At 38.5% G+C, this 144,179-nt stretch overlaps 3 protein-coding genes and 2 long non-coding RNA genes across 6 annotated transcripts; 3 read left to right on the top strand and 2 right to left on the bottom strand.

Annotated features, from left to right (window-relative positions):
- Positions 1–45,152: 45,152 nt before the first annotated feature.
- Positions 45,153–48,088, bottom strand: LOC114255960 (uncharacterized). The gene is made up of 3 exons (XR_003627014.2): positions 47,740–48,088; positions 47,410–47,573; positions 45,153–45,347 (listed from the first exon to the last, which is right to left on the bottom strand). It is a non-coding gene; the product is annotated as an uncharacterized LOC114255960 (long non-coding RNA).
- Positions 48,089–64,935: 16,847 nt separating this feature from the next.
- Positions 64,936–75,599, bottom strand: LOC114255941 (beta-fructofuranosidase, insoluble isoenzyme 1). The gene is made up of 6 exons (XM_082919572.1): positions 75,313–75,599; positions 68,498–69,354; positions 67,827–67,985; positions 66,877–67,121; positions 66,332–66,422; positions 64,936–65,630 (listed from the first exon to the last, which is right to left on the bottom strand). Exons 1-6 carry the CDS (start codon positions 75,503–75,505, stop codon positions 65,451–65,453), a joined length of 1,725 nt encoding a protein of 574 aa, XP_082775698.1. The 5' UTR covers positions 75,506–75,599; the 3' UTR covers positions 64,936–65,450.
- A 7,778-nt stretch (positions 75,600–83,377) lies between these two features.
- On the top strand, positions 83,378–85,116 carry LOC145821443 (uncharacterized). The gene is made up of 2 exons (XM_082917965.1): positions 83,378–84,568; positions 84,910–85,116. Exons 1-2 carry the CDS (start codon positions 83,378–83,380, stop codon positions 85,114–85,116), a joined length of 1,398 nt encoding a protein of 465 aa, XP_082774091.1.
- Positions 85,117–117,821: 32,705 nt separating this feature from the next.
- LOC145822487 (uncharacterized) lies at positions 117,822–119,250 on the top strand. 2 transcript variants are annotated; one of them, XR_014363798.1, is made up of 3 exons: positions 117,822–117,989; positions 118,170–118,227; positions 119,178–119,250. It is a non-coding gene; the product is annotated as an uncharacterized LOC145822487 (long non-coding RNA). The 2 variants fall into 2 exon arrangements; XR_014363797.1 differs by lacking the exon at positions 119,178–119,250 and adding an exon at positions 118,594–118,922.
- Positions 119,251–129,430: 10,180 nt separating this feature from the next.
- Positions 129,431–130,319, top strand: LOC145821442 (uncharacterized). The gene is made up of 3 exons (XM_082917964.1): positions 129,431–129,580; positions 129,624–129,893; positions 130,011–130,319. Exons 1-3 carry the CDS (start codon positions 129,431–129,433, stop codon positions 130,317–130,319), a joined length of 729 nt encoding a protein of 242 aa, XP_082774090.1.
- The last annotated feature ends 13,860 nt before the right edge of the window (positions 130,320–144,179 follow it).

Genomic DNA, 144,179 nt, shown 5'->3' with positions numbered 1-144,179 from the left:
ATGAATTGTAATAAAATTATGTATAAAAAACGTACCATTTGCATCTGTTGGTTGTTTGTTTGTAGCCCAAAGGCGGACATGAAAGGGAAAAAAAAAGGGTCAATGGTAATAATAATAGCTATAAGGAAACAATAAATTTCAATGCAAAATCACATTTATTAAAAACTACCCTAGAAAAACCTGAGTCCGGATTCTCGGCCGCCCTACTCGGCAGCCGTTTCCAGCAGCCCCCAAAACGACGTCGTTTTGGGGGCAAATTTTCAAAAAAAAAAAAACGCAGAGGAAGAGAGGGAGGAAGGAGAGGAAGAGGGAGGAAGGAGGAGGGAGGAGGAGGAGGAGGAGGAGGAGGAAGGGAAGGGCCGGACTAGAGGGGGCCATAACCAGTGGGGGAGGAGGAGGAGGAGGAGGTGGAGGCGACGGCGGTGCAGCTGCTGCGACGAGCTGGATCGGGCGACGATCGGACGGCTGCGACGGCCGGCGGCGAGGCGACGAGCTGCGATGGCGAGCTCGCAGCCTCCTCCTTCCTCATTCCTCCCTCTTCTCCCTCTCCCCTCCCCTCTGGTTTCGAAGAGAGAGAAAGCAAGAACGAAGAAGAAGAAAAGAAAAAAAAACAAAAAAACAAAAAACCCCCAAAACGACGTTGTTTTGGGGGGCTGCCGGGTAGGGCGGCCGAGGATCCGGATTCAGAAAGACCTAGGATCCAAAAACACATTTATTAACTACCTTTAATCGCACTGTTTTAGCGTTACTAACTACAAACTTTGTGTAATGGGAAATATTAATTATCCTATTTGGTTTTATTTTCAACATTTCATTTTTTAAAAATAACTAGTTTTATTTTATTTTATAAATAAAAAAACACCAAAAACATATTTTAAACAATTATTTTAGCCAAAGAAAAGAAAATTATGCGAAAAAGATGAGGGTTAGAATAGTCAATGGAAAGCAAGATTTAAATAAGTGGCCTTCATCAAGTGAATAAAAATAGATATATTTAAAAAAATCTAAAGGCCTACGATCCAGAAACACATTTATTAGCTACCCTTTAATCACACTGTTTTTAGCATTACTCGCTACAAACATTGTGTAATATGTTATCCTATTTGGTTTTATTTTCGACCTTCATTTTTTAAACATAACTAGTTTTATTTTATTTGTACCCTTTCTACTTTTGAGGGATAAAGTGATACTCAATAATAGTTGAGAAGGTTTTAATGATATTCACTGAGTAGTCTTATGAGGGATATAATGATACTCACTCATAATTGAAGAGATTTTGGTGTAATTAACCCTTAATTTATTCACCTAAGTCGATAGGGGGAGAATTATTGAGGTACATCTCTTTATTGGAGTTTGAGACCTAATTGATTTTGGAAAAAAAAAATTTAATTTGTTTTGATTTGAGTATAATATATTTTAATATATTATAACTAACTTAGAAATCCAATTCAATTTGGATACAATTAGAGTTTGATAAAACAAACTCAAGATCAAACCATATATATATATATATATATATGGCTTTGTTGTTCTCGAAAAGAAGAGAAGGAAAAGTGTGTTGCTGCCATAAAAACAAGAGAAGATCAATTCGGTGGGGTTTGCTGTGGACAGCAAGTTGTTTGATATAAATTCAATTCGGTGCTTTGGGCTTCAAGGTAGTCGGCTCTACTTTGAAGTGGATTTGGTTTATTATTTTTAGTCTTTTATAACTTTGTTCTGAAAATTTTGGTTTATTTATTTGGTGAGGTCTTTTCTCTTATTTATTTGTGATTATTTAGAATTCACCTAACGATGGTTTTGTGAGACTATTCGTGTATCGTTTGGAAACTTGTTGGTTGATAGTGGAATCGGATTTCGATCCCGTGAACGTACCTCACATTGAGGGAACCACGTAAAAATTCTTGTGTTGCTTTTGATTTAATTTTTCTGCATTAATTTTTATTTCCATTGATTGATTTACTTATGGGGAATCACATATTTTCCCTAACAACTGGTATCAGAGCTTACGGTTTATTTGAGTTTATTTATTTGTGTAAATCAATGGAGGGGAATGTGGGTCGTATGTCTAGCTTCAATGGAAGCAATTGGGTAACTTGGAAAACTAAAATGGAGGACCGATTACTTTGTAAAGATTTATATGGACCCATTGAGGGTGATTCTGGCAAACCCGAGAGTATGAAAGATGATGAATGGAATAGGCTTAATCGAAAAGCCGTTGGTGTTATCCGTCAATGGATCGATGACAGTGTATTTCATCATGTTGCTACTGAAACTTCGGCACGCAATTTATGGAAAAAAATTAGAGAGTCTTTATGATAGAAAATCAGCCACAAATAAAGCATTTCTGTTTCGTAAGTTGGTTAATTTAAAATATAAAGATGTCAGCCCCATTCCAGAACATTTGAATGAAATAAAAAGTATTGTTAACCAACTTACTTCTATGAAAAATATTTTTGATGATGAGTTACAGGCTTTGATGCTACTTAGTTCTTTGCCCGCAAGTTGGGAGACTTTGGTTGTGACCGTTAGTAATTCGGCGCCCGATAGAGTTATCATAATGGGCCAAGTCACTAGTAGCCTATTGAATGAAGAAACTAAAAGAAAATCAGCGGGTTCTTCTCATTCGGAAGCATTCGTTGTGAGAGGCCGAAGCAAAACAAGGGGGAGGAGTAAGACTCCTCATGGTCGTGATCAAGGTCGTGACAAATCAAAAGATGGTTCTTTTTCAAAGAAAGACATTGAGTGCTATTATTGCCATGAGAAAGGGCACATGAAGCGAGAATACCGAAAGCTCAAGAACAATGAGAAAAGGCGTGACAAAAGTGTGGATAAGAAGCAAGAAGACACAACGGCAGTTACTATCGATGATCTCATGGTCGTTTGTGAAGATGATTGTATCAATTTTGTGGGCCAAGAGAGCAATTGGGTGATTGATTCCGGTGCTTCTTTTCATGTGACTTCTCGAGTTGATTTCTTCACTACCTACACCAAAGGAGATTATGGTTCTGTTCGAATGGGTAATGAAGGTTTGTCCAAGATTATCGGCATAGGTGATGTTTTCTTGGAAACAAATTTGGGCTGCAAGTTGTTGTTTAAAGATGTGAGGCATGTTCCTGACATTCGCCTCAATTTGATCTCTACTAGGAAGCTAGATGATGAAGGCTTCAATAACAAATTTGGTGATGGAATATGGAAGCTCACAAAGGGTTCTTTGGTGGTGGCTAAGTGCAAGAAGACTCATACACTTTATTCGATGCATGGAAAAATTTGTAAATGTGTTGTCAATGCACTTCAAGATGATACTTCTACCGAATTGTGGCACCAGCGGCTTGGCCATATGAGTGAAAAGGGGCTACAAGTTTTGTTCAAGAAAAAGCTTCTACCCGGTTTGAAAGGTACACATCTTAAAACTTGTGTTCATTGTTTGGCGGGTAAACAACATAGAGTTTCTTTTCATAAAAAGGTTGCTTCTAAAAAAGAAAATGTGTTGGAGTTGATTCATTCGGATGTTTGTGGTCCTTTAAAAGTTAGAACACATAGTGGTGCACTTTATTTTGTTACTTTTATTGATGATTATTCAAGGAAAGTTTGGGCTTTTTTACTAAAACTAAAGATCAAATTCTAGAAGTATTTAAGCATTTTCAGGCCATGGTTGAAAAAGAAACAGGGCAGAAATTGAAGTGCATCCGATCAGACAATGGTGGTGAATACATTGGGCCATTTGATGAGTATTGTTGCAGCCAAAGTATTTGGCACCAAAAGACAGGTAAGAAGACTCCTCAACGAAATGGCGTTGCCGAGAGGATGAACCGTACCATTGTGGAAAGAACAAGGTGTTTGCTTTCACAAGCTAAATTGTCAAGATCCTTTTGGGGTGAGGCAATGAAAATAGCAGTTGACGTGATCAATTTGTCTCCTTCCTATCCTTTGAATGGTGATGTTCCAGAAAGAGTTTGGACCGGTAAAGATGTATCTTATGAGCACTTGAGAGTATTTGATTGCCGAGCCTTTGTTCACATTCCAAAGGATGAGAGGTCCAAGCTTGATAGTAAGTCAAGACAATGTATTTTTCTTAGCTATGGGCGTGATGAATTCGGGTATAGATTGTGGGATCCAGTCGACAAGAAAGTCATTCAAAGTCGTGATATTGTGTTTCTTGAAGACCAAACAATTGAAGACTTTTGCAAAGGTGATCAACCGGAGCCAAAAACTAGTGATCTCATTAACTTGGATCCATCTCCTTTATCTTCAATTGATGATGAAAATGGAGGAGATGTGCAGCTACCTATTGAAGATGTGGAGGATGATGCTAATCCTAATGAGGTTGAGCCAGAAATTGAGGAAGAACATCCAACTCAAGAACCACCACCACAACTTAAGTTGAGAAAATCTACAAGGGACCGACAACCTTCAAGAAAGTATCCTCCCTATGAATTTGTGTTGATTTCCGATCAAGAGGAGCCCGAGAGCTACCAAGAAGCAATTGAGCATACAAAGAAAGGTGATTGGAAAAAGGCTATGAAAGAGGAGATGAATTCCTTACTTGAAAATCACACCTATGATTTAGTGAAGTTGCCTAAGGGGAGGAAAATTTTGAAAAATAAGTGGATCTTCAAATTGAAGAATGATGGCAAGAATCTGAGGTACAAAGCACGTCTTGTTGTGAAAGGTTTTGGGCAAAAGAAATGTATTGATTTTGATGAAATTTTCTCGCCAGTTGTGAAGATGTCTTCTATTCGGGTTGTACTTGGCATGGCTGCAAGTATGAACCTTGAAGTTGAGCAACTTGATGTGAAGACCACATTTCTTCATGGTGATCTTGAAGAAGAAATTTACATGAAACAACCGGAAGGTTTTGTAGAGAAAAGGAAAGAGAAATTTGTTTACAAATTGAAGAAAAGTTTGTATGGCCTCAAGCAAGCCCTGCGGCAATGGCACAAAAAATTTGACTCTTTCATGATGAATAATGGTTTTTCTAAAACCACTTCGGACCATTGTGTGTTTGTGAAAAATTTCCCGCATGGTAAATTTATTATTCTTTTGCTTTATGTTGATGACATATTAATTGTGGGTCAAGATTCTACCATGATTAACAAGTTGAAGTTAGAGTTGAGTAAATCTTTTGCTATGAAAGATTTGGGACTGGCAAAGTAACTACTTGGTATGAAAATTGTTCGTGATCGCAAAGAGGGGTTGATTTGGTTGTCTTAAGAAAGCTACATTGAGAAAGTTCTTGAGAGGTTCAACATGAATAAAGCAAAGCCGGTTGGTTGTCCACTTGCAAGTCACTTCAAACTTCGTTTGAATCAATGTCCGACAAGTGAGAAAGACAAGGAAGAGATGTTGAAAATTCCTTATGCTTCAACAGTTCGTTCTTTGATGTACGCCATGGTTTGTACAAGACCGGATATTGCTCACGTAGTTGGTGTGGTGAGTCGGTTTCTTTCTAATCCGGGTAAAGAATATTGGGCAGCGGTAAAATGGATTCTAAGGTATCTTCGAGGGACTTCGAAGGTATGTTTGTGTTTTGGGGATGGTAAGCTGATACTTGATGGGTTCACAAATTCTGACATGGCCGGTGATATTGATTCTAGAAAATCTACTTCGGGGTATTTGATGACTTTTGCATGGAGAGCTGTGGCGTGGCAATCAAAATTACAAAAATGTGTTGCTCTCTCAACTACCGAAACTGAATTTATTGCCATTTCGGAAGCTTGTAAAGAAGAGTTATGGTTGAAGAAATTTTTACAAGAATTGGGTTTGAAGCAAGAAAAGTATGTGCTTTATTGTAATAGTCAAAGTGCTATTCATTTGTGTAAAAATTCTGTTTTTCATTCGAGATCGAAACACATTGATGTGAGATACCATTGGATTCGTGATGTGTTAGATTCGAAACTGTTACAACTCGAAAAGGTTCACACGAATGATAATATTTCAGATATGTTGACTAAGACTTTGTCGAGGGACAAACATTTAAAGTGTCAAACTTTGGTGGGTATGGTTGATCTCTCCACCTAAGTCGATAGGGGGAGAATTGTTGGGGTATATCTCCTTATTGGAGTTTGAGACCCAATTGATTTTGGAAAAAGAATTTTAATTTGTTTTGATTTGGATATAATATATTTTAATATATTATAACTAATTTAGAGACCCAATTCAATTTGGATACAATTAGAGTTTAATAAAACAAACTCTAGATCAAACCATATATATATATATATATATATATGGCTTTGTTGTTCCCGAAAAGAAGAGAAGGAAAAGTGTGTTGCTGCCATAAAAACAAGAGAAAATCAATTCGATGGGGTTTGCTGTGGACAGCAGGTTGTTTGATATAAATTTAATTCGGTGCTTTGGGCTTCAAGGTAGTCGACTCTACTTTGAAGTGGATATGGTTTATTATTTTGGGTCTTCTACAATTTTGTTCTGAAGATTTTGGTTTATTTATTTGGTGAGGTCTTTCCTCTTGTTTATTTGTGATTATTTGGAATTCACCTAAAGGTGGTTTTGTGAGACTATTTGTGTATCATTTGGAAACTCTTTGGTTGATAGTGGAATCGGATTTCGATCCCGTGGATGTACCTCACATTGCGGGAACCACGTAAAAATTCTTGTGTTGCTTTTGATTTAATTTTTCCGCATTAGTTTTTATTCCCATTGATTGAGTTACTTGTGAAAAATCAGGTATTTTCCCTAACAATTTGTACCCTTTCTACTTTTGATTTGCATCTATTTTTTTTTAATTAATTAATCATTAAACTATCTCACTTGAAACACAATATAACCCCCCCCCCACACACACACAGGGAAAATAATAATAATAAATAATAATAATAATAATAATAATTTAAAAAACAATAGTCACAAATCACTACATATATATATATATATTTATAGTTGGACCCGATACAAACACAATATATATATATATATAGATATAAATTACACATCAGTGATGCTTTTATAAAATATTTACACATTTATGGAAAATTTTACAATTTAATATAAATACATTGATGGACAAATTTTTTTTTTTAAAAAAATAAAAAATAGACCCAATTAATAAATTTAGTGTGTGAGTGATTTTCCGATCACACTGCTCAACTCAGTATTTAGCTGGAGAATACTGACAAAATAGATGACACCTGGCTAACCTGTAACAGAAAGAGAAGATTCTGGCAGTGGTTCGTCCACCCGGGGGCACTCCGACGATCAAGTCAGTATATCTCTCAAAGATAATCAATAGTGCTAAACTCAATGCTCAATGCATAAATTGCGTACCTTAGACCCATGGAAGTGCCTCTCTTTTATAGTTACCTCAATCCTAATCCCAATAGAAGCCTGACTTCAATGGATTCCTGTTCAGTACGTACTTTGGACTCCTCAAGAGATAAAGATAAACTCCCTAAGAGCTTTATCCTTATCTTAGCTAAGTCTCTTCTTTATTCTAGGACTCTTGTCCCTTATCCTTTATCCGTTATCCGCTTATCTCGGATTTCGATATCTTCGGAGATAACCTCGGCCTAGCCGAGACGACCTCAGCATAACGACTAGGACACGTGGCACCTCGGCTGACACTCCGGCGTCAACTTGCCACGTGTTGGTACTCAAAAATATATCCCCACAACTGCCCCCTAGGTTCTATTACCTCGGCATTCTGAGGTGATGGAACCTATATCAGTACCTCATGGTAGTACATCGGCTTTAAGCCGAGATCATCATCGTAAGCCGATATGTCTTCTTAAAGATCAAGAATTCCAATGAACTCCTTTATGCGTATGAGCTGTCAAACATCACTTTTCAACCGTTTCATTCACGCGTTTTATCCCTATTGGATTGTACTTGTGACGCGCCAGTAAAACCGTCTTGTCTGTGTGCGCAGCCTAACACATTCGCTGCTCTAGGTGCATTAATTTGATTTTGCTGCCTTTTCAAGTTTTAACAAAAAACTTTTCCCTCTTCTTTCATTCCTTCACTTTTGCATTCGATTCCATTGTTTTTTCTCTTTCTAGCGTTTGAATACGCCATTGTTTCAGACCCCAAGCTCTGCAACTGCCTTTATTCCTCCTTCTGGTGAAGCTTCCACCGTTCTGTTACTTCTGTAACCATTGTCTGACTTCGGCGATCCTTACACCGGCTTCTTTTCTTCGGTGAGTTTATTGTTCTTTTCGTTTTCAATTCTTTGATGCTTTCTGTTACTTGCTGCCATTACTGCATTTGTTAAAACTTTTAACTTGTGAATCTATATCTGAATGTGTTTTTCCCACGATTTTGCCCTTGCCCATATCTTAAACACACGCACTATTTCACCACTTCCCTGTATTTTTGCCACTGTTCTTGGCCCTATACTTCTTGTATTCTTTATGCTCTTGGAAGATTGTAACAACCCACATCACTGTTTATCGAATAACCACTGATTACCGTTAAACTGAAACTGATTATGACTGATAAGTGAACTGAATAAACTACTGAACTGACTGACTGAAATTGAAACTGAATTAACTGAGTATGTCTGTTTTATTATAAATCTATCTGTTTGGTTATTTGATTATCTGTTCGTGTCTTTGTGTTTAAACTATTAATTAAAGGCCTTATCGGCGGCCGAATCAGAAACCGAATAGTGTTTTATGATCATCGTGATTTATGTGAAATTATAGCATATTTATCTGAAAACTGATTAGGTATGATTAAATTAGATTAAATATTGTTAAATTGCATTGTTCTACTTTTTCACAATTTTGCCATCCCTAGTGGATCACTTAGGCAACATACTTGGAGGCTTGTATACTTGTAAACAAAACATTTCTTCTTCCATTTCTTGCACACAACCGACCTAGAGAGTGAGAGTGAGGGAATTGAGTTCAAGTGAGAGTCTAGCTTGGAGACTTGGAGAATTTGTAGGAGATTTGCCTAAATTGAACTTCTACTCTTGTAATTGAAGACCTAGGTAAGGAAATTCAACCCCTCATTATTGTGTTCAAATTGATTCTTGCATGTTTCATGTCTAATTGAAGAGTTAAGTCAAGAATTGGTTCATTAATGTTGAATTGGAGCTCATTCCATGCATGCATGTTTGAATTGTTGAATTTTGAGTTGATTCCATGGAGAATTGTCTCATGCATGCTCATGGTTATGTTAAGTCCATGTTTTCATCTTATTTTTGGAACAATTAGCTCCTTAGAGCATCAAATTGAAGCTTTGAAATGGTTTTAATTCATGCATGTTTGCATGTTCTTCATATTTATGGAAATTGGTTTGAATTGGATTTATTTGAAACACCCTTGGGCTTTAATTTTACAAATTGAGCTTTGAATCATGTTAAAATATGAGTTTTGATGTGTTTTCTGGAAAATTGGCCCAAGAGGATCGAAATTTATGGTTTAAAACTTGGTTTTGAGCTTGAGGTTCAAATCTGGAATTTCCAGAATTTGGACTCACGCTCGAGCGGGGTGACTGGCGCTCGAGCGTGGAAAACGTACTCCCAGCATTTTGTTCTGTTTTGAAGTCCGCTCGAGCGGAATAATTGACGCTCGAGCGGGACATTGTGTCTCATGCTCGAGGGGGTGTCGAGCGCCCAATCGAGCGTGATTTTCGCCTATCCAGCACTTTTGACTGTTTTGCAGGACGCTCGAGCGGGTAAGCCTACGCTCGAGCGTGACCCCTGTTTTCTGAAAAATCTGAAAATGCTTTTAATGTGCATCTTTGCATCCTCATCCCATCCTAGGCATTCTTAGGCCTAGTTTAAAACATCTTATTGAGGATATAGATGTAGAACCACACCGAGGCAAATTAGGGATTAAGTTGTTATCTTTCCCAACTGTGTAGCTTAGTGTGTGTTCAATCTGTAACTGTGTAGGGTTGGCGACTGGGGACGCGCTCTAACTTTACTGTAGCCCAGAACTCTGTGAGTAACAACTGTGTAAAGATATGTTCAAAATGATTATCTTCTGAACAATTGAACTGTACTGCTTTCTGAACTGATACTATTAATTGAATGAATGTATGTCCTATATTCTAAACTGCATTGTGGCATCCTTAGCACCTACTGCTTACTGTTACCGTCACAGAGATCTCTGTCGGTTCCCTCGTTGGAGCCACTACTGTTACTGACTGATGGCCATCATTTACTGCTCGGTCTTTTAAGACCTACTGTTTACTGTACTGTTATGCTAATGGATGTACCACATATGACCGCACTGACTGAACAACTGAAATACTGATTTAATGAACTGTTTTTATTACTGTAAGGACATTCATTCTTAACCCCTTTACGCATTGTGTTATTCACTGGGCTTTAGCCCACTGTTTATATATATATGTAGGTGTACAGGCGCCAGACCGCAACTAGTAACGTCGGGGTAAACTCCAGTTTTGTCAAGCCAACTGCTGTGCCTCACTGCGAGGTTTCGAGCCTGCCAAGTAATGGCTTAGGGGTGTTTTAGCTCCCCCTTCCGTCTCTGTAACCGCTTTGTTTACTGTACTGTACTGTTTAATAGGGATTAGGTCCCTGACTGAGTGATTGTATATATGTACATACTGTTTGGTCTGACTGTATATATATATATATATATTTGAATGAAAAGTCTTTTTGCATACAGATTGTCACAGCTCATTGGACATTGTTTATTTACTGTATTGGCTTCCGCCAGCCCCTGTACTCTGTATTACTATATTACTGTTAAGCAAGCCTTCGGTAATCTCGGATTACTGGCCGGTTACGGTGCTAAACCCATAGGGGTGGGTTTGGGTCGTGACAGAGTGGTATCAGAGCGATACTTACTACGAGTTATACCACACACACGTGTCCAAATGAGCTATAGGGTGTCCTAGAAAAGCGATTAGGGCCCTACATGAGCATAATAAGTGTGTGGCTATGACATGACTGAATATATGTTAATGTGTTAATCTGTTTAAACAAATGACTGCCTATGTTGATAACTGTCATAACTGCTTATAGTGAAATGGATAATGCGAGAACTGCAAATGAAACTGAATCCTCATCCTCTGAGGCCAGAATGGCAAGACTGGAAAGAATGATAGAATTAATAACTGAAAGACTGGACCAACAACAGAATCCACAGCCCCCACCTCCTCCTCCGGCTGTACCGGAACAGAATATGAATGTTAATGATGGGGACATAATTGCTCTCACCCATAAGTTCAGCAAAATGAAACCGTTGTCCTTTCAAGGAGGCCTTGAACTGTTAAAAGCTGAAGCATGGGTCCTTGAGACTGAAAAATTATTCGAGGTTTTTCCGTGCTCCGAAGCACATAAAGTGCTACTAGCCACCTTTACTCTGCAGGAAGAAGCTAAAAGGTAATGGATGCTTATCCGTAATGAAAATACTGTTATGACTTGGGCTCAATTCAAAGGAGCCTTCTTTGAAAAGTACTTCCCTCAGTGTGTTAGGGACAGAAAGGTGACTGAATTTGAACAACTGAAACAGGGCACAATGTCTGTTGCTGAATATGAGACAAAATTTACTGAACTTGCCCGTTATGCACCACATATGGTGGACACTGATTATAAGAAGGCCAGAAAGTTTGAAGGCGGCCTTAATGTTGCAATACTGGACAGAATTAATGTTTTGAAATTACCGAATTATGTAAATGTTCTTGACCGAGCCTTGATGACTGAATCGAACATCGAGGCACGAAAAACTGAAACACCAGCGTCTGAATGGCGTGGTAAAAGACAGGGTTTTAAATTCAAGAAAGGCAAGCATAACCCATTGAACAAGAAACAGAATACGGGGTCAACAACTAGCCCCAGCCAAGGGAGTGGTTTCATACCACCCTGTTCTGAGTGTGGCAAAAAGCACAAAGGGGTCTATTATAAAATATCTGGAGCCTGTTATAGGTGTGGAAAGGTGGGCCACATGGTTAAAGATTGCCCCTCTGCTTCGCAAGCCAATAGTAAAGCTGCACCAAGCGTAGCAGTATCAACTGTTGCACCAAAACCGAACCCCAAAGCTACCGAGAAAGAGCCCATGAGGCAAGGCCGAGTGTTCGCCCTAGTACTGGGAGACGTGCAGAATACCGAGACCGTTGTGTTAGGTATTCTCTCTATTTGTACTCAAAATGCTTATGTACTGATTGATTCGGGGTGTACGCATTCATATGTGTCGCATGCTTTTTCACGGAAATTGAATAGACTCTTAGAACCCATGAATTATCTGTTAGCTGTATCATCACCCATTGGGGAATCTATGACCTGTGCATATATGTATCCTACTTGTGAAATTATTGTTGAAGATGCACATTTGTTTATTGACTTACTACCTCTGAACATTGATCATTTTGATGTAATATTGGGAATGGATTGGTTAACGAAATATCATGCCACCATAGACTGTGTAACGAAACAAGTAGTTTTCCGTCTACCGGGTTTACCCGAAGTTGTGTTTAATGGGGTTGGAGTAGTACCTCCTCCGTATTTGATTTTATCTGTGAAAGCTGTTAAATTGATTAGAAAGGGATGTAAAGGATATCTGTGTTCTGTATTGACTGTATCTACTGATGATGATGCTAACGTGAACAGTATCCCTATAGTCAGAGAATTCCCAGATGTTTTCCCAGATAATCTGCTAGGGGATTTGACTGACAGAAAGATTGAATTTACCGTTGATGTGATTCCGGGAACGCAACCAGTATCTAAAGCTCCTTATCGAATGGCTCCAACTGAACTGAAAGAATTGAAAGTGCAACTGCAAGAACTGCTAGAGAAGAAGTTCATCAGGCCTAGCACTTCGCCATGGGGTGCTCCTGTTTTATTTGTGAAGAAGAAAGACGGCTCACTGAGACTGTGTATTGACTACCGTGAACTGAACAAGGTAACTGTGAAAAATAAATACCCATTGCCACGTATTGATAACTTATTTGATCAGTTACAGGGTGCTCAAGTGTTTTCTAAAATCAACCTCAGATCAGGATACCATCAGTTGAAAGTTAAATCAGAGGACATTGACAAAATTGCTTTTCGAACAAGGTATGGACATTACGAATTTTTAGTTATGCCTTTCGGAGTTACCAATGCACCTGCTGCATTTATGGACCTCATGAACAGAATCTTTAAACCATACCTTGACGACTTTATTGTAGTATTCATTGATGACATACTGATTTACTCCAAAAGTATAGAAGAACGTGAACATCATCTGAGACTCGCCCTGCAGACCCTAAGAGAACAGAAACTTTATGCTAAACTGTCTAAATGCGAATTTTGGCTTGATCATGTTATGTTTTTGGGGCATGTTGTTAGCAAAGATGGAATTTCTGTTGATCCACAGAAAATTGAAGCTGTAGTAAACTGGCCTAGACCAACAAATGTGACAGAAGTTCAAAGCTTTTTGGGACTAGCCGGATATTACAGAAGATTTGTCAAAGACTTCTCCAAAATTGCCTTACCGTTGACTCAACTGACACAGAAGGGGATATCATTTGACTGGACTGACCAAAGGAAATCTACTTTCCAAGAGTTGAAAACTCGACTTGTAACTGCACCGGTTCTTACCCTACCTTCAGGTACGGACGGTTATACTGTATTTAGTGATGCTTCTCATAAGGGTTTGGGATGTGTTTTAATGCAGAATGGGAGAGTAATTGCCTATGCTTCCCGACAACTGAGACCGCATGAAAAGAACTACCCGACCCATGATCTGGAACTTGCTGCAGTAGTATTTGCACTGAAAATTTGGCGTCACTATCTGTATGGGGCGACATGTGAAGTATATACCGACCACAAAAGTTTGAAATATTTCTTCACATAGAAAAAACTGAACATGAGACAGCGGAGATGGCTAGAACTGATTAAAGACTATGACCTACAGATTTTGTACCACCCGGGAAAAGCCAACACCGTTGCCGATGCACTGTGTCAGAAATCGATTGGAAATTTAGCCAGTTTGCTTACCGGACAGAAAGAGTTGCTTTGTGACCTTTAAAAATCTGAAATTGAAATTGTTGTATGAGAACAAGGTGAAACCTTAGCTGCTATTTCTGTTCAACCGGCACTGATTGAAGAGATTAAAGAGAAACAGCAACTGGATGACTTCTTGAAGAGGATCATCGAAGAAAGGGAAATTAGACCAAGACCGGGTTTCAAATTTGAAAGTAATGTACTGAAATTTCAAGAAAGACTGTGTGTACCAAATGATTCTGAATTGAAAAGAAGAGTTCTGAAAGAGGGCCACAATTCAAAATTTTCTATCCATCCAGGGAATACGAAAATGTATCAAGATCTGAAACTGAATTTCTGGTGGCCGGGAATGAAGAAAGAAATTGCTGATTTTGTATCGAAATGTCTTCATTGCCAACAAGTCAAAGTTGAACATCAATGACCCGCAGGCTTATTGCAGCCCTTACCGATACCGGAGTGGAAATGGGAGCATATCACCATGGATTTTATTGTGGGATTGCCTCGCTCCAGTAAAGGTATGGACTCAATTTGGGTTATCATTGATAGACTGACTATATCTGCTCACTTCTTATCTGTTAAGACCATTTATAATGCGGACAAATTGGCTATACTCTATATTGATGAAATTGTTAGACTGCATGGAGTGCCTGTGTCCATTGTTTCTGACAGGGATTCGAAGTTTACATCGAGATTTTGGCAAAGCTTACAGACTGCATTGGGTACTGAATTGAGACTGAGTAGTGCTTATCATCCTCAGACCGATGGCCAGTCAGAAAGGACCATCCAGACTCTGGAGGATTTACTGAGAATGTGTGTCCTTGATTTTCAGGGAAATTGGGAAAGCCATTTGCCATTGGCTGAATTAGCCTACAATAACAGCTATCATTCAAGTATTGGTATGGCGCCTTTTGAGGCATTGTATGGCAGAAAATGTAGATCTCCGATTTGCTGGGCAGAAGTTGGAGATGGGCCTTTGCTTGGGCCCGAAATTGTATACGAAACAACTGAGAAAGTGAAACTGATACAACAGAGACTGAAAACCGCTCAGAGTAGACAGAACAGTTATGCTGATGTTAGAAGACGAGACAGAGAGTATGAAGTGGGTGATCACGTGTTTGTGAAAGTGACACCGATGAAAGGCCAAACTCGTTTTGGAGTCAAAGGCAAGTTAGCGCCGAGATACGTCGGACCATATGAGATTATTGAGAAAATCAATCCGGTGGCGTATCAAGTTGCGCTTCCTCCTGAAATGGAGCATATGCACAACGTCTTCCACATTTCTATGTTAAGGGACTACCTCCGGGACCCTTTCCATGTGATAGAGCCTACTCGTGTAGTGCTGAGTGATAACTACACTTACGAGGAACGGCCTATTCAGATTGTAAACAGATGGATCAAGAAATTGAGAAACAAAGAGATCCCGTTAGTGAAAGTTGACTGGCAAAACCACGGTGGCGTGTACGCCACTTGGGAGAGGGAAGATGACATGGCTAAAAGATATCCTGAACTGTTTCCACTGAATCCTGTTTTCTTCCAAAACGAAGGCAACTCGAGTTTAGAGGACTAAACTCTTTTTAAAGAAGGAAGACTGTAACAACCCTCGTCACTGTTTACCGAATAACCACTGATTACCATTAAACTGAAACTGATTATGACTGATAAGTGAACTGAATAAACTACTGAACTGACTGACTGAAATTGAAACTGAATTGACTGAGTATGCCTGTTTTATTGTAATTATATCTGTTTGGTTATTTGATTATCTGTTCGTGTCTTTGTGTTTAAACTGCTAATTAAAGGCCTTATCGGCGGCCGAATCGGAAACCGAATAGTGTTTTATGATCATCGTGATTTATGTGAAATTATAGCATATTTATCTGAAAACTGATTAGGTATGATTAAATTAGATTAAATATTGTTAAATTGCATTGTTCTACTTTTTCACAATTTTGCCATCCCTAGTGGATCACTTAGGCAACATACTTGGAGGCTTGTATACTTGTAAACAAAACATTTCTTCTTCCATTTCTTGCACACAACCGACCTAGAGAGTGAGAGTGAGGGAATTGAGTTCAAGTGAGAGTCTAGCTTGGAGACTTGGAGAATTTGTAGGAGATTTGCCTAAATTGAACTTCTACTCTTGTAATTGAAGACCTAGGTAAGGAAATTCAACCCCTCATTATTGTGTTCAAATTGATTCTTGCATGTTTCATGTCTAATTGAAGAGTTAAGTCAAGAATTGGTTCATTAATGTTGAATTGGAGCTCATTCCATGCATGCATGTTTGAATTGTTGAATTTTGAGTTGATTCCATGGAGAATTGTCTCATGCATGCTCATGGTTATGTTAAGTCCATGTTTTCATCTTGTTTTTGGAACAATTAGCTCCTTAGAGCATCAAATTGAAGCTTTGAAATGGTTTTAATTCATGCATGTTTGCATGTTCTTCATATTTATGGAAATTGGTTTGAATTGGTTTGAATTGGATTTATTTGAAACACCCTTGGGCTTTAATTTTACAAATTGAGCTTTGAATCATGTTAAAATATGAGTTTTGATGTGTTTTCTGGAAAATTGGCCCAAGAGGATCGAAATTTATGGTTTAAAACTTGGTTTTGAGCTTGAGGTTCAAATATAGAATTTTCAGAATTTGGACTCACGCTCGAGCGGGGTGACTGGCGCTCGAGCGTGGAAATTGTGCCCCCAGCATTTTGTTCTGTTTTGAAGTCCGCTCGAGTGGAATAATTGACGCTCGAGCAGGACATTGTGTCTCATGCTCGAGCGGGTGTCGAGTGCCCAATCGAGCGTGATTTTCGCCTATCCAGCACTTTTGACTGTTTTGCAGGATGCTCGAGCGGGTAAGCCTGTGCTCGAGCGGAAACCTTTGTCTATATGTCCGCTCGAGCGGGGTAACCTACGCTCGAGCGTGACCCCCGTTTTCTGAAAAATCTGAAAATGTTTTTAATGTGCATCTTTGCATCCTCATCCCATCCTAGGCATTCTTAGGCCTAGTTTAAGACATCGTATTGAGGATATAGATGTAGAACCACACCGAGGCAAATTAGGGATTAAGTTGTTATCTTTCCCAACTGTGTAGCTCAGTGTGTGTTCAATCTGTAACTGTGTAGGGTTGGCAATTGGGGACGCGCTCTAACTTTACTGTCGCCCAGAACTCTGTGAGTAACAACTGTGTAAAGATATGTTCAAAATGATTATATTCTGAACAATTGAACTGTACTGCTTTCTGAACTGATACTGTTAATTGAATGAATGTATGTCCTATATTCTGAACTGTATTGTGGCATCCTTAGCACTTACTGCTTATTGTTACCGTCACAGAGATCTCTGTCGGTTCCTTCGTTGGAACCACTACTGTTACTGACTTATGGCCATCATTTACTGCTCGGTCTTTTAAGACCTACTGTTTACTGTACTGTTATGCTAATGGATGTACCACATATGACCGCACTGACTGAACAACTGAAATACTGATTTAATGAACTGTTTTCATTACTGTAAGGACATTCATTCTTAACCCCTTTACGCATTGTGTTATTCACTGGGCTTTAGCTCACTGTTTATATATATATGTAGGTGTACAAGCACCAGACCGCAGCTAGTAGCGTCGGGGTAAACTCCAGTTTTGTCAAGCCAACCGCTGTGCCTCACTGCGAGGTTCCGAGCCTGCCAAGTTATGGCTTAGGGGTGTTTTAGCTCCCCCTTCCGTCTCTGTAACCGCTTTGTTTACTGTACTGTACTGTTTAATAGGGATTAGGTCCCTGACTGAGTGATTGTATATATGTACATACTGTTTGGTCTGACTGTATATATATATATATATATTTGAATGAAAAGTCTTTTTGCATACAGACTGTCACAGCTCATTGGACATTGTTTATTTACTGTATTGGCTTCCACCAGCCCCTGTACTCTGTATTACTGTATTACTGTTAAGTAGGCCTTCGGTAATCTCGGATTACTGGCCGGTTACAGTGCTAAACCCATAGGGGTGGGTTTGGGTCATGACATAGATCATCTCTGTTCTCGATTCTGAAACTCGTTCTTGTTTCTATTTTTTGTGTCTTTTCCAGATTCGTGCCTTGAACTTTGTTTCCATAGACTTAGGTTTGGGATTTGTCTGTAGAACCCACTATTTAGGGCAAAACTAAAACGAACTCCCTCTACATCCATACAAACCCTTACCAAAGTGTACTTTTAGGTTTCTGCTGAGGTCCTTTAAACCTTTAAAATTACTTCTTCCTGAAATCCGATATCTCCATTTAAGCCGACATCATGGATATGTGGAAACATAGGGTAAATACCCTCTCCAAGCTAGAATTTTTTAGGCAAGAGTTTGACATCCCAGCCGATGTCAATCTGAGGTTGGCTGGGGATGATGACTCCATCATGCCTACAGATAACTCCATGCCCTTCCCTGTGGTTGCCTTTATTGAGTGTGGACTTTGGTTTCCACTAGACCCTTTTTTTCGTCAAATCCTTCACTTCTATAAGTTGAACCCAATGCAACTCACCATCAATTCTTACCGAGTTATTACTGGTACCATAGCTTTAGTCAAACAAGAGAATGCCAGGTTTACGCTTGCCGATTTCCAATACTGTTATACCATGTGTCGCCTTAGAAAAGACACGGACTATGTCTACTACCTCAAGCCGAGATCCACTGAATATAAAATCGTAGTCGACCTCCCAGACTCCAACAAGGGAGCTGGAAATGATTACTTCATCGTCTTGGACAATTGGGAGTTTCAGCCAAACGATGACCTCCATCTTTATCCCTTAAGCCGAACAGTTTTCAGGGAAGGAGTTGGTAAGGGCCACCCTTCATAAGTTTTCTTATCTTTTTGCACAAAGTTCTCAATATTCTGTTCTAATGTCTGTGTTGTTCTATCTTTGCAGTTCTTCCTCAGCCTCCAAAGAACTTTCGCCAATCCTTCCTTCCCAGTGAGGATTTGAAGAAGCTACTGAACCTTCCGGTTCACAAATGGAAGGCGCCTTTGCTTCTCAACTTTATCCCGAACTATAAGTCAGCACTGCCCGACGTCTCTAAGAGGAAAAAAAAAAGCCTTTCTCCACCTTCTGCCACAACTCCACAGACTGCATCCACATCTCGGACAGATCAAGGGTCAACTTCCGATCCAGCTGATCAGCCATCAACCTCGGCTCCATACTTGATTCCAATATTACAACGCGTCGTCGACGCCGAACAATTTCTTCTGCCGAGATGGGTCGTCTGAAACCAGTTGCCAAAGATCTTCTGGCCAGCATTCCAATCGACGTTGACGCTCAACCAGTTCCAACCTAGCCTCCAAAGCCAAAAAGGATAAAAAAAAGGCTCAACCAAAGGCTAAAGTAACTCAGACTGAATCTATGGATACTTTGTCGATCTCCAAGTTGGCTGAGAGTGACAAATCTCAACCCTCTCCTGGAAAGAGGCGCTCTAAAGCCCAGCCATCAGAATCCCCAAAATCAAAAAAGCCGAGGTCATCTTCTGCGACCACCTCGGGGTCTAAAAAGCCTGCTGCCCCTTGGCCCCCCGAAATTACTTTGGAAGATAAGCCAGTCATGGCCAACGATAGCGCCGAGGACATCAATGTCGGCGTAGCCCTCAGTACTGCTCTGCTTCTCCCCGGCGATCTTGACCGAAACGCCGAGTTGAGCGAGTATGAAAATTGTGCTCTAATGCTTCAACGTTCTGTTCAAGTAAGTGTCTTTCATCTGACACTTTTTTCCTTCTTTCTCATACTTAGAAATTTTCTAATAACTTCTGTTTTGTTCAATTTCAAGCCATCCAGCATGCCCATTGTTTCTCTATTCAATCTTTCGAAAATCGAGAGAAGTTGGCCGAGATGAAGAGGGAGTTCTCTGCTCTTCAAAAAGCCAACAAGAGTTTACAATCAAAGATGAAAAAGTTGGAGGACCAAGCCGAGGCTGCAATCAAAGCCCAAACTGATGCCGAAGAGAAGGCTGAATCTGCCGAAGCCATCAGAAAGGTTTCTGAGTCCCAAAGGAAAGTGGCCGAGGATAAGATGGCCCAAGCTGAAAAAAAGCTTCAAGAAGCCTTGGCCGCCAAAGAGGCTGAAATCAAAGACGCCGACGAGAAGGCATATGCTCAAGGTATGGCCGACGTCACGAAGGCTTATGAGATTCAAGTGAAGCAGGCATGCAACAAGGGCTTCACCCTTGGTTGGATGTCTCTACTAAAGAAGCTTAATGTCCCCAAGGACTCGCCCTTCAGAAATGCCGACCTCATTCCTCTTCCATTCTCTCCAGCCCCAACTCCAACTCTAGCTCAATCTGACAGTGACTTCGAATCTGAATAGGAGATTTTGGTGAGGAAGCCAAAAGATGCTGCTGGGGTCAAGTCCCCTCCTCAGAATGAGCAAGTCCTAGACTTGACTCAAGATGAGGAAGGTGATGAGGTTCCCAGAGACGCTGCTCCTGAGAAGGCATCAACCGACGTTACCATTGTCGATAAGAGCCTTAACGAAACTTTTCAAGAAATTGATGCTGAGCTTGCGGCAGAAAAGGCGGTCGAGGTGGCTTCTCAACAGCCTTCCGAGGTCAAAACCCAGCCTGTTGCTGATGCTGAGGAATCTTAATTTCGATGTCTTTTCTTTTGTACTTTGTTTTTCTTTGTTTTTGAAACAATGTAATCCCTCCGTATGGCCGATGTGCCCTCTCTTTGTTGAATGCTAATACAACTTTCCTTCACTGAGTGCTTGTACCTTTGTCTTCTTTTGACTGCCTTTGCGTGATTCTATACTTAGAATATTCTGCATGTCTTTAACATACTCTTCCTTCTTTGTGCAATCTTCTCGGGGTGACACATCTCGGATAGACAAACTTCTCGGTTTAACTTAACTTGTAAACTTTTAACAAGTGTTGAACATCATACTGGTTTAGCTTAACTTGTAAATTGCTACAAATTTCAACAAGTGTTTAAACAATAATCTGGGTTTAAATTCGGCTTGTAAATTGCTACGAATTTCAACAAGTGTTAAACAATGATCTCGGTTTAACTTCAACCTGTAAATTGCTACAAATTTCAACAAGTGTTAAACAATGATTTCGGTTTAACTTCAACTTGTAAATTGTCCACAAATTTCAACAAGTGTTAAACAATGATTTCGGTTTAACTTAACTTGTAAATTGTCCACAAATTTCAACAAGTGTTAAACAATGATTTCAGTTTAACTTCAACTTGCAAATTGCTACAAATTTCAACAAGTGTAAACAATGATTTCGGTTTAACTTCAACTTGTAAATTGCCCACAAATTTCAACAAGTGTTAAACAATGATTTCGGTTTAACTTAACTTGTAAATTGTCCACAAATTTCAACAAGTGTTAAACAATGATTTCAGTTTAACTTCAACTTGTAAATTGCTACAAATTTCAACAAGTGTTAAACAATGATTTCGGTTTAACTTCAACTTGTAAATTGTCTGCAAATTTCAACAAGTGTTAAACAATGATTTCGGTTTAACTTTAACTTGTAAATTGTCCACAAATTTCAACAAGTGTTAAACAATGATTTCGGTTTAACTTAACTTGTAAATTGTCCACAAATTTCAACAAGTGTTAAACAATGATTTTGGTTTAACTTCAACTTGTAAATTGTCCACAAATTTCAACAAGTGTTAAACATCTTTGTCTTCTCTCTGACCCCTAATGTGAACCTGAGTTCCACTTGGGTTCTCATTATTTATGCATTCCAGAAACAACATTATGTATCTTTATCAGTCACAAGTGTTGAAGAATCTTGCTAAAATTTTATTTATGACGTCGGCAAAAAATAAGTCAAATCTCAATGATAGAAAAATTTCAGGTTACAAGTGTTCCAGGGTCTTGGCAACTCTTTGCCTTCATTATCTTCAAGCCGATATGCCCCATTGCCCAGCACCGAGATGATTCTGTAGGGTCCTTCCCAATTTGGGCCAAGTTTGCCCTCTCTAGGATCTTTCTTGTTGCCGACGACTTTTCTTAAGACGAGGTCACCAATCTGAAATTCCCTTGGGTTAACCTTCTTGTTATAAGCTCTGGCAAGCTGTTGCTGATATGCTGCGAGCTGAATTGTAGCTTTCTCCCTTCGTTCTTCTAGAAGATCTAAATCTCGGGCTAAGAGTACATCATTAGTCCCGTTCTCTACCCCCTGTGTTCTGATCCTAAGGAAGCCGACCTCTAGTGGAATGACTGCTTTTGTGCCATAAGCCATGGCAAAGGGGGATTCTCCTATTGATCTTCTCGGCGTAGTCCGATATGCCCAGAGTACATTGGGTAGTTCGTCTACCCACTCTCCTTTTGCTGTCTGCAGCCTCTTCTTTATCCCATCCAAAATTACTTTGTTAGATGCTTCTGCTTGTCTATTGCTTTGTGGAAAGCTTGGGGTTGAAAAGTAGTTCTTGATCTTGAACTTTGCACAGAAGTTCTTGATTAGTTTATTGTCAAATTGAGTTCCATTGTTTGCAACAATTGTTCTTGGAATCCCAAACCTGGTGATACTGTTTTTCCAAATGCAGTTCTTAACGTCCACATTTCGGATCTTGGCAAGAGGTTCAGCTTCTATCCATTTAGTGAAGTAGTCCGTTGCTACCAGCAAGTACTTCCTTTGTCCAGTTGCTTGGGGTAATTTCCCAATGAGATCCATGCCCCATTGGACAAATATCTAAGGACTGGATACAGGGTTCAGGTCAGCAGCTGGCTGGTGTATCAAGATGCAAACCTTTGGCATTTTTCACACTTCTTCACGTAGGCTTCTGCATCTTTTTGCATGTAAGGCCACCAATACCTCTGGGTAATGGCCCTGTGAACTAGTGATCTACCCCCAGCATGGCTTCCACAAATTCCTTCGTGGATTTCATATAAAAAATCTTCAACCTGCAAAGGGTGTATGCACCTTAAAAGGGGTTCAGTGAAGGATCTTCTATAAAGGTCTCCCTCTGCTGTTAGACTGAATATTGCTGACTTCAATCTGATCTTACGTGCCTCCTTGTGGTCGTCTGGCAGCTTTCCCTCTTTCAGGAATGCAACAATTGCGTCCATCCAGCTTGGTCCTATGTCCGCGCATATTGCTTCATGCTTTGTGGATAGTGGCTCGACGCTCAGGCCTGATAAGTAGTCAATCATTATTGTCCTTGCTTTTTCAGGTTGTACTGCACTAGCTAGGTTGGCCAATGCATCGGCGTGGCTATTATCATCTCGGCTTACCTGAAGTAGTCGGCAATTCTGAAACAAGGCTGACAGCCTGATGACCTCCTTTGCATAGGTCGACATTCGTTCATCTCGAGCCGCAAATTCGCCTGTTGTCTGGTTAACTATTAGTTGTAAATCACAAAAAACTATCACCTCATCTGCTTGCACTGCTGCTGCCAGCTGTATTCTTGCAATGAGTGCTTCATACTCTGCTTCATTGTTTGAGGCTCGGAACCCCAAACGAATTGATTGTTCTAGTACCTGCCCATCTTGGGATAAAAGCACTACTCCTGCCCCCGCTCCCTGTTGGTTTGAACTCTCATCAACGAACAGTCAAAAGGAGTCGCCGATGTAAATGCTGCAGAGTCTGAGTTTTTCCTTTTTTCTTTGTTCTTTTGCCTTTGACTGAGCTTCTCCTTGCTTGGTTAGACATCGTTCATCCTGGCTCAACAGAGCCTGATGTTCCATGGATTCTGGCGTGAACTCAGCCACGAAGTTGGCCAAAACCTGGCCTTTAATTGCTGTCCTAGGCCTATACTCCAGGTCATACTGGCCTAGGGTGACTGCCTACCTGGCTATTCTTCCTGTCAGGGCTCCTTGTTGCAGTAAGGACTTCAAGGGGTGCTCTGTTAGCACCACAATTTTATGGGCCTGGAAGTAATGGTTCAACTTCTTTGAAGCCATTACTAAAGCTAGTGCCAATTTCTCTAAGGGTAGATACCTTGTTTCTGCATCGGTTAGGGTTTTGCTTATATAGTAAATAGCCCTTTGCTCCCATTTTTCTTCTCGGATTAGTACTGCACTTATCGCATGTTCTGAAACGGCTAAGTACAAGAACAGCTCCTCTCCAGGTTCTGGATTTGAAAGAACTGGAGCTATGGTCAAGTACTTCTTCAGGTCAGTCAAAACGGCTTCGCATTCTTCGGTCCACGAGAAGTCTGTGGCTCTCTTCACCAAGTTGAAGAAAGGTCTGCACTTATCTGAGCTTCTACTGATGAATCTGTTTAGGGCGGCGGCCTTTCCAATTAGCATCTGCGCATGTTTTGCCGACGTCGGGCTGTTCAACTCTAGGATGGCCTTGATCTGATCTGGGCTGGCCTCGATGCCCCTTCTGGTCACCAGGTATCCTAGAAACTTACCAGATCCAACTCCAAATGCACACTTTGATGCACAGAGTCGGAGCCGATATGTTTTAAGGATTTCAAAGACTGCTTTTAGATTGGCGAGATGACCCTCAGGCTCCTTGGTCTTAATGACCATGTCGTCGATGTAGACTTCTACTGTTCGGTCAATCAGGTGTTTGAACATTTTGGTTACCAGTCTTTGGTAAGTTGCTCTTGCGTTTTTTAACCCGAAAAGCATTACTCTGGAATAGTACAGGCCTCTTGGGGTGATGAACGTGGTCTTCTCTTCGTCTGGGGGGTACATGGCTATCTGGTGGTACCCCCTGTAGGCATCTAGGAAGGTCATTTTTCCATGCCCTGAAGTGACATCTACTAGCTGGTCAATCTTGGATAGAGGAAAGCTGTCTTTGGGACAGGTTTTGTTGAGGCTGGTAAAGTCTACGCAGACCCTCCATTTACTGTTCTTCTTCTTTACCACCACTGTGTTGGATAGCCATGTCGGGTAGTGAACTTCTCTAATGGCCCTGGCCTCCAGAAGTCTGTCTACTTCTTCCTCTACTGCTTCGACATGTGCCAATGTCGGTCTTCTCGCTCGTTGAATTACAGGTTTGGCTGACCTGTCGACGTTCAGGTTATGACAAGTGACCTCGAGGTCAATGCCTGGCATTTTGTAAGGTGTCCAAGCGAACACCTCAATATTTGTTCTTAAAAAAGCTTTCAACTCTTTTTCCTCTTTTTCGGCTAAGCCCGAGCCGAGAAGAAAGAAGCATTCTTCATCCCCATCCTGGACAAGAATTTTCTTCAGTGCCTCTTCGCTCTTCTCGACTGGCTCCTTGCCAACGTCTTCTAGGACTTCCACGTCCTCATCTTCAATTTCTGCCTTTCCTGGCTCTTGTATGCTGCAGGTAGATTTCATTGCTGCCATGGAGCAATTCTTCGCCTGCAGCTGATCACCTCTGACCTCCTCTATCCCATGCTCTGTTGGGAATCGTAATAGTTGATCCAACGTTGAGGGAACTGCCCCTATTACATGCAACCATGGCCTTCCCAAGATGATGTTGTAAGGGGAGGGTGTGTCGATGATGGTGAATTCTGTCTTGATCTTCCTGGTGCCAGCTTGCACCTCTAAGCTTACTGTTCCTAGTGGCCATGTCGGCGTTCCATTGAACACAACCATTGGGCCATTGGATTGTTCCATATCATCTGGGTGAAGGCCAAGCTCCTTGTAACATTGGACGTACATGATGTCACAAGAGCTACCTTGGTCAATCAGGATGCGTTTCACTTGGCACTCCCCAACTTGGAGGGATACTACCAAGGAATCATTATGCGGATGCTGAACCATCTCTAAGTCGGCTTCAGTAAAGGTTATCATTGGTCGTTGGCACTCTTCTGCCCGATGTCTTTTCTCCCCAACTTGGTAGACATGTTGTAGGTGTTTTACCTTCTGGGTCTCTCCTCGGATTTCATTTTCGTGGACCTTCGAGTGGATTATGTTGATTACCCTAGGTCCTCCTACCTGCGGCTGCTGTGCTGGGAGAGGTGGGCTACTGGTGCTTGAGGCAACCTTGCCCGCTCTTCCCTTGTCCTGGTCTCATCGACAAGGTCTCTTAGATGTCCTTGTCTCACCAGGTCTTTCAAATGTGCTTTCAGGGCTCTACAACCTTGAGTTGTATGCCCATCTTCATTGTGGTAGGCATAAAGTCTGCCAATGTTTCTTCCCATGAACTCTCCTGGAGTCCTCTCTGGCGTTCTGAAATAGGGCTGGTTCTGAATTTGATCCAGGACTTTGTGAATTGGGATTTGGAACACAGTTGTTACTGCCTGTGTGACCCTCAGTTCTACTTCTTGTTTTCTCGATCCATTGTTACCTCGGCCTCGCTTCGGCGAGCCGTTTTCTTTCTCTTGTTTTATCTCCTTAGCCCCCGACGTGTCTTCTTCGGCTCTGGCATACTTCTCGATTCTCGCCATGAGCTCTTCCATACTTTTTGGCAATGTCTTTGCTAAAGACTTTCGTAGTGGACAGTTGTCTTTCAGGCCATTCTTGAAAGATATGACCGCCACCTCTTGATTACATTCGGGTATTCGATTGAACACCTCATAGTATCTTTTGCATAGGCCCTAAGGTCTTCATCCTTGCTGATCTTCAGAGCCATCAATGCGTCCACCCTTAATGGCTGCAGCTTGTTTGTTACGAACCTGGCCACAAACATCTCGGCCAGGCCTTCCCAAGTCTTCAGGCTTCCCTTCGGTAATTTGTGGAACCAATCTGATGCAATCTCCTCGAAGGATGAGGGGAACACTTTGCAGAGCAACGGCTTGTTTCCACTATACAATGCCATTGAGTTCAAATATAGTCCAACATGGAAGTTGGGGTCTGACTTACCATCGTATATTTGGAACCTCGGCATACTGAATCTCTTTGGTGCCTCAAACCTGTCCAATTCCACCGAGAATGGTGTCCTCGACTTATCTGAGGAGGTTACCTCGTTCTTGACATTTTGTTGCTTCCTCTTGAGGTAATCTCTTAAGTCCTCCTTCGTCCGCCTAGGAGCTCGGCTATCTCCTGCTTTCAGTCTTTTTGGTGCGCTACTTTCAGCTTCGTGGTGAGTTCTTTTCGACCCTTCTCCATGAGTTGTGTCGAAGCACAGTGCCTGCCCCTGAACATGCCGATGTCCTTTGGGGTCTGCCTCCTTTGTGCGATGCGTCCTCTGTGATTCTTCTCTTCTCGACTCTCTTTGTCCGACTTCCCTAGAAGGTCGGTGAGAGTATCTTTCGCTCCCGTTGTGCTGAGGCGCTACGAGGATTGTTTTCTGCCCTCCTTTCTAGGCATTGGCCGCTGGAATCGGTGTGTCCTGCAGCGGGAACAGTGGCTGCATGACGTTATTTTGCATCATGAAATTGACGACTGACTGCAGGTCTGCCAATTTGTTTGCCATCTCTTTTATCTCTCCGTCCCTCCGTAGGCACCTATCCTTCCAAACCTGGAGGTCGTCCTCATTGTAGTACCTGTTTTGATCAGGTTTCTTTGGTACGCCGCCACTTTGATGCACAGAGTCGGAGCCGATATGTTTTAAGGATTTCAAAGACTGCTTTTAGATTGGCGAGATGACCCTCAGGCTCCTTGGTCTTAATGACCATGTCGTCGATGTAGACTTCTACTGTTCGGTCAATCAGGTGTTTGAACATTTTGGTTACCAGTCTTTGGTAAGTTGCTCTTGCGTTTTTTAACCCGAAAAGCATTACTCTGGAATAGTACAGGCCTCTTGGGGTGATGAACGTGGTCTTCTCTTCGTCTGGGGGGTACATGGCTATCTGGTGGTACCCCCTGTAGGCATCTAGGAAGGTCATTTTTCCATGCCCTGAAGTGACATCTACTAGCTGGTCAATCTTGGATAGAGGAAAGCTGTCTTTGGGACAGGTTTTGTTGAGGCTGGTAAAGTCTACGCAGACCCTCCATTTACTGTTCTTCTTCTTTACCACCACTGTGTTGGATAGCCATGTCGGGTAGTGAACTTCTCTAATGGCCCTGGCCTCCAGAAGTCTGTCTACTTCTTCCTCTACTGCTTCGACATGTGCCAATGTCGGTCTTCTCGCTCGTTGAATTACAGGTTTGGCTGACCTGTCGACGTTCAGGTTATGACAAGTGACCTCGAGGTCAATGCCTGGCATTTTGTAAGGTGTCCAAGCGAACACCTCAATATTTGTTCTTAAAAAAGCTTTCAACTCTTTTTCCTCTTTTTCGGCTAAGCCCGAGCCGAGAAGAAAGAAGCATTCTTCATCCCCATCCTGGACAAGAATTTTCTTCAGTGCCTCTTCGCTCTTCTCGACTGGCTCCTTGCCAACGTCTTCTAGGACTTCCACGTCCTCATCTTCAATTTCTGCCTTTCCTGGCTCTTGTATGCTGCAGGTAGATTTCATTGCTGCCATGGAGCAATTCTTCGCCTGCAGCTGATCACCTCTGACCTCCTCTATCCCATGCTCTGTTGGGAATCGTAATAGTTGATCCAACGTTGAGGGAACTGCCCCTATTACATGCAACCATGGCCTTCCCAAGATGATGTTGTAAGGGGAGGGTGTGTCGATGATGGTGAATTCTGTCTTGATCTTCCTGGTGCCAGCTTGCACCTCTAAGCTTACTGTTCCTAGTGGCCATGTCGGCGTTCCATTGAACACAACCATTGGGCCATTGGATTGTTCCATATCATCTGGGTGAAGGCCAAGCTCCTTGTAACATTGGACGTACATGATGTCACAAGAGCTACCTTGGTCAATCAGGATGCGTTTCACTTGGCACTCCCCAACTTGGAGGGATACTACCAAGGAATCATTATGCGGATGCTGAACCATCTCTAAGTCGGCTTCAGTAAAGGTTATCATTGGTCGTTGGCACTCTTCTGCCCGATGTCTTTTCTCCCCAACTTGGTAGACATGTTGTAGGTGTTTTACCTTCTGGGTCTCTCCTCGGATTTCATTTTCGTGGACCTTCGAGTGGATTATGTTGATTACCCTAGGTCCTCCTACCTGCGGCTGCTGTGCTGGGAGAGGTGGGCTACTGGTGCTTGAGGCAACCTTGCCCGCTCTTCCCTTGTCCTGGTCTCATCGACAAGGTCTCTTAGATGTCCTTGTCTCACCAGGTCTTTCAAATGTGCTTTCAGGGCTCTACAACCTTGAGTTGTATGCCCATCTTCATTGTGGTAGGCATAAAGTCTGCCAATGTTTCTTCCCATGAACTCTCCTGGAGTCCTCTCTGGCGTTCTGAAATAGGGCTGGTTCTGAATTTGATCCAGGACTTTGTGAATTGGGATTTGGAACACAGTTGTTACTGCCTGTGTGACCCTCAGTTCTACTTCTTGTTTTCTCGATCCATTGTTACCTCGGCCTCGCTTCGGCGAGCCGTTTTCTTTCTCTTGTTTTATCTCCTTAGCCCCCGACGTGTCTTCTTCGGCTCTGGCATACTTCTCGATTCTCGCCATGAGCTCTTCCATACTTTTTGGCAATGTCTTTGCTAAAGACTTTCGTAGTGGACAGTTGTCTTTCAGGCCATTCTTGAAAGATATGACCGCCACCTCTTGATTACATTCGGGTATTCGATTGAACACCTCATAGTATCTTTTGCATAGGCCCTAAGGTCTTCATCCTTGCTGATCTTCAGAGCCATCAATGCGTCCACCCTTAATGGCTGCAGCTTGTTTGTTACGAACCTGGCCACAAACATCTCGGCCAGGCCTTCCCAAGTCTTCAGGCTTCCCTTCGGTAATTTGTGGAACCAATCTGATGCAATCTCCTCGAAGGATGAGGGGAACACTTTGCAGAGCAACGGCTTGTTTCCACTATACAATGCCATTGAGTTCAAATATAGTCCAACATGGAAGTTGGGGTCTGACTTACCATCGTATATTTGGAACCTCGGCATACTGAATCTCTTTGGTGCCTCAAACCTGTCCAATTCCACCGAGAATGGTGTCCTCGACTTATCTGGGGAGGTTACCTCGTTCTTGACATTTTGTTGCTTCCTCTTGAGGTAATCTCTTAAGTCCTCCTTCGTCCGCCTAGGAGCTCGGCTATCTCCTGCTTTCAGTCTTTTTGGTGCGCTACTTTCAGCTTCGTGGTGAGTTCTTTTCGACCCTTCTCCATGAGTTGTGTCGAAGCACAGTGCCTGCCCCTGAACATGCCGATGTCCTTTGGGGTCTGCCTCCTTTGTGCGATGCGTCCTCTGTGATTCTTCTCTTCTCGACTCTCTTTGTCCGACTTCCCTAGAAGGTCGGTGAGAGTATCTTTCGCTCCCGTTGTGCTGAGGCGCTACGAGGATTGTTTTCTGCCCTCCTTTCTAGGCATTGGCCGCTGGAATCGGTGTGTCCTGCAGCGGGAACAGTGGCTGCATGACGTTATTTTGCATCATGAAATTGACGACTGACTGCAGGTCTGCCAATTTGTTTGCCATCTCTTTTATCTCTCCGTCCCTCCGTAGGCACCTATCCTTCCAAACCTGGAGGTCGTCCTCATTGTAGTACCTGTTTTGATCAGGTTTCTTTGGTACGCCGCCACTTTGATGCACAGAGTCGGAGCCGATATGTTTTAAGGATTTCAAAGACTGCTTTTAGATTGGCGAGATGACCCTCAGGCTCCTTGGTCTTAATGACCATGTCGTCGATGTAGACTTCTACTGTTCGGCCAATCAGGTGTTTGAACATTTTGGTTACCAGTCTTTGGTAAGTTGCTCTTGCGTTTTTTAACCCGAAAAGCATTACTCTGGAATAGTACAGGCCTCTTGGGGTGATGAACGTGGTCTTCTCTTCGTCTGGGGGGTACATGGCTATCTGGTGGTACCCCCTGTAGGCATCTAGAAATGTCATTTTTCCATGCCCTGAAGTGACATCTACTAGCTGGTCAATCTTGGATAGAGGAAAGCTGTCTTTGGGACAGGTTTTGTTGAGGCTGGTAAAGTCTACGCAGACCCTCCATTTACTGTTCTTCTTCTTTACCACCACTGTGTTGGATAGCCATGTCGGGTAGTGAACTTCTCTAATGGCCCTGGCCTCCAGAAGTCTGTCTACTTCTTCCTCTACTGCTTCGACATGTGCCAATGTCGGTCTTCTCGCTCGTTGAATTACAGGTTTGGCTGACCTGTCGACGTTCAGGTTATGACAAGTGACCTCGAGGTCAATGCCTGGCATTTTGTAAGGTGTCCAAGCGAACACCTCAATATTTGTTCTTAAAAAAGCTTTCAACTCTTTTTCCTCTTTTTCGGCTAAGCCTGAGCCGAGAAGAAAGAAGCATTCTTCATCCCCATCCTGGACAAGAATTTTCTTCAGTGCCTCTTCGCTCTTCTCGACTGGCTCCTTGCCAACGTCTTCTAGGACTTCCACGTCCTCATCTTCAATTTCTGCCTTTCCTGGCTCTTGTATGCTGCAGGTAGATTTCATTGCTGCCATGGAGCAATTCTTCGCCTGCAGCTGATCACCTCTGACCTCCTCTATCCCATGCTCTGTTGGGAATCGTAATAGTTGATCCAACGTTGAGGGAACTGCCCCTATTACATGCAACCATGACCTTCCCAAGATGATGTTGTAAGGGGAGGGTGTGTCGATGATGGTGAATTCTGTCTTGATCTTCCTGGTGCCAGCTTGCACCTCTAAGCTTACTGTTCCTAGTGGCCATGTCGGCGTTCCATTGAACACAACCATTGGGCCATTGGATTGTTCCATATCATCTGGGTGAAGGCCAAGCTCCTTGTAACATTGGACGTACATGATGTCACAAGAGCTACCTTGGTCAATCAGGATGCGTTTCACTTGGCACTCCCCAACTTGGAGGGATACTACCAAGGAATCATTATGCGGATGCTGAACCATCTCTAAGTCGGCTTCAGTAAAGGTTATCATTGGTCGTTGGCACTCTTCTGCCCGATGTCTTTTCTCCCCAACTTGGTAGACATGTTGTAGGTGTTTTACCTTCTGGGTCTCTCCTCGGATTTCATTTTCGTTGACCTTCGAGTGGATTATGTTGATTACCCTAGGTCCTCCTACCTGCGGCTGCTGTGCTGGGAGAGGTGGGCTACTGGTGCCTGAGGCAACCTTGCCCGTTCTTCCCTTGTCCTGGTCTCATCGACAAGGTCTCTTAGATGTCCTTGTCTCACCAGGTCTTTCAAATGTGCTTTCAGGGCTCTACAACCTTGAGTTGTATGCCCATCTTCATTGTGGTAGGCATAAAGTCTGCCAATGTTTCTTCCCATGAACTCTCCTGGAGTCCTCTCTGGCGTTCTGAAATAGGGCTGGTTCTGAATTTGATCCAGGACTTTGTGAATTGGGATTTGGAACACAGTTGTTACTGCCTGTGTGACCCTCAGTTCTACTTCTTGTTTTCTCGATCCATTGTTACCTCGGCCTCGCTTCGGCGAGCCGTTTTCTTTCTCTTGTTTTATCTCCTTAGCCCCCGACGTGTCTTCTTCGGCTCTGGCATACTTCTCGATTCTCGCCATGAGCTCTTCCATACTTTTTGGCAATGTCTTTGCTAAAGACTTTCGTAGTGGACAGTTGTCTTTCAGGCCATTCTTGAAAGATATGACCGCCACCTCTTGATTACATTCGGGTATTCGATTGAACACCTCATAGTATCTTTTGCATAGGCCCTAAGGTCTTCATCCTTGCTGATCTTCAGAGCCATCAATGCGTCCACCCTTAATGGCTGCAGCTTGTTTGTTACGAACCTGGCCACAAACATCTCGGCCAGGCCTTCCCAAGTCTTCAGGCTTCCCTTCGGTAATTTGTGGAACCAATCTGATGCAATCTCCTCGAAGGATGAGGGGAACACTTTGCAGAGCAACGGCTTGTTTCCACTATACAATGCCATTGAGTTCAAATATAGTCCAACATGGAAGTTGGGGTCTGACTTACCATCGTATATTTGGAACCTCGGCATACTGAATCTCTTTGGTGCCTCAAACCTGTCCAATTCCACCGAGAATGGTGTCCTCGACTTATCTGGGGAGGTTACCTCGTTCTTGACATTTTGTTGCTTCCTCTTGAGGTAATCTCTTAAGTCCTCCTTCGTCCGCCTAGGAGCTCGGCTATCTCCTGCTTTCAGTCTTTTTGGTGCGCTACTTTCAGCTTCGTGGTGAGTTCTTTTCGACCCTTCTCCATGAGTTGTGTCGAAGCACAGTGCCTGCCCCTGAACATGCCGATGTCCTTTGGGGTCTGCCTCCTTTGTGCGATGCGTCCTCTGTGATTCTTCTCTTCTCGACTCTCTTTGTCCGACTTCCCTAGAAGGTCGGTGAGAGTATCTTTCGCTCCCGTTGTGCTGAGGCGCTACGAGGATTGTTTTCTGCCCTCCTTTCTAGGCATTGGCCGCTGGAATCGGTGTGTCCTGCAGCGGGAACAGTGGCTGCATGACGTTATTTTGCATCATGAAATTGACGACTGACTGCAGGTCTGCCAATTTGTTTGCCATCTCTTTTATCTCTCCGTCCCTCCGTAGGCACCTATCCTTCCAAACCTGGAGGTCGTCCTCATTGTAGTACCTGTTTTGATCAGGTTTCTTTGGTACGCCGCCAGTCTGGCCGACGTCTTTTACTCCGTGAGCTTGCTCATGAGTTTCTACGTTGGACCTGTCTCATTCGCCATCAAGGTCAATAGGTCTCCCACTTCCACTAGGAGTGTCGTCCCCAATCTTTTCCTTCTGTCCGTTACTAGCCATCTATTCTACTTTCTTTTCCACAGACGGCGCCAAATTGTGTGAGTGATTTTCCGATCACACTGCCCAACTCAGTATTCAGCTGGAGAACACTAGCAGAATAGATGACACCTGGCTAACCTGTAACAGAAAGAGAAGATTCCGGCAGTGGTTCGTCCACCCGGGGGCACTCCGACGATCAAGTCAGTATGTCTCTCAAAGATAATCAATAGTGCTAAACTCAGTGCTCAAAGCATAAATTGCATACCTTAGACCCATGGGGGTGCCTCTCTTTTATAGTTACCTCAATCCTATTCCCAATAGAAGCCTGACTTCTATAGATTCCTGTTCAGTTCGTACTTTAGACTCCTCAAGAGATAAAGATAAACTCCCTAAGAGCTTTATCCTTATCTTGTCTAAGTCTCTTCTTTATTCTAGGACTTTTGTCCCTTATCCTTTATTCGCTTACCTCGGATTCTGATATCTTCGGAGATAACCTCGGCCTAACCGAGACGACCTCGGCATAACGACCAGGACACGTGGCACCTCGGCTGACACGTCGGCGTTAACTTACCACGTGTTGGTACTCAAAAATATATCCCCACATTTAGTATAATCCTGTCTATGATTTGTTTGTGTTAGACTACCATGCTTGAATTGGTTAAAGAGAGATAAAAGAAGAATTATAGTTAATATTGGGAAATATATCTAAATCGAATAACTTGGAATTTAGGTTACTTAACAATTTTACAATGCATGTATCTAAAATTTTAAAGATTTGGCCTGATAGTTAAGACTTAAGGTCTGAAGGTATGTTCCCTTAAAATGTATAGACTAGATTAACACGAAATTATTGAAAATAAATTTTTATGTTAGGTGTAGATTAAACCGACCCATTTTAAAAATATTTTGTTCTTTTCGAAACTTAAATTTCTAACAAACAAGATTAATGATGTATAAATGAGAAAGAACAAAATTCATCTTATCATTTTGTGGTTTGAAGTCGGAACACTTTATTCCCATGGTTCAAACATAGCCAGGGAACCTCTATATGATTTGGTATTAAAGTGTCACCATTAGTTTTTTCATCTAAACTAATAGAAAGTATATCACACACATCATTTTTAAAGTGGGCTTGATTTTTTGAAAATAAAGTGAAAGTAACACAACAAAAAGACAATTTTACTCACATCTTCTCCAAACCTAAAATTAGATTAAGATGTTAATTAAAACTAAATTAAATTAAAATACAAGTAAAGATTGATAAAAATATATATATATATAATATAATTAAGGATTTATTTAAAATTTAATTTAATTTAAATATAAAATAATTAATAATTGATCTAAAATATAATTAAATTAAAATTATATCAAGATGTTAGGAATTATAAAAAAAAATAAAGAATTTAGGATTAATTGTGATCTAAAGCATAATTAGATTAAAATTTTAATAATTATAATAAATAATTCAAGATTTAAGATTAATTGTGATCTAAAAAATAATTAAATTAAAATTAGAAGTTAGAAATTACAATAAATAATTAACTATAAATTAATTGAATTAATGGTAAAATTATAAATTATATGTTTGAGAGGGGAAAGGGAAAGAAAATAACTAAAAAGTTTGAGGGTATTAGAGCATTTCTACTAAAACTTTTAAAATTTAGTATGTCAATTTCTTTTTGAAGAGTTAGGTGATAAATTGGATTTGACATGAAACTCTTCACTCGATATATCGAATATATTATTATATTATTTTTAAATATGAAAAAAAGAAAAAAAAAAAGCATAAAGGGTTTTCATGTCAAAATTCACATGGAATAGTGATGTCAAAGTCACATCAATTTTTGACACATCAAGTAGAGTTGATATTTGATATTAAAATATAATTATTAGAGTGTCACATCATATTTGAAGTATTGAGTTGATGTACTCTTAGTCGTCATCATATATATATACATATATTATTAAAAGTAATAATTTTTTTATACTGAAGTGGTACATTATAAGAGTTTACTTTTTTTTTAAGAGAGTCACATCAGCATATGTATTTTCTTAATTACTTGTAGAGTTCTACACAAACACAAGCCTAATTTAAATTATACTAACTTTACCTATTTTATATGGATTGTATCTGACAAATATTTACTTTCCATATATTTTTCATGATAAATTGAGATAATCTACAAATCCAATACTAATTTTGTGGTTTCACGTTTTTCTTTTTAATTATTTCAAGGGTATTATAATTTTTTAATGCTAAACTGCCTTTCCCCCCCCTTATTTCTTCGTGCTTTATTTTATACCCAGTACTAATTCTATATTATTCTATATTATGGATTTGTCGTTTAAATTTTATAGTGATTATATATATAAAATTATACTTCATTTGTTATATTATTTTATATAATCACAACTCACAGGAGAAAAGACTTGTACAACAATAATACTCTTGGGGAATCTCAAAAGTTTGGATTTACTGGTTTAGTTACTTTTTCAATTGTTGAATAGGAAGTTCTTTTATGTTTTGGTATCATATTATAGATAATTAATCACTTCATACACTGAGGGGTATCCATCGTTTGGATGTTTTCATTATGTTTTCTTTTCAGGTTTAGATGTCGTTATGTGATTCTTTTTTGGTTAGTCGTTGTTCAATTTCTTTTAAATAGTTGATATTTTAAATTAATTAAGAGTATTTATTTTATAATCTTATAATTTAATATATATATATATATATATATCATATAAAATAATTATATGACAATTCAGCTATAACATATTTATATTTAATTTTTTAATAAATTTCTATTTCTACATTTTTTATTTTTCAAATGAATATAAAAGAAAATTAAATAGTTAGAATTACTTTTTATTTTATGTTACTAATTTTTCTTCTAATTTAACTATTATTTTTAATATCAAAATGAGTATTTATTTTACTATTTTATAATTTAATATATATCATATATAATTATTATATGACAATTACATTTTTATAATACGATAGACCTAAATTATCATATTACACAAATAATTTAACTAAAATAAATCTATATAAGTATTCAAGTAACAATTTTATAGAAAGATAGTGCCAATATTATCAAAATAAATAATTAAAATCACATTTTAATTTTAATTTTAATTTTAATTATTAAAATTAATATTGTTCTTTTATAACACATTGTATCATCAGATATTTTTTGAAAAAAAAAATAGCACGTGTATTGCATGGTGCAACTACTAATTTCACATATATAGTTAACGGTGTTAACAGTTATACTTTGGTTCAAAACAAAATTTCTGACTATATATTTGAATCATAGGAAGTAAAGTAATTCAAGCGCAAATCATAATGAGATAAAATAAATTTTACCCAATAAAAAATACATACAAAATGAATTAGTTGGCTTTGACTAATCACTTTAAAACAACTTCTCATGAAAATGCCTCATATGATATCAAAATTACCACTCACACATTATTGTATTGAATAATTCTACAAAAATTATACAATTAATTTAAATTTAAATTTTGTTAATTGGGGGTAATGCTATGGTTTGAGGGGGTGTTCCATATTATCACTACAAATGTCATAACTCAATTTTATAATAGTCATACTTCAAAAAAAAAAAAAAAAAAAAAATTATAAGCGCACCTTATAAATTATAATCAAAGAATTTTTAAGTTACAACCAAAATAATATGATAATAAATATTACAATAAATATCTGACATCACAAATTTCCCTCGTTAGTTAATCAAAGACCTCGAAAGTCATACCCATGACAAATTTCCCTTGTTAATTAAGCCATTCTTAAATTATGCACATGGACTCAAAACATGGTTTGAAACTTTCTTTCTCTTTTTGTTTCAATAGGCGAGATTTTACTACAGTCAAAATTGCTTCTGTCCATGAGGTGTGCCAATTAGGGATGGCAATTTGAAATCGATCCGACGGGGATTCCCGATCTCGATCCCGATTTAAGCAGTTTTTTTTCAAAAAATACCCCCGACGGGGAGGGGACGGTATTTGAAAATCAATCCCCGATCTATCACGGGCCGGGGACGGTGATCAGTGTTTAATCCCCGGCCCGGCCCGATCCCCGTCCCCGTCCCCGTCCCCGGTCCCGTCCCCGAATTTCCCCGAAGTGAAATTACTTTTATACCCCTTATATAATAATAATAATAATAATAATAATAATAATAATAATAATAATAATAATAAACCAAACCGTTTATAATATTTATAATATACCAAACCAATGACACTGTGTTTATAATATTTATAATAATAATAATAAACGGACTCATCTCTCTCACTGTGTTTATAATATTTATATTATAATATTTATAATATTTAGGGCTAGGGACCTCAAACAGACTCATCACTCATCATCAACGCCCTCATCTCTCTCGGTCTCCCTCTCTCGATCTCCCTCTCTCAATCTCCCACGCCGATCTCAATCTCCCACCGCCGAATTGCCGATCTCCCTCCTCCCACCACCGATCTCCATCCTCCAACAACTCCAACGTCTCTCCCACCGCCGATCTCCATCCTCCCAAGCTTGCTGAATCACCGCCACCATCACCGACCAAGCTTCACAAATCTGGAATATTCTCTCTTTCTTTCGATTTGTTATATATATATATATATATTATATTTGAGCATTAGATTCAGATCTTCTCTTTCTATATGATGTTGAATCTGAGCTCTGACTTTGAATCTGATATTGAATATGATGTTGAATCTGATTTTTTTTTTATGACATTTGAGCTCATTCGATCTTCTCTTTCGATTTTTTTATATTTATTTATGATGTTGAATTTGATATTGAATATGATGTTGAATCTTATTTATGACATTTTTTTTGGAACTGATTTGAATCTGATGTTGAATGGGATGTTGAATCTGATTTTTTTTTTCTTTTGGTTGGGGACTTTTCGGGGTCGGGGAAACCCGATCCCCATTAAGGGGCGGGGGCGGGGGTAGTGATGAGCTCCCCGTCGGGGTCGGGACCGGGGACGGGGGGAGTTTCCACCATCGGGGATCGGGGACGGGGAGGGTGATCCCCGGCCCCGCCCCGCCCCGTTGCCATTCCTAGTGCCAATTTGAGTATTGCCGCGTGGTCACCTACGCTATGAGAAGTTATTGGTTGGTTTTAAGATACGGCTACATAGTGTCTAAATGGTGTTCTCATCGGTAAAAAAGGTAGGTCTATAAATTTATATTGAGTGATTGGAAAATATGAAAAGTATGGAAGTTTGTAAATGGTGAAAGGCACCGCCACATCATGCCTTAGGAGCACCAAATAATTTTGTTAGAAAAAATGACTTTATGGTGACTTTAATGTAAAATTAAAATATGTCCCAACTATCGGTTGAGGTGAGATCAAATGAGTTTAGATTCTTTATAAAAAGATCTTTACACCAAAAAAAAAAAAAAAAAAATATTGAGAATTGAATGTGAAATTGTCTCATAAAGTTGACCTTGGGAATAATGTATAACCACTTATTCCACATTGATTGTAGAGGAAAGTATTAATGGATATTTAAATCTTAAGTTTTTTGATAAGAGAATAAACCCTTTGAGACATTCAAATTTTCTGAAAAAAGGGAGTTATGGATGCTTCAAATATAGGCTTGGGCCAAAATTATGGTCCAAGTTAGTTATGCAAAAATTGCCACATGCGCGCGCTGCCCACTTGGGCCGGGTCTGTGATCCATGGATCTTGGGACTTGAGGCTTGTTGGAATGTGTTGGGTCTTTTTTGGACTAAGTGACTACAGATATACACAGATGTATATATATAGTGTGTAACTTATACACTTAGTTTTCATCAACGCATGATTAATTCTGCATTTGTTGCTAGCCTTAATGGTTGGAAGGCTCCTCCTCTCTCCTCCATTGTGTATAGAAGGAGACCATCCTCTTTTGTTGGAGTACGAAATTGTTTAGCTCTCAAAGTATACAGTCAGCTTACTTCTATAATCTTTTTCCTGTGTGAGAGAGTGTTGTCATTAACAGTTCGTTAAATCTAAACAGGAAGTGCTTCTGCGTTAGCGGGTTCTAAACTGTCATATCCTATAAGACAGATGCCGACATACCTCCAGAACCCATAGTGAGGCGGCGAGTCTGTTTTAAAGATAATATCACACAGATTTCGATTTCCTTCTTGTCTTATTTCAATATTTTAGTTTGATATATATTTATGTTCATTATGTTGTAATCTTTAGTGTGGGGACATATTTTTGAATGACAACATGTGGCCAAGGTGTCACCGAAGTACCAGTCGAGGTGTCACCGAAGTACCAGCCGAGGTGCCACGTGTCCTGGTCATGACGCCGAGATGATTTCAGCTAGGCCGAGGTTATCTGCAAAATTACTGGAATCCGAGATAAGCAGATAAGAGACAAGAGTCCTAGAAAGAGAGAGGACTTCAGTTTGGGTAAAGATAAGACTCTTAGAGAGTTTATCCTAATCCTACTAGGAGTCCAAGATTAGCAGTAATCCTAAGTCCATTGAAGCTAGACTTCTATTGGGATTAGGTAAGTGTTGGCTATAAAAGAGAGGCACTCTCATGGGTCTAAGGTATGCTTTTTATGCTCTGAATAGTGAGTTAAGCACTTTTGCTATCTTTGAGAGATAACTGACTTGATCGTCGAAGTGCCCCCGGGTGGACGAACCACTGCCAGAATCTTTTCTTTTCTGTGACAGGTCATTCGGGCTTAATATATTCTGCTAGTGTTCTCCATCTGAGTGCTTGATTGGCAGTGTGGTCGAAAATTAACACACACAATTTGGCGTCGTCTGTGGGAACGAAAAGAGAATAGATGGCCAACAACGGACAAAAAAAGAAGGTTGGAGACGACACCCCTACTGAGAGTGGGAAATATATTAACCTTGACGTTGAATAAGACAACTGCAACGAAGAGATTCGTGATAAGAATCACGGAGGAAAGAACGTCAGCCATGAAGGCAGCGTACCGAAGAAATCGGACCGGAGTGGGTATTATAACGAGGACGACCTCCAGGTATAGAAAGATAGATGCCTGTGGAGGGACGACGAGATGAAGGGAATGGCGAACAAATTGGCGAACCTGCAAACGGTCATCAATTTCCTGATGTAGAACAACATCATGCAGCCGCCGTTCCCGCCACAAGATACGCCGATTCCAGCGGCTAATAAAGGTGCCCAGAAAGGAGGGCAGAAAACAGTTCCTGCAGTCTCTTAGCATGGCGAGACCAAGGGACATTTTCACCGGCCTTCGTGCGAGGTCGGGCATGGAGAATCCCAGAAGACACGATCTCGGCCTAGATGATCAAGTCTGAGAAGAGAAGAGCTCAGCCTAAAGTGAGCAGATTCCAGATTCCAGAAGACAAGATCTCGGGCTAGATGATTATGTCCGAGAAGAGAAAAGCTCAGCCTAAGTTAAAGGCTTTTTATATAAGCTCCACAAAGGAGTAAGTGGAAGCCATGTAGAGGGCTAGAGAATTATGCTTGGGAGTTGGAATTTTTAAACTGAAGACATGTTTAACACTTGTTGAAATTTAAGAAAAATTTACAAGTTGAAGTTAAACTGAGGTCATGTTTAACATTTGTTGAAATTTTTAAGAAAAATTTACAAGTTGAAGTTAAATTGAGGTCATGTTTAACACTTGTTAAAATTTTAAGAAAAATTTACAAGTTGAAGTTAAACCGAGGTCATGTTTAATACTTGTTGAAATTTTAAAAAAAATTTACAAGCTGAAGTTAAACCAGCGTCATGATTAAAGGAATGAATGATATAGGTTCCATCACCTCACGATGCCGAGGTAATAGAACTTAGGAGACAGTTGTGGGGACATAATTTTTGAATAACAACACGTGGCCGAGGTGTCACCGAAGTGCCAGCCGAGGTGCCACGTGTCCTGGTCATGATGTCGAGATGATTTCGACTAGGCCGAGGTTATCTGCGAAGATACTGGAATCCGGGATAAGCGGATAAGGGACAAGAGCCCTAGAAAGGGAGAGGACTTCAGTTTAGGTAAAAATAAGACTCTTAGAGAGTTTATCCCAATCCTACTAAGAGTCCAAGATTAGCAGTAATTCTAAGTCCATTGAAGCTAGGCTTCTATTGGGATTAGGTAAGTGTTGGCTATAAAAGAGAGGCACTCTCATGGGTTTAAGGTATGCTTTTTATGCTCTGAATAGTGAGTTAAGCACTTTTGCTATCTTTGAGAGATAACTGACTTGATCGTCGAAGTGCCCCCGGATAGACGAACCACCGCTGGAATCTCTTCTTTTCTGTGACAGGTCGTTCGGGCTTAATCTATTCTGCCAGTGATCTCCAGCTGAGTGTTTTGATTGACAGTGTAGTCGGAAATTGACACACACATTTAGTATAATCTAGTTTCATGATTTTTTGTTCTGTAATTTAAATTATTAAATATGAATTTGTTTATTTTTATTTAAATACACAATTTGTACAACAATTTTTTCCTAAGCTACATATTATTTCCACTCCCATTTTGTTGGTCCATTATTCTATTTTGAGATGTCTCAAAATGATAGTCCCATTTGAAAAGTCAAAGTAAAAAATATTTGATTTTTCAAAACTATCTATTTTGAGTAATTATAAATATATTAAAGATTTGAAAAATAGGGGCATTTATGAAAAAAAATATTTTGAAATTTAAATTTAAGTGTAATAATATTATGCTCCCTTAAAAAGTTAGAATCTCTAAAACAAACTAACAAATTGGGACAAAGAGAATACATTTTAACAGAGGTAATACACTAATTTTTTTTCAGTAAACTACCAATAAGTCATGATAGTTGGACTTAATTTCAATCAAGTCTTAAAAAATCGTCACTAAAAATAATTTTTTGTGACTAGTTTTTGCATATGTCGCTAAAAAATTGATAACTAAATTTTTTTTTTGTCGCAATTTTATAACTTGTAGCTAAAACTTACAATTAATAACTTTTTTCTATGACAAATTTTTTATACTGTTGTTGCAAGTTAAAAATTAGTAAATTTTTTTTGTGACATTTTTTAAAGCTATCACTATAACTTATAATTACAGATATTTTTTGTGACAAAATTTTCAAATTAATAATTAGTAATATATTTTAATAATATTTAATAAAAAATACCATTAATTATTATAATATCTATTAAATTATAAATTTACCTTTTAAATTTAACACGTAAATTTTTTTTTCCTTCCTACTCTATGCTCCTTGTTGCTTTAACTCTCCTCCTTTTTTCCGTTTTATTCCTTACTTTTTAATATTTTTTCCCCAGCAGAAGAGTTGTCCATTTATTTTTATTTTTACTTTTTTAAGAAAGTAACAATTCACGATGTAAGATGAAAAAAACAAAAACTATAAGACATGAGGGTGCAACTCTTTGTGAGATGTAATTCTCAATATTTTTTTTTAAATATAAATTTAAACTTCAAAAAATTTGAGAGATTCGTGAGACTTATCACAAGTCTTGTTTTAATCATTTGAGCTGTTTATTTTGTAATGTTTATCATTCATAAAAATAATAATAATAATAATAAGTTGATATGATAATTATAATTATTTCATTTTATTGTATTTGTCTTTAAAAAAATGGATGGTCTATTTTTAAAAATATATTTATCTTCTATTTCTTAAAGATAAATATAATAAAATAAAATTATTATAATTATTTAATCAATTTAATTTTTTTTATGAATAATATGTATTAAGAATCTTATAAAATAAACGATTTAGATTATCAAATAAGATTTATAATGATCCTCACAAGTCACTCAAGATCTTTCAAATTTAAACTTTAAACTTAAGATAAACTTTTTACTTTTTTCCCTCTCCAGCTTTTGAGAGAGTTATTTTTGAAAAAAAAATTCAAAATTTTGTTTGGTTTGTGGTTTTTCTCAAAAAAATTTCAAATTCACTTTCTTTCTCTTACACATCAATCAATTACTTTTTCTCGCATACGCATCTACTAAATTATAACAAAATATCAAATCATCCTAAACTCCCAAACTCCAAAACTACTTTCAAAATACACAACCAAACAAACCAAAAAAATTTCTAAACTCTCTCCCTAATTTTTTTTTTTTGAAAATCACTATTTCAAAAGCAAACCAAACACACCCTTTGAGATCATGTTTTTTCCAGTGTTAAAGACTCTTCCTTCTACCTATAACACAAAACAAAGGGAAGGGTCATGCTATAGCACAGATCTTTATTTTCATGTTATGATATACACATTTCAAATGTTATGATATACATATTTCAAATAGTGTGTATTATCTACACTTTTGATATGTATTTTATGATACATATTACATATTCCAATAAATGACTAGAAATTGAGGAACATGGCAGCTGTTCATATAGCTGTTTTTTGTGATTATAACATTTTTGATATAATCTTACTTACTACAACTTATCTAAAAAAGAAAAAAAAAAAAACTAGAAATTGAGAAAAAGATAATTAAAAGGAAAGTTAGAGAAAATATCTTTGGTCAAAAAAAGTAAAAAGGCTATGTTCAGCATAAACTTTTTGTCTTTGGGGTTGCTACTGCGCGTTTGTAGCAACAACTGTTGCACACCTTATTGGGCCCATTTCAGGGTCTAATTCAATAATCTAAACCGTTCACATTTTAAAAGTTATCGAGTAGAATATACCTATAAAAATAACGTCGATCAGATATTGTTATCTCTTTTATCAAATCACATTTGTATTGATTTTTATATTTCAAATTACATTTATCTTCTTTTTTTTAAAAATACAAATGTGATTTGATGAAAAGGCCAACGATATCTGATTGACGTGATGTTTTACTGGTATATTCTACTCGATAACTTCTAAAATGTGAACGGTTTAAATTATCTAATTAGACCTTGAAATGGGCCTAATAAGATGTGCAATAGTTGCTGCTACGCATCATGCGCAGCAGCAACCCCAAACTCAAACTTTTTGGGCTAAAATAGTTATAAAAAGATAAATTAGATTAAAAAGTCAATAAGATAAAATGTCACATCCAAATCATAATTATTTCATTTTTTTCTCATAAAAGTAAAAAAAGCCAAAAAAATTTATATTAAATGAAACTTTTTAACTTCAGGCTAAAATAATTAAAAAGTCAACTCACATCTTAAACAAATGCTAACACTACAATAAATTGCACTTTTGGAGACTAAATTTTTAGTCATCAAAAGTCAAATTTTAGTCGCCGAAAAATTTTCCCGACTAAATAGTTCGGTCACCCGCATGGTCGCGAGAAGATTGTCAGGGAAGGTATTGACAACTAAAAAATATTTAGTCATCGAAAGTCCTAAATTTGCTACTATGCAATAAATGCGGTTTTTTGTTTTAGTGACTAAAATATTTAGTCGCTAAAAACACTCCTTTTTGGCTAGCATTTTTTTAGTCGCTAAAATCATGGTGCTCCTTTTCACAGCTACTACTTTTTTAGTCGCCAAAAACCTTTTTGTTTTTGGGCTACTAACTATTTAGTAGCCAACAAGTTTCCTTTTTATTTTTTGGCTACTAAATGTTTAGTCGCCAAAAGCTCTATTTATTAATTTTTTTAAAATGCATAAATTGAATATTTTGCATTAAATTCTGAATTATATGCATTTCATTATCAATGCAACCTGTAACCTATACATATACAGAATAATACATCTATTAATTATCATCTAAATCCATTATCAGTAATACCCATTTTATTATCAACTATTCAAAAACTTTAACTTGTAACATCATATTCCAAATATCATATAAATCCACACCAACCAAGTATAATCCATCTAAATTAAATATTACACACAAAAACATTGAATTTTCAAAACAGAGGGTTGTAGAAAAATAATACAGAACAAATGCTCTTCGTACACAAAAATAAATATCCACAATAGCCCATACAAAAGCAATCTGTAAATAAAAAAATAAAAATTACCATTAGTGCTTATTTAATAAGATTGACATTTCAAATTATAACATCAATCTTATTGTACAAAGATACATGCACATTCCAACATCATCATTATGAAAATTGCATATGTAGATGTAGATGAAGGTGACCCAGGAGCTATATAACAAGTGCAGCATCATTGTCACAAAGAACTTATCAAAAACAAAAACAAAAACAAAAACAAAAAAGCATCATTGTGAGACAAAGAAGCAGCAGTGCTGCATTAAAGAAACAGAAATGTGCTTTATAAACCATAGCAAATAAGGAAATGTTTTTTGTTATTCAAATGATGTCGTCTGTACATTATTGGAGAATCAAACATTGGTACAAACATTTTTATTGACAGAGCAGATGAAAGTGCTCATTCTATCTCACAACATAAATTAGAAACATTTACAATTGACCCATGAAAGAGTACTGGGAGCATACAAAAGCTTGCTTTCCTCAACCTGTACCTACCTCAAATGATCTATGATCTATGAAAGCAGACAATGCTTGATGCATGAGTTCGTAAAGTAAATGAGACCCAAATCAAATAAATAGCATTTAGTTTTCCTAACTCAACCAAGCCACAAAAAAAATGGCATAACTCAACCAAGCCATAAATATAGCATTTAGTTTTCCTAAATCAAATAAATAGCACTAGATCAAATGAGTTCACTAATAGCTATTCATTTCTTTCTCATTTTCCTAACTCAACCAAGCCACAAAAAAAAAAAAAAAAAATCATTTAGTTTCCTCCCCTTCATTTTCTTTTCCTTTTCATTTACGTTCACAAATCCAAGGACTGAAATCAAATAAATAGCATAAAGAAACCACAACAAAATTCAGCATGAATCCAATACTAAAAAGAGTTATATTTCAACTACTTTTAAAAGCTACATTTTCCCCTCCATTGATGGATCACTGGACTTTTGTTTTTAAAGTGATAGGACACAAGGTTACCACATTATTTGGATCAAAATTATGTACATAATTTTTGTTTGTATAGCACTGCTCATGTAAACACCATAGAACTGAATATATATATATATATATATATTTAATTGGGTTCTTAGAATACCACTTAAACTACTAATACGTAAGTAGAATTTGTGTGTTCCTACTTAGCTTCCTTGAAGATGTTTACTCTCAGTCTAATTCTAATTACAACAGTAAAAAGAAGAGCAAAACCAAAGAATATGATCTTTATATTTTAAAGGGCAAAGTTGTGTGGTTATTTTATGACCTTTTATGTTATTGGCCTCATTTGGTAGAGTTGTAGGAAAGTGATTATAACTTATAGCCTAACAGCTTATGGCTTATAACTATGAACATAATTTGATTTTTTACTTATAAATTAAGCTTCTCCTCTCCCACTCAAAGAATAAGTTGATTTTTGACTTACAAAAAGTTATAAGTTGTATTGTTAAGCTGAACCAAACACATCAAAATAGTTTAAATTAAGCTAAAAGCTGAAACAAGCTAGAAATAAGCCATACCAAACACGGTCATTGTACCAAAATTCAAAGCAATGCTCCACTTCTCAAAATGAGTGGGAGGACTTCACAATTATTATAGCCCTTAGAACTTTTAGATGAGTTACACCTCTGTTGGGATATTCCAATAATAATCCAATACAAAAATTGGCTCAACAGGTAGCAAAAATATATTCCACAGGTAATGGTTGGCTTATGAGATTTAAATTTAATTAAACATATTACACATGCTTTGTTTTCTAAATCACTTAATTTTTACATGTGTTTTGGCCATTTGCTCCCATTCACATGTATCTCATTGTTTTAAAAAATAAAAAAAATAAATCATTAAGGCATTTCATCATACACTTGCAATGCAAAATGTTCATTATGTATGAACATCACAGAGGCTGCTAATGTGTGTCAACAAGTCCATTATTCAACATTCACAAAACATTTTAGCAAGTCTATTATTCATATCACATAGCTTTTCATCATGGGGATGAAATGCAAGTTAAGTGGAGAGAATTTATTTTTTTTAAAAAAGATTTAAAAAAAAACTTACTTTTTCTTGGTTGTCAATGGAGGAGATTTGGGAATCTAGGGCAGCTAATGTGTTTGGGTAAACAAAGCTACTCAGTCGATATACAGAAGGGACGTTAGAAGGCCGACGCTGGAAGCCCTCCACTGTCGTCGATGAGTTCATTGATGGAGAGAGGGAGGCCAAATCTGCAAGAATATAGGTTTATAGAGAGAAAGAGAAACAAAGGAAGAGAGAGAGAGAGAGAGAGAGAGAGAGAGAGAGAGGTTGAATGAAAAGAAGATGAGGGAGAAGAATCTGAACAGAGTGATAGTGTTGAGGATACTAACTCTGCAGATAACTCTGCAGCATTACCTACTCAGCTCAGCTCCAGCTCAGAACTTGCACCTAGCTCAGAACCTGCACCTACTCAGTTCAGTCCTCAGTTTAGTCGTCTATCTCTTCCTCAGCTCAATCAGTTCAAGAAGAGTTCTATCAGTTCAAGTTTACCATGCACCTCAACTGCTTTACTAACTACACCTATGGTGGTTAGAGAATCTGTTAGGAGATTTGTTACTAGTTGTTAACACACATGTAAATCAGTTAGATTAGTTAGTTGGGGTATTATATACACATCTGTTGTATATGATAGGTTGTATAAATAAGTGATCTTGCATCACTGATATTTTCAGGAAATGAGAAAATGATATTTTCCATAGTTAAAAAAAAAGAATCTGAAGAGAGGGAGAGGGAGAACGATGCCGGGGAGACACAAAGAGAGGCGCTGGTTTTGTTTAGGGTTTGGAGAGAAGAGTGAAAGCATGCGATATTAATTATATAGATGGTTATTGGAAACTAAAATTTTTTAGTCGCTGAAAGTATTTTTTAAATCCCTCGAAAATATTTGAAATGTCTCCCTCCAAAAATTTTAGTTTTTTGACAACTAAAATTCTTTTTTGTTGTTGAAAATAAACTTTTGGTGACTAAAATTTTGGTCGCTAAAGGTAAAAAATAATTTTTTATTTTTCATTCAGTGGCTAAATGGTTTTAGTAGCCAAAATGCAATATACGGCGACTAAAATTCTTTTTTGTCACTCAAAAATAAACTTTTGGGCAAAAGTTTATTTTCAGCGACAAAAAAAAAATTTAATCACTATATATAAAAAATTATTTTTTACTTTTGGCAATCAAAAAAGGTAAAAAAATAATTTTTTATTTTCTTTTCGGCGACTAAATAGTTTTAGTAGCTAACACTCAGTATACGGCAACTAAATTTCTTTTTTGTCACCAATTCTGGCATTTTTAGCGACTAAATTTTTTTTTAGTCGCCAATAACCCATATACCTCGACTAAAAAAAATTAGTAGCTAAATATTTTATTTTTGTCGACTAAAAAAACTTTGATTGTCAATTTCACAACTTTTAGCGACTAAATTTTTTTTTGTCACCAATTTTAATTGCCGAAAGTGCATTTTGTTGTAGTATAAATAAAAAGGAAAGAGTAGGATAGGAAATCGAGGAAAGGGTCGGGTTGGAAAAAAATCATTTGAGAGAGAAACAAAGTCAGATGAGAAAATCGAGCAAAGAGAGAGTTGGACTAGAAAAGATTTGTCAAGAGAGAGATCGCCATTAATAATAGAATTGTACTCCCTATGTGGGGGTGTAATTTTAGCCCGCGGCCCAAGGTGGGCCAAGCCCGTTAAGGCCTGTTTACGCACGAGCCCAAGCCCAGCCTGAGGCCTTGGGCCAGGGCTTGGACCATCGTTTTGAAGCCCGGCCCGACCCATGGGCCCTGGCCCGTGACCCACCCATGGGCCCGCTCAAGGCCTGCCCAAAAGCCCGGCCCGTCCGGCCCACCTGAGACCCAGTGTTATTTTTAATGGAAAATAAAAAAAATTTGGTAGAAAAAATTTAAAAAAATAAAAGAATTTGTTTAGGCCAGCCCAAGCCCACCCAAAGCCCGAGCCCAGGGGCCCGAGGCTCGGCCCACTGGCCCGGCTCGATTTTTTGACAGGAGCCTACAAGGCCCGACATGGGCCCCACCCGAGCCCGGATGGGCCGGGCCGGGCCAAAATTACACCCTTATCCCTATGGTCATGTTTGTTTGGTTTTTTAGATGGGAGATTGGATATGTAAGACTTATTTATAGAGTATTTAGTTGGGAACATAAATGAGGGGATTAATTATTTGTTTGGATTAATAATTCTCTTATTGGTAGGACTATTATTCCCATGACCGGGTTAGAATTAAAAATTAAGTGAAGGAATTAGTGAATTGTTAAACAAAATTTATATTTTTTAGAACAAAAAAAAAATAATTATTATAATATTATAACTAAAAATTTAAAATCTTATTTTATATATTAATACTATCTATAATATTATAAATTCGGTCTTGTATAAATAAATTTTTTTATCCTATATCTTTAATCTAATACCAATACATAAATATTTTCTCACTCAACCTTAGTGTACTCTCCATATCATTTATCTTATGAAATCAATCCAACGTGACCTCTATATCCTTTATTTGATTAGAGTCTGATTGGAAAAAAATAGTTAAAGAGAGAGACAAAGTCAGATGAGAAAATCGAGCTTGTCAAGAGAGAGATTATTCATCCATTTAGTGAAAAGAAAAAGATGCGCAGTTGGACATGTTATAAGAGTATTTTCAACATTTATTCTTTTCTTTCATTAAAAAAGAAGTCCACCTTTGATACTCCAATGTTAACATTAAATCAATATTAAATTGAGAATTTTTTAAATTTTTCATCAAATTGAAGATGTCTAGAACCAAATTACTATGGATAGCCAATGGGACCATACACTAGACGACTGGTCGGTTGTCCTCCCAAACAACCCCTTCCTTACTTCAAACTTTTAGTAAATTTACACTAACCAGTCGACCGGCCGGACATCCTCCTAATTAATCGGTGGTTTGATGAAAAATGAAAATTTTCCATTGGAACACTTAATATCATATGAAACTTTTACATAGCACATTGTGTTCATGGGTCATTACACAATACCAAAATACATTGACATACTTACAAGGCAACAACACTCAAACTATTCTAGTCGATATAATAAAATACAATATGATTTTTGAAAATGTCTCTATCACAGGATTGGTTAGTAACTAAAGCACCAAATTAATAATTTCAACATTCGAAATTTTAAGAAAATAAACCTAGATCAATATCAACAATTCAATAATTAATTAATCCAATGCAAAATAAAAGAGAAGGATTTGGGGTTGCACAGCAGCTATTATTACATGGCTTATTAGGCCCATTTTGGAGCCTATTTCTATGATTCAAGCCATCAACTTTTTAGAGTACATTAAGTATAATATACTTGTAAAAAATTAAGTTGATTGAATATTGGTAGCCCTTTCATCAAATTATATTTCTATCTAAAAAATGAATGATAAATATAGTTCGAAATATAAAACTAAATACGAATGTGTTTTGATGAAAGGGTAATTTATATCTAAAAAAATAAATGATAAATGTAGTTCGAAATATAAAACTAAATACGAATGTGCTTTGATGAAAGGGTAATTGATGTCTGATCAACTTAATTTTTTGTAAGTATATTTTTGTGGGAGCCAAGTAATTGTGGGCCAAATAAGGCCGAAGCTCGTTTAAAATGGGCTGAATAAGGCCAAAGCCCACCGAACTGTGTCTTTGCCAAATAAATGTCCGATTAAGTATGAAAATGTTGGGGAGTGCTAAATTGTGAGTACCTATGCCGAATAGAAGAGCCGAATATGTTGGGCGAGTCGGCATGGAACCATCAAGTGGGACCAGAATGTCCCTTTCGAGGAAGTATAGTAGGGTGATGGGGATGACAGGATGAAGATGAAGGACTAAGTTGCATGGAGTGGAGATCGGGGAGAGTAACTCTATGAAAAAAGGAGATAGGCCGGAGAAACAGGTATGTAAAAAAGAACCTTGAACCTCAAGAAACCCAAAAAACACCACCCCTTCTACAAAAACTGACTTGTCCGTTAGAGTGTTAATTTCGGAACCACCGTTCGAAATTTTATTCTTATTTCAGGTCACTGTTGGGAAGATTATCCAAGGGCTCGTTCGAATCGAAGAAGTATTCCATATCCACTCCCACACAATTCTATTCAACATACTTTAAAAGTGACGATTTGGATTATTAAAATATGCCCCATAATGGGCTCAATGAGCCATGCTCCATGAGGGAGAGATATGAGGCACATGAATGATGGGAGGAAGGTGCTACGAAGTTACTTTGAGCGAAAAATTTTATTTTGATCAAAGTAAATCGAACCATCAATTACATAGATTGGTTAATCTCATTCACTCTAACCAATTGTATTAGAGAGATATTTTCAAAAATCATTTTGTTTTATTATATAGATTTCACACGGATAAGGGGTCACTACTGTGCTTCACTGTGGTGCCTCCATTTGAGATGTATTATGGCATTATTTTTATGATCCAAACCGTCCATTTTGTAGGGTTTGTTGCGTAATTCATGCCTACCAAAAATCATATTAATCGGATATCAAAAACTATATGATCGAATTGCATATTATTTATGTTATTTCTCAAAATAAAACTTATTATTTATTTTTTTGGTTATCGATCATATAGTTGTTGATATCCGATTAATATGATTTTTGGTAGGCATGAAGTACTCAACAAACCCTACAAAATGGACGGTTTGGATCATAAAAATAAGGTCATAATACACCTCAAATAGAGGCATCACAGTCACTGCTGTGCTTCACGCACAGCAGTGACCCCTTATCCATTTCACACACTCTTCATGCGCATTTTTCATTTCCTTTTTAAAATTTGTATTTAAATTCATGAACCAAATACAATCATATTCTTTTTAATTTATTGGGATTGGCATGGGAATTTTAAAACCCAAAAAAAAAAATAAGAATTAAAAAAATTAAAGTAAGATGACACCCCATTTGCTGTTTTGGGTTTGTTTATTTGATAACTTTTTTTAAGATTATTTTCATCTTTACTGATTTTGTTTTACAATTTTGAAAAATTTATTCATAAATTTCATCTTGAGGAATGATGATTCATTTAGTCTCAATAAATTTTTTATTGACCAATTAGTCCTACTGATTTTGAAAATATGAATTTATTATATTCTTTAAAAATTGAGTTTACAGCTATGGCCATATTTCTATTATGTTTTCTTCTTTTCTTTTTTTTTTTCTTTTGTATTAAAAAGATAAAATATATAACTTATTATTTTGTGAGAATGGCTGTCAGTTGTGGAGATCTACACTGCAATGCGACCAAATGTTATAAATACAGAGTTACAAATTCACAAAATCATTCCCCACAATCACTACCGATTTATGCAGTCTGAACAAAGAAAAAGGTCAAAACGTGAACTAAGTCACGCCAACCATGTGACATTCAAAAACTACCTCATATAGATATAGACAATGTGACATTCAAAAATTCAAAAAGATTATAGTAACTTCCATATTATATAGGTACTCATTATCAACCTGATAATTAAAAAGATAATTTGACATATTCAACAAAAAAGGACGAATTACACTAATGGTTTTTATAGTTTGGGAGTTGTGTCACTTTGGTTTTTGACTTTTCAATTGCAACACATTTGACCCTGAATTTTGAATCTTGTTCTAAATAACGACAATTGATTATAGCATTACTTAATTTTAAGGCCAAAATCATGAATTTGATAAAATATAAACTAATTTGAAAAATAAATGTCAAAAAATATTTTGAATTTTTTAAAATTATTTATACCCATTAAAGATAAAATTATGTAAAATTAATAAATCTTTTAGACATTTATTTATTTATATTTTTACCAAATTAATTTTTATTATGTGTTTGGATGATGATCATGTAATGGGTGGTTGTTTTTATTTTCATTAAATTAGTTTCTATTTTTTCAAAAGTCAAATATGACGACAATTTTGATATCATTATTAAACAAATCCATTAAATCAAACAATCCAAAACAAAAAACATTTCATATATTAATATACCGGTTACATATTAATATCTTAACAGCCACTCATTATATGATCATCATCTAAACACATAATAAAAATTAATTTGATAAAATAAATAAATATCTAAAAGATTTATCAATTTTATATAATTTTATCTTTGGTGGGTAGAAATAATTTTTAAAAATTCAAAAATATTTTTTTGACATTTATTTTTATCAAATTAGTTTATATTTTATCAAATTGACGATTTTGCCTTTGAAATTAAGTAATGGTATCTTCAATTGTCCTTATTTGGAACAAGATTCAAAATTCAAGATTAAATGTGTTACAATTAAAAAATCAAGAATCAAAGTGATACAACTCCTAAACTATAAGGACTGTTAATGTACATCGCCTCACAAAAAAACACACCAACCTAGCCAATATAATTTTACATAACGAGAATAACATCACCCCTGTTTACAAATTTTCCCCTCAATCTTGTGCATTAAAGTAAAGGGGTTTGGTTATGGTGTGCAACTTACACCTTACACCTTATACCTTACACTTACACCTTTTGTAAAAAATTAAACCTTACACTTACACATTTTTTGAGGTTGCACACCATGTGCAACCCACTTACACCTTACACCTTACACCTTACACCTTACACTTACACCTTATACTTATACTTACACCTTACACTTACACTTTTTGTGTAAGTGGCACATGGTGTGCACTTGCACACTTAAGAAAACTCCTAAAGTATAAAACAACAATACAATTTTCTAAGTTCACGTCCTGTCCACACCACACACAATGTAATATATACAAACCACATCCGTATTTCTAGAGTACGAACATGTGATGTGTTTTGATTGATAAAGAGGGATATGAATCTATGATTTATGTTAAGTATTAGAAACAATATGAAATTAAATAATTAATGATTAATTTGAAATATGACCACATCTGAGATTATTAAATAATTTTCCCACCGCACCACATGAAAATCAATCACACATACTACCTCATCCACATCAAGCACAAACTATGAAAAAAAAAAAAATCACCCATCACACACTAGACACTACAAGAATTTACATATTTGCCGACCACTTTTGCCGACCAAAAAAATTTTGGTCGCAAAAAAATGACATTTGCCGACCAAAAACCATTTTGTAGCTAAAACTTGATACTATTACCGACTAAAGTAATTTTGTTGCAAAAAGATGATTTTTTGCGACCTATTTAAAATATTAGTCGCTAAAAATGATGTCAGGAGGTGAAAAATTGGGCGGGAACAGTAAAATCTTTTAGCGACCAACACAATTTAGTTGCAGATATCAAAACGACGTCGTTTTGATATCTAAATGCACTGGTAGACAATGGCCGACCAAATTTTGGTCGTTATATGTTAAGATTCTGCGACAAAAAACAAATTTAGTCGCTAAAGGTGAAATGTTTTTTTCGTGGGATATATATCACCGTCCCTATTCTCTGTTTACAACCATTTGTTCAAACCTCTCACATAGATTCTTTTTCACCACCAAGCCTCACCTCACCGCAAACCACCACCACCGGCACAGGTTGCCACGGCCACCGCCGCAGATCCCCACTGCCGTCGATGATCCTCCTCTGTCCTCCTCTGGTGCCTCTCTCTCTCTCCTTCTCTCCCCTAAACACCCACCGTCGTCGATGATCCTCCTCCTTCTCCTCCTCCTCCACTGGTGCCTCTGCCGGATCCGAGAAGATCGTCGAAATCTAAATCAGATTTGAATCCTAGGCCGAGATCTAACCGTCGTAAGTGATCCACAGCGACGCAATGGCTTCCAAATCCTACGACAAGATTGCCAATATCTGCGACGACCTCATCCTCCAGGCACATACACTACCTATCCTTCTATTCTATTATTGATCTCTTTTCTTATCAAACCCTAATTTACTCTCTGTCTCTCTCTCTCTCTCTCTCTCTCTCTCTCTGTCTCTCTCTCTCTCTTGCTCTAGGTTTCAATGCAGGGGATTACATTCCAGGACGAATGGCCCTACTCGATTCATCTTCTAGGCCACATCTACATCGACGACATGTGAGTTGATTTTGTATGACTGTGTTGTTCAGTGTCATTGATTTGGGGTTTTACGATGGTTTTAGGGTTTATGTATATATATATATATATATATGTTTTGTGTTGTAGCAATAGTGCTCCATTGTTCGGTGTCATTTTTTCTATGTGTAAAATTTTGACATTGTTGGTCTCACTTTGTTTCTTGTTTGATTGTCAATTTGTCTTCTAGGGTTTGTGTTCATTTTTTTTAATCAGATGATTTTGATTGTCGTAGGCTTTTATTTGAGTTGCCCAGGCTTCATCAGTCTCATCTAAGTATAGGTTCATGCGGCTATTGAGGGAATATCCATTGGGGTCAGCGTCACGGGTTCTAACCAAGAGTGGGGACCAAAGTGCTTTCATAGTAAAGTCGTAGTCAGTGTAGAGCCAACGTCTGAATTTTGTATCTTGCACTTCAGAAACATCTACTGGATAGGTTGCCTGAAAAAGGTACAGATGAAAAGATTAGCAGCTAATATGAATACTTTTTGATCCATACAACACACCTTAACTATATTTTTAAATCTACTATCAGCTATTCATTATGGGACTTGTGAGCTCTAGAAATGTTCAAATAAAAGCAGGGGATTTTGTTGGGCTCTCAAGATGTACCTTAATCTTCTTATCAGTTGATGGGTTCTATTTGTATACCATTTGCATTAAGATTTCATGACGGGAAGGCAGTGGTGTAAATGTATCTTATTATATTATGCTTACATATACACTGCAATAAACCCATTGATTATGCTAGATCTTGTGTAACATAGTAACTACATAATATCAAAAACTGAAAAGGGTGGTTGTTAGACTTGAAGTTGAAATATTACTTGGTATATCTATCTATACATAATGCTATAATGAGTTACTGAGCACTTACACTAGCCAAGAGGCATGTCAATGATTTCATTTGGTTTCTTCGCACTGAGTCCCCAACAAAGGCCAAAGTCTTACCTCTAACAAGCTCCAAGAACTGAACTTTGTTGAAGAGAGGTAACTCACATTCATCTGGTTTCCACCTCAATTTCATAAATTCTGTGTCTGGTCTCCCAAACTTCATGCAGTTTTGTCGATCATCAATCACACATTTAGTCTCATTTGTGTAGTAAGGTTCCTTGGGATATGGAACCCAGTTTCCATTAAATATGTCACACTTCTGATCCAACTTAACATTTGTTGAATCATTGGTTGTATTCTGGGGAGAATGCAAAGCCAAGGACAAATTGTTTTTCTGAAAGAAAGGGACTGAGCTATTGATCTTAATCTCTACGGACCGTGTAATGAAGGGTGAGTTGTTATATAGATAGAGAGGGATTGTGGTGAGAAGAATTAGGGTTAGCATTGGTAGGATAGCCTTTTTGGAGCTGTTGAGAGCTGTGCTCTTCCCACTGGGAAGCTCCATGGTAGTGATCTTCATCTGAGAATAGTATGAAGTAGAAGCTTTACATTTGGTCTATATATAGGTTTACTAATGTCTGAGATGAGTTTATATGGTTGAAATTTGGAATGTATTTTATATGAAATGTATCTGCTTACTTTGTTTATAGTGGCATGTCAGCAGAGGAGGCTCTTCAAGTGTATGCACATAAACGGACTACCAATAATGAAGGAGGAAGTCATATTATGTATAAAAGGCTATCATGTAGGACTTTGTGAAGTAAATGACAACGAAATGCAATTTAGCAGTTTGCACATTTTCAGTTTCCAAATTGGTTCACGAAGGAACAGGGACGTGTATGGGTCGGTTTGGTTTGGGTGGGCAACTAGCAGAATCAAACTAAGAAACCTTGGGTTGGTTAGGGCTACTTAGTATTGAACTATCTATACGTTAATAAATTGAACATGTTAAAGGATGGTATTGGATTCATTAGCCAGTCTTGACTTTCGGTAGTTATGAGTATTTTGTTTAGAAGTTCATTGATCTGCATGTATTGGACATGTCTCAATACCAAGCCAACGGCGTTATGTAGGGTACTGGGAGAATACACTTTCTATTCCTAGGGGAGTTGATCATGTCCCTCTATCTGTGAACTCGCCTGAACCATGTAGCAGAGAATTGGTTCAAATTCGACTTTATGACACGGTTAACACTGGCTCTGTCTTCTTTGTGGTCTCAGAGTTACAAGAGGTAAGTGCATTCCACACTTTTGAGATAGTAAATGATATACTAAATTAGAAGTGCATCTAGCTAGAAATCCCAAAATATAGGATGCTGGAAATCCTAAAAATAACTCAATGAAGATGGTCAACATAAAGACTTCACCTTGTTCCTTGGGTTTGTTGTTTATATATGTATGTATATATGTTAAAATGCTACTGGTAATGCTTATAAAAAAAATCTTGATTCTCCAGATTTTCTAATTTTTTATTGAGAGTTAACCATGGCTTGGGTTTTCAGCTCTTTATTGATGGTTTTCTATATTGTAAAAATTGACTTGGAGAATGCATTATACTGAAAGTGGCACAACTTTTGTGCTCTTGCCATTTTCTTATTAATTTCAAGTGGAATAGCTTGAATTAACGTGTGATACCTGAGATCATTTAATAGTGTTCATGAGTCAATCATAATATTTTTGAATTTAAGCTTGGTTATCTGCTTTGGTTTATGTAATTTGATTGGAGTTCCCTCACATTCATTTTAAACAGCTTCCTGGTCAGCGGTATTGTCCACTCGTGGAAGTCTTTAAGAGTTGCTGCAGAAAAGTTAAAAAAGGTTGTGTGAGACCAAACAGCTCCTGGTATTATCTCTCTTTTGTTGATCAAGGTGGAGAGGGGAATCGATCAGAACCAGTAGAACCTCATCTGGTAGTCCAGATGGACACAGAGAGTTCTGTACTGTACCAGAAAACCTGCCTCGACTATTGTTTTGAAAAACCAATAAAGGTGAGAAATTTATAATACATTCACATACGTAAAGAGCATTGCCTCGACTATTGGGTTCCAATTTCTCTATTTCGTTTATTTTTTAATTAATTTTATATATTTATCATGCTTCTTTGATAAATTTTCCAATTCTATTTCTTTATTAGGTGCCTTACATCACTACTGCTTTGATGGATACGAAGCTTGGCACGGAAGGCCGCAAGGATCTTTTTGATTGGCTATCAAGGCAACTTAGTGGATTAAACAATTTTCCTGATGCTGTAAATCTAAATTATGTATTGTTTCAAATTGTTATGCGAGATGGATGTGACTTGTGAATGAAAACTTAGAATAGTAATATTGTGTCGAATGTTAATGAATTATGTATTGTGTCGAATGTTAATGATTCAGTTAATTTGAGTGTTGCTTTAAAATTATAGGTTTATTATGGATTGAATGAATTATTAGGAATTACAGGTGTATTGTTTTCCTGCTTTGGCGACCAATTTATTAGTCGCGACAAATAAATAATTTTTTTTCACAAAAAATGACAATTGCCGACCAAAACAACTCTTGGTCGTGGAATCTCACTTTTGCCGACCAAAAGTTTTGGTCACGAAAAGTAACAAATGGCGACCAAATTTTTTGGTCGTGAAATGTGATAATTGGCGACCAAACTTTTTGGTCGCAAAATGTGACAATTAGCGACTAGGAAATTTGGTCGTGAAAATATCACTTTTCGCAACCAAAGTGTTTTAGCGACAAAATAAATTAGTCGCGGTAATTAAATATTTAGCAACCAAAAATTTAGTCGGCAAATCCAACTTTTGCCGACCAACCAAAATTTTGGTCGCGAATTACTTTTGCCGACCCTCAATTGGCGACCAAAGTAGCGACCAAAAAAATTGGTCGCGGATAACTTTTGCCGACCAAAAATTGTCTTTTAGTGACCAATTTTTTTGTTGCCAAAAGTGTTAATTCTTGTAGTGAGATGAACCGGTTACTCAATGACACATGACATGCCACATTTACAGCTGTTCTCAAAGTAATGGAAAATTCTATTTCCACACACCAGTTACTCTCTATCAACACACTTAATGAAATTTTTTTTATTACATTTTTGTCTTAAAATAAAACTACCAAAATATCTCTTTCCCCTTAAATCAAAACCCTAACCCTCAATTAAAACCCTAGCCACTACCTACTACCAGTAGCCATTGACAACAATTAAAAATAAAGAAGATAAGAAAATAATGGAGTTATAGAACCAATTATTTGTGAATCATTTTAGAAGTCTAAGAAAATATTATGAGATCTGTTTTATATTTAACGTAATATGTCTTTGTAATTCTATGTACCGTCTGCCAAACAATGTTTTGGATTATCACATAGAAGGATTGGTAATTGATAATCATAAAAAGGAAGCATGGGATGTGGTATTGTTAGCTATGTGAAGAAATCACATGGACATTGTTAGTTCAAAAGAAGGAAAAGCACCTTGTTTCTTGATAAAACAGTGTAGATATAACTTTTCTTTAGTGATCTACTGGCACGCTTAAGGTAAGTAGAAAGAAACATGTAACTTAATTTAGTAAATTAGTGCTCACAAGGTGGTTGTTGGCTAGGGTTAGAGTTTGGAAGATGAAGAAAATAAGGGTGTGTACACATTTTTTATTAAATGGTATATTTGGAATGTGGTGTGTGTAAATTGAGCTAAATACCTAAAAATCAAATTATCAAGTGAGTGGAGTGAGAAAAGATGTACACAGAGATAATATAGTGTGTGAAAATAAAATTTCCGCAAAGTAGTGGGTATGCATAATCGAAAGATTACCCCACCCACCACGCACCCGATGGACAGATCACCCGATAACACAGAAAAACGCCACATTCACATTGTCAACAAAGTGTGGGTACGCATCACATTGTGCGGGATTCTTCAATCATGCCAACTAGGATTGCAAAAACCCGTATTTTGAGCAAATGTGTAATTTCATAAAATGAGAAAATTCTTATTTTATGCCTGAAACCTAGCACCCTCACATGTATAAATTGGGCTAGTAAGTAATTTATAAATAAATAGAACTTTTCGGAGTACAAGAAATAACAAAGGACTAAACAGATCATATGATAGGAAATAAGATTTGGTATTTTATCTTAAAATCTTTCAAAAAGGTTCAAATTTCTAGACTCAACTCGGCAGGATGAACTAAAAAATTAAAAATAAAATAAATAAAAAAAGACAAAAAATAAGTTTAAAAAAAATAATAACTTTTTTTTGTGTGTGCTTATTTTGAATTTTTGAAATTAAAAAAACTTGGAATTTTTCAAAAAAAAATTCAGCTTGCTTGTTTTTATTTTTTAAAAAACACTTTTTAAAAAATTCTACTTTTTTATTTTTCGTATTTTTTTTTGTTTTTGCTGTTTTTTTTAACATTTTAAGCAATTTTTTAACTTTTTAGACACACCTAACATAAATACACCTAAAAAGTAAAAAAAATTGTAAAAAAAATCTTTTAAAAATTCACTAAATACCAAAAATACAAAAAAAAAATATAAAAATTCAGTACATTTTTTGTATTTTTATGTATTTATTAATTTTTTAAAATATTTTTTCACAATTTTTTTACTTTTTAGATACATGTAATTAAGGTGCATCTAAAAAGTAAAAAAAAATGTTTAAAACTTAAAAAATATTCACTAAAAACAAAAGAATACGAAAACCAAAAAACTCTATTTTCAAAAAACTTAATTCAGAAAATTCAAACCAAACACACTGATTACCTTTTAGATTATTCTAGACAGATTGCAAAACTTAAATTTTTTGACATAATTTAAAAAAAAAAATGCTAAAGAGAGAAAAAAAAAAAAGTTACTTTTATGAGTTCCCAAACACAATTGATGATGTGCATAATCTTTTATACAAAAAAAAATATATATATATATATATATACAAAAAAATACAAAAATTGATTACAATTTTTTTTTTAAATTTTACAAAAAAATTACAAAAAAAAAATCAAAATTTTAATTGGCTAGTGAGGGGGGGGAGAAGAAAATTCACTATTGGAAAAATTACAAAAAAAAAATCAAAAATTAATTTTTTCAATAAGATAAATTTAAAATTTTAATTTTATCAAGTTAAATTCTAATTCTTTGATTTATTTTCAATTTAAATCATTCACTTAAAAGAAATTTGATGGCCAAAGGGCCAGCCAGTCATATCAAAGTTTGTATACTACCTGATTGCATGATCATAATTGGTGAGAAATACAAAAAAAAAAAAAAAAAAAAAAGAGGAACAGTGAAGAGAGCCCGAGACAATAAGAAAAATATATTGAACTTAGTAATTCACCTTATCATTTCTTCCCTCATATCTCAATCATGACTTCAATGTGTCCTCCACCATCAATAGTGAGATCAATAGTAGTTTCTAATTCACCTTATGGTTACCAACTTACAACATGAATACTGCAAAAAAAATTAAGATTTTAAAAACTAAAATTTAGAAATAAAATTATTTTTTAAGAATTAATTTTTTTTTTTTGCGAAAAGTGTTATTATTATATTTTTAGCAACGAGAATTAAAGATTTGTGATGAATTATTATCCTTTTGGGACTAAATTTTTTATTTCAAAAAATAAACTATTTTGATAACAGATTATTTTGTCCATCAAAGTCTATTTATTAATGACATTTTCATGTCGCTAAAAGTCTTATTTTTCACTTTTCGGGATGATTTTTTAGCAATTATCCTCATGACGATAGAAATTGATACCTAAATACTTTTTGCAACAAAATTTTCATTTTTAGAGACTAAAAAATTTCGTCTCTAAATCTCTTATATGTTGTAGTGAAATCTAGGAACCAAAATCTTGATAACTTTGTCAGGGGATGAAAATAAAATCAAGGTCTTTATCTAAGAGGGACACAGAGAATATGTTTTCAAAACATGTAGATATATAGGAGGATAAGCATCTATTCACTGATCTAACTATCATCCTAAAATATTTCAAGTGTTGAGTATTGATACTTTATTTTAAGAAATTCCATTCAGAAGTAAGATAGATTTTTGATCCTACGAAAAAAAAAGAATTGCCAAATCCCATTCAACAGATATGCAGACTGTACGAGTATGAAATTATTTTCTCGTATAATCCTGTTGATCAAGTCTGCGCTCCTCCAAACGTCGTCGCTTTACTCCTTGAAAACACAAACGTGAGCTAGCCGGCGGGTGTGTGCCGAATACCTCTCCGATGCCTAAGTCAGCAAAATAGACAAAAGCTCTGTGTATTCGAGAATTAAAGTTGTGTTACCTCACCATAGGTTCTGTTGTGAGCTTTTATAACTTTTGTCTGACATAATCCTAGTAGGACTCTTATTCCTTCATATAGAGTCCTTCTAGGAATCACACTCCTGAAAGATAATGTTTATCCTTTAACACCATCCTCACTGCTTAAACCAAGTGAGATAGTTTTACCTCGGTGGGATGACAATATAACTGGGCTAACCTTTGTCATACTCAATCCAACGCCTTCACTGTAGCTCAAAGCTCGGTACCTCGGTTTTGTCTGTCAAAACCGAGCTATCTACATCAAGTTTTGACCGAGCTAACAAATAACAAGGTCCACCATAAGAAGCCAAAATACCTCGGCTCCGAATACTATAACCGAGCTAATTATCACCACTCCGACCGTGGTAACTGTAACCATATTTGTAAAGCCCTTTTTTCCACGGCCCATCATTACACCTTGGCCTAGCTCGGCCCTAATGCATATAAAAACTCCCTCTCACAGACAATTTATCAACAATTTCTAGAAAAAGAAACATTCATTCAAGATTGAATCAAATAAAAAAACAAAATTATGACAAATATTAACAAAAGGGGCCAAATACTGCACCAAGGAACAATTCATTTTTGTAAAAAAATCTAGCCCGTGGGGGGGGGGGGGGGGGGGGGGGGAGAATAAAATAGCTCATATACTCGAAGAAACTTAATAAATGTGTTACATGTGTTTTAAAAAATATTTTATTGAGCCTTTCTTAACCAACTTGTAAACACTCGGGCAAGCAACCCACGCAACATTGCATGCAGATCTATAACCAACCATTCTAATAATAAATCATTAAAATTAAAATTATTAATTACAAATTTAATCCAGTGATTCTGATATCTAACCTAACCTATCTTGTGGATAATTTTTGTCGGACACTGTATATGCATAACATCTTCTATGTATATATAAATGTGTTTTATGTAATTGAATTTTTTATAATTGTATTATTTTGGATAAATTATTTAAATAGTCCATGTAGTTTACACGATATGTTAATTTGGTCTCTGTAGTTTCAATTTACTCGATTTTACCCTTTAATTTAATGGATTGTGTCATTTTAGTCTAACAAATAACGATTGTTAAGTTAATTTAACGGAAGGTCAAACAATGTGTCAATTTGGTCCTTATACTTTACACGATGTGTCAATATGGTCCCTGTATTTTCAATTTTCTCGATTTTGACAGAGACTAAATTGACACATTGTAAAAAATATTGGGACCAAATTGACATATTGTTTGACTTTCCGTTAAATTAACTTAACAACCGTTATTTATTGGACTAAAATGACACAATCCGTTAAATTAAGGGATAAAATCGAGCAAATTGAAACTACAGGGATCAAATTAACACATTGTGTAAACTATAGAGATTATTTGTATAATTTTTCCTATTATTTTTTATTCTCCATTTGTTTGAAACAAACGTGACAAAATAGAGGGGTTATAATTATCAGATCGACTAATTTTTTTTATTATGAATAATATACACAAAGTTTTTTTACAAATAAATGATTCAAATTATCAAAATGAAACTCGTAATTTATTGTTATTAAGTGAGTACACAACTAGAATGGTATTCCTAAAAAAATGTAGCTTATGATATTTGTATTTAAAAATATACATTTATTATATTTAATTATTAATTTAAAATTTAAATTTTTAAATTAGCACGGGATTGAAAACTAGTGATAAAATAATAAAATTTCACAAGAAACTAAAACAAAATATATAAGATCCCATAAATAAGGTTACCAAACAAGTTTATTCAGAACAATGGAGGGTCCAAATCCTGTTCATTATAGGCACACATACATGGAATTACAAGACTATATACCAAAAATTTGTATCTTGATTTTTTCTACAGAGACTTGCAATCCAATCCCTTGCCCCATTTAATCTTATGATGAGAGCTTTTAGCCAAATCTCCCTTAAAAATAGAAGTAACAGTGTAAAATTTGCTGTACTTGCCCCATTTAGATTTATTGCATTAAGCCTCAAATAGACTTGACTTGTCTCTGATTAGGTGTTCTTAATACTCTACACTTGTCTATTGACATTTGTCGAGATGTAAAAGTGATCAAATCCACTAGATAAATTAATTAATAGTAAAGTATCATACAAATCATTTCCTCACAACTATTGAATAACTTTTCTTAAAATAGGCATTGGCAAAATTAATTATCACATTATTAATAACATACACACTACTCAAAAAAAATAAAAAAATAAAAAAGTAAAACAAAACATTTTGCATGAAAAAAATAAAACAAAACAAAACAAAAATAACAATTTGCATGAAAAATATTTATGATGATTCTTTGCAAGTAATTATTGGTTTGAAAAAGAAATACCCAAATAAAATCCAGTACTTATTTACTCACAACTTTCACCATTTTCTACATCCTTTTTTTCAACTGTGGAACATAGACTGGAACTCATAAATTTTGACAAGGTACTTAATAACTATTTTTTAGGTCCATATAAAACCATACAAATATTACAATATGAAGATATTAGTAAGAACTTTATCTTACGTGTAACTTACACCAAGATCCCTTCAATTATTAGCGAAATATCAATTTCTCCCCTTATATATGAACCCGTAAATTTTGATCCCCTCAACTTTAAAAATATATCAATTTCATCTCCTCTGGATCACCTCAAAAAAGGGTATATTTGTAAAATTTTTATAATTGGAGGGGTCAATATGTACAAGTTCATAGATAAGTAGATAAAATGATACTTAGTAATAATTGAGAGGATCTTGGTCTAACTAACCCTTGTCATATTTATTTATTTTACATCTCCACTTAATTCATTAAAGGATAGTTCATGCTCCAGGCATCCAGATTCTCAACTGTGACCGTTTCAGTACCATTGTTGAATACATACAAATGAGCATCCTTGAATACTGCTAGGGTTGGATAAACCCTAGATGTTATGCATGTTTTTCCTCCGGCACCAAAACTTTCCACAACAGAATTATCAATCTGCCAAAAAAACAAAAAAAAAAAAAAAAAAGGAAGGTTCACAATCAGCTGTAGCCTTTAAAGTAGGGGTGTAACTCAACCAGACCTAACTTGAGCAACTCAAGTTCAATTCAAAAAATTTTAAGACTTGAGCAGTACAATTTGAAATTTTTAGGGCGACCTGGGTTGACTTGTTGACCCAAATTTAATTTGGGCAAGGGTTTTTAGAACCCGAGTAAACTGAATTCTATTATTAATTAATATATTATATATAATAAATGTGAAATATTATAAATTAGGGATTATTTTCTCACCATATCATAGTGTAATATATTTTGTTGGATACACATAACTCAAACTAATGTTTATTATAGTTTGTTTTTGTATTTTTGGAGATATTTTTTCGACATTAGTTTAAAAAAACTTTTCTTTTTTTTTTTTTTTTTTTTTTATGTGTATGTGTGTGTGTTTGAATTTAGGCAACCTGAGCCTAGACTAATTTCTTTTGAGTTAAACTCAGGTTAAAGGTTTGAGCAAAAGTTTAGGCAAAACTCAAGCTCAGGCATTCATTTAAACTCAGACTTGAGTAGATCCCTATACACCTTTCATAAAGCTTGGATAGATGTTTAGGCTGACTGAACTTGTTCAATTTAAAATCTTAATTTAGACAGAATGAGATATCAAAAAAGAGAATTTAGAAACAAAAACACAAAAAGCCTTACCAAACTTCGAAGGGAAAGTTTGTTTTCTGCTAAATCCACATTCACAAAACCTGCAAATGATGGCTTGTACAACTTTTTCTTCAAAGAGGAACTGTCAAAAGTCAAATGTTAAAACAATTAAAATAAGGATAAATTATAAATATATTCTTTGAGATTTATTTAAAATACGAATTGTGTCATGTAGTTTATAAATTACATCCAGCCTCTTGAAGTTTCTAATTTCATAACAAATAGCCATTTTATTAATAAATCATCAAGTCAATTAACAATTTTTAATAATGTCAAAATTTTGTTTTAATTAATAATTCAAGTAATTTTATTATTATATAAGAGAACAGTTCGGAATTTTAAGTTTTTTAAGTTAATTTTGCTAAATAAAAAATTGTAATAATGAGATATTTTTTGAAGTTTTCAAATTATAAGAGACAATTTGTATTTTAAACAAATTATATGAGTGTATTTGTAATTTATCATTAAAAACAATTATTATCATGTGTTGTGTACAAAAACTGATAACACAAAACAAATACTTAAAAGAAACAAACCTTGTAGCATCAGAGCACATGAGAACTACATGATTGTCTTTGGCCTTAAAAACCCTAAAGAAAACAGGAGTGTATTCTTCAAGGTGTTGTGAAGCCAATGTCAGAAGCCCAAATGGTCCAACCCCACCTTGAACAGTTGAACCCTTGTGTTTACAAAGTTCTTGGGCATCCATGTTAACCCAACTAGGGTCAAATGCCTCAGCTTTGTCCAAACTTGGGAATGAGAATGTCACTTCAACATCAGCCTGCATAATTATCAGAGCTAGTGTATAACGAACTTTCATTAATGCTATTGCATAACTTTTACATCATTAGGGCATTTGTGCTCCGCAAATATTGTTGTACGAATACCAATTATTTACTTTTATGACTACGTGGATTAGTCTGAATATACTCCAAGTACATAAGAAATACTTTGGGTATGAAACTAGTGCAGCTAGATATGAGCTGAGTGTATTTCGAATATTTTTGTGGATACTTACAGGAGCATAAATATATATATATTTTTGGATATAGATATACCTAAACAAATATAGGATATTTTTAAAAATATATTTTAATAAATATAGAATATTTTTGCAATTATTAAAAATGTTAAAAAAAAAAAAACCTTAGGTTTCTTTTTCTTTTTTTGGACCATTACAAAAGATTTTAGTTTTTTAATTATTTTATGTCACGTACTACTACAAATTATAATAAATATATTTTTAAATGAACATGCCATATCTATATCTTAACATTTGTAAATTTTACCATATCAATATATTCATATTCATATCTGTACTTGCACCCGTTCTATCTCACCCATGCTTCCTAATATGTTAATGCATGTGAAGGGATGATCAACCATGTTTGTGAATTCTATTCATGAAAGTGTTTAAAGAAGGTGGTCATTTTTGGTGCCACAAAACAAGATGATTAGAATAGAGAATCTACTACAAGAATCAAACCTGTGCAGCTGTAATTTCTTTGATTTCAACATGGTCTCCCAAATTGAGCTTTTGATTACTTAGGTGAACCTTTCTCCTCCTTAGAGTTTCTAATTCTTCAACCGGCCATTGTACTAACTGTTTTTCACTTTTATCAAGCCAGACCTTTCTCGGAATTGTCTAAAATAATGCCATTAAAAAAAAAATTAAGCTTAAGTTCTTAATCAATGAAAAGGAGATCCTCAAATAGTAATGTACAAGTATGTGAGTGTATTATGATTCATTATGTACTCATGATTTATTAAAGGGTAAATTACAAATATACTTCCTGAGATTTGATTAAAATATGAATCGCTTCCTGTGGTTTTGAAAATTACATTCCACCCTTGAGGTTTTTAATTTCATAACAAATCGTCCCTTTTATTAATAAATCATCAAGTAAATTAACAGTTTTTAATGACGTTAAAAATATGTTTCAATTAATAATTTAGATAATTTTATTATTATATAAGAGAGCAATTATGAATTTCACTTTTTTAGTTAATTCTGTTAAATAAAAAATTTTAATAACGGGGTATTTGTAATTTTTCAAACTACAGAGCGCAATCTGTAATTTAAACAAATCTCATGAAGTATATTTATAATTTACTCTTTATTAAATATATATATATATATATAAATATAAATATTACCTGAATTCCAGCCCAACCTTTTTTAACATCTTCAATAGAATTATCTGACTCATTAGCCCACCCCCACAAGATTCTCCGATTCTTTCCACAATCGAAAAATGTCTTTGATGCATAAAAATTTCCATAATCATATCTCAACCCGGCCCAACTATCAACGGATGTATTATCTGGTACATATTTATCAATCTTCGAGAAATATTTTCCAATTGTATAATACTCATATCTTGTTTCATCCAAACTCACCTTTAAAACATGCTTAATATTTCCCTCAATCACAGAAACCTCCAACCCATTTTCAGAATCCAAAGATACCGGGTAAAAGTCTGGGCATTCCCACATACCCGTCATGGCCGAAGAATGCAATGGGTGTTGGGCCTTAGTCCACTTCATGAAATCCCTACTCCGATACAAATGGGCCATCCCTCTATGTTTTCTCCTTCCTCCCACCAAAATCCTCCAATGCCCATCTTTGCCGAACCATGCAGTTGTCGGGTCACGGAAAGCAGTTTTATTCACACCGACCGGGAACACTAACGGGTTGTTGTTGGGTTTTATCCATTTTTGGAGGTATGGATCCGAATAGTTGGCGGGTATTGCATAGTTTTGGACTTGTGTGTTGTTTTTATCAATTATCCCAGTGTAGAGTATGATGGGCTTGTTGCCTGGGAGAATTGTGGCCGACCCAGACCAAGTACCGTATTGATCGAACGGCTTTGAAGGGTAGATTGCTGGAGGAAGTGGCTTCCAATTGATGAGGTCCGTCGATACCGAATGGGCCCACACAATGTTGCCCCAAACTGCGCCTTTGGGATTGTACTGGTAAAAGAAATGGTATATTCCATTGTAGTACATTGGTCCTGTTCACATTTAATTTACAAGAGATATATGTTGAAGTAAATTATAATAACTTTCTAAAACAATTACAAAAAAAAAAAATTTGAGTTTGATATTTATGACAAATGAACACTGAGTTGTTAATTTGGTAAATTTGCACGCTAATTTTTTAATTTGTTTTTAATTTAAACCATTCATTTATTTTTGTTTAAATAAAATAAAATAAAAAATATATATTTTAGCTATTAAACTCAATATAAATGCTTAAAATATCATTTTTAATTAGTTTAATGACTAAAATATTTTTTTTGTTGATTTTAATTAACGAAATAGGTAGATAATTTAGATTGAAAATAAAACAAAAAATCAGGATTTAAATTGATAAATTTTAAAATTTAAATTTATTTTGTTAGAAAGGTCCAATTTTGTTTTGTTTTTTTTTTTGTTTTGTTTTTTTTTTTTCGTACTGAAAAATCAAATTATGTAGAAAAACTCACCATTTGGATCTGTCGGTCGTTTGTAGCCCAAAGGTGGACATGAAACGGAAAAAAAAGGACACGCACAAAAAAAAAAGAAAGTCAATGGTAATAATAATAGCTATAAGGAAACAATAAATTTCAATGCAAAATCATCCAAATATGGTAAATTCATTATAATAATCATGGGAAGCAATAGGAAAACAAGAATAACATAAGTGGCCTCCATCAAGTGAACAATAGTAGAAATATATATATTTTTAAAATCCAAAAACCTAGGATCCAAAAACACATTTATTAACAACCCTTTAATCACACTGGTTTTTGCGTCACCAACTACAAACTTTGTGTAATGGGTAATATCAATTATCCTATTTGGTTTTATTATCAACATTTCATTTTTTAAATATAACTAGTTTTATTTTGTTTTATAAATAAAAAAAACACCAAAAACATATTTTCAAATATTATTTTAGCCAAAGAAAAGAAAAAATCATATGAAAAAGATGAGTGCTTTTTTCATTTTTTATTTTTTCACCCTACCAACTTTTAGATTTTTGTAAAAAAACAAAAAAAAAAAAACTGTAAGATATTTTAAAAACGAAACCAAACATGATGAATGTCTTTTTTTCTAATTTTTCTCCATATTAGAGAGATGTGAAACATGGGTACTTCAAAAAATATGTCGTACTCGTACCGGGTACATACTGGCATATAATATCTCGTATGATACTTCTGCATAGGTACTAGATATACGAAACACGTACCGAAAATTTTTATTCTTAATTTTTGCCGTACCCAGACATACCTAGTATATACCCAAGTCGTACCGTACCTCAGTTGAAACAGTATTTTCTTCTACTACAGAGATAAAACGCCTTTCACTAAATTTTTTTTTATATTGTTTTGTTTTATTCTTAGAATGATTTTAAAATTAAACTATGGTTTATAAATTATTTAATATATTGACATTTAATTTTGATTTATACTTTTACTTTTGACATTAAATGTTAATTGTAGGTTGAATCTTAACAAATTTAACTATTTAATTAATTTTTATATTATTTTAAATTAAAAATAAATATTTTTTTACAAGCGTACCAAGGCGTACCCATACTCTATTATTTTTAAATTTTACCGTATCGACGTGCTCATATCATACCAGTTTCATTATTCATATATGTGCCCACAGAGAGGCAGCCTTTAAGATATACCTACACTCTTTGAATAGAATAGTAGTAGAGAAAATGTATAAGTGACTAGCATAGTCTCATACAAATTTTTTAAAATATAATAAATATTTGTATGATAAAGTAGGATTGTTTTTTAAAATGTGTCAAAATATCTAAAAAAATACATTTTGTATCAATGGATGAGATTAATTTTCAAATTCATTATAAGGTCAAGATTAATTCTCAGTTATTTCCTTCCATTTGTGTTCACGCATGCATTCTCCCTGTGTCATACCCGCATTTTTTTCTTTTTTTTTGTTCACTCATGTATTGTCTCTCTCCCCTGCCCACCTTTCTCCCTCTTTCCTTTTTATTTATTTCTTTGTTTATTTATTTTTTCTCCTTTTTTATTTTTCTCCCTATCTCTTTATTTTTTTTAATTTTCTTTTCTTGTTCACTGAAAGCACGGTGTACATACATTAATATATATATATATATATATGAATAAAATTTAGATACAAGAAATTGCTATACTCAATGTCATTGAACTATGACTACAAAAAATTAAGGTTTTACAGTTTAAAATTTAAAGACGAAATCATTTTTTGGCACTAAATATTTTTGTTGCGAAAAGTGTTGTTATTATATTTTTAACAACGAAAATTAGACATTAGGTATAAATTATTATCCTTTTGGGACCAAATTTTTTGTCTCAAAAAATAAACCATTTTAAGACCAAATTATTTGGTCCATAAAGGTCTATTTATTAGTGACATTTTTAAAATTTTGTCGCAAAAACCCTTGTTTTTTACTTGTGGAGATGACTTTTTAGCGACTATCCTTGTGACGATGTAAATTGGTCTGTAAATGTCTTTTGCAACAAATATTTTACTTTTAGAGACCAATACATTTAACTCTCTAAAACCCTTATATGTTGTAGTGTATCACGATTCACAACCCCTCTAACTTCATTCGCTTCTGGGGTAATTTTGATTTCGATAATTTAAATCGTAATTTTAATATAAAAAATTATATTCCAACTTACATTTTAGGGAAATTATAAACATATTTCTTGACACTTGCTTAAATTACATTGTCACTTGTAGTTTGGAAAATTGCAAATACTCCCTTGTCAAAAAAATTTATTTAAAAGAATTAATTGAAAAAATAAAAATTTATTTAAAAGAATTAATTGAAAAAATAAAATCCCTAACTACTTTCCTATATAATAATAAAATTAGTTGAATTATTAATTGAAATAAATATTTGGTGTCATTAAAAATTGTTGAATGACTTGATAATTTTTTAGTAAAATGGGTCATCTATTATGAAATAACAAATTTCAAAGGGTGAGATGTAATTTCTAAAATTACAGGAGACAATTCGTATTTTAAACAAATCTTTAAAAGTGTGTTTATAGTTTACTCTAATTTATACCTCTTTTGAAATTACAAGATATTAAAAGAAAAATATCAAACATATAAAGTATAAGTGAACTGTGATTATTATTGTTATTTATTTTATTTTATTTTATTTTATTTATAATCGATATTTAGGTAAACTTGACTAATTCTAAAATTTATGCAAGACACTCCCTCTATACAGATCAAGTTATGTCGATAGATGTGACTCCAAAGGTATTGATTGTACTCAGCGAGGCACCGAAGGCCCAAGTGACTAACACTGTTGTTTTGGAAGAGGTCCGTCAAGAAATATAAGTGATGGTTGAATTGAACCACTGAAAGAGTTGTTCATGAAAAATACCACCACCCATTCTACAATCATTTCGTGATTTTAAACTTTGAGGAGACAGAAGTGATCAAAGAAAAATGAAGGAAAAATTACAAATTAGTGATAGTTTTACAAAATATATTTGAAACTTTATAATAAAAAATTTAAAAATTAATTATTATTATTATTATTTTTAAATTTACTATTAATCTCATCTCTCTCTCTCTCTCTCTCTCTCTCTCTCTCTCTCTCTCTCTCTCTCTCTCTCTCTCTCTCTCTCTCTCTCTCTTCTTTTCTTTATACAAAAAATACAATAAATTGATATTTTTCCAAAATAAAAAAAAAAAAATTTCACCGGCACTTCCAAGAAATAAAGACAAAAAGAATCCCAAATATTGATTCCAAAACGGACGTGCAAGGCTTTAAGCCGTGACAAGACGACTCATTTTTTGGAGTTGGATGGGGAATCGAAAATGAATTTACCGTGCGATCTATGCAAAAAAAAAAAAAAAGATTTCAAAATTTAATTTTGCAACAAAATAAATTTTAATTTTATTAATTTTAATTTTAATCTTTTGATTACTTTCAGTTTAAATTCTCCTTCATTTTAGTTAAATAAAATTAATGAAAAAAATAATATTTTTAATCATTAAACTCAATTTAAATATATATATATATATATATATCTAAAATTCTCTCTTCATTAAATTTAATAACTAAAATATCTATCTTTTCAGCGATTTTACTTAATGGATATAGGCAGATTATTTAGATTGAAAATAAATTAAAATTTCATGGTTAAATTGATAAAATTAAAACTTTAAGATTTATTTTCTTACAAGACTTAAATCTTGAATTTTTTTTTTCCTCTTTATTTAAATATGTGAATCTTATATTTAAAATATATCAACCACGTTATTCATTTGTAAGCATTTATGAACTTAAAAAAAAAAAAAAAAAAAACCTTGGGAAAATTGCGTTTTAGTGAAGGACTGAAAAAAAATTGCATTTTCATGATGATGCAACTCTCCTTTGTGCATGGTGTAAATTCATTTTTATCTTTGGTGTAACTCTCTCTGTGTGTCAGATTGTTCCATGTATTTACAATTTCCCCAAACATATGTTTCTTAGTGGCGACCTTAACCTAATTGGAACATGTTTTAGGTAAGGGTACTTTTGACTTTGGCATCTTCGTTTTTATTCATGTTATGTTATTCATTTGTACTGCTTCTACTTTTGATTTGTATCAATAAATTTTTTTTTAATTTAATTTTATTTATCATTAAACTGGCTCACTTACCAAACAATATAACCATATTTATTCAAAAAAATAAAATAAAAGAAAAAAGAGGTTAAATAACAATACTCACAAATCACTACGTGTATATATATATATATATATATTTATAGCTCGACCTGACTCCATGGTTGGAAGTTGGAACTGATATGTAAACAAATAATATAAGAGAAATTCCACATCAGCGATGCTTTTAAAAAATATTTACACATTTATGGAGAAATTTATGACTTAATGTGAATACATTAATGGACAATTTTTTTTTAAAAAAAAAGTAGACCATATTAATAAATTTAGTAAAATCCTGTCTGTGATTTGTTTGTAGATTAGACTACTATGCTTGAATTGGTTAACGAGAGACCAAAGCAGAAAGATATATATATATATATATATATTTTGGTGGGTAACTGAAAGATATTTCATATTGGGAAAGAAAACTAAATTAAATAACTTGGAATTTAGGTTACATAATAATTTTACAATGCATGTATCGTCAATGATAGCGTATACTCCAGTCAAGATTTCATGTTCGAGGCTTCCTAAAAAATAATGCTTCTATTTAAATGTATAGACTACTAAATTAGTACGAAGTTATTGACAATAAATTTTTATATTAGGTGTAGATTGACCCTAACCATCTTAAAAATATTTTCTTTTTCCAAATCTCAAATTCCCAACAAAGATATATAAATAAAAAAATGCATACAAAATGAGTTGGCTGATTTTTCACTCATGCCTTCAAAACAAAAACATATAAGAATACTTCACAATATCAAAATTACCAGTAACAAATTATTCTAGTGAACAATTCTATAAAAATCATACAGTTATTGCAAACTTTGTTAATTAAACCATTCTTAAATTATGCACACAATACACATGTTGATAATTTATTCTATAAAATAAAAGTTTGGCTTGATATTTATGTTATGGTTTTTTCATATTCCCAAATTTACCTCTCATAAACTACCTTCGTATAACTATCTCTATAGAAACACAATAGCAGACATACAGAGAGAGTTTCAAAAACAGACATACAGATTCACAACTGACTCATAACACGCATAATTTTTTAACAATAATGATTCAGACCTTTACAAAACATCACGCCACAACCCTCACTTACTTGTGATTGGTGCAAGTAAAAAAGAAAAAGAAAAAAAAAATAATAATACAAACACATCATTTGCCCACATATGGGATGGTAGGGGTCTCCCAAAAGGGGTCCCAAATATTTTCTTTTTTTTACTTGCACATATAATAAATAAATAGCAACATGATTATTTTGGAAATAGGGGGACTTACCATTGATCCAGTGCCTTTTGGGTTGAAAGTGGAAGCCAGTTCTGTGGAGGTGATTGAGTTCAACAGCAGAAACAGACTGGTACTCCATATACACTTCGTGTGAGGCTTCAACAACCCCACCATTGTTTAGAAAGACAGTACCACACAATATCACAACCACCAAAACCCTAAGAAACCAAGAAGAGGCCTCCATTGAGACAAAGAAACCCAAACAAAAAGCAATTCAGAACTAGTTTGTAAATAGGCGGACAAATATTACTATTATCTAGAGAGAGAGAGAGAGAGAGAGAGAGAGAGAGAATGGAGTTGTTGGGGTTTATATAGCGGGAGAACATGAATGGATGGATAGGAATAAAACCGGATAGTATTTACATCAACCGGGGCGGTTATTTTGGTGGTTTCTACAATGGCCTTTCCCTCTTTTTAATTTCTTGGGATTGGCATTGGTATTTTTGAATCCCAAAAAAAGAAAAAAATCAAATAAAAATTGATGTAAGATTACACTCCATTTTATGCTATGCATTGAAACTGATGATATGTATAATCTTTTATTTACAAAAATCTCAAAATTTGATATTTGTAAATTTATTAATTTTATCCATTTAAATCTTAATTTTTTGATATGTTTTTAATATAAATTATATAACTATTTTCGTTAAGTAAAACTGACAAAAAATAATATTTTATAGATTTTATATATACTTATATTGAGTTTAATGACTAAAATATATTTTTTTTGTCAATTTTAATTAACAAAAATAAGTCATTCTTTAGTGGCACATTATAAGAGTTTACTTTTTTCTAAGAAAACCACATCCGTATGTATTTTGTTAATTACATATAGAGTTTTACACAAACTCAAATTTAATTTAAATTATACTAACTTTACCTATTTTATATGGACTCTATTTGATAAATATTTCTTTTTCATATATTTTTCATAGTGAATTAATTCTCTCAAAGTTAGTGGATTTTTTTTTTAATGCTAAATTGCGTCCTTTTTTTTTCTTCTTATTTTCTCATGTATTATATAATTACAATTCATAGGAAGAAAAATATACACAACAATACTCTCAAAGTACTTCTAAAGTTTAGATTTACTGTTTGAGTTACTTTTTCAATTGTTAAATAGTAAGTTTTTTTATATTTTGATATCATATTATAGATGATTAATTACTTCACACACTCAGATTTATCGATTGTTTGGATACTTTAATTTTTTTTTTTTTTTTGGATTTAGATGTTATATGATTCTTTCTTGGTTAGTCATTGTTAAATTACTTTTATATAATTGATATTTTAATTTAATTAAGAGTGTTTATTTTATAATCTTATAATTTAATATATATATATATATATATATATCATATAAAATCTTTATATGATAATCCAACTACAACATATCTATATTTAATTTTTTTAACAAATTTTATTTAATTTCTATTTCTATAGATTTTTATTTTTCAAATGAATATAAAAGAAAATTAAATAGTTAGAATTACTTTTAATTTTATATTACTAATTATTCTTCTAATTTAACTATTATTTTTAATATCAAAATGATTATTTATTTTACTATTTTATAATTTAATATATATCATACAAAATTATTATATGATAATTACACTTTTACAATATGATAGAACTTAAATTATCAAAATACACAAATAATTTAACTAAAATTAATATGTATTCAAGTAACAATTTGTAAAATATTAAAATAAATAATTAAAATTAAAATTATTCTTTTATAACAAACATTGTATCGTCAAATATTTTTTGAAAAAAAAAATAATACGTGCATTGTACGAGTCAATTGTTAGTTTTGTTACAATAGTCAAATCTTAGAGAACTTTTTTTATAATTTCTCCATAAACATAATATGAAGTGTATATATAAAAAGTAGAAGGGTAAATAGCTCTATTTTTTAAAAAAAATATAATATAATCTATATCTGTATCTACATATATATTAAGTAAAAGAGGGATTTTAATAAAGAAGCCTCTAAGGCTCCAAATCCTCATCCTAAAATTGTTAATTTTTTTATTTATTTTAAAATTATTTTTTAAAAAAAAAACTGTTGGATATTAATTACTTAAAATTAGTTACTATACCATATTTTGTAAAATTTGAAAAGGAAATATAAACTTTATACTTTATTCCCTTTTTTACCTAACTTTCTCCCATTCTATATTTTGTTTAATTTTAAAACCTTACAACATTACAATTTCAATACATCAATTTTATCCCTAAAATATTATTACAATTCCTTCATAAGCTAATTACTATCATCATCTCTCACTACATACAGCAAACGGGGGGAAAAAATCTCTGGGGAGAAAAACTATGAAAGGTAATTATTATTGAACTTAACATCTTCTATTTTAGGTTTTCTCCTAGTATTACTTGATATCTACTCAATCTCTCACCACATTATGAATTGTGCTTCAGTTTTTTTAGCAATTGTGTTTATAATTATTTGTATATATGTGACTTGTGATTTTTAAATATCTTCTTTTCTTTCTTTCTTTTTTGCACACAGAAAAAGAAATATAACAATTACAGCATATTTTCAATCAATTATTTTATGTTTATTTTTATTCAAAATTTAAAAATAATGTATAGGCAAAATTTAGAAATTTATTCCTAACGACATTTTTTTACTCCCATATAAATACTTAAAAAAATAAACCTGAAAGGGTAATCAATATAATATTACACATTAAGTAAAAATATGTAATTAGCAGTTATGCTTACATAAATTTACTATAGTTTTATTTTTAAATAAAAAAATAACTATTTTAAAAGCATTTTATTTAGCTAGTACCAAATAGAATTTTTTTAACTAAAATGAAAGTTATAAAATTTTGTTGCAAATTTTCAAATGTCCATTAAATATTCTATTATACTTGTTTGCTTGTTTACTTACTTGCTTTGGGAGTTTTGATCTTTACTCTACATTCGTCGTATGGTTTTATTTATTTTTCTTCTTCTTAGTTGATTTTTGCATGATACTTCTATTATAGTGTATCTCCGAGTGTTTTCGTGAAAATATCATACGCTTAAAATGTACAAACTTACAATATATAGAAGAAAAAAAAAAAGAGTAAGTAATTGCCTAAAACTAAAACTATTTTAAGAAAAAATAAAAAAAAATGAAATTGTTTAAAATAGAAAATGATTTACTTATTTATTTATTAATTTTTAAAAATAAACTTTTAAAGAAAACAAAGAAAACTATATTTTAAAAAAAAAAGTACAGAAATTAAACATAAAATATAATACAAAAAATAAATGAAGTATAGGATTTTCAAGAAGTGAGACTCACAAATAAATTTTGTAAAATCTTATCTATTTATATACTTTTTGTGTATATTTTTTGTACTTCTAATCTCGAGAATGACATTGAAATGGTCTACACTTCTTACATTAAGTCCATTTAATAGTTTTAGCAAATACAGATGTAATAAATTTCATGACACAAAATACAAACAATTGTGAGACAATGTATCTAAAAAAAATAAAAGCAATGTTCAATGATGATATAGAAGCACACTTGACGTTTAATTGGAGGTAAAACCAAATAAATCGCCATATAAAATAGAGACAACCCTTATTTTTCATCACAACAATGACATAAATCAATATATAATTTTAATGTCTTTCACTCTTCCACATGTCCAATTCTCTATCAATATTAAAATGAATGCACGAACCAAAAAAAAAGAAAACATTTGAGATGACAAAGAGATGTGGTTTGAGACATTTCAATTGTTGAATTCTATTAATTAATAATTATTAGACTTCAGTAGTTGAGCTTCTAATATTTGTTAGCCATTAAAACTGAATTATTTGATTTCATCTATATTCATTTGATAATTTGAAAATGGACACGTGTCAAGACTTTACACAAACACTTTGCACATTTTTTTAGCATTATTAATGAAATGCATAGTGTAATTTTTTTTTTCTATTTTTTTTGCAATTGCAACCTGTTATTTTTTAATAAGAATTTATATTTGTTTTAGATATTTTTTTCATATACAAATTAATTTTTTAGATTTTTTATAAAAATAATTTAACAATCTCATCACTAACTATAATGTATGAAAGAAGTTGAAAAAGGTGCAGCAATAGGTATGGGAGAAATAGGGCTGAGCAAGGAATTTGTGAAATTCGTAATCCGATCCGGTCTAATCCAATCCAGTAAATTTGGATTAGTTTTTTGAATCCGTGGCTTGGTTCCGAATTGAAAAATTAAAAATCCATAGTCCACGGATCGATTTTGAATTAACCCTACGGTTCCAGATTGGAACCGATCCGGACTGTATACAAATGACCTATATTTATATTATACACCCTCCCGCATAGTATCTTATCTTATTCCATATAAAACCTAAACCCAAGCCCGCATGATATCTTCTTTTATTGCTTTTGTTTGTTGGTTTTAGTTTTAATTTGTAATAGTTTAAATACTTATGGTGGATCCAATTTTTTTATGATTGTTTAAATTTTAGAACAGTATATTGCTATTATGAAAATATATGTTGCTATTGTTGAACTAATATGATGTTATATTTACGTTTTTATGAAATTAAAATGTTCTATATAATCTTTTTTTTTTTGTTATTTAATTTTGTAAATCTGTGGCCTTAAACCAATCCAATCCGTGTTTAAATGGATTGGTTCAGATTGGTTCCATGATTTAAACGGATTTGATTGGTTCCACGATTTAAATGGATTTGATTGGTTTCAATTTTTCAAGAACCATAGATAACAGATTGTTCATGATTTTATCCCAATTCAGACCAATTCGGACCATGCTCACCCCTAGGGAGAAGTCCAAAAGGCTTGCGAAATTTAGGCAAAACCCCTCCATTGGACCCTTATTTAGTAAAAAAGACCGCCCAATTTATTTTGCTTCATAAATGCCCTAAGGAGAAAACACATAATTGAGTAAGGATAAAGTAAAATATCTTCTTTTTTTTTTTAGACAATATTACTAGAGTAACATGTTACTGTCAGACAAAGTAACATTTTACTATAAGACAAAATAACATTTTACTATAAGACAAAATAACATGTTACAGTCAAACAAAATAACTGTCAAATAGAATAACATGTTACTGTTACTGTTTACATCAATTTCAACGGTAATATTTTTTTTTTTAAAGAATTTCATAATCAACATGAATCTTATTTGATAGATATTGATGAGAGAATTCTAAAAATACTAATTTTATTACAAACTGACATCTACATCAAAAGTTATATTATATTAAAGTTTAATATTTTGATAATAATTAAGGAATTCTTTCTATGCTCGTCCTTAATGCATTAAAGTTTTATTATGAGGAGATTTTGAACAAATCCCCCAAAAGGCTTATAAGTTGGGAGAAATTAATAAATAATGAGGTTTTTTTTTAAATCAAAAAAATTAGAAAATGAAGATTGGGATATTAAAGCTCCCACAAGGCTTGTGGGTTAAAAAACTTATTGTCCTTATGCTTGACCTTAATATATTAAGTTTTATTATGAGGGAATTTTGACCAAATCTCCCAAAAGCTTATGAGTTGGGAGAAATTAATAAATGCTGAGTTATTTTTTTTTTTAAATCAAAAACTTAGAAAATTAAGGTTGAGATATTAGAGCTTCCACAAGGCTTATGGGTTAAAAAGCCCATTTTCCTTATATAATATATAGATAGATATAGGCCTCGTTTGGGAAGTGGCTATTTTAGAGACTTTTTGGTTATTTTAGTAGGCTATTTTAGTTTTTGTGTTTGGAAAGATGAGATGGATTTTTATTTGAATTGTTGTATTGAAAAATGTGTTGAAATGATGTTTGAAGTTAAAATGGCAAATTTATCCTTAAGATTATAATTTTTTTAATTGATATAAAAGGACAAAATCGTAATTTATCAGTTGATGTAACAATTTGTCAATTGACAGTGTAGGCTGTGCCTACACTATCGGCAGCTGCAGCCCATTTTTTTTTTTTTTTTGAAAAACTTTGAACAATGGGGCTTTTTGGCTTATTTGTAATTTGAGGCTATAATAGCCTCAACCCTTTCTTCCCAGACAGATAGATAGATAGATTTGTTTTGACTTTTTTTTTCTTTATATTTTTTATTTTGGTGTAAGGGTTGTATGAATTACAATATAACAACAGTGAATGTAGGTATTGAAGGGGCTAAATGTGAAATGGGTCGGGTCCAAGCCTTGAGCCGGCCCAATCCACTGAAGTCCGAATCCAAGTGGGCTGGATGAGTATATGGGCAAACCAATTGAGCACAACTTCATGATCAACAGTCCACCCAGGTCCTCAAGCACTTGGGCCCAACCCGTAGTGGAAAGGCTAGTTCAGCCGTAGTGCTCGGTTGGGACGAGCTGCGAGACTGAACCTATGGGCCAAGCAAATACAAAGATATCCGAATGGATCAGCCCATCTCCATGAATGATCCTGTAAAAGGCCGAGACAAGGCATAATGACGCCAAACTGAGGCACAGTGGTACCGAGCTGAGGAAACCTCGCAAGGAAACGTGGAAGTTGTGAATGTGTGCATGTGCAAGTTGCCACCTCAGCTAGTCCCTTACACCTAGAATCATAGAAGTTGTTGAATCAAAAGAATGTGGTTTGTTATCAGCATGACTACAATGAGTATATGCATTCAATGACAACTACCAGGTGATCTCCCACATTGAGCAATGCTAAAAGGACACCTGGCAGCATCCAAACTCCATGAACCCACCTTGAGAAGCAAGCAAGGAACACTATATATACAACATGAACTTCACATTGAAGGTAACTGAACGATTCCAAGTAAAACTACAAGCTCAACTCGATATACATTCTCTCTCCAATCACTAATTCCCACACCGGAGGGGTTATCCGGCCAACTCCGGCCGGGCAGCTCTAACGGTGCTTCTTGTGGCAAGAATCTCAGTCCCTGGATAGTCCAACCAAGTGCGGAACCCCGATCCATTTTCATCTAGTGCGGAATCCGGTACGCACAATTGGTGCGGTGAGCGTGGATCACTTCATCTCTGAGCTCTGCACTCAGTTCCGGCGATGGGGATTGAGGACATTCCGCCTTCGACACATACTCCACAGACGGAGAAAACGAAGGACAAAGGATTGGCACTCCCAATAGTCCCAGAGGAACAAATTGGAAACAATAATCAAACCCCTGAATCCGTCGAGCATCGATTACGCTTCGCTGGAGGTTCTTCTCATCGCTTTCTTCTGGAAAAGGATTATAGAGATCGAATCATAGACTCTATGGGGATGGAGATACAGGAGTTGAAAGCCTAACTTAAAAGGGTGCTGAGCGATTCAATGGAAAAGAAGACGGAAGTGGAGCCCTCTCGTTTGCGACGGAGGAGCTCATCCAGAGAGCCACCAGTGAAGAAGTTCCCCAGGAATAAGTCTGGGCAACAAAGCCAGCCTATCCCAGTACAGAGTGAGGCAGCAAGCAGTCACACCCGTGGATCACGCCGGAGAAGGGCCAAGAGGCAGAAGACAGTTAGCCAACAGACTGACTACCCTCCTCAGGACCTTCGTGCTTGGTTGATTGGCAATAGGCAGAACGAACAACATCGGGATCATCTGGACCGTACTGTTCACCAGAGAAAACACCGAGCGCTGGACAGGCTCGTCTCTTCGCCATTCTCCCGGAGATTGAGACCTTGAGACCTCCAAAGAAATTCACCCCACCAAAGTTCACTTCATACGACGGGAAGTCGGACCCGCTGACACATATTAGCCATTATAGACAGATGATGTCCTTATGGAACCGAGATGAGGCACTGATGTGTAAAGTTTTCCCATCCAGCTTGGGAGAAACCGGACTTTGATGGTTCGATCATCTCCCGCTGGATCGATCTATGGCTGGAAATAGCTCTCCGAAGAGTTCCTAGCCAGGTTTGTCTCCAACACTAAGATCCCGAAAGAGCCGGATACACTGTTCTGTCTTCGAAAGGAGCAGGAGGAAACGCTGCGTAATTATGCCAGGAGGTACTGGGAATAGTACAATGACCTAAAGGAAAATGTGTGCAGCGAACAGATGGCCGTTATGTCCTTCAAACATGGTCTGTGCCCGGAAAGTAAGCTGAGACAATCACTTACCAAGCGCCCGGCTACAGCTTTGGAAGATTTGCGTGCCAGGATTAAGCAGTATGCTCGCCTCGAAGATGATCAGATCCCTATCAAGGTAGCATCAGCAGAACAAACAGCTCGGCACAAGAAGAGAACAGATCGAGGAGAACACCGAGGGATTGCAGTGAATGAAGTGGATAAGACCAAATCCCACGAAGCCGTTGTGATTGTATTCAAAGAGCCAATCTATCGAATCCTGGAAAAGATCAAGAGAGGGCCCTTCTTTATTTGGTCACCGAAAATGTTGGAAGATCCAGCTCGGCACAATCAGAAACTCAGATGCACTTACCACCAACACAGGGGGCACATGACTCAGAACTACAGGGCACTAAAGCAACAATTGGAAGATCTAGTGGCAGCCGGGCACCTAAGGGATTACATTGATCAGGATAAGGAAGTGGCCGAACTGGGGAACCCGCCACCAGAACCGAATGTTGAGCACCCACCTCGGTTGATAATAAATGTGATCCATGAGACGGCGACTCAAGAATCTGATAAGGCACTGAAAGAAGAGATCTCTAAAGCTGTGCAAATTCAAAGGGTCATGTCAGTAGAGGCTGCATCGAAAAAGGTACGTACAGTACCCAAATCCCCCTTGTGCACTGTTTCATTTACTAGCAAAGATTTAGAAGGCATACAGCACCCACATACTGATGCACTAATTATAACTGTGGGAATTGGGAAACGATTTGATGTAAAACGAGTCTTAGTAGATCAAGGCAGTGCAGCAGACATATTGTATTATGATTTGATCAGAAAGCTTGGTCTTTCCGAGCAGCACCTCACCCCAGCGGCAACCCCGTTGGTCGGTTTCAATTCGCAGCCAGAATGGCCTCTTGGCAGAATAGTGTTGCCAGTCGTGGCGGGAACAAAAACCCTCCAGATAGAGTTCTTGGTTATTAATACACCCTCCCCTTACAACGCCATACTTGGCCACCCATGGATTTATCAAATGGAGGCAGTCCCTTTAATCTACCCCCAGCTCATCCGTTTCCCAACAGAACACGGAGTAGAGCAGATCTCAGGGGATCAAGTTGCGTCCAAACATTGCTTCATGGCAGCATTAAAGGCAAAACAGCTCTGCAATCGGGTACAGAAGGTAAAGTGGCCGAACAGCCAGTCTTAAAAGATGTAGGGGGAATCCCAGAGGAAAAGATGGTAGAGGATTTGGAGAAAGTCTTGGTAATAGAGGATGACCCAGAAAAGTACTTCCTTATCGGTACCTCGCTAGGCACTGAAGAAAAACTTTAGCTGCTGAAACTGTTGAGGAAAAATATAGAGGTATTCGCATCGTCAGCATATGATACTCCAAGGTTGGACCCAAAATTTGCTTGCCACAAGCTCAACATCAACCCTTCAGCTCGGCCCATTGTGAAAGAAAGTCGGAGATCCTCAGTCGAGCACACCGAAGCAGTAATTGCCGAAGTCGAAAAACTCTAGGCTTCAGGAGCAATCAGGGAAGTTCAGTACCCGCAATGGCTGTCCAACACAGTTGTAGTCAAGAAGAAGAACGAAAAATGGAGAGTTTGCGTTGACTTCACTTGCTTGAACAAAGCTAGCCCTAAAGATAGCTTTCCTCTGCTTCGCATTGATCAACTAGTAGACTCAACAGCAGGGCATGAACGCATGAGTTTTCTGGACGCTTAAGACGGTTATCATCAGATACCACTGTTTAGTCCGGATCAAGAAAAGACAGTATTTATCACTCCGAGAGGAACTTACTGCTACAGAGTGATGTCGTTCGGCCTCAAGAACGCCGGGGCGATCTACCAGCGGATAGTCACTCAGATGTTCAAGAACCAACTGGGAAAAACCATGGAAGCTTATACAGATGATATGGTAGTCAAGAGCAAGTTCGCTACAGACCATCTTACAGACTTGAGAGAAGTTTTCGACATATTAAAGAACCATCAACTTCGCCTCAATGCCTCGAAATGCGCTTTCGGGGTAGGAACAGGGAAGTTCTTGGGATATATGGTCACTCATAGAGGAATTGAGGCAAATTCGGACCAAATAAAAGCAAAACAAGATCTTGAAGTACCAACAAAGGCTAAGAAGTTGCAGAAACTGGCCGGAATGGCGGCCGCACTGAATCGGTTCATCAGCAAGTTTTCAGATTGGATGAAGCCCTTCTTCCAGCTTTTGAAGAAAAGGGCAGCATTTGAATGGAGTTCCGAGTGCACTGAAGCACTACAAAGTCTCAAAAAATACCTCAGTACATCTCCCCTTCTGTCTACTTCAGAGCCAGGAGAGGAGCTGTACCTCTATCTAGCAGTCTCAGATCATGCCGTAAGTGCAATATTAATTCGAGAGGTTAACAAAGAACAGAGACCTGTATACTACGTTAGCAAGACTTTACTAGATGCCGAGACACGGTATCTACCATTGGAAAAGTTAGCTTACGCGCTACTTATCGCCTTGAGGAAGTTACAACATTACTTCTAGGGGCATACCATCAATGTCCTCACTGAATTCCCCCTCAGATCTGTATTTAGCTGAGCCGATTTCTCTGGCAGAACAGTAAAATGGGCAACAGAACTTGGCGAGTTTGACATTCGGTATTAACCCAGGACAGCAATTAAGGCCCAGGTCTTAGCAGATTTTGTCGCAGAATTTGCTCCCACCTAGAGTACCGAACCAGGGAACCCAAGTTCGGCACAAGTGCCACGCATTAACGAACAAGGAAAGCCCTGCGCTTCAGAAGCCTGGAAATTCTTCATCGGAAACATCTGGCAGCTCTATGTTGACGGGTCGTCCAATAACTGAGGTTCGGGGGCAGGAGTAGTACTTATCTCACCAGAAGGATTTATCTGGGAACAAGCTCTCAAGCTCGATTATAAGGCTTCGAACAACGAGGCAGAGCACGAAGCGTTGTTGGCTGGCTTATGCAGTGCCGAACACTTCAGTGCAGAACAACTTCTTATTTTCAGCGATTCACAGCTAGCGGTAAACCAGCTTTCCGAGGTCTACGAAACATGGGATGAAAGAATGGCCATGTACACAGGCAAGGCCAAAGACTTACTCAAAAAGTTTCAATCCATACGAGTGGAACGAATTAGTCAGGACAAAAACGGCCATGCTGATTCTTTGGCTTATCTCGGCTCATCAATGGATACCAAAGATGCCAAAAAAGTTTGGGTTGAGTTTGTGCCAGAGCCAAGCATTGCATCTCCAGTCCTCTGTAGTAGCGTAGAGCCGAGCTGGATGGTTCTTACCAAATGGAAATAGCTTTGATGTTTATCAAACGGAATTAGCTTTGGTTCTTACCAAACGGAATTAGCTTTGATGCTTATCAAACGGAATTAGCTTTGGTTCTTACCAAACGGAATTAGCTTTGATAATTATCAAACGGAATTAACTTTGGTCCTTACCAAATGGAATTAGCTTTGATGTTTATCAAACGGAGTTAACTTTGGTCTTAACCCAAATGGACTTAGTTTCAGAACGACTGGACGGAATTTAAATTTGGTTCGCACTCAAACATGCTAAGTGGAATTGCTTGGTGGAATAATGTTTGGCAACTATATTAGACTATAGGCAAGTGGAATTGCTTGGTGGAAACCACACTAACATATCTTAAGTAAACGTCTTTGAATCCACAAATTTCCTTAAGTACAAACACGTCAACACTTCAGTACTGATTTAAACAAACAGAGTTGGAACAAGCATGACCAGGCTCTGTCAGGAGAAAACTCCCAGCATTAGTCTTACTCAACTCCAAGTGGGGGTAAACAATTATTTTTTCAAACCAACCTGGACCTGAGTAAGACACCTCTTCATGTCTTTATCTCTTTCAAACGCATCTGCGCTTTCAAAGTTACAACAGACTTAAGCAGTTTTATCTAAGAGCACAATCTTCAGTACCAATCTTACTTAGCTCCAAGTGGGGGCAAACAATTGTTTTCTTTTAAAACCAACCTAGACCTAAGTAAGATCCACTTACAAACTCATGCACATCTATACCACACATCCGTTAGCCACACAGAGCATCAGTTCGGCCTGAGGTCCCAATAGTGCTCGGCCGAGGGCAAATAGTACAAAGCCATACCGAGCACCAGTTCGGCGCCGAGGCCCCAACAATGCTCGGTCGGGGGCAAGCAGTACCAAATTAGACAGAGCATCTATTTAAAAGCAGTACAGAACCAGACCGAGCGTCTATTCGGCCCCGAGGTCCCAACAGTGCTCGGCTGGGGCAGGCAATATAGAAAACATTCAGACATAAAAGCCAAACAACATCATACTGCAAGTTCAAAGAGAAAATTCTATTATCCAACAAAAGGCACAGATGGCCTTATAACCAGCAACAAAGAAAAGAAAAGAGAAAAGAAAAATTGTCTTGGAAAGTACAGAAAAAAAGCTGGTCTTGGAGACCGAGCCACGATACATCGAAACAGAAAAGCAAAAAAGTTCAAATCCTTTCAACATCAACTTTCAGTAACAGAAACTCAGGAGCAGCATCAACAATTTCGTCCAGGCCGTCTGGAAGAGGAAAAGTAGAGGCAGCTCCAACTTCCTGAGAAGTAGAAGCCTCCTTAACCACATCTCCCGCGGCTTTGGTCTCTAGGGTTTCAATCCCTTCAGCATCCACCGTTTCAGCGGCAACATTACTGTCCTAGGTCTTGTTTGCAGAATCAGCTTCTGAGGAAACTTTTACTGGAAGAACAGCAGGGGTGGAAACAGTCTTCGAACCCAAGGATCTCGAAGGAATGGGAACATCCTGAAACAGGGAAGAGCCTTCAGGAACCAGCGCAGTAACCAAAGCACTCGGCCAACCCTTTAGAAAGAGCTTGTCTCGCAGTACTAGCACCTCTTCCTTATACGCCGCCCCAATTTCATCCCAGCCTTTTTGCCAATGCTTGGCCTTCAAAACAGAGCGCTCGGCAGCCATCACGGCAATAACGGCTTCCAGTTCAGCCACCTTCCCCTTGAGTTGAGCCTGTGTCCCAATAGCAGCCTCCTTCAATTTTTCAGCTGAAGCGACAATCTTGTTCAACCGAAATGTTTCCTTCTCCGCGGTTTGGCATCATTCCTTCTCTGTCTCCAAGCTTACCGTTAGTCTCTCAGCATTCATTGCAGCCTCCAACACGGCCCTTTCTAGCTCTTCAGCACGGGTAATAGACAAATGCACTCTCTGGATACACTACAAAGCACAACGAAGAATTAAGAGAAAAGGAGACAGCAACGCAACAATAAAGACAAGTAAAACGAGGAAACACTTACAGCAGTCATCATCTAAAGGGTCCCCTTCAGGATAGGAATATCACGAGGCACATTATGGTCGGCCATGTCAACCGGCATCAAAAGAAACTTAGTCAAATCAAAGGCAAAATCTTGTGAAGCAACAATTGAATTAGAAGTGAAAATGGGCCTACCTTCATGTGACATTGGCGGCTTCCATTTCTCAAAAGTCTCATCCTCAGCAGGATCCTCAGAAGCTTCCCCCACCACTGCTTTGCCAGCCTCTCTTCTTCTCTTTTTTGCTCGCGCAGCGACCGAAGCTGAGGGCTCGGCAGCAGTCGCAGGGGTCCCAGAAGCTCCCACCTCCATCTTCACTTCCATTAGGCTCTTCGCCTTGGTCTTTTCTGGAGGGGTTTCCAAAACATCGGAGGCTCCGAAAGCCTCCGCCTCTAAATCCACCAACACTCTTCTCTTTACCACAGACCCGTCCCCTACGAAACTGGGGGCAGGAGAGGGTGCTCTCTCAGAAAGTGCACCTTGACTTTTGCGACGGTTCGTGACCAAAGGAGTGAGAGACGTATCGGTCTCGGTATCAGAGTCCAGAAGGCAGTAGCGAGCCTCGCCTTCTTTGGAATAATAGAACGGTAAGTAGACTGGTATCCTAATAACTCGGGTGCAGATCTCTTTTTATACCTCAGGGCCGCTTTTATGGCTTTAACGTTCTCTCGATTCAGTCTTCGTTGGAAACGAGAGGCCTCTGCAAAAAAAGAAGTGATCCATTAGAGAAACATCCAAAATAAAGTAAGAAATACAAAAGGCATTAAAAGGAGAGGCCCGAACCTGGGTAGCCATCTTTCTGGGGCATCCTCTCAGACTGAAACTCAGTTCCGGCAGGGAACTCCCAGTTTCCACCAACTTGTAAGAAATCATCATTGTGCTTATCTGAATCGGGCAACCCAATAACCAAATGGCAATCAAACGAGCGAACACGCAAATAATACGTGCTGTGGTCTTTGTTATGAGAAAGAGTATAACAACCTAAAATATCTCATATGTCAAGGTTCAAACCCAATCGTCTATTGAGGGTAGATACGCCACAAACAACACGGAAAAGGTTCACAGATACTTGCATTGGAGTTAGCTGGACTTGATGCAGAAACCGGCGTACCAACAGGTCAAGAGGAAACCGAATCCCTCCCTCGACTATGGCCGCAATGGGAAAGGCAACGGTATTCCTCGTGCCCATACGCTTGGCGTCTACTTTCGCCAGCGAAAGGGTAACGTCGTTGGAAATATTATAGTCTAGACGGAACATAGCCATGGCCTCAGGGGTATCAACCAGTGAACGAAACTTCCCCATTTAACAAACCTAAGGGAACAGAAGTAGGACTCAGATAACAGAGTATGGAACACAGACAGCAAGTGAGCCAAATAAGATGAATAAGATAAAAAGAGGCAATAGAAGAAGAATCACAAGAGGACTTACAGAGATTAGAATAGTGGTTGTAGAGCAAGATCAGCGGCAAAAAAGTCTACGCAGGGCACCAACGAGACTGGTTCAGAGGAACGAAAAAAGTTCTTTCTCTCTCTTTGAAACTCTCTGGAGGAACGAAAAAGTAGACGAATGGATTTGTGTCGACAGCCAGAGCATTAATTGCACTAGCTGGCGCGCAGGTACACGGAGCACGAACTTCAGTATGGAATCGACGCACTATCTCTGCACACCTATCTCACATCGCCACGTGTCACCATGAAAGGACGCATGCAGGGATTGTGTGTCAGGATTGAACCGTCACCAAGGCCGAACTGGGAAAAACCGAAACGACGCGACGCTTGGGAAGCAAAGCAATAGCTTCCTCTAAGGGGAACCTTAGCACGAGCTTGGGGGAAAATAAAGGGGTGTAGACACCCCATTTTTGACCAACCTTGAGACTCAGAAGTCACCAGTTGAGCGCTTGGTGATATTGCATTTCGTGCTCGTTCAGAAGTTTTAGAGTCTCGGCTGCGAGCCCTGCCTCCGGACTTCCGAACCCTCTTTTGTGCTTTGCCTCGGTTTGCGAACCAGGCTCGGTTTTCTCTGTTTCTTTTCCTGAGGGAAGGGAGAGGCCCCGTAGACCATCTCTCAGTGGCCGTGGGCTACATTTTGTGGCTGTAGGCCATTTTGCCCATTTCGGAGTCCGGTTCCCGCCGTCAGACCGTGTGACTCGGTTCGGGACCGCTTAACCATCTCCTATTGCTTCGGTTTTTGGCATGCATCTTATTTACTCCCTTTTGAGGGACACTGAGGTCTGAGAGACCCACTTCGTGGTCGAGTGCCACTTTCGATGCTTAACAGGCAGTTTTCGGGGCCCCGAACTGCGCGTTCTGGCCCCCGAACATTCGTTTTGCATCGGTTTTCGTTCATTTTTGGCAGGTACCTCTGTTTCATCACCAGGAAGGCCGTAGAAGGGTGGGAGGTCAGCAATTGTTTCAGCAACCAGTTATATCCCTCCGGCGCCCTCCGACGCCCGTTTTTCTCACTTCCGAGCCAATGTTGAACACCCTTGGGCCATTTTCTTGAACTTTTAACCACATATTTGTGATGTACACACATGGGAGGACACTAAAAGTTGGTGGCCGACCAGTAATTCCACCTGACCCTTTTGAACCCTTCCTAAAAATGGCCTATTCTCTCTCATGTTTTACAGTTGACAATTTTGAACCACAGAGTTGTGTTGAGGGCACCTGGGAAGACACCAATCTGTGGTGGCCGGCCATTAATCTCACCTGACCTTTTTGACCCTTGGCCGGCCGGCCATGGGAGGTGGCCGACTGGCCACCTGCAGCTCCAAAACCTGGCCGGCCATGATCCTTGCAATGTGTACATTACAGCTATACACTTTTTTCCCCTCAAAAACCTGTATCTGGGGGGACAACTTTTGGAGGGAAACTTGGCTTGTTTTCCCCCCACTTTTTCCCTCCTTTTCTCCCCCTCTTTGGTCCATATACTTGGCTGGCCAGCTCTGCCCTAAGGGTTAGAAAATCTCCCTTCAAGCCCTTTGCATTATATCTCTCTCCCTCTCCATCTCCAAGCTTCCATTCTTCAAACCCTACACCATTTTACACTACACCACCAAGCCCTACCCTTCCATCCTCCACTCCAGCAGTTTGAGGGTGTTCTCCAGAGCTTAGGGGTGTTGCAAATTCAAGCCAAGAGTTGCTAAAGACTTGTCTTCAAGGGTAAGTTCTATTTCCCCTCTTTTGAGCTTATTTTTGTATAATTTCTTAGCTATACATGCTTGCTGTTTTGAGCTCCGGCCCTAACTGAAAGTGGCATTTTTTTGAGCTCCTTTTCACTTTTTCTTAAGGGCCTCTCACTGTTTGAGGCCCCCTTGATGCACTTGCTTCATTATCCTTCTTAAATGCCATTATCTTGCATAGTATTTTTGGCCTATGTGTGATCTGTTTTGGAGCATGATGTAAACTGTAGATAGGCTTATTTTGAGCCCTTCTTCAACATTGAAGAAGGGCTCATCACTGTTTGGGACCTCCATGTGCCACTTGCCATTATACCCCTCTTTGGTCCCCATTTTTGCATGATTTATTAGCCTATTATGCTTCTGTTTTTAGGCTCTTTTCAGAACTGAAAACAGTCTTCTTTTGGACCATTCTTCTTGTTTCATTAAGGGCCTTTCATGATTTGAGGCATATTTTATACACTTCATGTTATATCTCTCTTTTGGGCCTCATTTTGCATAGCATTTTGGACATATTTGCATACTGTTTTGGGTCCGGTCATCAACTGTAAAATGCATTATTTTTGGCCCCTCTTCAACATTGTTAAAGGTCCCCTTTGTGTTTAAGGCCGGCAACCACTACTTGCTTCTTTGGCCATCTTTTGGCCCATTTCTTGCATGACAGTTTAGTCATACCTGTGCTGATTTTTGTAGTTTACCATAAACTGTAAAAGATCATATTTTGGGCCCCTCTTCAACTTTGTTGAAGGGCCCTAATCTGTTTTGGGTCAGTAGCTGTGAGTTGTTTCTTTACCTCACGTTTAGGGTCATTTTTGCATGCTAGTTTTGCCATATTTGTGCTTGCTGTTTGGCCATGCTTTGAACTGTAAAAATTCTTATTTTGGGGCTGCCTTGCTTCTGTCTTTTCATTCCATGTTCAAATTATGCATGCATTGCATAGCTATAGGCCATTTCATGCGCCAAAATTCATGTTTCGGGACTTGTTCCATGCATCGGGTATCATTTCGCTTCGTTTCGGGGCTGTTTTGCCCCTCATTTTGCTACTTATTTTTGCATGTTTGCATACCATATTCCATGTCTTTGCCATGTCTCATTAGAGTGGCATTTCGGTGCCTGAGGGTCGGTCCTCGGTTTGCGTGCACGCGTGCACGCATTTCGAGTTGTCTTGTTTTCATCTGATGGCCTCCTATGTGAGTGTGGCTGAGGCTCTCTCATGTTGGTGTAAGCCCATTATTGCATTGCGTATGCCATTTCATCCATAGCATTGTGTATACTCGATTGTGTATTACCTTATTGCATTGTGTATGTCATTCTATAACATTGTGTATGTTAGGATTGTATCTTAGTTGCATTTCATGCATGTCATGCATATTGCATCGTGTTCGGGATAGGATATTGCATCGTGTTCGGGATAGGAGTTAGCCCGGGCACGGGAAACGAGGTGCGTTTTGCACTCCGAGTGACGGAACGTGTCTCAATTCCCTAGTCACTGACACTCCGGATCATCCATGATGGAGTTAGGTTCTTGTTGTGTTTATATGTGCATTCATTCTATATTGAATTGCACAATTCAACCCCTCGGCCATCATGCATCGATATGCGTGATTAGTGGCACGAGGATCGAGGCATGCATACATTTGTGAAAATACATTGCTATGCCCCTTTCCTGCTCTTTGTTGCAGCAAAATGAAGAATCAGCAACTTTTCAGAGTTTGGCACGCATTTCAAGAATAGGCGCAAACAGAGGCTAATTGGGGCATCGTCGTGGATTTCCGCACAAAGGTAACCCGAACATGCATCATTCATCACCCGGAGCGGAGTCAAGGCAATCCCTGGCTTGCAAGCCAGTTTATTTATTTTCTTAGTTAATTTGTTAATTAATTAGGAATTTGTACATTATTTGGACTGTATTATTTGGACTGTAATATTCTTTTATTCGGGACTGTATATTTATTTGGACCCTCTGTGCGAGGGCATAACTGTAATAAGTGTGGGTGAGTGTGATGTATGTCTTCCAACCCCACGTCTTTCTTCCCTTTTATTTACCTGCTTATGATGGTTAGATTAGGACATATTTCAATTAGCATACAGTATGACAGCATGTTTGTATCATTCATCTGTTTTGCATGCACCGGGCTCGGCGCATCATACTAACTGCATTGTATTTTCAATTCCAAGTTGAATACATGTTTGTTGTAGCATTTCATATGCCATGTTTAGAATAGCCGAGCCTGCTATAGTTTGCATTTTGCATGTGTTGCATTAGGCATTTCTGTATAATTAGGATCATGCATGGATTTCTAATTAGCTTCTTTTTTGGCTCGGAGTACTCGGTGAGTTTTATGCTTTAGCATCCTTGCATGCGTGTGAGTGACTGCCATGAATAGCATGCTTACCATGAGGCTAAATGCTTATGTGATATAACTGCCTGAATGCCTGTGGGTGAAGGTTGGGTTACTTGGATTGGAACAAATCATCAACTGTGAGTTTTAAGCCCACTAGATAGTGGCAAAACCATCTTTTCTTAAGCCCACCTGAGGGTGGCAAAATCTGCATCTTTAAGCCTACTTGCGAGTAGCAAACCATCATTTAAAAACAAACATGAAATGTTTCGTTCCAATTCAGGCGACCCAGTCTATACTTGTATGTTGTGCGCATCACATAGTAATCTAGGCTAATAACCGGAATAAGAACACACAATGTTTTCAAAAATAGATATCATGGTTAGTAGAGGCCGATCTTTGATCGGGCGAGCGGGGGTGCTCACGAAGTGACCTTCCCCAATCGTACCCAAGTTCCCGAGCCGAGGCAACTTTGGTGATGACGGACACGTGGCTTTAGGCAAACGAGTCAGGGTTTCCTAAATTTCCCCAAAATAAAACATTTAGGTGGCGACTCTGTATCTGGCAAAGCAGTCCATGTTTGGCACTTCTTTCAAAAATCTGTTTTCTCAAAACGATTTGCCGGATTTGGACTCTTTGGTTCAGACTTAGAACCGTGACAAATTTGAGAGTCCTGAGCTGTAGTGACCCCAAATGAACAGAACGGGAGCTCGTTCCTCCCGGGGCGTTCGGGGGACGTCTACAGTTTCTGGCGACTCCACTGGGGATTTAGAGAACCTGACTCGAACTCGTGATATCTGTTTTTTACTACACTTGTGTGTTTCTTTGCATTGCATTTGCATTGGTGCGCCTAGGACACCGTGTTTGCCATCTGCTATTCCTGAACGGTTTGCCGGAGGCTTGTCTTGTCAAGGCATGACCATAAGGCTGACCAGTTGTGGGCTCTGCCAGTATGGGAACACAAACCCCGATTTTACCGGGGCACCCTTTTTGACCATTCGACCTAGTGCATATTCGGATCCATAGTGACCATTCCAAACTAGGACAGGTTGCTTACCCGTTTATAGGTTGTTTGAAACCGCTGTGTGCGTAGTGAAACCCTAGCTCCTGACAAAATAGGACAGGGAAACCTTACCCCAACATAGGGGTGTTTTGGCTCTCACTTACTTGTTATGTACTTTTGGGGTGCGTCTCCATACGAATGCATGTATCAGTTTACAGGGTTTGGGCATCAGGCCTGCGAGCGTCAGTTCAGTATTGTGGGTATCAGGCCTGCGCGCATCAGGCAGTATTTGAGAATCAGTTATCTGCGGGTATCAGATTCAGATTTGAGGACAGTGATTCAGGGATAATAATCAGTGATTGAGGACAGTGTGCATTCAGCTTGTCAACTGTGTGTTGTTATGCCAGGCTGTGTGTCATGCATTTATTTTAAGCTGTTATGTTGTCCGTTTATCTGTTTATTTATTTCCTTTTCGCTTTATTTATCTTTTGCTAGGGCAAGTTCCAGCACAATTGCTTCCAATCCAGCAGACATTTCCCAAGCACTTTGGACACGAGGTCGTCGACTCAATCGATCCGAGGATCTAATTGACGGACAGCCAGTGTTCCATTCTCTACCCCCGGTTATCAGGCAGAGACCGAGGAAGCGCAGTGTATCCGAGCAGAAGACTACCCCGTCAGTGGACAGTCAGATTGGGATCCCAATTACTGCTATAGAAATAGACTTGCCAATAGTTCGGACGAACCAAGGCAGTATGGCAACACCAATAGGAGTCAAGGAAATGATGCGTCAGATGCAAGAAACAATGAGAGCCATGCAACAGGACGCCATTCGCCGGGATGAGTTTGCCAAACAGCAGGCCGAGATCATGGCCCAGCAGGCCGAACTGATTACCAGACTACAACAGCAGAATGCGACATCTGCTTCACATCAAGTCCCTCATCCGCCAGGGGCTCCATTACCCGAGCAGGCACCTACTGTTCAGAACGCTCTGCCTAACACCCAGAACACTGTGCCAAATCTCCAGAACTTACAAGAGGACACGAATCTTCCAACGGGGCCAACTTCGCCCCCGCTTCCGCCACAACTGTCCAAGATCCATACACCCAATCACCCGGACTCTCCCTTCGAGTTCGAGATTGATCATACAGCTCTGAAATTGAGCAAGCTTGAGAAGCTCTTCAAGAAATCCCAAGGGGTAAGGGCTATTCCGGATATCGAGGATGGATATACCGACGTGGTCATAACATTGCCCGATAGGTTCAAAATGCGCAAATTGACCGCTTTGACGGGTCCAAGGACCCTATGGTCCATCTTCGGCTATTCTCAGACATCCTGCGGCCAATGGGCATAACCCGACCACAGAAGCTTTCACTGTTCGGCCGAACCCTGTCAAGTGTGGCCGCCCACTGGTACGCGAAGTTAGAGGATGAAGTGAAGAAGAGTTGGGATGAAATGGCAGAGGCCTTTGTCGCGCAATATTCTTACAACACTCAGATCGAGATTACAACTCGTGATCTCGAAACGACAAGGCAAGAACCCAAGGAAGCTTTCTCAGACTTTGTAACCTGATGGAGGGCAAAAGTGTCGATGATGACTTTAAGGCCCACTGACAAGGACCAAATCCGGATGATTGTGCGCAATCTTCAACCAAAGTTGATACAGAGAATGATTGTACTCCCCTTTCCCACTTTCTCAGATTTATACGAGATGGGGGTGCAAATCGAAGATACAATGAAACAAGGTCTGTTTGACCAGGATAGGGAGCAACCAAGGAGGACTTTCAACCGAAATAACAATGCAGGCCCGAGTGGCGCTGCAAATACAAGAGCTTCAGAGGTCAGTATGGTCGCCACCATTCCCCCTCCCCTTCCAAGGCCCATGGCAGCCACACCTTTCTCCGGTGCATCCGGAAGCAATGCTCAAACCTCCAAATACCCCCCAGAGGCCAAAGAACCTTCACCCCATTATACATGCCTTTGTTTAAGGCTCTGGGGGTCTTGATCAGGAAGAGACATCTCAAGCCCTTAGAGCCGAGGCCATTGCCGAATCCACTCCCTCCCTCTCACAACCCGGCCAAGTACTGCGCATATCACCAGTAGTATGGCCATGATACCAACCAATGTTACAGGCTGCATCACGAGATTCAAGACCTCGTTGACAAAAATGTGATTTTGCCACCAGAAAAACCCAACGTCACAACCAACCCCCTCTCTATACACAACCAAACTCCACCGCCCAAAAGAGTCAACCTTATCCAGACTGGGGTCGTGTCTTACGATCCTAGCATCTATATTACTCCCACCCACCTACCTAAGCCGGAGGTGTTCCTCCCCGACTGCACTGACTTTTTGTGCATGGTGGACATCTCCACAACCCAACCAGAGCCGACGGTGGTGGCCATCAAAGATGGGGAAAGGCAGACTTCAGGAGAGAATGAGGTTGTTGAATCTGGGACTGGACAGAGTTTTGCCAAGGGAGCCTATGATCCAAGCGAGTACATCCTATCAACAAGCCAGATTGGGCTGGGTATAGAATTGCCAGAGACAGGAGAGCTGTGCATGATCCGGGGGGATGGATCTGGGCTAGGGGCAGATGATCTGACAGTTGTAGAGGAGGACTTTGCCAACCTGCAATTTTTCGATGACCAGGAACCAGGGGATGCGGCAATCAACTGGTTTAACTATGAGGAATCGGCAGAGGCCACTGGATGGCTCGATGATCAACCAGATGTAGTGGGAGAATCCCAACCAGAACAGGGCCCGGCAGGGGCGAGAGTATCAGCTGTGGCCGGAAGGGCCGGAAGTCAAGTTATATTGCCGGAGAGCGCCGGTACGAAGAATTTCGCTCTGGACGGAAGCATTGTGGATGCAAGAAAGACTGAACAACAAGCTGCACCGGTGTAGATAAAACAACAAGGTTCTGAGAGAACCGGAAAAGCTAAGATCCATGAAGGGATCGAAAGTGCTGCGGGCACAAGAACGGAGAATGCTGTGGGCATACAGACTGAAAGTGCTGTGAGCACGAACATGCCCGAACTGGACGGGTGCCTTTTGAATGCTAGCGGAATGTGGTGGGAAGACGATGACTTATGTCTTGCCCACACGGATGAAGATTGGGGAAGTAATCAACCGGATGACACTTGGTACCTCGATGAGGTGGATCACATGATGAGAAGCGGGCAGTACTTCAAACCCCCGCACCTAGACCGACCCGAGGCATCTGGGAAGGATAGAGAAGCGGAGAAGCAGAAGGAGAAGCAGATTGAAGAGGAAGCTGTGCTGAAACAGTTAAAGAAGATACAAGCAGACATCTCCATCTGGGGACTGCTTATCGTCCTATCTGCTATGGACAAGTCCAAAGTCTCCATAGATACTATGCCTGAACAGCTGGTCGGGCTGGTTTTCCCGGGAGTAGGTTCCCCGACGTTGACCTTTTCAGACAAGGAACTACCGCCTGAGGGCACGAATCATAACAAACCCCTCTACGTTTCCGTGGAATGTAGAGATAAGTGGATACCGGTGGTACTTGTGGATACCGGGTCTGCTATTAATGTCTGCCCGACCAGAACAGCGTATGAAATCGGGTTGAAGCCCGCGGACTTCGTCCCAACTAATCAAGTGATCAGAGCATACGACAATACCAGCAGGGAAGTGATGGGGACTGTCAAAATCCAAACCAAGGTTGGTCCAGGACAACACAACATTGAATTTCATGTCTTGGACGTTCCCGCAACCTTTAACTTACTTTTGGGGTGACCGTGGTTGCACCAGGTCAAGGCAGTCTCTTCCACTCTACATCAGATACTAAAATACCCTCACGGGAAGGGGGTAGCAATTGTTTTTGGGAATTCATCAATCCATCCGCCGCCGGAAGTGTCCACACCTGTCTTGGAGATCGAGCACAACACAGAGGATGTGTTTTTATCGGGGTTCACTTTGGCTGAGGCTCGAGTGGTACAGAATGTCATGGCTGTGAATGAGGGGGTGTACGTCAGTGCTCAATCTGTCTACCTCATGAACAAGCTACAACACATCCCCGGAATGGGATTGGGAAGAAGCGGCTGGAAAGGCGTCGCGGCATTGGCCGAAGTGCCACACAACCCTCACACCTTTGGATTGGGTTAGCTGCCCACCAAAGAGAACTGTGTAAGGAAGGGAAAAGAGATGGCCGGAAGAGCCAGAGCAAAGAAGGCTGGGAAACCGTTTGAGTTAATGCATAGGCCCATTTGGGGTACCCTAAACGGACGCTTCGTCCGGGAAGGGGAAGACTTTCCATTTTGCGGCTTCCCAGAACCATGGCTGAACGCAGAGAGGAAGCGCGTGCCTGGTTTCGAGATCTTCTTCGACTTGCAATTACCTGGGGATGACGTTGCCGAAGAGCAGATAGACCCATCAGCTGAGGTTGAGCAGTGTAAAGCAGTGGATTCTGAGAGCACCGAACTTGAGATGGGGGTAGCGCTGGTGTGTCTACTTTCAGATCCTTCGATCGACCAAAAGTGCTTGGGGGATAACTCCTCGGTTTCCATGATTGGAGATGAAACAGCTGTGAGCTTTCTAGCGACTATCTTGGATGCATCTATCGCACCCTTTCTCACTTGGCAATACGATGAGGGATTTTTGTCCAGCAACACCGGGTTAGGTAATGAGCCGGAATCTGATTCCACCGAGTCCTGTGAGTCGGAATCAGGTTCCAGCTCGATTGAGTCTGAGTTTGGTAATCTTGGGGATAATAACCCGGATGCCACAGTTATGTCCAGGTCGTCTTTTTCTTTCTCATTTGAGTCTGTTGTAACCGAGAATTCGGACGATTTGGATGAACTTAATGAGAATCAAGTAGCTGTGGTTTCTGAGTACTTTTCTGTGCCCTTAATTTATTGCATAAATTCAGACTTTCAAAATTTTGATGAAAACGATGAGGACGAAATTCCTCCGGTTTTGCAACGTCTAATTAAGCAGGAGCAGGAGAGATTTGTCAAACCCTTAACAGATGAAATCATTACCGTGAACATTGGTACTGAGGAGGACCCGCGGCTGGTCCAGATCGGGTCCACGCTGTCTTCGGAGGAACGCGAGCGCTTAGTCGCTTTATTAAAAGATTTCAAAGATGTTTTCGCGTGGTCCTACGAAGACATGCCTGGGATCGATCCTAAGATTGTATAGCACCGGATCCCCCTTGACCCCGAAGCCCGACCTGTTAAGCAAAAACTCAGAAGGATCCGCCCCGACTGGGCTCTCAAGATTAAAGAAGAGGTCACCAAGCAAATCGATGCAAGCTTCCTACTGGTATCCGAATACCCGACTTGGTTGGGCAACATCGTTCCAATGCCGAAGAAGGATGGCAGGATCCGGGTATGCGTGGATTTCAGGGATTTGAACAGAGCTAGTCCGAAGGACGACTTTCCCTTACCGCATATTGATGAGTTGGTGGATTTTACAGCAGGGCATGCTTTAGTTTCATTCATGGATGGCTTCTCAGGGTACAATCAGATAGTGATGGCACCAGAAGACAGAGAAAAGACTGCATTCACCACCCCGTGGGGAACATACTGCTACAGAGTAATGCCATTTGGGTTGAAGAATGCCGGAGCTACTTATCAACGGGCCACGACCACGATATTACACGACATGATCCACAAAGAGGTTGAGGTGTATGTGGACGACATAATTGTCAAGTCCAAGGAAAGAGAGGGCCACTACACCGCCTTACAAAAGTTCTTCCGAAGGATCAGGGAATTCCGGTTGCGGCTAAATCCTCAAAAATGCACATTCGGTGTTACAGCGGGAAAAATGCTTGGGTTCCTGATTACACAAAAGGGCATCGAGGTCGACCCTTCAAAGATCAAGGCCATCTTAGAAATGCCACCACCAAGGACTGAAAAGGAGGTGCGAGCCTTTCTGGGTAAAGTGCAATTCATAAGACGGTTTATCTCTAAATTAACCTTGACTTGTGAACCACTTTTTGGTCTCTTGAAGAAAGGCAAGAAATTCCAATGGGACGGCCGATGTCAAGCTGCGTTTGAACAGATCAAAGAATACTTGCAGAACCCGCCCGTGTTGTCACCGCCAGAGCCAGGGAAACCGTTGATATTGTACCTTTCGGTGACTGAGACTACAATGGGCTGCATGCTCGCACAAGAATCGGAGGATAAAGTGGAGAGGGCCATCTACTATCTAAGCAAGAAGATGTTGGACTACGAGACCCGCGACACTCCGCTCGAGAAGGCTTGCTTAGCTTTGGTATGGGCTACCAGGAAGCTGCGGCACTACTTGTTAGCTCACTCCGTAATGTTGGTTTCACGATTGGATCCCATCAAGTACCTTTTCGAAAAACCAGCACTTACGGGTAGGCTAGCTCGTTGGCTGCTGTTGCTCTCCGAATTCGATCTGAAGTATGTGACACGCAAGTCAGTCAAAGGAAGAGCAGTAGCGGAGTTCCTTGCCGACCACCTGGTTAAGGGGGATGAAGCGGTTGAGTACCTATTCCCAGATGAAGCCATTTTGCACATCGACGACGAATATTGGACGATGTACTTTGACGGAGCATCAAATCAGTACGGGTATGGGATAGGAGTGTTGCTGATAGCACCCGACAATTCCCGTATCCCTCTAGCCTTCAAACTCCGGTTCAAAGTCTCGAACAACGAAGCAGAGTATGAGGCGTGCATTGCCGGCCTAGAAGTGGCCTTGGAACTAGGGGCAAGACGTTTGGACGTCATCGGGGATTCAAACCTCGTTGTATCTCAAGCAAACGGAGACTGGAAAGTCAAGGAAGAAAAGATGATGATGTACCACCAGACCTTGGACTTGTTAATTCCTCGGTTTGAAAAGCTAAACTTTGCTCATCTTCCAAGAGAGAACAACAGGTTCGCAGATTCTCTAGCAACTCTATTTTCCATGATAGACATCCCATTTGGAATCCAGATGCGTCCAGTCGTCATTGACCAGAAATTTGCGCCAGCCTATGAGTCGATTGCTGCTATAGATGAGGTTCAGGACGAAAACCCCTGGTATTATGACATTTGGAATTTCTTGGAAAAGGAAGCATACCCGCCAGGGGTAAATGCCAAGGATAAGGGCGCAATCAGAAAAATGGTCGTCCAGTTCATCATCTGTGGGGGTAAACTGTATAAGAGAGATCATCTGGGAATGCACAAGCTGTGTGTTGAAGCCGAAGAGTCAAAGCGCCTGATGGAGGCCATCCATGGAGGAGAATGCGGTGCGCATATGAACGGAGTAATGCTAGCACGGAAGATCCTCAGACAAGGCTACTACTGGTCCACCATGGAGGAAGATTGTATTAGTTTCGTTCGGCGATGCCACAAGTGCCAGATTCATGCAAACCGCATGAACATCCCGCCATCGAAGCTGTACAACATGACTTCGCCATGGCCATTTTCAGTTTGGGGAATCGATGTGATCGGGGCTGTCACTCCGAAGGGATCGAATGGGCATGAGTTCATCCTGGTTGCGATAGATTCTTTCACGAAGTGGGTCGAGGCCTAATCATATGCGGTGTTGAAGGCGTCACACGTTGCAAAGTTTATCAGAAACAACATCATTTGTCGCTATGGGGTCCCAAACAAGATAATTTCAGATAATGGTTCCCACTTCAAGAAGGAAGTGATAGACTTGTTGGAGAAATACAACATGGCTTTCCATAAGTCATCTACATACCGGCCGTAAACCAACGGAGTGGTTGAGGCCGCCAACAAGAATATCAAACACATACAGCAGAAGATGGTGGAAACCTACCGGGATTGGCCAGATAAGCTGCCATTCGCTCTGTGGGGCTACAGGACTTCAATCAGAACTTCTACCGGAGCGACCCCGTATTCATTGGTTTATGGAATGGAGGCTGTTCTACCCATCGAGATTGAGGTTCCGTCATTACGAGTATTAGCCGAGTGTCAAATAGCCGAGGCAGATTGGCAGCAGAGCAGATTTGAGGAACTCATGCTTTTTGACGAAAGAAGACTGAAAGCACTGTACCACATTCAAGGCTATCAACGCAGAATTGCCCGGGCTTTCAACAAGAAGGTTAAGTCTAGGAACCTAAAAGAAGGAGATTTGGTGCTCAAGGACAACCGAGCTCCCATCCACGACCCAAGGGGCAAGTTCAAACCCAATTGGACTGGTCCTTACATCATCAAAGCTATCTGGTCAGGTGGAGCTGTGGTTCTGATGGATCTAGATGGCCTAGAGTTTTCACAACCGATCAACATGGACAAGTTGAAGAAATATTACCCTTGAGAGGCTCGCTAGGCCGAAAACCCGAAAGGGCGACCTAGGCAAAAGTTAGAGCACAAAAAAATTGGAAAATATAAAAACTGAGCTCGCAAGGTTGAAAACCCGCAAAGGGCGACCTTGGCAAAAGTTAGAGCGTAAAAGGAGAGTGAAAATACCCGAGTGAACCTAAGCCTGAACTACGTAAGGCTTGATTCCCATCTTCGGGATACGTAGGCAACTTCACCTTGAAGTTCAGCCATAAAACTCTTCCCCGATCAACTTTGTCCATTTTGACCATCTCGGTCATCTTTATCCATCAGCATTTATCGCAATCTCCGATACAGTGCTATTCAGACTAGGGGCAACTTTCCGTTACCATGCAGTGCCGCGGTACTCTTCAAACTAGGGGTAACTTTCCAGTTGCAGGGATCTGGGGTTGTGTATCTCAGTGACAGATCTTCGGCGTGTCCATTTCTGATCCATATCGAAAATGGTTTTGAAAAGTTTTAATAAAAGTTGACTTTGTTTAAATTAATCTCTTTACAACTAAGACCATTTTTGGACCAAAGCGGAAAATTTTCAATACCACAACCTTCAATTTCATTGATTTCAAAATAGAGTTCTCCTGCTCTTGCATACAATCGAAGTTGCTTTTTATTACATTCATAAAGAAAACTTGAAAGTACTAATAAAGCAATAAATCTGGGGCATAGTCGAGTATCCCTGTGCCCCCTCCCAGAGCTGGTCGAAGCCTCTGACGCCAAGCTAGGCCCAACCTGTGCCTCCTCGTTAAGCCAATCCAAGCACTCGTCAGACAAAGTGCAATTGAAAGTGGGAGCAGGAGCCAGGAGCTCTCTAGTCCTCCATGCTGTGGCATACCGGGGCAAGCTGTGCACCTCGGACCGGGAAAGCAGCTGGGTACTCAATCCCCTCTGGCGGGCAGATCTGATCATGACCAAACTGGCGCAGGAACCGGAACGGAAAGTAGAATATGCAGTGGGTTAGACCAATCAATTGGATCCCGATCAGCCGGGACATGCTATAGCTCATTGTCGGGAGATTGAGCCAAGGACAACGCCAAGCAATGCGATCTGCGGACAAATTGCACATCCAGTCAAACCACCATCTTTCATCAGGGGCATTGACTAGGCGCTGTCGAAAGACATAGCCTCGAGCCGAGTAGGCCGGGCAAGAGTCCACGACCTACAATTTGTCCATTAACCATACCTGGGGAGGGATGAAAAATGAGAGAATAAAGAATAGAGAGATGTATGATGAGAGAAAAGTAAGACAAGGGTTTTGTGATAAAAACCGAGCCTGAGGGCCGAGTGATGTGAGCAAATACACATGTAAGGTTGGGTGGGAAACATTACCTGCAGCAGCAGTGGATTCCCAGCAAATATAGTCGTCTCCCGGCGATAGACAGAATCCAAGCCCATCAGCGTCTCAGCCAAGGTCATGGCGATGCAGCTCTTTCCTTCTCTCAAGCCTTGGGCAACTTCAATCAGACGAATGCTAGCTCCGCCGAAGCCCGAGGAAAGCAGAAAGTGAGACAGCAAGCATAAGCAAAGGGCGTGTTGCCGGAAACCTTGCCAATAATGGTTGCTGCGGTCACTGGCGTCAGAAAAGCGATGGATCAAGCCAAGGATATCCAGTTCCCCATTACAGATCAGAGACCGAGCATCATGCGTGGTGAGTCCACACATCTGTCCTAAAGCCTGGGCATGGCCAAAGCGGAGCTGGGGCAAGATCTCTTCATGACACTCAGACTCCATCAAAACCTGAAAGTCTTCAAAAGTTGGACATACCTCTTGACCACCGAAGCTAAAGACGTGCGTCACTGGGTTCCAAAACCTCGCCGCGGCATGGAGAAAAGGGAGATGTAGCGGAGTGCGGCTCAGCGTGAATAGTGCATTCAGGCCGAAACCCCGGAAGTTCAGCTTTTCCGAGCCATCTAGAGAAGAGATCCAAGATGTGAGATTTTCTACGAGAAACGCCTCCATCTTTGTGCAAAATTAAGATGATTTGAATCAAAGCACGGAGTTGAGGCTTTTATAGAGGGAAAAACACTATTCAGGAGGACACGTGTCGAAAATTGGACGGCTGCAGGGATAAGTGGCCGGCCGGCCACCTTTTCTAGCTGGCCGGCCACATTTCTCCTTTCCAACACAAAAAACTGGCCGGCTGGCTCCCAAAAGTGGCCGGCCATGCTCCAGTATATGCCTTTGGCCCTGTTTTACCCTCTGAGGGAAAGGTTCAAGCATTTCCATGCAACGGATGTGCCGAAGGCCTCTATTTCCCTCTGTCTTGGATGCGTTCCGTTGCCCAGATCGTCCAAAGTACACTTCACTTTGATAAGTCTTGTTTTTTTCGAGTTGTTATTTCGCTTATCGAGTTATTGTTTTGCTTATCGAGTTGTTTGTCGAGCTGTCGTATTTCGTGTTTTTGAGTTGTTACTCTTTGTTTAAACTTTTTGTTTAAGTCTTGTTTATCAAATTGTCAACATTATTGCATTTTGTTTATCGAGTTGTAAACTTGCTAGGGTTCTGTTATATCTTAGTAAGTTGAGTTGCTTAGTTTGTTGCGTCGGTTTACTACCTGACTTGGTGATTACACAATGCACATTCCCATTCAATTTCATTTTGGTGCAAAATAAAATGATGCGATACGATGCTAAAAGTTTAAAATACAAACACCTTTTCAAAAGCTGTTTCATTCCATCATGTTTTACAACAAACAAAGGCATAAGTTTTACAAAAAATAAAACTGCCTAACAATATGCAAAGTGCTACAAACTACTAGCAAAAAGGAAAATAAAGCAGGAAACAGCAGCATCAATGCCCTCGGGAGCGGGAATGAGAGGCACTCCTCATCTTCTTCTGCGGGACAACCTCTGCACCATTATCATCATCCGGGTCGGAGCTGTCGTCCTCAGGATCCCCCTCAGCCTCGCCTCCACTCCCGGAACCAAGACCGGAGTTCCCCTCCTCAGCAGATGTCTCTGACTGACGGTCTGTAACCTCCTCCTCCTCCTCCTCATCGGGCTCCGCCTCTACAACAGGTGCCCTGCGTCTACGAGAGGACCCTCCTCGAGCTCCTCGGAAAGGCCTGGATGGCCCAGCTCTGTGAAAAAGCCTGGATGGCCCAGCTCCCTGAGAAGGCCTGGATGGCCCAGCTCCCTGAAAAGGCCCAGATGGCCCAGCTCCCCAAGAAGGCCCAGGTGGCCCGCCCCGCGGCTGAGCATATACCGGAGGCATCTAAGAACAAAGAGTTCCAATTAAATACATCAATCTAAATATGTACATCAGATGCAGATGCAAGCAAAAAAGGGCTACATGAAGTGGGTGTATGTAAATACAGTGTACAAGTGGGGTGTGTGTTAGATGTGCTCTACACAAATAGCCTACCAATGCAGTAGAAATTAGCATGTCATCAGAAGTATGATAAATGCCAGAAAACTGAAGGGTACCTGAAAGCCCATGATAGACAACTGTGCCTCCCTCCGCAAGACCATGCCCTCGAGTGAGGCTACCAATCCGACCACCTCCTCCATGTACTCTCTGGGTGGCCGCAAATACAATCTCAAATCATCAACGAATAAAGGAGTGTCTAAAGCATTTGAATGATAGATGAAAAGCGGTAGAACATACCAGCGGTGAGTCGGGATCAATGGCATATCGATGACCGGGCATCGGAGGCTCAATCGAGATCGGAGTCGGAGAGGTAGCCCCTAACTGCCACCCCATCAGCTCAGTCGGCATATCCGGCCACCCAGGATAAGAAAGAGTCGGAGGAATCGGGGGAACCGGTCTACCCCCACCTCTAGATGTACCAGCCCTGCTGGTGGAAGGGGCGTCTGCAGCCCGAGCCCGAGCCTGGCTAGAGGATGGCATACCAGCAGACCTCGTCATCGGGGTGCGAACTCCCGTAAATGGAGGCATCAAGTATGTATGACGGTAAGTGGCATAGTCCCCCTCCTCGAGATGCAGCAAAGCATCGGTACCCAGCATAGCACTGACTACATCCTGGGAAGAGAGCCTATCAGCAGTCCGCATACTGACTGGAGGTGCTGCGGGAGGGTCCTGAGAAAGGTACCCCCATACCTGACGTAAAAAGCGTTCCCCCAGAAACCATGCTCTACCAACCGGTCCTTCGAGCAGGAGCCTGTACTGGGAGGTGCCCGATCCTCCGGCATACTGAAATCGGAGACCATCACCCAAGGGTGCCTAGGGCTGCCATGTGATCTGCGGATAACAAGTGCATAAACCAATCAGAAATCAAGAATATGCGTGGCAAATCAAAGATGAAAATGGAAGGGACTGAGAGTTCTGAAGTACCTCCGATGGGCGCACGGAGTCAAAGTACTGCCGTAGATAAAGGAGAGTCTCTCGGGGTCTCGGCCGGTGTTGGCCCTCGAACACCAGCGAGTACGGGGTGATGAGGGGCCCTGCCACCTCCAACTCTGGGGCTAATGTCGGAAAATATACGTAGACCCATAACTGAGAAAAGCAGTGCAGAATGTAAATACAAAGTGCTGAGGGCAAAATACAGACTGTAAAGTGCGTTGTGTGTGCAATGTACAAGTAATGAGGAGCAGAAATGTAAATCAAGAGGACAGAAAGTACCTCCCAGGCTCTCCAATAACCGCCAAGTAAGTCTCCCTGCCCGCGGGAGGTCGCGCTCATATAGCAGTAAAGGGTAGCCAGGCCGGCGCCACCCCAGTCGTACCGATTGACCTGTGATAGGTCAACCAGAGCGCTCAACAGATACAGCCCAACCGTGTTCCCTCTATCGGCGAACAGAGTAGTCCCGAAGAGGAACATAAGAAAACCGCGGGCATACTGCTCTGTCTCCTCTGGGGTCCCGGGCTCCATCTCCACCCGCCGAAAATAGGAAGAGAACCAAGTGTATCGGACTCTCCCGGAAGCCCTGTCAATAGGCGGGCAGGCCCCCAGTAAATGTATCCAAGCGGCCTCCCATTCGCCCATATCTCGTCGTAAGGAATGGACTAACCTCCTATGTCTAGGCCAGTCAATACAGCAAAATCTAGCGGGGTCATAGTCAAATCCCCAGTGGCGGAAAAATGAAAGGAGTTGGTGGTGTCCCACCATCTCTCCACCAAAGCTGCCATCAATGTCCTCCTGGCAGGACAACGCGATAATCCCACGCAGAAGGCCCCGAACCCCGCCAGATCTACTAAATCCCGGACAGCCTCCGGGAGCTCAGTATACCAATCTCTCGCAGCGGTGGAGCCATATCCCCGCACATTGCGAGAACCAACCTGCATTCAGAATGAATACATGTATCAGTGTAAAAATGAATGAGCTGTATGCCATTGAAATGAATGAGCTGTGTGCCAATGAAATGAATGAGCCGTGTGCCGATGAAATGAATAAGCTGTGTGCAAGTAAATGGGCTGCGTGTTCAGAAAATCAGAGTTTGGGCGGTGTGTTCTACTCTCAATCAGTGTGGGCTTTGTGTTCACCTTCAACTTGGGCCGCGTGTTCAGAAAATCAGAGTTTGGGCTGTGTGTTCTACTCTCAATCAGTGTGGGCTGTGTGTTCACCTTCAACTTGGGCTGCGTGTTTAGAAAATCAGAGTTTGGGCTGTGTGTTCTACTCTCAATCAGTGTGGGCTGCATGTTCACCTTCAACTTGGGCTGTGTGTTCACCTTCAACTTGGGTTGTGTGTTCAGAAAATCAGAGTTTGGGCTGTGTGTTCTACTCTCAATCAGTGTGGGCTGTGTATTCACCATCAATTTGGGCTGCGTGTTCAGAAAACCGGAGTTAGGGCTGTGTGTTCTACTCTCAATCAGTGTGGGCTGTGTGTTCACCATCAATTTGGGCTGCGTGTTCAGAAAATCAGAGTTTGGGCTGCGTGTTCTACTCTTAGTCAGTGTGTGCTGTGTGTTCACCTTCAAATTCGGGCTGTGTGTTCGACAAATCAGTGTTTGAGCCGTGTGTTCACTTCTTAACTAATGTGTACCGTGCGTTCGCAATCAATTAATGAGCCGAGTGTTCAAAAATTCAAGTGTTTAAGCTACATGTTCAAGATGCAAACAAAGTACTATGTCATAGGCTAAATTGTGTGTCCAAGCATGGCAAAAGCACAAAATGCACGAAAAATGCAGAAAATAAAGTAAATACCTCTCGTGCCTCATAGGAGAGGTGATGCTCTGGCTCTCGCAGAAGTAGATCTCCGGGTGCTCGATCATCAAAATCAGTAAAGTGACGAAAAGTGGCCCGGGGAAGAACATGTGCCGGCGGGGCATACCTCTCGGGAATAAAGGGTCGAACCCTCGGAGGCAAAGTCATGACGTCAAAATCATCCCCGGCACCTGGAGAGCCCCCACCATGAGGAAAATTACCCGCCATTTCAGAAAATCTGCAAAAGGGGCAAAAATGAGCAAAAATGAGCCAAAATTGAAAAAAGTCAACAAAAGTCAACTCTCGGGAAATGAAAAAGTCAACAAAAGTCAACTCTCGAGAAAATCTTCCAAATATTGAGATAAACTCACCTCAAGTGGCAAAAATGAGAAAAGAAGCCCCGAAATCAAAATTTAATCAGTTCAAAGTGCTTGAAACTGAATGTTTTCGCGAAAACAACTTGCGTGGGGCATTGAAAAACGCGTATAAAGCCCGGATCTGAGAAAAAAAATGGTTTGGGAAGCAAGAGGAGAAGATTTCGCGGATGAATTTATGAGCTCAAAGTGTATGGATGAGAGAATATATAGAAAGAAGGTGAAAAGACCAAATTGCCCGCGGATTTGGGCAGGTGGCCGGCCGACCACCTTTTCTAGCCGGCCGGCTATTCTCTTTTTGAAAAAGTGGCCGGCGGCCTCCCCTTGGGAAAATAACTGGCCGGCCGTATCTCCCACATGCTCACCTAGCTCTCTGCAAATTTTGAGGAAGATTGGAGTTCCCGGGACCTGAAAAAGTTCAAGAAAAGTGCACTTTCGGTCGCGAAATTGCTTCGCCGGAACTTCAGCTTCAAGTTCTGACATGTGTCTCATCATCATTCATCGAAATCAAGATGTATCCTTTTTGAATGTGTTGTAGCCTTTCCAGGAAGTGAATCGGAGGCCGTGATCAAGTCGCCTTCGCCGAAACACGCGTTTCTTTGCTCGTCGTTTCGTAACAAACGGGCACCTTGATTTATGCTCGTTTTGCACTATCGTGCACATAACTTGCATTCTCATGAGCATACTTGCATTATTATGCACATTTCTTGATATTGCCATACCTCTGTGCTTGAGCATGCGTTGTCACGCACGTTCCTTTCTCGCATCGCGATACATTCACTCGCCGACACTGCGTGTGTCAAACTTTCGAAATCACATTGAATATATGTTGTTAGCATATTGTGCTTGTTAAATTTCTCTCTTTTGCAGGCACGATATTGTATGTACGGTTCATTTGAGGCTGGTGCGACCAGACGAATCGCGCAGGTATCGTATCTTCTCCGTATGAGACGCGGCGAGAATTGAACAATTCTCCGCATTCTTAACTGCATGAAGTGTAGTTGTTGCTTTGCATTCTTGCTTAAAACTGTTGCATCTATTTGCGAATACTTGCTTCATTACAGCTTGCTGCATTTGCATGATCATTGAGTTACCTCCGGCTCTGTGCATATCGCTTTGCATTTTTGCCCCTGCCTGCGGGCATGCCTGCGGGCACATCTCTGTTTATCTTGTATGTTTGTCTAAGTCTTCGGCCTTGTCAAAAATGGGTTGTCTCCGGGCTTTGACATTCACTCCCGTCACTTATGACTTTCGAGTTCTGTCAAAGAGGGGCAACTGTAGACACCCCATTTTTGACCGACCTTGAGACTCAGACATCACCAGTTGAGCGCTTGGTGATATTGCATATCGTGCTCGTTCAGAAGTTTCAGAGTCTCGGCTGCGAGCCCTGCCTCCGGACTTCCGAACCCTCTTTTGTGCTTTGCCTCGGTTTACGAACCAGGCTCGGTTTGCTCTGTTTCTTTTCCTGAGGGGAGGGAGAGGCCCCGTAGACCATCTCTCAGTGGCCGTGGGCTACATTTTGTGGCTGTAGGCCATTTTGCCCATTTCGGAGCCCGGTTCCCGGTTTTCGGAGCCGTCAGGCCGTGTGCCTCGGTTCGGGACTGCTTAACCATCTCCTATTGCTCCGGTTTTTGGCATGCATCTTATTTACTCCCTTTTGAGGGACACTGAGGCCTGAGAAACCCACTTCGTGGTCAAGTGCCACTTTCGGTGCTTAACAGGCAGTTTTCGGGGCCCCGAACTGGGCGTTCTGGCCCCCGAACATTCGTTTTGCATCGGTTTTCGTTCATTTTTGGCAGGTACCTTTGTTTCATCACCAGGAAGGCCGTAGAAGGGTGGAAGGCCAGCAATTGCTTCAACAACCAGTTATATCCCTCCGGCGCCCTCCGACGCCCGTTTTTCTCACTTCCGAGCCAATGTTGAACACCTTTGGGCCATTTTCTTGAACTTTTAACCACATATTTGTGATGTACACACATGGGAGGACACTAAAAGTTGGTGGCCGGCCAGTAATTCCACCTGACCCTTTTGAACCCTTCCTAAAAATGGCCTATTCTCTCTCCTGTTTTACAGTTGACAATTTTGAACCACAGAGTTGTGTTGAGGGCACCTGGGAGGACACCAATTTGTGGTGGCCGGCCATTAATCTCACCTGACCTTTTTGACCCTTGGCCGGCCGGCCATGGGAGGTGGCCGGCTGGCCACCTGCAGCTCCAAAACCTGGCCGGCCATGATCCTTGCAATGTGTACATTACAGCTATACACTTTTTTCCCCTCAAAAACCTGTATCTGGGGGGACAACTTTTGGAGGGAAACTTGGCTTGTTTTCCTCCCACTTTTTCCCTCCTTTTCTCCCCCTCTTTGGTCCATATACTTGGCTGGCCAGCTCTGCCCTAAGGGTTAGAAAATCTCCCTTCAAGCCCTTTGCATTATATCTCTCTCCCTCTCCATCTCCAAGCTTCCATTATTCAAACCCTACACCATTTTACACTACACCACCAAGCCCTACCCTTCCATCCTCCACTCCAGCAGTTTGAGGGTGTTCTCCAGAGCTTAGGGGTGCTGCAAATTCAAGCCAAGAGTTGCTAAAGACTTGTCTTCAAGGGTAAGTTCTATTTCCCCTCTTTTGAGCTTATTTTTGTATCATTTCTTAGCCATACATGCTTGCTGTTTTGAGCTCCGGCCCTTACTGAAAGTGGCATTTTTTTGAGCTCCTTTTCACTTTTTCTTAAGGGCCTCTCACTGTTTGAGGCCCCCTTGATGCACTTGCTTCATTATCCTTCTTAAATGCCATTATCTTGCATAGTATTTTTGGCCTATGTGTGATCTGTTTTGGAGCATGATGTAAACTGTAGATAGGCTTATTTTGAGCCCTTCTTCAACATTGAAGAAGGGCTCATCACTGTTTGGGACCTCCATGTGCCACTTGTCATTATACCCCTCTTTGGTCCCCATTTTTGCATGATTTATTAGCCTATTATGCTTCTGTTTTTAGGCTCTTTTCAGAACTGAAAACAGTCTTCTTTTGGCCCATTCTTATTTTTTCATTAAGGGCCTTTCATGATTTGAGGCATATTTTATACACTTTATGTTATATCTCTCTTTTGGGCCTTATTTTGCATAGCATTTTGGACATATTTGCATACTGTTTTGGGTCCGGCCATCAACTGTAAAATACATTATTTTTGGTCCCTCTTCAACATTGTTGAAGGGCCCTTTTGTGTTTAATGCCAGCAACCACTACTTGCTTCTTTGGCCATCTTTTGGCCCATTTCTTGCATGAGAGTTTAGTCATACCTGTGCTGATTTTTGTGGTTTGCCATAAACTATAAAAGATCATATTTTGGGCCCCTCTTCAACTTTGTTGAAGGGCCCTAATCTGTTTTGGGTCATCAGCTGTGAGTTGTTTCTTTACCTCACGTTTAGGGTCATTTTTGCATGCTAGTTTTGCCATATTTGTGCTTGCTGTTTGGCCATGCTTTGAACTGTAAAAATGCTTATTTTGGGGCTTCCTTGCTTCTGTCTTTTCATTCCATGTTCAAATTATGCATGCATTGCATAGCTATAGGCCATTTCATGCGCCAAAATTCATGTTTCGGGACTTGTTCCATGCATCGGGTATCATTTCGCTTCGTTTCGGGGCTGTTTTGCCCCTCATTTTGCTACTGATTTTTGCATGTTTGCATACCATATTCCATGTCTTTGCCATGTCTCATTAGAGTGGCATTTCGGTGCCTGAGGGTTGGTTCTCGGTTTGCGTGCACGCGTACACGCATTTCGAGTTGTCTTGTTTTCATCTGATGGCCTCCTATGTGAGTGTGGCTGAGGCTCTCTCATGTTGGTGTAAGCCCATTATTGCATTGCGTATGCCATTTCATCCATAGCATTGTGTATGCTTGGTTGTGTATTACTTTATTACATTGTGTATGTCATTCCATAACATTGTGTATGTTAGGATTGTATCTTAGTTGCATTTCATGCATGTCATGCATATTGCATCGTGTTCGGGATAGGAGTTAGCCTGGGCACGGGCAACGAGGTGCGTTTCGTACTCCGAGTGACGGAACGTGTCTCAATTCCCTAGTCACTGACACTCCGGATCATCCATGATGGAGTTAGGTTCTTGTTGTGTTTATATGTGCATTCATTCTATATTGAATTGCACAATTCGACCCCTCGGCCATCATGCATCGATATGCGTGATTGGTGGCACGAGGATCGAGGCATGCATACATTTGTGAAAATACATTGCTATGCCCCTTTCCTGCTCTCTGTTGCAGCAAAATGAAGAATCAGCAACTTTTCGGAGTTTGGCACGTATTTCAAGAATAGGCGCAAACAGAGGCTAATTGGGGCATCGTTATGGATTTCCGCACAAAGGCAACCCGAACATGCATCATTCATCACCCGGAGCGGAGTCAAGGCAGTCCCTGGCTTGCAGGCCAGTTTATTTATTTTCTTAGTTAATTTGTTAATTAATTAGGAATTTGTACATTATTTGGACTGTATTATTTGGACTGTAATATTCTTTTATTCAGGACTGTATATTTATTTGGACCCTCTATGCGAGGGCATAACTGTAATAAGTGTGGGTGAGTGTGATGTATGTCTTCCAACCCCACGTCTTTCTTCCCTTTTATTTACCTGCTTATGATGGTTAGATTAGGGCATATTTCAATTAGCATACAGTATGACAGCATGTTTGCATCATTCATCTGTTTTGCATGCACCGGGCTCGGTGCATCATACTAACTGCATTGTATTTTCAATTCCAAGTTGAATACATGTTAGTTGTAGCATTTCAAATGCAATGTTTAGAATAGCCGAGCCTGCTATAGTTTGCATTTTGCATGTGTTGCATTAGGCATTTCTGTATAATTAGGATCATGCATGGATTTCTAATTAGCTTCTTTTTTGGCTCGGAGTACTCAATGAGTTTTATGCTTTAGCATCCTTGCATGCGTGTGAGTGACTGCCATGAATAACATGCTTACCATGAGGCTAAATGCTTATGTGATATAACTGCCTGAATGCCTGTGGGTGAAAGTTGGGTTACTTGGATTGGAACAAATCATCAACTGTGAGTTTTAAGCCCACTAGATAGTGGCAAAACCATCTTTTCTTAAGCCCACTTGAGGGTGGCAAAATCTGCATCTTTAAGCCTACTTGCGAGTAGCAAACTATCCTTCAAAAACAAACATGAAATGTTTCGTTCCAATTCAGGCGACCCAGTCTATACTTGTATGCTGTGCGCATCACATAGTAATCTAGGCTAATAACCGGAATAAGAACACACAATGTTTTCAAAAATAGATATCATGGTTAGTAGAGGCCGATCTTTGATCGGGCGAGCGAGGGTGCTCACGAAGTGACCTTCCCCAATCGTACCCAAGTTCCCGAGCCGAGGCAACTTTGGTGATGACGGACACGTGGCCTTAGGCAAACGAGTCAGGGTTTCGTAAATTTCCCCAAAATAAAACATTTAGGTGGTGACTTTGTATCTGGCAAAGCAGTCCATGTTTGGCACTTCTTTCAAAAATCTGTTTTCTCAAAACGATTTTCCGGATTTGGACTCTTTGGTTCAGACTTAGAACCGTGACAAATTTGAGAGTCTTGAGCTGTAGTGACCCCAAATGAACAGAACGGGAGCTCGTTCCTCCCGGGGCGTTCGGGGGACGTCTACAAGGGGCTAAATGTGAAATGGGTCGGGTCCAAGCCTTGGGTTGGCCCAATCCATTGAAGTCCGAATCCAAGTGGGCTGGATGAGTATATGGGCAAACCAATTAAGCCCAACTTCATGATCAACAGTCCACCCAGGTCCTCAAGCACTTGGGCCCAACCTGTAGTGGAAAGACTAGTCCAGCCATGGTGCTGGGCTGGGCCGAGCTACGAGACTGAACCTATAGGCCGAGCAGAAAATAGGCTGAGCCCATACAAAGATATCCGAATGGATCAGCCCATCTCCATGAATGATCCTGTAAAAGGCCGAGACAAGGCATAATGATACCGAGCTGAGGCACAGCGGTACCGAGCTGAGGAAACCTCGCAAGGAAACGTGGAAGTTGTGAATGTGTGCATGTGCATGTGCGAGTGAGCCAAATATGATGAATAAGATAAAAAGAGGCAATAGAAGAAGAATCACAAGAGGACTTACAGAGATTAGAACAGTGGTTGCAGAGCAAGATCAGCGGCAAAAAAGTCTGAGCAGGGCACCAACAAGACTGGTTCAGAGGAACGGGAAAAGTTCTTTCTCTCTCTTTGAAACTCTCTGGATAAACGAAAAAGCAGACGAATGGATTTGTGTCGACAGCCAGAGCATTAATTGCACTAGCTGGCGCGTAGGTACACGGAGCACGACCTTCAGTATGGAATCGACGCACTATCTCTGCACACCTATCTCACATCGCCACGTGTCACCATGAAAGGACGCATGCAGGGATTGTGTGTCAGGATTGAACCGTCACCAAGGCCGAACTGGGAAAAACCGAAACGACACGATGCTTGGGAAGCAGAGCAATAGCTCCCCCTAAGGGGAACCTTAACGCGAGCTAGGGGGAAAATGAAGGGGCTAAATGTGAAATGGGTCGGGTCCAAGCCTTGGGTTGGCCCAATCCACTGAAGTCCGAATCCAAGTGGGCTGGATGAGTATATGGGCAAACCAATTGAGCCCAACTTCATGATCAACAGTCCACCCAGGTCCTCAAGCACTTGGGCCCAACCTGCAGTGGAAAGGCTAGTCCAGCAGTGGTGCTGGGCTGGGCAGAGCTACGAGACTGAACCTATAGGCCGAGCAGAAAATAGGCTGAGCCCATACAAAGATATCCGAATGGATCAGCCCATCTCCATGAATGATCCTGTAAAAGACCGAGACAAGGCATAATGATGCCGAGCTGAGGCACAGCGGTACCGAGCTGAGGAAACCTCGCAAGGAAACGTGGAAGTTGTGAATGTGTGCATGTGCATGTGCGAGTGAGCCAAATAAGATGAATAAGATAAAAAGAGGCAATAGAAGAAGAATCACAAGAGGACTTACAGAGATTAGAACAGTGGTTGCAGAGCAAGATCAGCGGCAAAAAAGTCTGAGCAGGGCACCAACAAGACTGGTTCAGAGGAACGGGAAAAGTTCTTTCTCTCTCTTTGAAACTCTCTGGATAAACGAAAAAGCAGACGAATGGATTTGTGTCGACAGCCAGAGCATTAATTGCACTAGCTGGCGCGCAGGTACACGGTGCACGACCTTTAGTATGGAATCGACGCACTATCTCTGCACACCTATCTCACATCGCCACGTGTCACCATGAAAGGATGCATGCAGGGATTGTATGTCAGGATTGAATCGTCACCAAGGCCGAACTGGGAAAAACCGAAACGACGCGACGCTTGGGAAGTAGAGCAATAGCTCCCCATAAGGGGAACCTTAGCGTGAGCTAGGGGGAAAATGAAGGGGCTAAATGTGAAATGGGTCGGGTCCAAGCCTTAGGTTGGCCCAATCCACTGAAGTCTGAATCCAAGTGGGCTGGATGAGTATATGGGCAAACCAATTGAGCCCAACTTCATGATCAACAGTCCACCCAGGTAGGGCTGAGCAAGGAATCTGTAAAATCCGTAATCCGATCCGGTCCAGTCCAATCCGATAGGTTTGGATTGGTTTTTTGAATCCGTGGTTCGGTTCCGGATTGAGAATTTCAAAATCCGTAGGCCACGGATCGGTTCCGGATTGAACTCCACGGTTCCGGATTGGAACCGATCTGGACCATCTAGAAATAATCTATATTTTTATACTATATACCTTCCCACACCATATAATTTCTTATATGATATAAATACTAAAATGTAAACCTAATCCAGGTCCAGCAGCTTCACCTCACTCGTTCACGCCTCTCACTCTTCTGAGGTCTCTATATCGATGGTGTCTCTCTCTCTTCTCTTTCCCATCTCAGACTGAGTTCTCTCTCTCACACTCTCATCCATCTCAGATCAGATCGGTGTGCTGCTGCTCGTCTCTCTCTGTCGGTGAGCTCTCTCTCTCTCTCTCTCTCGGTGTTCTCATCTCTCATCTCTCTCTCTCTCTCAGATCGGTGACTATTTTTGTTTATTTGTCTTCCTCTTTCGGTGAGCTCCTCTCTCTCTCTCTCTCTCTCTTTAACACTCTGAAATAGGTTTAATCTCTAACACTCTGAAATGGGTTCCCAGATCATCCATCGCAGATTAGATCGATTGTTTCATGTCATCTACAGTGGATTCGGTAAATGTAAGTAGGAGGTTTTTTTTTTCTGTTTTTATTTTTATTATTTTTATGTTTTCATTATGTTTTTATTTAGATCGATTGTTTATGTTTTATGTTTTCATTATGTCACACTCTGAAATGTGATTGTTCATGTTATCTGGTTTTGTTCTGTTTTATCTCAGACTGAGTTTTCTGTGTTTTTTTTTTGATCCATTTGAACCCATGATTTATAGCTTGGATTATTAACCTGTTTATGAGTTTCTTTATCAACAGTCTTTCTTGATGGTGCAACAATTGTGCCATCTATATAGCCAAATAGGTCATTGCAAATCAGGATCAATGTAAATTGGTCTCTCCATAACAGAATATTTTTTAATCAAATTTTAACAGATACATGGTTGATAATATTGTGGAGATGAACAGTTAAAGAAGAAAGTGGAAAGAGCTGATGGCCAATGGCCATATTAGTAAGAGAGAAAGAGGGAGACAAAGTATATGAGAGAGAGATGTCTCTGGCTCCAATACCATAAAATACTGGAGGACCCAAACAGGGTTGAGAATGTATATTCATATATGGGAAGGATTTGACAAAACCCTCATTTGAATATTTACAATAATACCCACAAATGTGTACAACATTTATAACATTACATCCTAACACAGTTTTCTCTGGATGTGCATCTCTTACTAATAAAATATAAGAATGCTTTTAATTAAAATAGGGACTTGAAATTTATTGATCTATCTTAGTTGTTTACTAAGATTGGTGGTAGTTACTGATTAATGATTAATGATTCTGTTCTTAGAATGGGGTAAAAGACCCATTTTGTTTGCTTTGCACCTAAAGAAAGGGACCCATTTTGTTATTTAATTATTTAAATCCGTGGTCCTAAACCGATCCAATCCGTGTTTCAACGGATTGGTTCGGATTGGTTCTACAATTTAAATGGATTGGATTGGTTTTAATTTTTCAGGAACCGTAGATAACGGATTGGTCCTAGTTTTCTCCCAATCCGGACCAATCCGGTCCATGCTCACCCCTACACCCAGGTCCTCAAGCACTTGGGCCCAACCTGCAGTAGAAAGGCTAGTCCAGCCGTGGTGCTGGGCTGGGCCGAGCTACGAGACTGAACCTATAGGCCGAGCAGAAAATAGGCCGAGCCCATACAAAGATATCAGCCCATCTCCATGAATGATCCTGTAAAAGGCCGAGACAAGGCATAATGATGCCGAGCTGAGGCACAGCGGTACCGAGCTGAGGAAACCTCGCAAGGAAACGTGGAAGTTGTGAATGTGTGCATGTGCAAGTTGCCACCTCAACTGGTCCCCTACACCTAGAATCACGAAAGTTGTTGAATCAGAGGAATGCGGTTTGCTATCAGCATGACTACAATGAGTATATGCATTCAATGACAACTACCAAGTGGTCTCTCACCTTGAGCAATGCTAAAAGGACACTTGGCAGCATCCAAACTCCATGAACCCACCTTGAGAAGCAAGCAAGGAACACTATATATACAACATGAACTTCACATTGAAGGTAACTGAACGATTCCAAGTAAACTACAAGCTCAACTCAATATACATTCTCTCTCCGATCACTAATTCCCACACCGGAGGGGTTATCTGGCCAACTCCGGCCGGGCAGCTCTAACGGTGCTTCTTGTGGCAGGAACCTCAGTCCCTGGATAGTCCAACCAAGTGTGGAGCCCCAATCCACTTTCATCTAGTGCGGAATCCGGTACGCACAGATATGTAATAAAGCATTCAATTTTTAAACACTTTTGATTTATTTGTTTGATTTTCTATTTAATTTTTTTTTTATTTTGTTGTAGAAGTTGTATGAACTGCTATATGAGTTATGATTTGTACTTAAATTGACTTCCTAAGTTGCTACCCAATACCTTTAGCTTGAAAAATATTTCCTTTAGCAATTTTTCTTAAATTTACTTTGTACTTTTTTTTTATCTAGTGTTCGTATTTGATTTTTTTTAAGCGTCATTGTAGAATCCTAATTTCAAATTCGGTAATTACTATTTTTATACAAACTTACATTGCATGAATGGTTTGTTGAATGCAATTTTAGTATATTTTTATTTTTATTTTTTTAATTTTTAGAATGAAGATTTTGGAAAAAAGTTTGGTGCGTCTGACAAATTTTTAAAAAGTTATTTTTTTTGGTCATTGAGAAAAATTAGAGTAAGCTTAATTTTATTTTATTTTTTGTTTTTTATTTTTTTTTTATTTTTATTTTTTACAATGTTTTAGATTCTTCTTGAATAAAAGGACCTCAAAATGGGGAAAATTAATACGGATTTATTTATTTTAATTTAAGGAAAGAAAAAGTAGGAAAAATGGTAACGTTTTAAACAATTTCCAAATAAGATGGATGCCCATATTTTCTAGTTTTGTTATAAAAAATATTTAAAAGTATATTTTCTAATTCAAAAATAAATAAATAAATAAATAAATAAGTGGGCCAAATAACTCATGAATTGGAAAAAAAAATCAAAAGAAATTTCTAAAGACTAGGCTTGAGTTAAAAATTATTAGTATAAAAATCGACTCAAACTCGATTTTTAGACTAATTTTAGTGTTTAATCTAATACTGGAACAAGGCCAACATTTTGATATACGAAATTACTAATTAAATCTTCATATCAAGTTTTGTTGATATATTTGTTTTGAATTAATAGTATAGTTAATCCACTTAATCTCTTTTATGCCAATTTATTAAATAATACAAGCATTTGGAAAGAACAAAACTTTTTTTTTTTTAACATAGTTTTATACTTCAATTAATTCTAAAAATTCTTGAGAAGTTGTATTGTCTCATTATCAACTTTGTTAGATTTTTGTAACTGGCAATTATGTTGGACAAAACTCCATTAAGTTGTATTTTTATTGGCTCTTTTATTCAATGAAATTGTGAGTATTTAGATGCGAATCTAATCCAAATTGTGTCTGTGTGGAGGAGTTTGTACTGACATTCCGTCTCTTGAGTATTTTTTGTTTGTCATTTCGCTGACTATGTACAGGGATCGAGCTGTTTGACTACTCGAGCGGTCAAATGTGTTTGTGAAGCGATTCATCCAGTATCTTTGTCTGCGTTCTAAACTTCTCGAAAACAAGTTTTATTGCGGTTGGCCTATATGTTTGCACTGCCTTTACTCACACCGCTCGAGTGGTGAAATGGTGGTTCGAGCAGTTTTCGTGACTCTGTTTAGTATTAAGTGCAACGTTTGCTTGTTTTACGATTTAACCCATTTAGATTATCAGAGATGAGTAAAATACAAAGTGTTCTATATTTGAGGGTATTTTTATATGAGTTTCTTTGATGTATAGAAGGTGATCAATTGATCAACGAATTGCATATTAACAAACATCAAGCGTTATTTTTGTTCTTTTATTCATAAAAAGATAGAGATGTTCATCGATGAATTTCGTGGAACTTGGGCGTGAAGTTTTGGTGGATTCTAGAGTAGCTTATCGACATGGATTTGGCATCGTCATTTTGGATTCAATGTTGGACAAAGTAATTTCGAGGTGAAGACGATGATGGAAAAGACACATCGAATTTGGTTCAATTCGGACGTGGATTCACTAAATAATTGAAAGTTCTCGTACATATTTTTTTTTTTATCTTCTTAGTTGATTGTTTTGTAGGCTTGGCCCGTGATTTTTTTTTATCATAATTGGAGATATTCAGTTGTGATTTTTTTCACGTTAAATCGTTGTGCCGATTTGTTATTGATTATTTGATTAAGATTGATATTTATTGTTTAAAATTGAATCATAATCCAAATCACTATTTCGGGAGTTTTTAATTTTTTCGAACATTTTCATCAATCCCAAAACATTGAGAAAGATGAAATATAATATTTTCTATTGTTACACACAACAACATATTTGGAAAGAAAAACACTATACAAACTTATAATTTTTATTAGTATTTTTTTTTTATTAATTGATCATTTTTTTTTTTGATCGTGAAAATCAGCACCAAATTATATAGAAGTGGGAAATAAGCACCTAACAAGACCCATAGGTGGTTGGATAACCCAATTCAGGGGTAAAGAGTTTCTGAAAAGCGCCGAAGTGACCCAGTGGGCTGCCCTATTGGCTTGACGAGGGCACCATCTAAAAACAAGTGACCTGTGCAAGGCCAACGACCGAACATCACAAATTAAGGCTAGTAGCTCCCAGGGAGGAACCCCTTCAGACACACACAGTTGAATAACGGATTTACAATCACTTTCGATTTCCGCTGCAGTGAGATTAAGAACATCTGCCGTGAGACAAGCATGTCGAATTGCTAGTAATTCACACTGGGCAACAGACCGCAAACGGGTCGTCCTCACCATGCCATCCACCAGATGGCCTGTATGGTCGCAAAGAAGGACAGCAACTGTGCCCATACCATGCTTCAAATCCACAGCAGCATCACAATTAAATTTCCATAAGCCGCGGGGAGGAGGAAACCAGGAAGAGCAGCCGCTAGTCATCCCTGAGGCTCCACTCTGCGGAGGAATGGTCGCTAGACAGGAGGCCAGAAATTCCGCTTCATCCCGCTTTGCTTTCGCGATCACCCCTAATGGATCAACCTGATGGTGGTTAAACAAATGATTATTTCTGCCTTTCCAAATTGTCCAAGGAACCCACACCATAGAACATAACACCGATTTTCCCCATGCAGAAGTACCCAGAGTCTCAAAACAATTCTGAAACCATTCTCGAGCCGAAAAGCTGTCCCGATTATCACATCTAAGGCCAAGATCACACCCAAACCAAACACATCTAGACCAGTCGCAGTCAAACAAGAGGTGCTTAATAGATTCCGAAGCTGAGAAGCACACTGGGCAGCAAGCCGAAACTGCACACCGGCGAGAAGAGAGGTTCTGATGAGTAGCCAAAGCATTATGATAGATTTTCCAGAGGAAATGCTTAAGTTTTAGAGGTAAATTCAGGTTCCAAACAATCAGCCACTCTTTTTCAGGCCACGCAATGGAAGAAGAAGGAATAGTGGAAGCCAATTGCGCTTGGTTCACGGCCTCGCGGTACCCTGACTTAACCGTATAACAGCCCTTGGAATCATAATGCCAAAGAAGGGTGTCATCTTTATCTGTAACAGAGACAGGAATAGAGAGGATAGCATCACAATCAGCCTCAGAAACTAGGCTTCTAAGCTACCTGTCATTCCACGACTTGTTGGAAGAATCCATGACATCATGCACCTTTTGTACCAACACCCCTCGAGGCTTAGCAGATTGAACGCGAAAGCCCGGAGTAGAGGGAATCCACTGATCATCCCAGAAATTGATCGACTTACCATTCAGAACTTGCCACCGCAGTCCACCGTTGAGAATTTGCCTTCCCTGAAGCAAACTGAGCCAAGCCCAAGAAGGGCGTACCCCACGTGTAGCATGACTGAAGTCAGAATTGGGATAGTAAATTCCTTTAAGAATTTTTGCACACAATGAGGTCGGGTATTTAATTAATCGCCAGCCTTGACGAGCAAGAAGAGCACGGTTGAAGGCCCGAAAATCCCGAAAACCCAAGCCTCCATTACGCTTTGACAAACAGAGTTTATTCTAGCTAGCCCAATGAATACCACGCCCCTCCGGATCACCTTTCCACCAAAAATTTCGAATGTAGGAACTCAACTTATCACACAATTTGTTTGGAAACAGAAAGCAGGCCATGGCATAGGTGGGTAGTGCTTGGGCAACCGATTTAATGAGGACTTCCCTGCCAGCGTGGGAGAGAAGTTTGGCCTTCCATCCTTGCAATTTGGACAGCATCCTCTCACACAAGAAACTGTAGGCTTCAGCTTTGGAACGACCGCAACACGACGGGAGGCCCAAGTATCTAGCATTGGCTTGCATCGGCGGGATACCAAGAAAGCCACACACCTCCCTCCGGCGCAAGCAAGAGACATTACCCGAGAAAAGCACACCCGATTTATCAAAATTAACCGACTGCCCCGTTGCTTGGCCATAGGTATGTAACAGATTACAGATTTCTAAGCACTCCGTTCGCTTGGCCTTAACGAAGAGCACCGCATCGTCGGCAAAGAACAAATGAGACAACTTAGGACAGCCCCGTTTAATTCTCAATCCGGACAAACGCCCAATAGTAATACTATGATCAATCAATTTCGAGAGAACATCCATAACGAGAATAAACAATTATGGGGAGAGAGGGTCCCCTTGGCGAAGACCCCGCATAGGTTTAAAACTAGTCCGCTTGGCCCCATTTACAATCACCGAAAAGGATACGGTGGTGACACATTCCATCACCCATTAAATCCATTGAGGGTGAAAACCCATCTTGCAAAGCAAGGCCCGAAGAAAATTCCAATCGACTCGATCATAAGCTTTATGCAAATCCACTTTAATCGCCACATCCTCCACCTTCCCTTTACGAATTTTCAAAGCATGGAATGCCTCATGGGCTATAAGAATATTGTCCTGAATCATTCGCCCTGCCACAAACGCCGACTGATTTGGCGAGACCACTGCATTGAGAACCCCTTTCAACCGATTGGCAAGGATTTTGGTGATCACCTTGATGTTAAAATTGCAAAGACTGATTGGCCTAAACTGGGATAAGGTTTCCGGCACCGGAACTTTAGGGATGAGGACCAAATTGGTATGATTCATCTCTTTCAGCAAAAAACCCCCCCGAAAATTTTTTTTAACCGCCGCACAAAGCGATGGTCCCACAATATCTCAATGTTGATGGTAAAAGAATCCTGGATAGCCATCCGGTCCAGGAGCTTTCAGTGAACCAAGTTGAAAGGTCGCCATTTTAACCTCCTCGTCCATGACTTCTTTAATCAGCCGCACATTCATTTCGGGGGTGATAACAGTAGAAACCACATCGAGAGCTATGTTCATATCCCCATGCCCACCACCAGAAAAAAGAGTCGAAAAATAGGAAAACAAGTGGGAGTTAATATCGGAATCGGAAATAAGAAGAGTACCATCTTCACGTTTCAGTTGCAGAATCTGATTCCGTTGGCGGCGTTGCTTAATTGTAGCATGAAAAAAAGCAAAATTTCGATCTCCAAAATTGAGCCAACGAACCCGAGATCGCTGATGTAAATACATTTCCTCCCGCTGCATGGCCATTTCTAGTTCATGGGCTAACTGCTTATAATGAGCTTCTTTGCCCGAAGAGTAAGGTTGACTCTGTAACTGAGCTATTTGCCCCCGAAGGGAGGCAATATGCCACTTGCCATTACCGAATTCCTTGGAGCTCCATTCCCATAATCGCCTTTGACTATGTTTCAGTTTTTGAACAAGTTGGAACATGTGAGACCCGCCATGATCCCTGACCCATTCTGATTGAATAGTTGCCGCACAACCCGGACTAGTGGTCCAAAGCGACTCAAATTTGAATTGGCGGGGGACCCGGGCCAGCGGAACACAACAATTAATAACCAAAGGACAATGGTCCGAACCAAAACAAATTTCATGAAGCACTTGGGCATTCGGAAAAAGCTCCTGTCAGTCAACCGAGGCTAAAGCTCTATCCAGACGTTCTCTAACATTGGCCTCGCCCCCTTGCTGGTTAGTCCAAGTAAAAGCATGCCCCTTAAATCCCAAATCAATCAGGCTACAATCTGAAATCAATTCTTGAAAGTCCTGAATCTGAGAAGCATAACATTCCCGCCCTCCTTGCTTTTCAAAAATGGAGCTCACTTGATTAAAATCACCAACACAAAGCCATGGATAATGCATTTCCTGTGCCACACCCCTTAAGTATTGCCAAAATGCCCTTCTTTCCCGCCTACGAGGAGGGGCATAAATAAAAGAGGCAGCCCAACTCCTACCGGCGGAAGGAGATATAATGCACCTAAGGATATTTTGAGATTTAGAGCGGACATCCAAAACAACTCCATCCACCCACCAAAGGGCGAGACCACCGGAAGTGCCTAAAGGATCCACGTAACAACTATTTGGAAAATTAAGATTTCGCCTTAAACAATCCAGCTTAGCTCTCTTATTCTTTGTTTCCATTAAAAAGATCACCGAAGGCCGATGGGTTGTGCATAACCCTCGTAATACCTGGACTGTCAGGGGACGACCCAACCCCTGACAGTTCCAGCTGATAATTAGCATGAGGCCTGTGGCTGTTCAGGGTCAGCCACCACCACCCTTTCAGAATTAGTAGAACTATCCACCCCGCTTGCTTCCGCATTCGGAGACATACCATACCGAGGACAACAACTCCTAGCATCCAAAGAAGTAATCCTGACTGGACCAGTACCCCCTGAGATCGAATTGGCATCGGCCTCCAACAGTTGGACTTTAATTTCCACAAGAGAAGCCTTCCTTTGGCGTTTAACTCGCCTAGCCAAAGCCCGTGCTGGAGGTTTGGAGGTAACAACACGTAAGGCCTTGGACTCAGCAGAAACATTATCTAGCTCCAAGAGATTCCCCTTCAATTTTTTCTGGACCACAGACTCGCACATATCATCGTCACTATGAGGCCTTTTCAAGGAAAGGCAATTAAACACTTTGGAGAGGCACAATTCAGAAAGTGAAGCTGGAGGCCCAGGCCTAACAGGACTAGCACTTGGGCTGAGTTCTTGCACAATAAAATTTTAGAACTTGAAATGAGATCTACTACAATAATATTATAGAGAAAATGCTATACAATTTGTAAGAAAGATGTCACGTCCAAGAGTAAGAAATGTTTATAAAAATTGTTAATTTATATATCATTACTCATATCATATATTTATTTCAATTAGTAAAAGAAATTACTAAAAAAATATTTATTTGTATAATATTACTCCTTTTAAATAACAATTTTAGACATTCTTTCTTAATGGGTGGAGCCTTTTTTTTTAACAAAAGAATGATAAAATTATATAGGCCTTAATTATAATTTTCAAAAATTTGGGGCCTTAATTAGTAATACTTGTGGAGACGTGAATCTGGCCAATCACGATAGAGGAGGGAACTTGCTCAAGAAGCTGGGTGCACCAAGACTGGCTGGTGGTCGAGAAGGAGGTGTGGCTGTTAACAGAGGAGTTTGGCAACCGATGTTCAAGAGACGAAGTCGAAATCATGGGTCAAATTTTGGTATTCACACAGTGTTTGTGGACGATCTACCTGAAGCAATGAATCCAAAAGGGTTGTTCTTGCTGTTTTTGAATTTTGGGGTTGTAAAGGATGTGTTCATTCCAAACAAAAGAAGAAAGGCAACAAGATCAAGATTCGACTTTGTCAGGTTTGATTGCCCAGTAGCAGCAAGGGTAGCAATACAGAAAACAGATGGCGTTTGGTGTGATAACAAAATTCTGAAAGTAAAGAGAGCTGATTTTGGAAAGGAGAAACCGTCAAATGAATATCATGAATCAATAAAGGATCTAAGTAGAGTATCTAGGGATCCATGGAGAAAAAGTACGTATGCTGAAGTGGTGAGAGATGGAGCGATAAAGAAGGAAAATGATCTGAGTATACATGCAGAAGAGTATGGGAATGGATGGTTGTTCAACAGTTTGGTAGTTAAGGTGAAACCTCAACTTTCATGAAAAGATTTTAAGGAGGACCTGCAGAACAGAGGTTTACAAAACATTGAAGTTGAGGAAGGTGGGGGTAGAGTAGCATATGTAACCTTTCCATCAGTTCAAGCAATAAGGAACCGAAGTAACTTCATTACCAAATAGATTGAGGACTAGTGTGAGTTGGCAGCGAAATGGGAGAGAGCGAAGGTAGTTGATAGTGAACGTTTGATTTGGTTGTATTGTTATGGAATTCCACCAAATTAGTGGAATACAAAAATTTCCAAAAGATTGGTGAGATGTGGGGTGAAGTAGTCGGTATTCATGATGAAACGTTGAGTATGGCATCACTAAAATGCAGTAAGGTGGAAATTCTCACATCACAGATGGAAGTTATTAATAATGTGGTTACCATGAAAAGCAGGGGTATTTCGTATCCAATAAGAGTGGTGAAGTATATTGAGCAGAGTCATGGGCTCCATTCCATAAGGGTTGCGGATGGAAGTAGGTCTTGGGTGAATGGGGGTAGCAATGACAGCGGTGATCAGAGTTCTGTGCTCAAACAGAGAGACAATGAGGAAGATGATGCTAACAAGGATGATCGAAATAATGTCTCGGATGATCAAGATGAGGTGGCAAAGCATCAACGGGTTGACATGGACGAGAAAGTGTTCATGCAAGGTGGCATCTGCAACTCCCTCATAGTCTCAGTTGTCAATGAAACGTTAAGAGAATTGGAAAACCAAATTGCGGCAGAAGGTTTTTCGTGTTCCAAGACAAGCATGCAGAGTACATCATTACAGAGGCATGAGGTGGGTAACTGCAAAGTCGTGGAAATATTGGGTCAGTGGGCTTGATGAGAAATATTAGTGAAACTGAAATTATTAGGCCTAGTATTAATTTGGAGGTGGTTTTAAACCAAGCCCAATATGATGGGAGGTGTAATGGGCTAGGCTCGGGTCTGGAATGCCAGAATATGGTAAATCATGGCCCATTTGAGCTAGTACATCCTATTAATCTTGTGGATGAAGCCCAACCAAAGGTTACTCTTGAAGCTGTCGATGACCTAGGATTGGAACAGCCTTTCGTATTGGTTCAGACAAAGGGAAGAACGATCCTCAAAGCCATGTTCTCTCAGTTCCTACGCAATCACCAGCAAATGGAAGAGACAAAGAAAAGAAAGTAGTTGTGGCTTTTGTTAGCTCAACTGGGGATCATTTATTTCTAGAAAAAAGAGCAAGAGTTCAGAAGTATGGTCAAGCTTCGGGTAGTAAAGTAAAGGGGCCAAGACAATGAAAAAAGAAGAAGTTGCGATCTTCTCATCATTTTTGCAAAGGATTTCACAAAGGAGCAATATTCAAATCTGCGACATCTGTGATGTCTTCATCTATGTTAGTCAGTAGTGGTGCTTATAAACAGACTTTGAGCCGAAATGAAGCTCAAGCAACCGTGAAGGTAGGGAAAGATTTAGGTATTGAATTTGGGGATAATAAAGACAGTGTTATTCGGAAAATTATGGAGACGGACAGGCAAGATGAGGAAAGACTAGCCAAAAAGGGGGTGAATGGCAGTGCTTAAGTCTGCACCTGAAGGGGATTTTGCAGTTAAAGTTGTTCCATAATGAAAGTTCTTTCATGGAATGTTAGAGGCTTGGGTTAGCCTGAGAAAAGGAGGAGGATCAGAAATTTCATAAAGGCAAAAGGGGTGGATATGGTGTTGATTCAAGAAACTAAAAAGTCAAGTATAGATGAGAGTTTTGTCGAATCTCTATGGCCAGAAGCTGAACTGGGGTATATGGAGGTGGGTGCAGAAGGGAGTGCATGGGGTTTGTTATGCCTGTGGAAACCTCATGTGTCTCAGGTGAAGAATTGTTACAGTTCAAGGAATTTCATTTTGCTATCAGGTTTGGTTTATCATTGGTAATGTCTATGCTCCTAATGATTGTAGAGATAGAAGTCAACTGTGGAAGGTCCTTACTAATTTAAAAGCATCCTTTCCAAAACCTTGGTGTTTAGGAGGGGATTTTAATGAAATTAAAGCTATTAGTGAAAGGAAAGGCTGTGTGAGAAGAGATAGGGGGATGCAGGAGTTCAATGAATTTTCAAATAATAACGAATTGGTTGATGTTCCTCTGCTTGGTAAGAAATATACATGGAGTAACTTACAGACAAGTGTATGTTGGAGTAGGATTGATAGATTCCTATTAAATCCGGGGTGGCTTGTGTGGTTTAATTTTAAGTTATAGGGCCTGCCTAGAATACTGTCTGATCATTGTCCAATTTTATTGAAGGAAGATGATAGAGATTGGGGTCCCAAACCATTCAAATTCTTAAATGCTTGGGTGTTACATCCCAACATTCTAAAAGAAGTTAAAAAGGTTTGGGTTGGTACACAAGTGGAAGGGTGGGCTGGGTTCAGACTTATGGTCAAACTGAGATCACTTAAACAAGCTTTGAAAATTTGGAATGTGGAGGTATTTGGTCATGTGGAGTCCAAGCTCAAAGTTGCTGAAGCTGAGTTACATTTGTGGGATCTAACTGCTGAAGAGAGAGATCTTATAGAAAATGAAGTTAGAGAAAGAATTGAGATAAAAAAATGAAGCGTGGAAGCTTAGAAAAAGGCTAGAGTGGATCTGGTTACAGAAGTCCAGACTAAACTGGGCCTTAAAAGGGGATAAAAACACCAAGTATTTTCATATAATGGCATCTAGAAGGCAAAGTAAGAACCTTTTTGATTCATTGAAGATTAATGATACTCTATATGAGGACCCTGCGGAGTTGAAACAGGCAGTGGCAACTCACTTTAAAAACTTGTTCACTGAAGTTTGGAAGATTAGACCAAGATTAGGGGGTGAGTTTAGAAGCATTGATCAAAGTAAGATTCAAACTTGTTTGGTGAAGTGTAACATGTCCGGGGGGTACCCTTGTGCGTTAAACAGTTCGCACTCCCGAGATCTCTTTGATCTAGTCTCACTAGTGCAATGTGAAACACAGATGAGAGTCCAGATTTGGCAACTTTTAAAAAATTCATTTTATTGCAAAATCTTTTGCCAGAAATGGACTGCGTCATCAAATCTCAGAGTCATCACCTAATATTTTTGAGAAATTAGGGAACCCATGACTCGTGTCGAGGCCATTGTTCGTCATAACCAAAGTTGTCTCGGTTCGGAACCTTAGGTATGAGAGGGGAAGGTCATTAATTGAGCACTCTCACTCACCCAATCAAAAGATCGGCCTTTACTAAACCATAATATGAATTTTATTTATTTTATATGTTCATATTTCGATTATTTAATAAATCCTAAAAATTACTATGTAAAGCACACAAGTATAAACTATGTCATTTATTTTGGAATAATTTGATTTCATGTAGTTTTGAAAGAGTTTTGGAGATGTACAACCCAAATAAATTAAGTTTATAAACATGAAAATCAACACTATTCCAAATTAAGCGACACAACCTCCATCCACTAGCATTCATATAGCTATATCAAGTAAGCAAGTAGCCACATGGTAGGATACTTAAACATAATAAGAAAAACACACACAAACGGGATGCTAAAGTATAAAAAACTTACATATTTACCGACGTCCCTCGAACAGCTACAAAACAAAATTAGTAAAACATGCATGATCTTATATACAAAATTCTAATACAATTCACTCATGAGATGCAACTAAAGATTCGGCTTCTAAGATATGACATGTGGATCATCTCAAGAATATGAGGTAGCGCACATAATCACATAAGAATTGATTAAATCCACAAATACAAACTTAGCCGAATCAAGATGCATAAAACATGGATGCAAAGCATGGATATAACAACAAAAAATAAAATAAAATAAACATGATATTTACAAATAAGGAAAGCAAGTAAAAGAACGGGATAGAAAGAAGTGGGACGAGAAATTATTACAACACTTTGAATAAATTATTACAAACCAAATTAGAAGAGGCGTGAGGAGAATATTACAACAAAATAAAACCTCACAATACACTCAAAATAAAATAAATAAAATAAAAAAATAAAATAAAAGTTTTATGTCCTTGGAAACCACCAGAAGTTGGTTAACATCGGAAGACAATGCCATCTTGTCCAAAAGAAGCTAACCGGCAGGCCAAATAGGCCGGCTGGCCAATTAGGCCTAGCAAAACCTATCTTATTGTGAAACCAAGAAAATGAACAAATAAGAAATATGTAAGTGGCTCTACTAACCACTACCGATTAGATTAAAAAAATGCAAGATTATAACAAAACTAACATGAACCTAAAACTAAAAAGCAAATATGAGGTAGAACATGCAAGATTACAACAAAACTAATCTGAGACTACTACAAGAAAAATATAAGTTAGGAAATGCAAGATTACAACACAATTACTATGAAACTAAAACAAGAAAGCAAATATAAGATAGAACATGTAAGATTACAACAAAATTAACATGAACCTAAAACAAGAAAGCAAAAATGAGGTAAAACATGCAAGATTATAACAAAACTAATATGAAATTAAAGTAAGCGAATAAAAATAAATACATAAATAAATAATTATGAGCTCAACAAACCACTTAGATTACAACAGCACACTATGAAATATAAAGTAAGAAAATAAATATGAGATAAACAAACCACTTAGATTATAACAAAACACTGTGAAATAAGAAGCAAGAAAATAAATATGAGATAGAAAATATAAGAAAATGAAAGACTAGAAATTCACCTTCCAAAGAAAGATTGAACTTCTTGATTTCCAAACTTCCTCTTGATCACCCTCAAGTTTAGGAAGTGTGTTCTTAATCCTCAATTTGAAACTAGAATAGAACTCTGGGTATGTATGGTAGAAAAGTGGCTAACTCTTTTTTTTTTTTTTTTTCTTACTTTCAACAACACTCATTCTTTCCTTTGATCAATCACTACTAAAATTTAGTTATTTCAGAATTTTTGGAGAAGTTTTGGGTGTAGGAAAGATGGAATTTCAGTTTGTATGGAAGGCACGGGGTGTATATGGAAGATAGGAATGTTTTTAGCTCAAAAACTCAATTTTTCTCTCTTTTTTCACCATTTTCTCACTCTTTTCTCTTCAATTTCGTGGTCCTCCCTCTCTCTTACAATATGATCGTTCTATATAGGAAATAAGGGAGAGTAAAGGTCAAAAAGAATGTGGGAGACATGGTGAGAGATAAGAATGTGATAGGAGGGCAAATTTTCAAGGTGGTTGCATGAGATACTCCTTTATGGATGCACACAAAACCTCTTTTTAACAATGGGGGATGATTAGATATAATGGAGGATGAGTGGGTGCACTTGAATGGATCAGAAAATAGGTAAATGGGGTGTCTCAACAGAACCAAAACCAAGAAAAATGGGATGTTACTGTTTTGGGCAGAGTCAACAAAATCTGCTATTAAGCCTAACTTCAAACGGGCATATCTCCCTTATATGGACTTGGTTTTAGGTGTTTCTTGGGTCTAAATTGAAGCCCCAGAAGTCTACTTTCCAATGGTGGTAGCCTCATATCTAAATTCTAAGTGTACAATGAGATATGCCTAATTTAGTGAGAGCTGTTCATTTCCCTAAAGCCAGGTCAACAAAATTTGTTCGTAAGCCCAACTTTAAATGGGCATATCTCCTTTATCTAAACTTGGTTTTAGGTGATTCTTGGGTCTAAATTGAAGCCCTAGAAGTCTCATTTCCAATGGTAGTGGCCTAATATTTAAAATCCAAGTGTACAAAGAGATATACCTAATTTAGTGAAGGCTGTTCATTTCGTTCTTAACAATTTGACGCTCATCCTTTCCATATTTCCTTCAACTCCAAACCTATAAAGAAGAATTTTTTTAAAAAAAATATTTTTCAAAAATTTCACCTCCTTTCAATTTATTTCCACTTTGTCTTTACTCTGTTTACTGAAAAGTGCAATATTTTAATCAAAATGGGAGCCTCGAAACATCGTAGAAACATTAACATTAAAAAAAAAAAAATTTGAAAAGAGAGATTTAAGGTCTAAAACAATTTGGGCAAAATAGGGCGTAAGGTTGGGATTAAAGCTCAAATTTCATCTCTCTTCTGAGGATTCTGTGATAAACACATTCTGATTGTCATTATCGAGTAATCAACAGAAAGTGCCCAAGTCTTAGGGCTGGTCAAAATGGGATGTCTACTTGAAGGAGTTTTCAGAAGCAAAGGCCTGGGCAGCAATCAAGGAATGCGATGGTAATAAAGCTCCGGGGCCAGATGGATTTAATCTCACTTGCTTCCAAAAAGGGTGGAAATTTATGAAAGATAATATCATAAAATTCATGCAAGAGTTTCATGATAATGGTGTATTGGTAATGAAATTAATTGTTCTTCTGTGACCCTTGTTTCCAAAGTAGATAGTCCAGACTCAGTTAAAGTTCTGGCCAACAGGTTGAAATTAGTGTTACCAAAAATTATTGATAGAGTCCAACAGCATTCCTAAGTGGAATATTATGGATGGTGTTCTTGTAGCAAATGAGGTTGTGGACTGGTGGAAGAAGACAAACAGAAAGGGGCTAATCATTAAGCTTGATTTTGAAATAGCTTATGACACTGTTAACTGGAATTTCCTCATTCAAATGTTGAAGAATTATTGTAGCGATCCTGGTTTTGATCCTTCTTTCATGTTTTGCCACTTCGATTGGGCCGGTTAGGGATCAAGCTGCCCAATCAGCTCGCGGGGGTCCAGGGGGTAACGCCCCTTGGCAGGTCCGAGGGGCAGCGCCCCTGAAGCAAAAATGCAAAATGCATTCGAGTTGCTTGTCCGCTCGAACGGTCGTTTATGCGCTCGAGCAGAGAATGTTTGGTTTCAAAAGTTTGACATGTCTGCAAAAGTACTAGGTTAGTGTATTTGACGCTAGAGCAGGGCATTCCACGCTCGAGCGGACCATGTTATATCAGTTCGTGAATCTGATATTTCAGATCACTTTTTCAGTCCTCTCTGTCTCTAAAACTCTCCAGAATTCCAGATCGAGAGCTTCTCTCTCTAGAAGCCATCTTCTCTCTTTGATTTCTCCAAATCCATTGGGATTTAGACCTAAGTTCTTCATCAAAGTTGGTTATCATCTCGAGGGCTTCGTTGTGTGTGGTGAAGATCGAGTTTCAACACCGTTGATTTTGGAGGTTTCATCTCATTTCTTCTTCAAAACTTGAGGTAGGGATTTTCTTAGAGTTATATATATATATATATATATATATATATTTGCAAGATCTATATGATTTTCGAAATCATCTTTCGATAGCTTTGAAAATTGATTGTTGATTCAAGAAATTGAGTGATTTTGACCGTGGGTTTGTCTCTTGTTCTTTTAAAATGATCTTATGGGTTTTGATTTTCGTTGATTGAAGAAAAGATGGTTTTGGAAAGTTTTCTTTCAAAGGATTTGAGTTGTATGGTTTTGGTGAGAAAACCTAGAATTTGGAAATTTTTTTAAAAGAGACTGAAAATCCATGAATGATATTGTTGTATTTATTTTGTGTGTCAAAATAAATAGATGTTTGGAAATTTTCTTATTTATATTTATATAAATGATGAATTTCAGGGAATATGAGAATTATTGTTCATTTTGAAAATTATTGTTCAAAACGTTGAAATAATCTTGAAATGACTAATTATTGAGGATACTTGAGAAGAGGGAATTGTGTTATTCCTTAGATGATGAATTGGAATAAAAGTATTTATATTCATCTTGTGTTATTGGCATAACAATTCATTTGATTACATTAAACTTTGAAAGTTGATTTGAAAACTTGCATTGAGAAAAGAATGTTGAAAAGCAAGTTTTCATAAAATGGTTTTGGGATAAATACGTTGGTAAGTCTTAATAGGTGGTGTAAATGATATTGAATAAGTTGGCCTGAGATTCCGGGGTGAAAGACCGAAAACCTGCGCGGATAGGTGTCGAGTCTTCCGGTTAATACCGGTAAAAATGACAATTTAGTAGTACTTGTATAGTCTACTTGTAGATACTGACCTAGGGATTACCAAAGTCGTATTTACCGCCCTTGAAATAAATTGTTAAGTTTTGAACAATTGAAATTGCATGACATCATTGAGCATGATGGTTTTCAAAAGATGAAAATGTGATTTATCTTCAAAAATAGGCATAGCATGGCATGTGCATTTCATCTCTTGAGACTTGTATAAAATGTATATACTTTGTTAAGGATTTCCTACTGGGCTTTAAGCTCACCCTACGGGATTTTTGTGCAGGAAAAGATATGGTGATGCCGCCTAACTAAAGGCGAGGAAATGTGTGTTGAGAGTACAAGACTCTGATTTTACTATAACTCTATGTGTAAGCCAAGGGTTGTATGTGTGTGGGTTTGAATAATCGTTTTGTGTAACCAGACTCAAGCCTTGGAAACTTATAAACCCTTGGGGGTATTTATTTATTTATTTACTTGTTGTCGGATTAATGTATTGTTGCATGAAGAACTATTGTATCATGTAATGTAAGTTTGGAGATTTATATTCGGCTTTCCTTGAAAGAACCATGATTGTTGTATTATCATTTGGGCTAGAAATTTGGGGCATTACAATTTGGTTTTGGTACTACCTGGACCAAATGGATATAGGGATGCATTTCTTCTACAAGAGTGTCAGTTCTGGTCAATGGATCACCATCACCGGATTTTTGCCCTCAAAAAGGTTTAAAGCAAGGTGATCCTTTACCCTCTTTCTGGTTTAATGTTGTAGCTGAGGGTCTAAATATACTCATATCAAGAGCTAAAGATATGGGTCTTTTTAGAGGTATATTAGTAAGTGCTAATGGGTTCAATATATCTCACTTACAATTTGCTGATGACATAATGCTGTTCTATGAGGCTGAAGGGTCGGAAATATTGGCTTCAAAAAGAATCCTTAGATGTTTTGAAGTAGTCTCAGGTCTAAGGATTAATTTTGCCAAAAGTGTTGTGTGTAGGGTGGTTGTGGCAGATGTGTTGGTTGATGAGTTTGCTACAAAATTGAATTGCTTAAGCAAGAAATTACCATTAAAGTATCTAGGACTACCATTGGAAGCCAGCCATAGCAGGAGATTGACTTGGAGGCCAATTGTGGAGAATTTCAAGAAAAAGTTATCCGGATGGAAGAGAAGAGTGTTTTTATTTGCTGGTAGAGTCACTCTCATTAAGTCTGTGTTGTCTGCTTTACCTGTGTATGACATGTCTCTTTTTAAAATACCTGAGTGTGTTGCAAAAGAGATTGATAAGATTCAAGCATCATTTTTATGGGGGTGATTCAGAGCATAGTAGGAAGTTACATCTAGTTAGGTGGAATGAAGTTTGTATGAGTTTGAAACAAGGAGGGTTGGGGTTCAAAAACATCATGCTAGCCAATGATAGTTTGTTCTTGAAGTGGTGGTAGAGATATAGGCAAGAGGATGAGGCACTGTGGATGCTGGTTATTTGCGAGAAGTATGGTTCAGTTGGGGGAAAATGGTTCCCTGATAAGGATGTTCATGGTCCTATATCTCAGATTTAGAAAGATATCTTATCAGTGGCCTAAAGGAATGGTATTATTCTCCAATTTTACAAGGATAATGTGGAAATCTTAATAGGTAATGGACAAAGAATCAGTTTCTGGAGAGATATTTGGCTGGATTCAACAAACCTTTTAAGCCAATTTCCTAGATTATTCCAGTTGGTTAATGATAAAGAGATTTCATTGAGTATACAAGTAGCTAGAAGAGATAGTCAATCTGGGTGGTTTTTCAATTTTAGAAGAACACTTCGGGCTTGGGAAGAAGGTGGGTTAGACAGATTAATCACTGCTCTGGGGTCAAGCCCTGTTTTCAGAAGTGATTTTGCTGACAGATTGGGATGGAAGTCTTCAGAGTCAAGTATATTCAACGTTAATTTTGTTTATGCTTGGGGTGTGCTTAATGATGGTCCCATTTATAGATCAGTTGATCTTATTTGGAATAATTTTTCACCACCTAAAGCAAAATTTTTCTCGTGGTTAGCTTGGAGAGAAAAACTGAAAACTAAAAAGTTGTTACAAAGGTTTGGAATTTTAGAGGGGGAAAATGTCCTAAATTGTTTATTCTGTCATGAGGCTAGAGAATCAATTAACCATGTTATGCTTCATTGTCTTTTTGTTTGGAAAATTTGGTCTGCTATTGCTGATTGGTGGGGTTTTCAGTGGGCTATTCCCAGATCCATTGATGGCCTATTAATTTGGTGGATGGATTGGAAGTTTAGGAAGAAAGTTAATTTGGTGTGGAAGACTCTATCAGCAGCAGTGTTGTGGTCTGTGTGGAGATATAGAAATGAGTGTGTGTTTAAGGCAGTTCAGCCCAATTTTCATGTTTTGTTCGAGTGTATCAAGGTGAGGTTAGCAATTTGGATGAGATCTCAGTTCGGGGGTGCTTCATTTTCAATCAATGATGTCGTGTTTAATTTTCCACAAGTCAAGTGTTGTTTAGGATCTTCATGAGCTCATTCTAGTATGGGGGAGTATTGGTTGCAGGTTCTATGCTGATGAGCTGCTGTTGTGGAATTGCTGCGAGTGTTTTTTTTCTTGGTTTTTGTTTGTTCAGTGTTGTTAGTTGGCTTTAGTATTTCTTTTGTATTGTTGGGCTTGGTCTCTCTCTAACCTTTCGGCTTTGAGTTAGCAAATGATTTGGTGTTTCTCTTGGTGCCAACCTAATTAGGATCATGGGATACACTGTGATGCTTCTCGCTCTTGGTTTCTTTATTGATGTAATCCATATGTATGTATGTTTTGAGGATATCAATAAAGTTTTTGCTGATCAAAAAAAAAAAAAAATAGTAATACTTGTGGACTAAAGCATTGGCTTTGATGGCTTAAGGGTTAAGCCAGTCCTGTACTAGAACCCCCCAAACTAACTCATATCTGTCACAATTTGAGAAACTATGATATAATAACCAATGAATTTTTTAGATTAATTGTAAGGCTAAGGCTAGAATATGGCCCAAAATTTCAGGCGACTCAATTTACATAGTTTTTTTAATATATAAATATGTCTAACTATTCATTTAATACTTTTAAACATAACTATATAATTTTTTTACCCAAATTCAAAATTGTTAATAAATATTCATAAACATATGCATATTTCTTATTTTAATTATGAAAATACTTGCTATTTATCAATTTAATAAAAAGTCCATCAAGCGATTCATAAGTTAGGCACAAACTAAGATAATTTTTTAATGATTTGATCATGGTCAAGCTAGCTTAAAAGTTGAATCGATTAACTTTTAAGCCGTTTTTTATATCTATATCCCAACTCTAACTCTTCAAGCTAAATCAACAAAATAAATTTAGGGTCAGTAAAATATTGAATTGGCCTCAAGTCTTCTTTGGGGAGCGACTCGGAGGGGTCATTTACTAATATTCCCTTTTTTTATATATATTTTCAATTTTTTAATTTAAACTAATTTTAATTGATTGAATTTTACAAAATAGATATGCTGAGTGAATTTTACAAAATGGATAATGAGGTAATTGGTTAATTGACAAAATAAAATTATAAAATTCATCAAGAAGAAATGTATATATATTTTATCATAAGCATAATGTTTGCATGGGAATTAATTAATGTTAAATTATTTTAATTTTATATTATAGACAAAGATTTATTGTTATTTAATTAATTATTTTAAGGGTAAACTACCAATAGGTCCTTATAGTTAGACTTAATTCACATCTGTTAGGTTTTATTTCTTGGCAATCCCGTTTGACAAAACTCCTTTCAGTTGTATTTCTTTTCGCACTTTTTATTTCAGTGAGGCTATGAGTGTTTAGATGCGAATCCAACCCGAATTGTGCCATTCAGAGAAGTTTGTGATGCTAATGCTTTCAAGATTGCCACTTCGCTGATTAAAAGTTGCCTGTTCGATCATGTTATATTTTTCCAGTTTTTCCAGTTTTGGCCTGTCCGCTCGAGCGTGGAAAGGGACGCTCGAGCGGGGATTGGAAGCTCTCAGCATCTCTGCAGTCGCCTGCAAAAGTACTGGATAGCGTGATTTGCCGTTCGAGCGGCAAAACTGACGCTCGAGCGTGGAGCCTGTATGAAATCACAGAATTTGAAGTCTCCGCTCGAGCGGGGAAAAGGGCGCTCGAGCGGACCGCGCGATCCCAGATTTCCAGATTTGATTAAAGAGTTGGTTTTCTTCTGAAATTAGGATTGCTTTGGTTCTCTATAAATACTTGGTTTTCTCCCAAAACTAAGTGATTTTTTTTAGACTTCTCCAGATCTTATTTTTGGATCTTAAGGTTTATATCTGGAGAGATTTTGCTAGTTTTCTTTGATGTTTTTAGTGAGTATTCAACTCATGGTTTAAAGAGAGTACATCAAAGGTTGTGTTTTGTTCTACAAAAGAGAGAGTTGTTCTTCGGTGGATTCTGAAGAATTCGAGCCTGAAGCTTTGGTGGATTCCGGAGTGGCTCATCGTAAAGACAATTCCGAGGTGAAGACGGGTTGGAAGAGGCACATAGAGGTTGGTTCAATTAGGCGTGGATTCGCTAGGTAATTGAGAGTATACCTGTGTAATTCCTTTTTAATCTTCTTAGTGGATTGTTCTTGTGGCTGTTGCCCGTGGTTTTTTGATCACAGTTGGAGGTGTCCAATTGTGGTTTTTTCCACGTTAAATCGTTGTGTTTCTTTGTTTGATTGTTTGATTGGGATTGTTATATTCTGCTTAAAATTGATACATAATCACAAATCAACATCTAGGGGATTTCTAGATTTTTTCAACATCAAAGTCTTATTAAAAATAAGTCCTACTAAAATCGTTGCTAAAAATAATTTTTTGTAATAATTTTTTACATATGTTGCTAAAAATTGACAATTAGTGACTTTTTTGTCATAATTTTCATAAATTGTCTCTAAAACTTACAACTTTTCTGTGACAAATTTTTTAAATTGTCGCTAAAAATTTAAAATTAGTTATATTACTTTTGTGATAATTTTTTTAAACTGTCGCTAACTTATAATTAGTAATATTTTTTTGACAATTTTCGAACTATCGCTAAAAATTAACAATTAATGACGTTTTTTAATAGTGTTTGATAAAAAATACCATTAATTCTTACAAGACTTGTTGACAATAAATCTACTTATAAAGACTTACACGTATGTCTTTCTTATTTTAACCAATGCATGACACGGGTAATAGAGGTTAGTATAGTTTATAGAGAAACTTCTATTGTCCAAACGACATGGTAGATTATGATTGGTGACCTAAAATTCAACATCCACTAAATATTATTCCATTCTGCAAGAACGCAAGACGTTATCTTAAGAATCCTATATATTTTAAGTAACTTGTTTACTTATTTATTTTTTCGTAATTAAATCTCTAGCTAAAAGTATATTTATTCAACTTTCCAAATATATTTTTTCAACAAAAACACGTTGCAGGAATAATGTTCAACAATATTTATCAATGGTTTGGTCTTACATGGAGAAACAAAAACATTACGTTAAACTATTAATCTATTTTTTGTTTTGCTTAAAATTTTTGACTTCTCAGGGGAAACAAAAACACCCACAAACTTCCACGATCTCTATATATTTGGAAAGTTAAAAAAAAAAATATTTTTTAAAATAAAGATGTAATTACCAAAGGATACACATATTACCAAAAGCATATAGGATTTCACAATATATGTTTCCCAAAATATCAATTATCATTGACTGCAATATCTATCTATATATGGTAAAGTGACTTTTCGTAAGGAGCCTTGAGGGAGCTCCAAAACTTCCAACTTAATTTTTTAATTTTTAATTAAAAAATGCTATTGGCTAACACATTAACCTAATAATTATAAAATTTTAAAAAAAAATTCCTGATTTGTCCAAACCAATTATCTCTTACAAAAATTCAAAAGGAGAGATTAAAATTGGATGTCCCGGGGTATATAACCCGTTTTATTACCCTCTTAATCGTGTTTAATTCCTCGTTTTCGGGATTTCAAAACCAATTCAAGGCCTCATCAACCGTATAAGTTCAACACTCTTGAAATCTTTCTTGAATTAACGTCTCCATATTGTTTCCAGAGTTGAGTTTCTCTTGTTTCGGGGGCATAGTTGGAGTCAGGGTTGGTATAAGCTTGGCAAACTTGCAAAATTTGGAGCGGTATCAAAAACCGCACATGCAAGGGTTTGAGCAACACATGTGGGAAAGGTGTCGCACGTGTGGAAATGGGTGCCACATGCAGTGAGGGGGCAATTTTGAGGGTTGGCAACTGAAATACTTGTAGGTGCATAGGGCACATGCGGGAGTGAGTGTTGCACGTGCGAAAAGGTACGGGCCGCACGAGCAAGAAAGGTGTTACACGTGCAGGAACGGGTGGAAGTCCAATTTTTTTTTTTTCCTTTTCTTTCCTTTGGTTGAGTACCCATCTCATTTCTATCACTTCTCTCTCTTTCTAGACTCATTTCTCTCCCTTCTCTCTTCATTCACTCTCACCGAACTTCATTTAATCCTTGATTTCTCGTAAACCATTAGTGATTTGACCCTAATGCCTTTATCAAATTTGGAGATCTCATCAAGGGTTACGTTTTGTGTGGTGGAGATCAAAATATGACACTATCGATTTTGGAGGTTTCTTCTCTTCTCTTCTCTTCTCTTCTCCTCTCCATAACTTAAGATAGGGAGTTTTTTTGAGTTATATATATATGTATAATATTGGCATGTCATAGTATGAAATCATTAGATCATGAGTTGGGATTGAGTGTGGGTTTTGAATGTGTGTAAAAAGTGGTATTTTCCCGTCCCTCTCATGAAATTAATTTTAATTTATGAAATATGTGACTCTTGAAAGTCCATTGATAATATTACCTTTTGAAAATTAAATAAAATCATTTTGGATGGAAATCCTACATTTTTGGAAATTGGGGAAAGGGTTGATTTTGAGGAAAACTCATGTGATCATGAGAGTTTGTTGAGAAAAATGAGGAAAAATCATATGTTTGTTGTATTGTTGAATCATCTATGTAATGGATGGACCTTTGTTGAGAAATTTGTCATGGATAGTATGTTAAAGGTACTTGGATCACGGAAATTTGATAGTTATATAAATTGTGAATATGTAATTGTGTCATATGTCACATGTATATTGATGTTGAATATTATTTGGCAAATTGAGATATATTGAATATTGTATTTCACATTGGGTAAATATGTTGAGAATTGTGGAAAATGTAGAATGACATTATTTAATTATGTTTCATTTCATTCATTTGCATAACTTTTGAACGTTGCTTATTGCGACTATGATTTGGAAATTGAGTTATTATTTTGAGAAAACAATTGATGATCTTGAAATGTTTTGGAGTAAATATGTTAGTAAACCCAGATAAGGGATATAGTTTGATATTATTTAAGTTGGCCTAAATGTCCAGGGTGAAAGATCGAAAACACATGCGGAGTATACACTACAAGAAAAATCACGTTTGGCGATTAAATTTTTAGTTGCCAAAAGTCCATTTTTAGTCGCCAAACGTCGACTTTTTAGTTTCCCCGACTAAAATTTTTAGTCGCCGCTTTTGTCGCGAATACATGGTCGCCGGAGGTATTGGTGACTAAAACTTTTTTAGTCAGCAAAAAATAGGTCTTCAGCGACCAAAGTTTTAGTCGCCAATAGTGATTTACACTTTTGAAAATCATACGTTTAGCAACCAATCCTTTAGTTGCCAATACTCACTGAATCGCCGACTGAACCGTTTAGTCGCCAAAATAAAGACTTTTGGCGACTAAAAATTTTAGCTGCCAAAGGTGCTTCAGTGAAAAAAAAAACCAACTTTTTTGCTTTTTCTGAGATTCAAACCACCAACCTGTCCCACATTCTAAACATTTAGCAACATACTCCCTCCACTATGCCACTACAACACCACATGAATATATATGCAATATATATTATTTATATAGTATATTAACCCGTATTAATATTAAACTATATATATAAATATAATTATTTTTATTCAATATAATTTATGTAAAAAACAAATTATTTACTAAAAAAAATTGAGGCCACTTTTGGCGACTAAATCCATTATTTTGTCGCCAATTCTGTAATTTTGGGATACTAATTATTTTTTAGTTGCTAAAAAAATAAGTTCCGCCTAAAAATAAACAGTTTTGGCGACCAAACCTATTTTTAGTCGCCAAAAACGTCCCCTTTTGGCTACTAAACTGAATTTTAGTCGCCAATTGCCTATTTTTAGCTACTAACTTTTTTTTAGTACCCAAAAAGCTTCACTTTCAGCGACCAAACTATTTTTAGTCGCCAAAACACGTATAATCGGCGACCAAACTGTTTTTTAGTCGCCAAAACCTATACTTTGGCTACAAAATTATTTTAGTCGCCAAAAACCGTCACTTTTGGCTACTAAAAAACCTTTAGTCGGTGAAACCCATAAAATCGGCGACTAAATTGATTTTTAGTCGCCAAGGCTACTAATTCC

The sequence above is a fragment of the Camellia sinensis genome, chromosome 3 (genome assembly GCF_055761805.1).
Source record: "Camellia sinensis isolate YWXY chromosome 3, ASM5576180v1, whole genome shotgun sequence".
Taxonomy (NCBI): Eukaryota; Viridiplantae; Streptophyta; class Magnoliopsida; order Ericales; family Theaceae; genus Camellia; species Camellia sinensis.
The sequence above is the reverse complement of the archived record's forward strand: the minus strand, read 5'-3'. Positions and strand labels throughout refer to the sequence as shown.

What these genes read in the sequence shown, in the direction of transcription:
- LOC145821442 (XM_082917964.1), top strand. Translation starts at nt 129,431, where the DNA reads ATGGTGTTGATTCAAGAAACTAAAAAGTCAAGTATAGATGAGAGTTTT. An exon ending in GGAAACCTCATGTGTCTCAG is followed by an intron (nt 129,581 to 129,623) that starts GTGAAGAATTGT and finishes TTTTGCTATCAG; the next exon opens with GTTTGGTTTATCATTGGTAA. An exon ending in GGAGTAACTTACAGACAAGT is followed by an intron (nt 129,894 to 130,010) that starts GTATGTTGGAGT and finishes ATTTTATTGAAG; the next exon opens with GAAGATGATAGAGATTGGGG.
- LOC114255941 (XM_082919572.1), bottom strand. Translation starts at nt 75,505, where the DNA reads ATGGAGGCCTCTTCTTGGTTTCTTAGGGTTTTGGTGGTTGTGATATTG. An exon ending in CAAAAGGCACTGGATCAATG is followed by an intron (nt 69,355 to 75,312) that starts GTAAGTCCCCCT and finishes AAATGTGAACAG; the next exon opens with GACCAATGTACTACAATGGA. An exon ending in AACTTTCCCTTCGAAGTTTG is followed by an intron (nt 65,631 to 66,331) that starts GTAAGGCTTTTT and finishes TTTTTTTGGCAG; the next exon opens with ATTGATAATTCTGTTGTGGA.
- LOC145821443 (XM_082917965.1), top strand. Translation starts at nt 83,378, where the DNA reads ATGGCCGTTATGTCCTTCAAACATGGTCTGTGCCCGGAAAGTAAGCTG. An exon ending in TCTGCAATCGGGTACAGAAG is followed by an intron (nt 84,569 to 84,909) that starts GTAAAGTGGCCG and finishes GAAAAACTCTAG; the next exon opens with GCTTCAGGAGCAATCAGGGA.